Genomic DNA, 126,828 nt, shown 5'->3' on the forward strand with positions numbered 1-126,828 from the left:
TATGTAAATTCTAAGCCGGGTCTTCTAGTTTACAGTCCAGCCATAAACCCACTGTGATGTCTGGCTTGCAATAAACATTATTTATTTCTTTGTTTATTAATGCTTCCACTGCTAGTCCGCCCCCATGTCCTTGTGTTATTTTTAAAAGAAAGAAAACTAAAACAAAACCCCACTGACTGCGAGGCACAACTAAGTTTAATGTTGAAACAGTCCACGGTCCACGTTTTAAAAGCAAAAAGAATAGAAAGGGGGCATGTTAATGTCATTATTTTTTATGAAACAAACATGAGTCCTTGATGTGGCTTTGTTACATGTGGTTTGATATGTTTTGTGTTTGTGAAATGAGAGGCTGAAGTTTCAAAGTAGGTATTAAACAGATTTAAAGGCCTTGGGGACAAAAAAAAGTGAAAAGCTAAACTCAGATGAGGTCAAACTTTGCTAAATTGTGTGTTTACATGTACACAAATGTCTTGCAATACGACGTTGAAAATGTTTTATTTAAAAAATGAGGGGGAAAAAAACACATCCTCAATGCATCAATTCTTTTGCCCAATTATGAGAAACAAGGACACAGCATCTAGTGTTATCTCAGCTTGTCACATGTCACATGTTTAATATATTGTATCTTGACTTACGCTACATCAAAACAAAGCTCTGTTAATCTGTAAATTCATCTTTTTCTCATAATTTCCACACACAAAAATATCGATTTTTCATGGGCAGGCCAGCTTTATATTTTCGTTTGGATGGGGAAAAAAGAGCTTTCGGAAAACAATGACGTAAGCCTGCTGTGTGGTAGTAAAGTTAAGAGACTGCTCTCTGTCGTTGTTTACTCATAAAGTATTTACTGCCATGTTTACTCAACAAATAACAAAATATAAAGACTCCTGATTTAATTATTATTTCAGTAAGTTCAGGTCGAGGTATGAGTGTTTGCCTGCAGGCTGGAATTCTGCACCACCACCATCCACTTTTTAACCTGGTCTAATACTTCATGTCTTATTTTCATAACAACTTGGTTGCCCTGTCACAACATCTGCAAACCTCTGTCGGGTGCCAATAAGCCACCTGCTGAAAAACACCGAGCAGAGGTTAAAGTCCGCAGAGACCCGGCAGCTTGTTTTCAACTGTCAGGGAGGCAGGATTCCTCAATGACATGTTGTATCCCATCCTAACTGTAACATCCTCCCCACAGGGTAAATAAAAGCTCAAAGTTAGTGTGTGTGTGTGTGTGTGTGTGTGTGTGTGTAATCAGAAAGAGATACATGATCTGTCCTCCTTAAAGGAAAGAGCCTCCGGTGCACATTCACAGCTCATGTATTAAGGTGAGAGAAAGACATAAAGAAATGTCCACATGAACCAATGCATGTGTAAGTAGTGTGCATCGATGTATATGTGTGTGTGTGTGTGTGTGTGTGTGTGTGAGAGAGAGTTGGTGCACGTGTGCATGCACAGCAGATAGCCTCTGTGTTTATTTAGTTAGAGGTGACAGCAGGAAGGAAGGCAGGTTAACGAGCTGCCGGCTCCAGGCACCCAGGCACATGGTGATTACGCAATCCCAGCCAACTCCTCTTTCACTCACACACACACACCCACCCACACACACACACACACACACACACACACACACACATACACATACAGATAATGCACTCACCTGGGTAGGGAAACAGACGCACTCTATGCAGTATGCAGGCACATTCAAGGGTTCTTACACCAGCTCAATGGGACTCCGTCTCTGCACGATATTTAAATAACGAAACAACACAGCTCTGCTCTTCCTTGTAGGTATTAGATTTAAGATTTATTTATACAAAACCCACTGTACCAGCAGAGATGACTGTTGTTTTTTTTGTTTTTTTTGTTTTGAAACATAAGCCCGGTTAGCATTGCAGAGCATGTATGCACTTAAACACCGTCACATGTACACACACAGGCCTGCACATGTGCACATGCTCACTAACATGTCTACCAGGTGCAGCGTCTGCAGTTGTATTTTGTGCTGTGTTGAAACATCCAACCTGTGATTTAGAGACTCAAAGGCCGAACACAGACAGAGAGAGAAGGACAGACAGAGACAGAAAGAGGTGATGGTGGAAGGGGACAAATTACTTAAGTATAATCCATAAATATATGTGTATTTTATGTGTGTGCGTGTGTGTGTGTGTGTGTGTGTGTTTGCATGAGTGTGTGTGCACATGGCAGTGATGGTCAGCCAAGCAGAAAAGACCCCCCACGTTACCCATTAACACACTCTCACCTTTGACCCCCCCCACCACCACCACCACCACCACCACCACCCCTACCCCTCATCCTCACCCCCACCCGCCAAAACTCCACTGAATGACTCTCTAATGGAGGCCAGACTTTGAGAGTGTGTGCATGTTTATGTGTGTGTGTGTGTGTGTGTTCCACGTTCGCTCATACTGGGTTGCATGTGTCCGTCTGCAAGAGAGAGACAGACAGAAAGGAAAGAGAGAGTGAGAGAGAGAGAGAGAGAGAGAGAGAGAGAGAGAGAGAGAAAGAGTTTGTAAGTACAAAGAAAAACCAACTCCAGAGAGTGGAGGAAGTTTACACAGCCGACTCTGCAGAGCTCCAGGAGCTGCTCTATTTATAAAGACAGCAAACCCTCACTATATATGTGTCTGTGTACGTGTACACAAGAGTATGTTTTCATGTGCCGTTTGTGTTTGTGTGAGCACATTTCAGCGTGTGCACAACCATGTGTGTCTGTGCCAGCACATGTGTGTGCGTTAAAATTAATAAATACGCACAATTGAAGGCTTCCTGTTATTTGGCGGTGAGGCCAGAGGAAGTTATTTTGTGGTACACTGATAATTTTGGTCAGAACACCGGGCTATAAATACTGTCAGTGCTACGCACTCCATCCCGCCTTCCAATGCTCGCTCCTTCCCTCCATCCCTCCCAGAAATGAAAAACTGGTGTGCTGCAGGAAAACAAGAGCTAAATAAGCAGGGAGATGTTTTTAGATTTCTTACAACTTCCCTCTCTCCACACTGCTCTGAGGTCAAGTTCATTGTGAGGTACTAGCTTTGTGTGGCATCAGATATGCCCAAAAAGTTTCTAATGTGCAAAGACAGTTTCCATGTGAGCACAAACCGACGTTTATATTGTTATAGTAAAGAGCCTAATGCTGACTTACATTGACCCTTGCCTAAAGCTAATGCAAACCTAATGCAAATTCTTTACTCTTACCCAAGCAAAACATAATCCTAAATCTAATTTTAAAACCAAAATCAAAATCTGAGCCTTAACTTAATCAAAATCCAGTCCCTACTGCTACATTAACCAGTCCAGCTCTGTCACCATATACACAAAGTTAGGAGCTATAAGTTTTGCTGTTGCTACAGAGCCGACACTATTATTAACAGCTGTTTACTCAGCAGTCTTCTTGGTGATTTTGAGGACGTAATAGTGGTTCATTTTGTGTGCCAACTTAAAGTGCTTAACACTCACGTGGCAGGTGATGTTCTATATTTTTCTTACCGTCAACAAATTCCATGAAGACATCAATACCAGGAACATCAATACCAGGAATAACTTTAGACCCTTATTTTAAAAAGATGTTCATCATGACAGGAACAAATGGGACTGATGTCACAGACATGGCAGACAAATAAAGTACAGGGGCAGACTAACGCATTGTTGGTTTTGGTCCTTTCAAGACATTTGTTAACAGTAAGTAAAATATAACATTAATACCTCCAGCTTTATCTTCGAAGGGAAAACAACTAAAACGATTGTAAAGAAAAAGTTTAAGCAATTTAAACGAGTCAGAAATGACAAGCTTTAAAGAAGTACTGTAAGTGGTTGTCAAATTGCCTCAGATTTGATGGTTTTACAGTAGTGAGGACTTTGGCTCTGCACAAGTGGTTAAATATGGGAGCACAGGCCGGAACACACAGCATACAACACAGGAACATGTTCACAAATATGTACACTCACACAAAGACAAACGCACGCATACACATACTGGGACGTGGCCTGCTACACATGCACACACTCGCACTAATATGGCACTCAAAGACGCATGTGGTCACTGCATGAGGCATGCCAGGAAATTCTTTCAAGGGCATGTTAATATTCCAGATGCTTTTGGATAAAAACAAGCCTCCAAATCAGAGAGCGGAAATTCGATTTGAATGCAGTTCTGCATGGCGATACAGAGATGTTTATCTCTCCCTGCCTATCTCTGTAGCCGGATGGCTGAGTGGCCACTTAGTGTTTACCTATGATAAGGGCTTTCTGTTTGACTACCAGTTAAGCTGCAGTCAACAGTGAGGCCACAGTGGGGAACATAGTTTTTATAAAAACCTAATTGTTGCTCTTAGTGATTCAGCTTAGTGAGTCCAACGTGGAGCACCAAACTCCAGACCTGGGTCAAACAGGGCGGGATAACAATTTCTGTGATTTCTTGTATCATATTTTGGCACTGGATAGGTTTAGCAAATTACAACTATTATTCGATGTAGATTGACAACACACAGTGCACAAAGACTAAGTACATACTAAGAACATAAATGCACAAAAGATTAACAGTAGTTTCCCCCTATCTATCTATCTATCTATCTATCTATCTATCCATCTATCTTCCAAAATGACAATAAAGTCTAATCAACACCTCTCTAAAGCAAATTGAACAAAATCTGAACATTATAACCTTCATGAAGGAAGATTAATTGCAGGACTGTTACATTAATTTAAGCAAAGTGTACTTAATAAATTGCCAAATGAGTGCTGTTAATTTTTATAAAACATAGCTATCTGTGCACTACTTGCTATGCCAAACATTGTGATAAGCAGGCTTTACTGATTCTCTGGCCCTTAATATCCATCTATATCCTTTTAGAAACCCACTACAGAAACACATACAATATAAATACTTTACTTTTTTATTTTTTAGTCCTAAAATGTCTGTTCCTCTTCCTCCTCAGACATCAACAAACAGTAGTCGTAAATGACAAGTGTTCACTGTGCGATGTCAGTATCATTCTTCTCAATCACTCCGTGGTTTGTCCCGGGACTTTATCCCGGGGCAATATCGGAACTCACTGTTTACCCATCCCATAATAAGGCTCATTCAGCTGAGGACATCTTGATTAGGTCTGCAGAACGTCTGGTTCTCATTTAGCATGGAGGATGGGACTGAAAGAGAGGGAGAGAGAAAGGAAGGAAGGGAGTTAGAAAGGGAGAGAAGGACAGAAAAAGGGAGGTGAGTGAAAAAGGAGAGGTGAATGCCTGGTAAACAAAATTATGAATAAAGAAAAAGACACAGATTTATGGATTGTCTACTGGTGAACTTTTTACAGATTTATACATACAGTATGGTTGTTGAAAAGAAATTCACAGTGTCCTTACTTTTTTCATTTCTGAGGGACAGAGCTGATTTGGGACTAGACTATGACATCAATTTTATTTACTTACCTTGCAGAAAAATAAAGTTCACCCCAGTTCCCCTTTGCCATGATGGCAAACTCATGCTGATAACCTACTGTCCAGGGAAAAGTTGACATTGCACTTGCAACAAACTTCTGATAAATTCTGGTATATCTGGCTTCCCTTTGGAATATCCTTGAAAGACCTGCATGTCACGCTTTCCTGACATATCATGACGCAAACAAGCAAATGAGCAGCTAGTGGGAAGTTTCCAGAAATCTCAATCAGCCATTCTTATCAGGCTACATATGTCACATGTTCGTACATATCAGTTATGTATGAAAAACAGTTTTCCTAAACTGAAAACAGAAAGTTTCTTTTGCTGTTAGGTGGTTTAAAAGAATATTTTGACATTTCAGGAAATGATGAGCAGTGATTGATACCACCCTCACGTCTCACCGCTAAATATGAAGCTAAAGCCAAGGGATGGTTAGCTTGACATAAAAACTTGAAACAGGGGGAAACAGTTAGCATGGTTCTGTCCAAAGTTTAAAAAATTTGCCTGCCAACACCTGTAAGGCTCACAGAGTAAAACGTTGTATCATTATACTATTAGTTGTGGTTTTACAAGTGGTTATGTGGCGGTGGTTATGGGGTGAGGGAGCTTTAGAAATGCTGGTAGGCGAATAATGTTAGCTTGTTAGCTTGGAAGAAGTGGAAGAAACTATGAAAGAATGACTTCCAAAATGTTTCTCCTCTACAGTGAAGCATCACAGGAAATATTCAACTCAAATAACAAAAATTAAATAAATAAAACATGAATAATAATAATAACAATAATAATAAGGTATCATAATTCATTTGGAAATTATACATCACTATGTGAAAATACACAACGTTTTACACAATGTTTTACACTCAGTATTCCTTAGTGATGTGTAAAGCGTGTATATAAAGTTTCAAATTATGATAATGTTTTTTTTTTGTTGTTGTTCTTTTGCATCTCATTGCTTTTTTTCTGAATTAATCAGTCATTAATAAGCATTAAAAAATCTAAAAGTTACTTGTTTTTTTTAACCCAAAGTCCAAAATCCAAAGATATTCAGTTTACAATGCCACAAGAGTGAAAAGCAGATAATCACACATTTGAGTGGCTGGGTCTGGAGAAAGTTTGGCGTTTTGCTAGATTAATAACAATCAATCAGCCATCAGGATTGTTGTCAGTTAGATATGTTTCAGTACACTACACGCATTCAATATGTGATATTCTGCAGGTGAATCTCCATTTCATAGGAAGAAGTAATAGGCATGATGATGTGTAGAATCCAGCAGCGTCATTGCATCAGAAAACGTTGCTATCACACTCACGTGTCCTGCCATGTTCATTCAGCCTCACACAGAGGCACATGCATATATACACTGTCACACACTCCTATGTACTGAAAGACATTCAAACTAACATATACACCACAGTATATTTATATAAATGTGTAGCCAGGTGTGCAATATGAGCAAGCATGCACGTGCACACATGCACACATGCACACACACACATACATACACACGCACAGCATGTTTATGTGACAGTGTAGAGTTCATGTAACAGATAAGGAACGGTAGAGTCAACAGTTCTGTAGATAGCCTGCTGATAGAGTGTTCCCTAGCTTCCGCTGCCCTTTGTTTACCTAATGATCAAGTGAATCTGTATGTGTGTGGCTTTGTGTGTGTGGCTTTGTGTGTGTGTGCGTGCATGAGCACTTGGGGTTATGTGGGTGTTTTCAAGCTTCCATTGTACCACAACCAGAGGCCTGTTTGACAAAGCAAGTTCAGTTTAGTCTGGCTCAGTTGGGGTAATCTGGCTTCAGGAAGCCAAACATCGGCCGTCCTGGATAATCACTATCACCAAGCTTACCTATCTACCTACGAAGAGGCGGAGTTGTTAATGAGAAGCAACACTGTCAGAATGAATAAAGTACTTAATATGACATGAGATGGTGACACCTGCAGGTAATTTGACAGCAGAAAGTGACTATATTTTTGCTTTTTGTTTAATATTTATTTCCAATCATCATCACAAAGTCTCTTCATGTTATTCTGAGCAACAGTGACGGAACAATTGTGTAATAGCATCAACACTGTCAGGAATTCTGTCGACAATGAATAATCCTTGCGCAATTAAAATGCAGCTATAATTGTCATTATGTAACTATTTGGTTTCCTAAACTCTCCCTCTGTTTGTTAGAAGCTCTGTTTTAAAGACACCGTCCAATGAAAATCAAGTTTTTACCTTGTTATATGCCGTATGATGTTTTTTATAAAATAGAACACGTGAGCGAAATAATCAGTCAACACCATGTCTGCGCATTTCCACATAGGACCTGCAGTGAACTAATAACAGTCTCATAAAAACGGACACAGACAGCCAGGGTTTCATTTGTCATATACGTACGGAACCAATCCCGTCAACCTGTGGGGATGGGGGGGCGGGGCAAAATAAACCCAAAACCTTGTCAGTACATTGTTCGAGAGTCCACATTAGCACAACCACTCACACTGTGTCAGCCAGTGCTAGTTGCCAGCTAACAAACAGCATAAACGAATAAAAGATGCTAACTATGCTAACCTTATCCGAGTCTGGGTCTGGCTGAGGCCCACGCATGTGGCTGAGTCTCTCCAATGTTTCACGAACCATCTTGATACGCACCGCTCTTTCACCTGTCAACCTAGTACAAGCAGCGGTGGTAGGCGGGACATAAGGCCTGATCCAGAGTTTCTCAATGAGGAAATAAGAGTAGATGTGCTTCCAGCCCCAGTTTTCCTTTGTTTTTCACTTTTCATGTCTGAAACCATGTTAAACAAAATATTAATCATAGCAGAGAGGACCTTTAACAACTTAAACATATCTTGTCTCATCACTAAAGTCACTTTTGGCTATTCTGATATTTAACTATCATTATTTAACTATAACATCATCTCTGCCACAAAGTCTCTCAAGTACATACAAATAATCTTTAAAAACCTGCTTTAGTTGCTACAAGCAGGTATTGTGTTACAAGAGACTGTCAGAAAAACAATGACATATGCTGTTTTGCAGATATGTTCTTTACGAACATTTTGTGAGTTGACAGATGTGTTAATTAAAAATGTTTCCTCATTATAGACAATTACAGTGGGTGAGATTCATCAGCAAAGGAGGAAGAGCTCCAGCAAAGTAGAGAGAGACAGACAGTCGGACAGACAGGCAGTTGTACTTTTCTCTCTGCAGTCTGCGATTGAACACAGAGCGGAGGAGTCATGCATCAGCAGAGGAAATTGGGAATGTGAAACATGCCAGATTAGAGAAGAAATCTGAGGGCCTGCAGACAAGCTCAATAGTTTCAACCATGGGAAAAAACACGCACTCAGACACACACCCGCACACACAATCGTACTCGTGCACACACGCACGCACAACTGCAAAACCCATTCAGATTTTGAACCACCTGCTGCATTCCACAGCCAATAAGTCAGCTACTTAAGGAGCCAGCTTTTAATCAGCAAGTCAGTCAAAGAGCCAGGCAGTAAAGCAACCATCCATCCCCAACAGTTAATCAGCAAGACAACTAACCAGTCAATGTGTAAGCCATGCACTCAGTCAGTGGGAGTTTCACATTCAGTATGAAAATAATTTGCAAGAAAGCAGCCATTCGCCACGGCTGCTTGTGACACAAACGGACGTCAGTACAGAGCAACAACAAGCAAAGCGGCAGAGGGGGGAAGTTTGGAAACTGCTCGAAATTCTCTGCTCATATTTTCACTACAACAATCGTCACAAAACCTGTTTTAATTTAGACAGTGACATACGGCTATAAATACTAACTCTGACAGACCTTTATGTACAAGAACAGTTTCTGGGAGACAATAGTACAGTTTTGTAGTAACACTGCAGATGCGAGCCAAGCGTTGGTCAGCCTGTCAGGTGGCCAGCCAGCCAGCCGGCCAGCCACCCACACATCCAGCCAGCCAGGACAGGACAAGAGCAGAGGAAGCAGTCATTATGGAGGAAGCCAGGGCGTCTTAAAGCCATTATATGCCCCTCAGAGAGAGGCAGTCAGAGGCAACACGGCTGACTGGAGCGCTTCAAAGCAGGAAGGAGCCCAGCCACCACCACCACCAGCCTGCATGTTCAAGGGGAAGGGAGGAGTTTACGGGGTGAGATGGGGGTTACAGGGCAGGGTGGATGATAAGAGATACAAGGGTATTTGAAAGGAAGGAGATGATTTTATTGGACTTGTTTTTTTGTTTTTTTTGTTGGTTTGTTTTGTTGTTTTTTTGTTTTGTTTTTTAGTTTTTACCAGAAACGGGTTTTGTGCAGGTTTAATTGTGTCTAGCCTTGCAGATAGTTTTGGGTTCTTATCTTTGTGATGTCTGTCTCTGAGATTTCTGCCACCAATTGCTACACAATGGAGGTGAATTTAGTTTGTGGTGCTCACAACATTGAAAAATGAATGGAACTCCTTTCAAATTAAAGCTGCACTAATCAATAGTTTTATATCAACAAAGGGTGAAATGTTTCCATGTTAAGTGAAAAGGGTCACTCCTAGGATATGGGTCGCTCTGATGAACCCAGAGAGATTGATCACACAACTGTAGTTCAGGTCAACAAAGTGTTTTAGCCCCTTTTGGCTCATTGTTTTTGGTTTTATAACCTGCAACTTCACCGTTTTTGTTTGCTCTCACCTGCTCTCAGCACTGACACTACTCTACCTTCCCAACACCAACAACAACAACAGCAGACGGACAAAGTTACCAACTGGCCACTGAAATTAAGGAGCATCTTGGGGACCAAAACAGAGCTAAAACAAGAGTGAGCATTGGACATATATTGATCGGGTGGAAGTTGATTGGGCTCCAAATAAATGCAAATGTTTGCTAGATGTGTAAATAGGTCTTTGTGTGTTTAGCTGTACTTGCTATTGCTGCTTGTGCAACAACACAGATTTTCCCCCAGAGAGACCGGATACTTGGTTTTTAGAAGGTGAATCACTCTCATGTTGTGAATTACAGTCAGGTTTAAATTGATGACTGAAACTATTGTAGTGGTTTTAAGTTATTTTATTTTAGAGCTAAAACCAAAATCTATAAAAGCATAGAAAGCTTTTTTTCCCCTGGTTTTTTTTTTTTTTTTTTTTGAAGAATTAAAGTGGATGAGAAGGAATAGAAATTATCTGAAGGGATGATTGTGGTGGGATGGGATGGAGCAGAAAGGGAGGAAGCGATGGTGGTGAGTTATAGCGGAGCTTAAAGACGGAAAGTAGGAGGTGAAGGATGGAGAAAGAGGTTTTGATGGAAGGGAAAATGGCTTGGCCGTAGGATAGTAAAGCCATAAACAAGAGGAAGCGCTGAACTATTGAAGGCTGTTAGGACAAAACATTGTACTTCCATTTCCTTCCATGTCTTCACCATAATTTGGATTATACAGTCGAGACTGATATAAAGCACCAAAGGGTGCCATTTCCTTCCTTTCCAACAGGATTGCCTTCTTCCGCAATAATCTCAGCATCCTTCTCCCTATTACCTCTGTTTTGTTGGTTTTTCCATGCCTATCTCCCTTTCCTCCCTTATTTCCAAGTCTGTCCTCCCATAAAAAAACAGCCCCATAGGTCGTTTGTGGAAGCAGCTTCTTACAACCCACTGTTACATTTTATTGTAACCATGACTAACAGTGGTGTGAGACAGCATCAACTCAACAAATGCCCTACAAACAAATATGTTTACGTTCAAGTGACAAAGGGAGGGAGGGCGTGTGGGGACAGTGAAGGTTCTTTAACCTTAACAAAGTACTTATTTTTAATCCAAATGTGCCTAAACCTAACCAAAGCTTTCCCATAGCATTGCCACACCATAAAAGAATAGTTATTTATTCATCAAAAGTGATTTTTTATCTTTTTTTTTCTGTGGCATATCACCTGGGTCACATCAGAAGTGATTTACAAATGGCCTCTGCGGTTGTTCAGATTAGAGGATTTGTTATTTCCCCATCCTCCATTTTTCCATCGCTCCCTCTCACCCTCCTCATCCGTCTTCCCTCACTGTCTGTGTTTTTTTTTAATTCCCCTACGTACTTTACCCCTCCCTTCCCTCTATACCAGTCGCCCTCACCTCCTCCTCCTCCTCCTCCTCCTCCTCCTCCTCCTCCTCCTCTCTAGCACCTGTGCCCCTGCGGAGGGGGAGTTCCGGAGAAGAGGAAACCCCCAGGGCAGCAAGGCACCTCACAGATGGTTAGCAAATTACACCTTCATTACCTCTCCTCTCCTCTTCCTCTCTTCCTCTGGCCAGTGCTTCACAATGACTCGCTGTTCCTGTGGCACTTCACATCTGTCAGCGGCTGACCTGTCTGCACATAAAAGTAGCACCTATTTAGCAAAGGTTAGGAAAATTTAAAGCTCAGTGCTTCTTTATCTCATGTTTCCAAGTTACTTTTTTTTTATTTTTATGAAAAAACAATGTTGGCTAGGTAAAACGTTTAATCTATAACTACAGTACTATTATATAATCATAGTAGTGTTGAACACATCTTTGTTAGGACAAAGGACATCTTGCTTTATGGCAGTTAGTCACTAAATTGTTGTACAAATGACACAGGTACAAAGACATGAACACATAATGCCCAGGAGGCATTATGTAAGCTGCAGTTTGAAATCAATCATTAGAAAGGACGTGCTTGTACACTGCAAAAAACGACAAGCCTGGCATGTAATTTTATCTTGCATCCAATTTTGTCTGCTGTGTTTCAGTTTTTTTTCAGTGTATATTATTACTGTACGTGGACATGTGTCTTTCATATCCAAACATGAAATTCAATTTTGAAAATTTCCTCAAGACATTTCTTGTGTTTGATGCAATTTCCCTGAAAAAAGGTAGATTATCTCAAATACATTGCATTTGTTGAAACCGTAAATATCTTGCAATCCATCTAACACAAATGATTAAACTATAAAATATCCTGAAATTTGTTTCATTTCGATTTTTTGCACAGCATTAACCACAGACATGTTCTACTTGTTTTTTTTTTTTGGCCAGGGAACAGTGGAAACAGAAGGGTGCAGCTCAAATTAAAAAGATAAATCATAACGGCAACTCTTACAGGATTTCTATTAATAAATCCACCATCATATTAAGTAATAATTTAAACAATATCACATATATTACATATATTACAAGTAGCAGGATGATCTACGAGAGCAATGACCAGTCTTGAGCTCTTCTCTGGCTCCACTCTGTGAGTTCAGGCTCCATTTCCAACGAGATCTTTACACATCGTCTCCGTTGGACTGGAAAGTGAACATGTCAAAACGAGTGGGGAGGTAAAATAATAAAACAGTCTGATAGAAAGCTGCTCATGGGAACTATAAAGTGGAGCACTAATCGTGATTCATTGGGGTCTGATATATGACACACCATCAGCCGGAGAAGTCTGTTATTTCACAGAGTTATAGGCGACGTGTTCCCAAAGATCTGTAGGATTTTTTGAAGAATTTTAAGGAGAAATGCTGTGAAATAAAGATGGCCTCCAAACACAGAATCTATTAGGAATCTTCTTCGGTTTGAATGATGACCACAGAATAGCAGTATTTAGATTGAATAGACAAAAAATGTCTATGTGTTCTTTTGTTCACACTTGGTCAAATACTGTTATTCACAAATCACATTTTTCTTTCTTCAAACCACATTAGCGCATCAGTATGAGAAGATTCCTGACAGAGATTACTGTACATGTCAGCCATGGTTGGAATATTTGGCATAACAGACCGTATAAGTACATAGGGTACAGCACTGCTCTGGGGCATTGTGGCTTACTGTTGAGCCCTTTTAAGATGCATATTTTATATTTTTATGTGTACACTGTGTTAAGTTAAAGATCAGAATTTTAAATGCTGCTTTTCTGCCAAGAAGTGAAAAATAACTTGACAGAAGAGGTCACCAAAACCAGCCCAATGCTGCGAAAAACATTATGGAGGCAGTTAAGTGAAGGGTTTAACTTGTAAAAAGTGCTCTCTACACTCACACCGTATTGTATACTTGAGTATAATCCCCTCATAGCTGATGATTAACAGTCCTGCACAATGAGAAATGGTGATGATCAGACAAAACATGAGAACACAGTGCTTTCCAAATTCCCCTAATTAAAGATCTGCAGTTTTGGTTGCAGTGTGTAGGTCACCAGCTGTTTGTTAATTTGTAATGACCACTCACTGACTCACACACCCCTGTATCTTATTTCCATGCCTCCTCCAGCCCAGTGTGAAAGCAGTGGGCCCAGTGCACCCATTAGTCAAGCCGAGGAAGGCATGGAATAATAATGAACGCACCTCACACGCATGAGCAAGTAAAGCCCCCCACCGCCGCCGCCGCCGCCCGTGAGTTTCCAGGAGGTATTTCCATCATGTAAAATGTATGTCCCTCGCACTTCAGCAGATCTCTCCACCCTCTATCAAGCGAGGAGACTTTCTGTTTTCAGCACTGTGACGTGGACCAACTGTGACAGCAGAAGAAAAAAAAAAATCAATCACCTCTTCCATATTTCTGTCTCCAAGAGGTTTACTTTACATCATGTTGCCATCATCATTATAATTATTAATCATCATGGTCACAGCACTGTATCTAATTGTAGCCTTGCATTTGGTTTGCTCATCTTCTTGCATTCTTGCTGCTCTTATGTCAAGAGTTTTTACTGGAAGCTTCTCGCTTTTTTAGTGAGTTTTCCACTACTGTATGATTGTGTCATTATATTACGTGCATTACTGTTGTGCAAACAAAAAGATCAGATCAGACCAATATTGTAGCTACAGGGAGAAAACAGTCATGCCTCCAGCCATGCAGTCTTTCCCCATGTCACGCCGTGCTCCATGCTGCGTCTGGCTTTTCCCTCATAGTCAGAGTGCCTTTTTTGATACAATGTAAAAGAACAGTCCTGACTCTAAACTATTATTATTATTATTATTAGTTGTGCAAACAAAAAGATCAGATCAGACCAATATTGTAGCTACAGGGAGAAAACAGTCATGCCTCCAGCCATGCAGTCTTTCCCCATGTCACGCCGTGCTCCATGCTGCGTCTGGCTTTTCCCTCATAGTCAGAGTGCCTTTTTTGATACAATGTAAAAGAACAGTCCTGACTCTAAACTATTATTATTATTATTATTATTATTATTATTATTATTTAAAGCCAAAATAGATTTAGAAGGCAGCTGCTAGACTGAGCAGCACATTGAAGAGAGTGGAAAATCAGAGGGAAATGATTTTCTCACAGCGACACTTGGCAGCTTTGCACACTGCACATTAAGGTTGGCCGGTCTGGCCAGTCCGTGACAGACATCATCAGACTTTTGGGTTTCACTCCCAAGTTTCAGTTTGTCAACTTCTGCGTCTCTGTGGCTATGCATGTAGGCGCGCAGCTGTGCAGCGAGCTACACAAACTTCCTATAGAGAGCAGAAGTGAAACTGGAACTTCCAGGTGCTGTTCCAGAAGTGAGAAAACCTCCTTCAAAATCCCACTGACATTTAGAACTACACAAATAATAACCCAGTCCAATTCACTTCACAGCATGAGTTCATACTGATGGGGGTTGGGGTCAGCAGGTTTAAGATAGGTTGAATAGCTCCCTCATTACCTGCATCATAACAAGAAGAGAGACACGGGGACGGACACACGGATGAGACAAAGTGACAATGCAGTATCGGGGAAGCAGTGGAGCGAATGCAGAGGCAGACAGGGAGATGGAGATAAAGGAGGGAGAGCCCACAGCAGGCCAGAAGTCCTCTGCTACTGCAGTGGAGTGACAATGAGAGAGGAGAGGAGTATGAGTCATACACAGACCCCTCCCTCCCCAACACCCCCACCTCCGACAATGAAGCTGGGTTACGTCGATCCTGACTCATTCATTCACAGCCGAGTCTCAAGCCCACTTTTGTTATACAGATGAAATCGTGCTACTTAAGAGTCCATCGCAGCTCTCATTATAGTGCTCTGACATACTTTACCGCGCTGGCTGCCTGAGCCCCATTCATAAAAATGCTCCAGCCTCTGAGTATGTGCAGTGGAAGACATATCTTCACACATATACACATACACACAGCTCCAATCCCTTATTTGGTCGTCTTGTATAGCTGAATGGGTTGAGGATGAGCGTGTGTGCCACTGCAAGGGTTTGGTGTTTAATGCCCACTTGGGGCCACCCACACAGGGAGTGTGTTCACCCACAGTACTATACCATACTTTGGATAAATTCATCTGAATGTGCTCCATCTGTCCTGTAACATATGCGACTTTCCCTTTATGAAGATTCACCTCTGTCTGGTTATTTCTCCTTCCTTTCATTGGCCCCCCTCCTCCCAACATTTTTCCTCCTCTATCCTCCTCTTCCTCCTCTCTCAGCGGAGCAGCATCTACCTCCATGTGGTTAGCTCATCTCCTTTTCTTCCTCTCCTTCTCTCTCTGGTTAGCTCATCTCATCTCTAGGCAGTCAGCTTTGCAGGCAGCTAATTATAGGCTACACTGTGGAGCGCAGGGCCGGATGTGACAGCATGCTGTGTTTGTGTGTGCGTCTGTGCGCTGTATGTATGTGTGCTTATGTGTGTTAAGTGCAGACATATATGTCACTGTTGCCATTTGTCTCCACATTCTGCATGAGGAGGGTGTGTGTGTGTGTGAACAGTATGTGTTCATAAACTAATGTGTGTTCTTGTACATCTATCTTTGCGAGGACCGGTTTGAGTTTCATAGCCTCACAGTGGATATCTTGCTGGTCCTCATTTCTAAAGGTTTGAGAGCGTATTCCATCACTGAGGGGTCCTCACAAGTATAATAATACAAAAGTGTGTGCGCATGTATGTGTGTGCGTGTATGTGTGTGTGTGTGTGTGTGTGTGTGTGTGTGTGTGTGTGTGTGTGTGTGTGTGTGGACGTGCCACCAGCAGGATATCCAATCCCAGCCCCTCCCACACTGTACTGCAGCTCTGACTCATACAAGGTGGAGGCAGAGACAACCAGGGTCTGATGACTGGCAATGAGCGTGCACACACGCACACACACACACACACACACACACACACACACACACACACAGGTACATATACACATATATACTCATACATATGGTCCACATGAGAAAATGAACAGGTGTGGACATAATGTACATATGTACATGCATGCATACTACATACAGCAACATAAATATGTAGTATGCTAAGATGTATAGTCAGTTACCAGTATTACTTATATCTATTCATACCTATTTACTGTAACTCTTGCCTCCAGGTCAGGTTTGGACTTAATTATTACAAATGAGTAAGGAACATTTATCCTACATTATATCAATGCAAAAGTCCAGTGGTGTCTATTTAGATTAGATAGTTAAGATGGTTTGGTAAAATTCTACTTGTCTTGGTCCATTGAAACCTCCTCTAAAGCTCATTGGATGAACTTAAAATTATTTCTTCCATGGCCACAGAAAATGACACCTCAGACATAGTGTCTGTCAACAGTTTAAAACACTGTTTGAGTCACTGCAAAAGGTATATTAAATTGCAGGTAACCATGGAAACTGCACTTCTGTGTTGCGCAACTCTTACCGGTGAAGCAGACCAAACCATGGATTAAACTGACTTCATCCATATGTACTGTTCAGAACACACATACAGCAAGGTGCAGACCAGTTTGAGCCTTCAGAACTAGTCCTTCAAAACTAAACATCTTGCCGTCATCAGGGAGGCCTGATTGCACCTGATGGGCTAAAAACTTGGGAAATAAAGCATGTTATGCAGTTAACTGGATTTCCTTCTGCATTATTGATTTTTAGTTCACATGGGGGCATTGGAAGCAAGATGTAAACACAGCACTGACCTATTACCACATAAAGGTAATATATAATGTGTTAGAAAACAGCTGACTTTTTACACATATATACCTACCGAACACGGAGAAACATTAGCATGTATTTGACATTGTGTGCCTGTCTATCTGGCAAATTAAAGTCTAATATTCATTCTCTTTTGGTTTTGCTTTGGTCTCCTTTGGCTGCTAAACACTCCACTATGCTCACCAGCTAGCTTTGGATGTCTGCTGTTTGGCAGGGGTGCTTTAATATTAATACTGTTAGTTTACTAAAATGACAGCAATAAAAAAAAAAACTCATAACAATTTAAGTATTTCTGAACTTCCTGTAGTAAGTGGCTGTGATATAAGTGTGATAACTCACTCAGAGGTTTACTGATATACAGTGGTAAATAACTCAGCACAGGAAACATCTGTTTTACCTCACTGTGTTCTCCACCTCTGCCTCGTTGCGTATCAGTGCACCTCATCATGTATTACCGCTTACTTAGATCTTGGGTTTAAAAAATTTCTACTCCCACGTGAAAGCCAACAAAACTCATTGGAGAAAGTTAAAAAAAAATATGTAGCAGTCAAGCCAAAAGCCAGGTCTTATTTTTGCAGGTCTTACAAAGTAAGAACTTTACAGAGGTTTTCAGCTATATCCACTTGGATGTACTGAATACCCTTAAAAGTCCCATTTTAATAGGCACATTACTGTTAAAGTCACTGAGCACTGGTTTAGAAGGAGTATTCATTCCGCCACAAATGCAGACTTGATATATACATATCTACAGTTAAATCATGAGATACATGCTGACAATGGCGGTGTGGATGGTGTGACAGCTCCCTGTATTTATTTATTTTTTACCTATATTCTACTATTGATTCTGTAAAGCAGGTTAAGGTGACATGCGGAGTCCGAGTTAGACAGAAGCACAGAATGTGCACACAGATTTCTCAATGAAAGAAACAAGGTCACATCCATTCATACATTATGCACATAGGCACGTATGCCTGCACACACACATACATAGACAGACAGACAATAGCAACAGCTTCACACGTAAAGGATGAGATCAGCAGTCAGTGTGTATCCGTTCAGATGCCATGGGAACTCTGTCTATCTCTCCACCTCCCTCTCTTTCTTCTTTATCACTCATTCTTTCCTCTTCTCCAGCTCTGCGTCTGCCTCATGGCTTCCTGTGTCATCCCCTCCCCCCACCGCAATAAAAGGAGAGAGGCCTGTTCATTCAAGCATTCAGCCAGTCAGCTGAGCAAGGAGAGAGGAAGCAGGGAGGGAGGGAGGAGAGGGTAGGGGAGACAGATAAAATGAGAGGAGAGGAGAGGAGAGGAGAGGAGAGGAGGAAGGCTCCCTCCCTGCGATGAATAGGTCACCTGTATTACATCACTGATGGGGGATGGAGCGATGGAGAAGAAAAAAAAAGGAAAGGTAGGACAAAAAAAGACCAGACCCCTCCTTTCCTCTCTCTCTCTCTCCTCATCCTCCTCCTCTTCCCTCTGCCCTTCTCTATCTATCTCTCTCTCCCCCCTCTCCATCACCCCCCCATCCCATCCTGACGGTATGAGTCACAGACAAACCAGTTCCCTTGATGCACTGCGGAAACGTAATGTGACGTAGCCTCCATCGCTCCCTCCCTCGCCACACGCGTCCCTCGATCTCTCCCATTCATCCGTCCGTCGCTCCGTCCCATTCATCCACCTTCTCGTCACAGCACAGCAAGTCTCCATTCACAAAAAGCCCTGTAAGCCGAGAGAGAGACAGTGTTATACCAGTAGAATATTATGCATTTGCGTGGAGGAAAATAATACGGTACGAAACAATAAATTAAAATAGAGCAGTTCAGTAGCAAGTAGAGGTAAATTATCAGCACTTATATTATGACTCTTTACCAAAGAAATGACTGTTAAGGAAAACTGTTAATCTTGCCAAACGTGATGAGTATCTCCGACTCAAACATGAGTTAATTTCACCCAATACTTTTGAGTTTAATGTTGTGCAAGATTTATTGTTGCCATGGCTACAATATGTGCAGTCAAATATTAGCTAGACTGCCAAGAGCACTGATTTGTAACAGTAATTAAAGTGTTGACAGGAAGTATGTTTGAGGTGTCCCAATATATGATAAAAATGGACAATGCACAATTTCAAACTGTGAGTAGAATAGAATAGAAAAGAAATATAATTAACTATGATACGATATACAGTATCATATAATACATATAGTCTAGTCCAGCATGACACATTGTAATAGGTGGCAGTAGGTGGGTTCCCATCCAACTGTTTCTATGTGCATTTTCAATTTGCCAACTAGAGAATTAGTGCCTTGAGCTGCTACCAAACTCCTATGCAATGGTAGTGGATGGAAACACACATTTCACATTTTCACATTACATTAAGATACATTGTCATTTACACCAGAATATAGGACAGTGCATTCGGAGCAGCAGGAGGATTATCATCACAGCTTCTAACAAATTGTTTTAAACAACATGCAGAAGTGATAAGTATCGTAGAGACAAGAAAGCCAGGTGACTTGACACTCGTCTCTGACATCACTACAGGATGAAGTCATGGGTAAACTCGTCTCTCCGGGTCTGATACAGCGGCATGTCATTAACAATTGGCATTCACAGACACCCTTCCAGGTGATAACACAGACAACATGACGGATTTGTGTTTTATGACATTCAGTAATGTCTGCAGAATTTAACTCGTCAGCAGTCTGCGGAAGTAAGCAGTAAAGTGAGAAACAAGGGTCACTTTTCATATTATAGACTAAATAATGCCACCCAGCGAGAAACACAGAAGGAGAGATGTGATGACATTACAGTATACCGCCAATGGATGATTACCAGAAATGCACTGGAAAACCATTTATGTGAAAGTTGCAGAATTTGGATACGATACATTTAAGGTGAGCAGTGACAAGGAAATAGAGCCACAGCAGCCATGACAAATGTCTCAGTAGGGTTAAAATTATAACATAATACTAAGTTAAGAAATACAGCAACTAAAATGTAATGCACGTTGGTCTTGCATCTTTGGATATGATGTTTAAACTTTCAGCTGCTCTTCCCTCAGATGCTTCTGATTTTAAAGACCTCAGTTAATCTTATCATTAACTGTACTTTTTACACAGAGATATAAAAATTGTACAGTATGAGCTGGTGTGATTTTGATTGAGTTTGAAAATGCAAAATTCCTCTGAAACTGAACAATCCTGCTGACAAATTGAGGATTATTTAGTGTAATATTAAAAGAAAATGCACAAGAGGGCTGTTTAAATAAGAACAGTGGTTTTTCAATTGTGGTACAGCGGAAATCTGTGTTTGCATGGACGGCTGAAATACATCATCTTTCCCCCGAATGTAATCAGAGGACCTATCCGAGTGCTTCTAACCTCTTTGATTACGTCACTGGATGTATGTTATAACAGATGACATCACTTAAGTAACCTACCTACCTAATGGTCACAGTCATCACGGACAAATGATTCAGCGACTTGAGTCTGATTTTACGAATGAACGGCTGACGGTTTGCCCTGCTGGTTGGCTGAAGACAGGAGCAGAGAAAATCTCAATGTACAGTATGATTCACCACAACAAAGTGTTAGGGAGGGGGGTGGTGATGTCATTGGTGGTGGTGGGGGAGTCATCTGTGAGTCAGAGAGGAAAAAGAAGAGGAGGAGGAAGAGGAGGAAGAGGATAAGGAAGAGAGAGAAAAAAAAAAGGAGTACATGGGGAGGTGGGGTACCTGCTGTGTGTGACCCATGGTAACAGGCAATGCTGGCCTGCGGATGACTCACCACTGCTTTACCAGCCTCACTCTCTCACACTCACACACACACATATAATACACAGGGATGCTCACCACCATACGCCATCACACAAACATGTAAAAACACATTGTGCATGCACACACAGCCTGTTTTATGGCATTAGAAGCATGTAGACTTCAACGCAACATAAACACACATCGCCTACAGGATGCTTGCACACACACAAACACACACCACATGAAGTGCAGGGAGAGGAGGGGAGGGTCAGGATGACTCACACATCAATGATAACACCCCTCCCTCTACCCAATCACACACACACACACACACACACACACACACACATAGAGAGAGAAGAAGGACATATCATTTGGATGCAACCCACATCCTCCCCACATCCTGGGGAACCTCCCATCTGAAACTCAGACTGACAGCGGGAGGCTCCGACTCAATGCAGTTTGTCTAAGGTGATGGGAATTCTCTGGTAGGATGTTGTAACTTTAAATAATTGAAGATAACGTCAAAATGTGAGAAGTTGGCAGTAGGATGTCTTTTGCGGCCTCGAGGTCTCTTGTCCTAAACATGCTCATCTGCAAACATCAGTATATTATGGTCAGAATCAATTTTGGTATCCTATTATAATTTCTGTACAGATAAGACTTCAGTGGAGATGATTGATATCCTCCAAAGCACATTATTTGTATTTTCTATTCTAGTTTATACCAGACTTAAGACCGCATTTCCCAGAAACCCCTTCCTGTTAACAGAAATGGATCTTTTTTTTTTTAAAGGCAAAGGATTCATTTACCTTTGTGTTACAGAGGCGGTTAAACATGTTACAAGTGATTTTTCCATCTGCCTCTCTGAAAGCTTTTCTCCAAACGGCGCTCTCTCTAACTCTTATTAACTCTACAAGCTGATGTTGTGTACTACTGTGCTCTGTTTGTTATTATTATTAAACATATTGTACGATTTTATCAACTATCGTAAAATCACTTTGTCGTTTCATAAAAAGTTTGCCTAACAGAAGCCAAAGTTTGTCTCTTTGGAAAGATGGCTAACTCCCAGGCCTCTCTGTAAATCAAAAAGTCTCCTCTTATCTTTTGATAGCTAAAACATGCAAGCCGTGCAGGCACTTGGCAAGCACACATAATTCCCATCAATTACTCCAAGAAATACTTCCATCTCTGTAAATCGGGGGCAGCTGACAAGACACAGACAGCTCTTGGCACAATGGAGCTGTTTTATGAATGACATCTGGATAATAAGAACACCTGCACTGGGTGACCCTGCTGGAGCAGAGGAGGGATGACGTTACGGAGGGATTCAAGTGGACTGAGGCTGAATTTGTGTAAGATGTGGACGATAAGGAATTTTGTTGTTTGTGTGCTTTGCCAGAATTTACAGCTGAAAGACTGTCATCGGTTAAACCCGTCTGCACCTGGCAAAATCAAGTTTGTTTATCCAAGGTCATCTGGTGACGTGGTGCTTCAGTGGACCGGTGTTGAACGGTCTGGAATATGACCTTTGCCCTACTTGTCTTTCTCTTACTCCCATCTTTATGGGCCATTTGTGCTGTATTAAATATGAGAAACAAACAAAAAAACTAATTTAGAATATTAAAATAATGAGTTTAAAACTCAGACAGTTCAAAGTTCACATTTTCAGCCCAGAGCTACTGAACATCTGTATTTTCTGACCGACAGCTGTTTCTATTTTTCCAAAGGGCACACTGCAGAAGAAGAAATGACTTCAGGAAATCCGATTTTTAAGAAGTTCCAGTCGTGCAGCAGCACAGACTTAAACAAAAGGCAAAATCTACAGTTCATAAGAGAAACATTTACTAAAAATGTCAACCAACACTGAACAGTTGCTTTTCAGTACGCAGTAAATTTATCAGATTCCGTCTCCTTTTCCATTTAATCTCTAATAATCTAAAAACATTTGCGTTTTTTAAAAAGTATGAACTTAAAAGCAGGAGTTTTTCAATGAATATTCCCTGTATAACGCACAGTTGCATGCCAGAAGGCTGAGCATACCTTCAGACTTAAACTGCATAAAAGTCTGGTTTGCTCGACTTCTCTGTTCTGCTCTTGGGAACAGTTCGTAACCATGAGCTGTAAAATAATCATTTTTAGTGAATTGAGAGTGACATTTTACCCTGGTGGCCTGTGAAAGATGAACTGAATGGAGCCAATGTCATGTCATCTGAGCACCACTAGAGGCCAATATCCAGCTAGGATCAGGTGGGGAGGCCTGCGAGACGATGTGACACTGTGACAGTAAAAGTTTCCAGTGAAACCAAAGTATGTTTCAGTTGGTGTGACATGTCTTCCAGGTGTGGTGACCTTAACTTCCTGTTCCAACTGCAAGGAAAAACACAGCTGACATGTATAATTAGCCACTACCAGTAAATCATCTCGATTCTTGCACACACACACGCACACGCGTGTCTCGTGTGTTAAAATTAGCACGGCTAACAGTATGTCTCTGGTCAGTAATTGAACATCACGGTCAGGGAGGCTTCCTCTCTCTCTGGATGACTTAAAACTTTCAAAAGCCTCCCCACAACAGCCATGCTCAAAAATACTAAGCATGGTAGATTATGTTTTTATCCCAGTTCAGTTGGATCATCAGGCTGAATTCAAATTAAACTTGATCAAAGTCCAAAAACTATTTATTATCCACTGACAGAACATTATTTCTCAACCTCAATGATACAACTCTCCTATTCAGGCGTTTTGGAAGTAAAACCACTCTGGAACACCCGGACTGAAATGTTTGTATGTAAATTAATTTGTTCAATACATCTTAAACGATCAGTCTATATAATAGAGGGAGGAAGTGGCATCCTACTACCTGAATAACAAGCATAACTAAAAATGGCCGTCGTGTCAGGTTATATTTTCCATATTATTTTTTTGATAGATAGCTCAGCACCAAAATGTTCTCTTACAATTTAATTCCAAACATTTTCCAAGCCAGATACTTAAAATTCTTGCAATAAAAATAATCATTCCACTTACACTAGAATGAGGGTAAATAAAAACAATGACTCTTAATATTTCATAGTTACGTGAAAGAAAAGTCTCTGCTCTGAATTAATATATTCCTTGTTCTTCACAGGGCAGGGTTTCCAAATCACATCTGGCGACACAATCATTCCATTTCCTCATTGGAAACCAGTGGGGTGCCAGTGACTAAGATAGGGCGTTGGAATCTTTTATTTGACCAAAACTGTCCGTTTACACATGTGAATCCAGTGACAGAGTAGCAGCTTATTCCACCCCCATCACTGTGCCCTTGAGCAAGGCAGTGACCCTCAGCCTGCCCCAGAAGCTCCGCTCCTGGATACCCTGGGCATCACTGGACCTTTTAAGCCTCTGCTGAAATGCGTGTATGGTAAATAAGGAGAGAACATTCCTGATTACAGTGAGTGCATAGACAAATCTTAAACACACAAGGAAAAGATGCTTTGGGGGAAAACCTGGCCCCTGATCTTCTTTACAACTGATCGTCAACCTTTTTAGCCCCTGAACCCAAAAAAAAAGCTAATGATTTTCCCTTTTCAGCCTTGTATTACCTGAATTATATACTATTTCACAAGGAACAAAAAGTATTGGTCAAAAAGGTTAAAAACACATTTAAGTGATTCTTGAAATATATCATTTCACATCGTGTAAGTGTAAATGTAAATCAACCCATGACCCCAAAATTGCCCACTGGCCCCTGCACTGAGAATCAGTTTTCTAGACAAATGACTTCATCAGGTTGAAGATCGGTGGAAAAAAATAATACAAACAAGCCTGCCCCCTGGTGGCTAAACAGGGGGACAGTGCATGCTGCTGCTACCAACAGATAGTAAAATAGTAAATAAGGCATTAATTTATACATCACACACTTCATAATTGCAAATAGCACTTGACAGTTCACCACTAACAACTGAAGGGTTTTACAGATTTCTCAGTGTATACTGTTTTACACCAAAAGGGGACTATAGACATATTGTCCAAATCATGTCAAGCAGAGGAAAAAAATGTTCCTTTCCCCTGTTTTGATTGAATAAAGCCAGACAGTATGCCTCATTGAAAGAGAGAAAAAAAAAGAGATGATGGAGAATGAGGGTTTGCCAGCTCAGTAGATGAAGAGGACTCGGGTGCGGGGCAGGGTGGAGAAGGTGTCAGCCATCTTGCGGATTCTGGCGTAGTTGATGAACCCTCGCAGGAAGAGCAAAATGCCTGAGGAGGAGAGGAAGAGGAAAGAGGAAAAAAGGAGACCATGAGACTGACAGAAGTGACTAGTACTACAGCACATACACAAACACACACAGTGGCAGCAGCAACAAATGCGAGCAATGCTCTGACGGGGTTTTTAGGTTGACCAATATAAAACCTGATAAAAGAAATATAACAAAAACCAAAAAGATAAAACTGCCCAAGATTAAAGTACTTCCTAATACACCCATACTGATTACAGGGTAAACAGAGCAGATCTGGCTGATATGAACTGAGGTAAAACATAACTCAGTGAACTGGTTTGGCAACATGTGAATGAATGAGTAGTAACTAGGACACACTTAAACTAAAAAAAATTGCTTGAGGTTAGCGAAGACAATTTGGGACAAAATAATTATGAAGAGTTGCAAAGTAAGAACAGTCATTTCAGGAGTGACTTGCTTGATTTGTGAGTGGAGCAGTTTAAAGCTTTGGAAGAGGAATGAAGCTCACCCACTTGAATTATCGTTACAAAAAATGAACAACTGCGTTATAAAATATCTGGTGCTTTGAAAATAAATTAAAAAGTATTAAGGTTGTGGACATTGTGGACAAAAAAAAAAGTAGCATAAATACAGAAAATAAAGACTGTGATACCCATGGTGCATTTCGGTTAGCAAAAGCTTCTAAGAAATGAAATTGAAATAATTAAAACAGAGAAAATCCTATAGTGATGTTAAACCTGCACTTGGCCACTTTGGGGAAACTCAACCTGCTGTAAAGACAATACTGACCTGTTCTCCCCCTTTTTTGATTGATTGATTGATTGATTGATTGATTGATTGATTGATTGATTGACAGACTGTAAGTGTAAAAATATTATATATATATATATATATGGTTGGAGAAATTAAATTTTTATATCGCTGTAATAATTATAACTGATTATCTAAAAGGATAATTAAGGTTAACTATCCTGCTGTAACAATTCACACCCCAACACTGTAGCAATGGAGCTCCAGAGAGCAGAAATGTGTCACAAGCAAAACAAAACTTTTCGATTCCCTATTTGATTCATTTAAATGCAGAGGTTGGCTACTTACCAAACACCAGAAACACCCACCACAGCCAGTACTGTCCATCAAAGTAACCAGGGAAGTATGTGGAGAACTAGAAACCCAACAGAATGACAGAAATGACTGGTTAGAATAAATATGGCCTGCACTGGCTTCACTCAAATGAGTCCTGCATTTTAAAAGTGAATGAAGAAAGCAGCCGACTTCTCAAGAAATCTTGAGGAAATAACACAGTGCCAACAAGCCAACCACTACAGACACAGCATTAAAATACCAGAGTGCTGTTTGGGGCTTTTGAGTTGTTTGTGCGTACATATAACCACATTTTATGTGTTTGTGTGTGTGTGTGTGTGTGTGTGTGTTCATACCCGGACTATGAGGATCCATTTGATGAGGGAGAGGCCAAAGCCTGAGATGGCCCCATAGCGGCCAGCTGCGGAGGTGGTCAGACAGAAAGACAGGAAGAAACCGATCCAGTTGAAGAGGAATGCCACTGAAAGGAAGAGTGTTAGACATGCCATCAGAAATTTAAAAAACAGCCGCGAGAACGCAGGAAATATTATTTCACTAATTTTTAGCCAATATAAGAAAAGACATAATTTCTGCAGAAGGTAAGGTAAAGAAGAGCTGAAGATGAAAAAACATGTTGAAGAAGAGAAAGAGAAAAACAGAGACAAGTAGATTGGGTTACTAACTGAAGAAAGTGAGCATAAAGATGCCATCATTTCCTATCCTCAGCTGATCAGCATCTTCAAAGTCATCTCTGGTCACAAAGTCTTCATCCTGTGATGGAAAAAACAACAGTAGAACAAAACAAAAAGAGAGCAAAGTAAGTTATTTAAGCATTGAAACAGTCTTTCGACAGCACAGCCAGGCAGTAACAGAGCTTCCCAGGGCTTTATTTTATTTGAAATGATCTACATACAGATCTATCAGATCGATTTATTTGATAAAGCTTGGCTTATTTTAACCAATTCACAACTGTGTATTTAAAATTGTACTGATACAACGCAGTGACTGAAATCAAAGTGAATGTGATCAAGCACAGAGAAGCAGCTGCTAGTGTAAACCAAGCTGACAACAGACAGTAAATACAACACAATCAACCAACAGACCAACGGAAACATCACAACACAGCAAGCCTATATAATGACTATCACTGTCACTTTACCCGAAGGTCTGGAGTCAATCAAATACAATGCAGGAAATAAAGAGAACCAGTCGATCTTGTTTAACTATCAACTATGCACTAGCTAGCACTCTAAATACACAAACATACAAGGAGGGTGGGGCTTTGAATACACAAAAACTGTAGGTACATCTGTGATTTCACACACAAAAGCAGGACCAAGTACACATCCTCTCCTCATACACCCTCCTCCCACTCTTCCCAGTTACCTCCAGTGAACTGCGAATTACATCGTCAAAAGTCTCCAGGCGTTCCCTGTGCTGAGGCTGCTGCTGAGCGCAAGGCAGTGTGTGGCAGAGAAAGACAACAGCAGCAATCAAACAACGTGCAGTAAGGCACAATGCATCACAGTGACCACTAGAGGTCAGAGATTAGTTTGACATCAGTGGCTAAGACTTTTTGTTTCAGTATCAACTCAACTCAACAGAAACTGTTTTTTTTTTTTTTTTTCAGGACACATGCGCTGCCAAGTTATGCATGAATTTCTTCTGCTGCTGACAAAGATGGAGTGGCACAGAGATGGCTTTTGTGTACGAGCTGGGAGGTTAGAAGTTATTGGCAGGCTGTACAGGACGAGGTGTGCTTTGCCTTTAGTCAATAAAAGAACTACAGTTACTGCAAACAAGAGTTCTCAAAAATAAAGGTCAATAAGAACATGGTTCCCTGAGCAAAGGTGTCATTAACGATTAGGCAACTTCTAATATGTCTAATTTCAAATACAATATATTAATTAACATTAACTGATGTAATTTTAAAAAAAATATATATCAGATAAGAAGGTGCTTTAATATCACCGAGTGGCAGCCATGGGAAACTAAAGCATGAACACCCACAGCTGATATAGAGAATAATGCCATGGCTGCATTTCATAACAGGTTTTAGTGTGCCTATCAAACATTTCAACATTTTACACTGGTAAGTAACCACACCTCCATCTCCATATAGAAACTGAATGGATTTATTCAAGTTTTGGGGGGAAACAAATCCAGGTGCACTGTGCACACACGGTAGGTTCAGGGGGTCTGGGAGACTGAAGCATTCAAAATATAAAAGGCTGGCACTGACACACAGAGAGACAGAAAAATCATACTCTGATTATTTTGGCAGATATTACGATTGCAATATGAGTCACGATTTCAGATGGAATGGTCTTTTTTGCATTTCATTTTCGCTGAAGAAAATACAAAAATGATGATTTTTTTGTTAGGGCTTGTACCAAACAAGCATGTTCCTTTACATCTGGAGAATATGGTTTGTAGGCCGGGGAGTCTCTGTAGCACCACAACGCTTTATTTATGGTATGTTGTGACACATTTTATCTTTATCAAAAAATTGCAGCTCCTGCAATTTGGATTTCGATAATGTTTCAATTTATTGTTCAGTCCTAGTGATAGTAAATGGTTTCTCAATTTTTGAGAATCTGCAGTTGTTCAAACCAGTAGCAGTTCATGCAGGAAAGACAACGATATAATCAGATAAGTAAAGAACACACCTAAGGCAATACAAACAAACTTGCTGTGGTTGGGCTCTGAGCACTTCCTGCCTTGCAGACAATACAAGAAGTATTTGAGCACAAGCTGCAGCGTGTGTGTGTGTGTGTGTGTGTGTGTGTGTGTGTGTGTGTGTGTGTGTGTGTGTGTATACAGCGAACGTTACAACGTGTTAAAAGGCAAAAAAAAAAAAGCGAGATACTCACTCTTCCTGTTACCAGGGGAACAGTGGTCTCAGCTTTGGTTCTTTCTGCTTCATCATAGGAAGGTAGCGTCGTTGCCACGTTGTATGATGGAGGCTTGGGGAAAGCACCGTCTTCCTTGTAGTCAAAATAGGCTGAAGAAGAAACAGTACCGTTACAAACATGAAGACAGAAAGCTTACTAATAAAAAGTCTTGTTTCAAAATGATTGATTGTACCCACAAGTGCCCACTGACTGTATTTTCAAAAACAAACTAAAGCCACTACTTAACATATGTTCTCATGTATTCATATACAGTAAGCCTTTGAAGTGTTTAATAATTGCAAGCAGTGGAAATGGAAACAGGCTTGAGAATTGGAGAAGTATGAATTACAATTTCCTACTTATCACTACTGACAAAAAACCCTTCACAAGATTACAATAAAAGTGGACAAAACTCTATTTTTGCTCACTGACAAAATGTTTGACTGCTTGACAGTGTTGATGAATTATTTTCTCAACTAATCATATTGTCTATATAATGTCAGAAATACGTAAAAAAAAAAATGCCTGTTGCAATTTCCCAGAGTCTAAGGTGATGTCTTCACATGGTTTCTTTTGAAGGTTTTACTTTTATGGCTTCATAATCATCAGCTAATCATTAAATTGACTAATGTATAATCAACAACTATAACTAACTTTCTAAAATGCCTTTTCAAAGCAATTAGTTCTTCTTGAGTGAGTGAATTCTGTGTCTGGTATTTCATCTATTTTATTGTCTTTGATAAGGGATTAGAGTAATCAAAACAACTATGAGGTCCGAGTCATCCACACAGGGTGCACATTAACATAGCCATTATTTCTTGAATACATGTTGCGTTTATTTATCCTTTTGGAGCTGCAAACTGTACACTACAGTTAAAGTAATCATGTTCCCTCAATTTTTCCCCACGCAATCAGACACAAATATGAATTTCCAATGTGCCACCATTGTCTATGACCTCAGAACCAGAGAAACATCTGGATGAGTCATGATCTTACCAGCATTGTCAGCTGTGATGCTGCTGTACGGGGGTGGAGCATCCGCTGCTACCTGTGGATTCTCTTCTGGGTCTTCCTCGTTCGGCAGCTGTGGCAGGTAAGAAAACCAGCATATGTGTCAGCACTTTTCATTGGAAATAGAGTCTTTTAGATAAAGAAGCTTCACACAGTTAAATGATTATTGGAGCACCCTTAAGGAACTTACACACAACGCATCAATCGATCAGAGAAGAGGAAGGTAAACTGGAAACCACATCAAAAAGTTTTTTGCGTGCATATGAACATTAATAAGCAGAAATGAGCACCGACCACGTGTTTCTCTCGCAGGAAACACATTAGCAGCCCAAACTCATAAAAAAAAAAAAAAATCTCATCATAGTTTTGTCGGTCAACTCAGACATTGAAAAAGTCACACTCAGCTATTCCTGACTCCTGATTGAGCTCAACAAGTTTTTAAAAACCAAACACTTTTGATCAATTAACACTACAGTCAGTTCCGAAGACAAGCCACTGAGGTGGTACTCAATACCTGGTAGTAAGTCTGCACCAATGGACTTACAGAGGTGTAAATTACAGGTTAACAACACCTTTAGCTTCCCGTTGGTAACATTTTATTTTGCAGGTCCTATAGTTGCCTACAATTTTCTAGAAAGGAACTGATATCCATTGGTAAACACATAGGATCGCATAACGGAGAAAACAGGGACAATGGTGACAGGCAACTGGTACACTCTCAAGTAATTCATACCAATTAATTAACTCCAATTACTTGCTAGTGTAACCTAATGAGTCCTTTAGTCAGTCAGATCCCCTGAACATGGAAAAATATTAAATTTGGCAACAGGCATGTTTCAACATATTGTATATGGCTAAAATAGAGGAAATTCCTCTGGAAATAACAACTGTGCATAAAGCCAACTTAAGTAACTTGTTCATTTTTGCAATAGTAAATAAAGTAGTACTTCCCAGGAAATAATCAAGAAGATCAAGATTCCCTGGGATAAAACACTAGCTACACATTTGTACATTCCTCTCCCAAAGCCATTTTAGGCTTCAAGGACTCTGTAACTTTTTCGTAAGAAAGTTAGACTGCGTTTTTATGACTGTGGTTTAACAGTTTTTTAGAGAGTACATGGTCAGAGTACAGCTAATACAATAAAGAACTTGGAGTGACGCAACGATAGTATCAGAGGTACCCCTTAATACAAGCCTTAATGCAGCCTTTTGTCCTCGGACACTCGCCACATTTCTAGTCATCCACAGAACTTAACTGGCTTTCTACCAGAGTAGTCTCTAATGCGTCTGCACATGAATTATTACTGCAATCAACCACATGAGCAGACTTATAATAAGGACTGTCTGCCCTAACAACATCTCCATAAGCAGGTTAGCTGGCAGATTTGGCAGTTAAGCTAGATGATGAGCGATCACACCCACTGCTGTAGGTCATGTGCTATCCAAAAATTAACATTTACCAGCAGTGCAAAGTAACTACATTTATTCACGTATGTACATAAGTACAATTTTAAGTTGTTTCTGTTTTACTTGAGAATTTCCATATCATCCTATGCTATACTCTACTCTTCGGAAATTAGGTTTCATTTCTCGTAATCATGCTTGTGCAGCAACATGTTTCACACGTCTTGTTTCAAGACACAGCTGATGTCATTAGAATTAAAAACAGGTTGATGAAATAGTTCTGGTCACATGTTAACCCGTGGTTTTTAGGACACAATTATAGCTAGAGATTTGCACTTTTAAAGATTGAACTGATCAACAGAACATAAAGTAGTTAAAACAACGACCAGCTACAACAAAATAATACCACTTACACATTAATGTACCAATAACATTTATACGGTAATATAAACAAAGTCCTTATACGCTCTTTTATAACGTCTCTGACATACTCCGATATTGAAAGGAATAATTCAACTATACTTTCACTTTTGATACTCATACTGAAATACTTGTGTATTTAAGTAATTTGAATGCAGGAGCTCTTCTTGTAACACAGTATTGTTACACTGAATTATTATGTCTTTTACTTAAATAATGGACACTGACATTAACATAAACAAATATAACTTTAACAAACATAAATTGTCTTAGAAAGCGTTATTCTAAGAAGACTTTGTTGACAAGCTTTCGTGACACATAAAAACTACTCATACTCCTAAAAAAATAAATAAACAAATAAAAAAAACGGAACCGACACGTTCACAAACATTTAGAATTTAATAATTCAATAACTAAATAGCTAGCTAACACGGAAACGTTAGCGTAAGTGCCGCTAGCATGCTAACACCTGCTGATGAAAATAACGATGTTTCTGGCTACAAAATTGACCCAGTTGACAACAATACTGATACTCAGCTTCCATGAATAGGAAACCGTCGTGTTTACGGGAGTGACACCAACCTAACGCCACACACCTGTGTGGCTGTGTAGCTTCTTTAATCCGCTTCACGATACGATTGACGTGTAATGTTAAATCTTTAACGTGCTGGCTTGCTATTTAACCAACGGATGGCATTGTCGTACCTGCTGATATCTGGCGGTCGGTTCGGCCATTCCGGGTTTGAACGGCTAGCAATCAACGACAGGAGAATAACGCCACCAAGATACACCAGCGAAAAACGAAATTATATAACAGTACAAACTGTAAACTCAATCCTTGCCACAATGAACAGCTGCTTCTCCCTCGACCGATCACACTGCTGTCAAGCTACAGTGAGTAAGTATGAAACACACGGCTTCCTGTTAGCTTTTTTTAAATAAAGCCCATATTGAAGACCACTGCTGCAAGACAAAGCTAAAACACAGCAACTGTCTCACCTTAATGCAGAAAATATTATACCATGGAAATGTATATTACCATTAAAAAAGGTTAAAAGATAAATAAATAAATAAACAAACAAAATTTATTATTGACCAGACAAAAAAACATATTAAGATGTCACCCTGCGTAACAGGAAATCATAAAAGGTATTTTCATAGTTTTTCATTGACAGATAATAGAAAAATAATGAAAATAATTGTCAGTTGCGACCCTTTTTTCAAATATGTTTTACAGTAACATAAGTTGCTGTTAGCACTCACTAGCCCAATAGCTAAAAGGAAGAATTATATCTGTCCTCAGATACAACCCTAAAACAAGTTTTATGTTACAGCAGCACAGAGACAGGTTAAGTGGTAAGAAAAAGCTATTTAAAAAAAAAAAGAAGCTATTTTAATTAGATAAGATATATCAAAATGTTAGAGAAAACAGTTAAAATATAAAATAAGATTAAAAAAAAAGCTACAATTAAAATAAAATTATTTTCACAAGTAATTCTCAGGCGCAATTATTATCGTACATTTCTTTCTCAATAAGAATGATACATTTTGTTTTTTAAAAAAGGGTGGGGGCATTTCTGATGCTTTTATTTTGAAACCAATACCTACCACTTCCTGTTTTATTCTCGTTGTTTTGAAGCCGCTCTCGCTCGAAAGACGATTGACGTCATTGCTCACAACAAACCGTCCACCGCCCTCAGTTGAAATAAAATGAACATCATTGGCAATGTTTCACGCAGCATTAGCCAGGAAAATTAAAATAATACTGAATAAATGTTCGCTGCCACCGAAAGATAATGTAAATTTTATACTGGAACAATTCTTCAAAATAAGTTTGTACTTTTCAGGTCCTTGACCTGAATACACATGTGAACCCCAGCATTAGTCAACTCTGTAATCAGGGATCATAGGTAAAATATTTGAAACTGAGTGGATTTATAATCCCATACTAACAACCATGTCACATTATCTAACACAAAGCTGTGTATATAACAATTAAGTACTTTGATCTCTTGTTTTTGGATACATGGAGAAATGAATAAGTAGATGAGCAGATTATTAAAAACCAAATAATCAGAATGACAGCATAACTATGTTATGCAACCGTCACTTGTACTTACTAGTAGGTTACCTACTCTAATGAAGTACATCGTATAGAATTGTACTATACCAATTTGTAGACACATACAAGGAAATAACTGCACAAACCTGAGGGTTAAATGCATTTTATTGCTTGTGCCTAGGATACTCAGTCTGAACTGAAACTGACTGAGATCAATAACCCTCTTCAGACTAATTAAACATTTTTAAGAGTAACTCATGAATATCAGTAATTACTGGATGAAATCCTTCAGATACACACTCAGCATGGGCAATAAAAACAAAGACAAATGCAAGTGGGTCTTGTAAGGTTTTATTGTATCTTTATCTAAAATAAAAAGGCAACAACAATACCTATGACAGTTTGTATCCAAGCTCAACCGTTGGAGAAGTTTTATATCTCAGATTGATTTCTACGGTAAGGTTACTCATGGGTTCTGGTACCTGAGGAGCACAGGGTAAGTGGTGCCTATGTGCTTTTGGTTGTAGTGGTGGCAAACAATCTCCACGTCGTAGAAACTGAACTGGACTTTGACGCGCTCATTGGGTGAGGTGAGGAAACAGAGAGTGTAGAGGGCGAACTCAAACTCTGGACTGACGCCGATGAAGATGCTGCCCTTGGGCTTTATACCATTCTTCCAGCTGAACTGTAGTGCCAGGATGTGTTTGTTCTCGTCGGGCTGCAGTGAGAGAGAAAAAAAAAAGAAACGGCAAGTGATGAAAGAGAGGATGAGAGAATGGTGAGAGATGGAGAGACAAGAAAAAGCAGCTGCGGGCTCAATCTCATTATTGTGAGGGGACAGCGAGAAAGATGTGAGACTGAAACAGGCTTATGCTGTTCACAATCAGCCAGGCGTTATCAGAAAGATATTTTGAAACTTGCATGAACAGGTGGTAAAAGTGAGACAAGAAAGTAGACTTAGAGAAATTAGACACAGACTTCCTGTCCATGTTTGACATACTTGTACTCACTTCCTGAGCAAAGATACTGTATGCAAGCCCATTTATGCCAAGAAACTTACTTTTTATCTCCTAATTTTTACTCCATAAGTAAAAAACTTAAACTTATAATTTTGAGTTAGTATCTCATCAGTTGGACTTTTTATTTTATAATTTTAACTAAAGTCAAAATTTTTACTGACTATTTTTATTTATTTATAATGCATAACTTTTCATCTGTTTTGTCTTCCTCCATCAGCTAGATTCAATGTTAGATTCAATGTTCAATGCCAGATACTTTGGCATGCAGTAGGCTGCATTATACTTGGAAACTACATAGGGGAACAGTAAAAATTAAGAAAAGTAGAATATGAAAATGATGCAACAACATGAGACTGAGACATTTTTCTATGTGGAAGCAAAAAATGGAAATATGTGATAACTCATTTCAAATAGTCACCAATAAACCTGGCTATAATGAGTAAAGACTTCATATTAAAAAATGTATGTACAGTTTGTAGTTAACTTAAGAATTTTTCCTCAATATAAACACTGTGATTACACAGTTGATATTTAACAGGCAACAAAGGAGAGTTGTTGAGCAATAAGTGAGAGAGCAAACAAGGCCGCAGCAGGAAGAGAGATTTCTCATCAGTGTGCAAGAACGATGATTCAAGAGCAAGATTGCAGAGAGTGCAGGTCAACTTGGGGGAGTAGACGAGAAAAGAGAAAATGGAAGACAGATGAGAGGTTCGTCAAATATAGATGGTTGTGTGACTGGGAAATTTAAAATCTGGTTGTTTAAACAGACACAGGGGGATTTTATTCTATATTATACTTATGTATAATATAGAAAGTACAATTAATTCTGTTTAAGAAATCTCATACAGATACAGCAGTGCTGAAAATATATTCTTAGTCCATCTCAAGTCAGTATACCTTGGGTGAATTTGCATTGACGCTGTAGCCTTTGTAATCGATGTGTCCCAGCTTCTCTTGTAGGTAGAGCTGGATCCAGTTGTGAAAGCCGATGACAGTCCGTCCTCCTCTTGTCTCTCCTACAAACACATGTTCAAACCCTGAAGAGTCTGGCCTGGTGGGGAGAGAGAAAGGAGCACATCACACCGCAAACACATCACAAAAAGTGTGACTTCACCAGCTTACAGTCATGCCCCCTTATAAACTCATAACTCAGCAGCTTGGCGTCAATGCATCAGTTTTATCATGCGCCATTCAGACACAATAAAGTGTGTAATCCTGAACGTGCTACTTTGATATTGTTTCACTCACAGCGACGCTGGCTGGATGTATTGCACAGAGCCAGTTTCTCAGAGTAAGACAGTTACCATCAGAGTGCCAGATTCCACTGGCAAGGTTATATTTAGGTGCTGTGCCAGATTCCACCAACCTGCTGGATCCTCTCCTCGCATAAAGTTCAAACCAGATCCTGTACAGCTGCTCCTTGAACTGTGTCTCATTCTCAGGAGAGAGGTGCTTCTCTACCAGGTATTTATGGGCTATCTGCAAACAAACAATGTTGTCTAACATTATTTTGCATATCAAACACCCCAAATTGATCAATACTGACTTGGGTCATTTGTCCCGGCCCCGTTTACTATCATCTACATCTGCCTTCTTGTTTTGTTTATCAGTATATCAGGCTTACACCTGTAGGACAATGTATAGAACATTTTTAACCATTCAGAAAATGGACCAGACCCATTCTAATATAGTTTTGAGTGATAAAAGTAATAATTTAGTCAGGGTGAGAGTCAGTTTAATTGTATTATATGAATAGTTAAACAGCTGAGCAACTCCTAATTAGTTCCCATCAATTATTTAGTGGAAATGGGCCTTTATGAGGCAGGGGAAGATGGAATGGGTTTATTTCCAAAAGTCCCCAAAGGTACCTTCATGGTGGGAGTCTGAATGATGGAGTCCAGGAACTTGTGGTTCTCTGCCACCTCCTCGGGGGTTACAATTTCTGGCTCGCCGGTGTCACTCTCATAGTTATCCAACAGTGAGATAAAGGCTGTAGACACAAACACAGACACTCCTCAAAAAAGGGATTTTTGCGCAGTCAGGGGTAAGAAATGATAAAAAAAAAAAAGGTTTTCAAAACATGCACAATGTTGAATCCTAGAAACATGGATATATATAGAGACAATTATGAAGACAATTAAGCAAAGCTGAATATGGAGACCCCCAGCTCATCAGAGTGTAGGTGGAAAATGTCTCAAAACTGAGATTGTGTGTTACTTGGGTACATTTGGCATGAGAAAATTCTCCACGACTCTTCCTGTTTTGTTGATAGTCTGATACCCTGTTTATGTTTTAGAATTAGATGTTCTATAAGCTGGTGACGCCTCTTTGACTGACATGTTCATTTTTTTTATGTTTATATTTACATTTTTTCACTGTCACTTTTTACACGTGGAATAAATGTACTCTTTTTGTGTCTTTAGAACCTGTTTCATTTTTTTTCCAGTGTGCCAGTAGTTTTTCTGTTAATGTGATTTATTCTGGCCACACCTGACACTTTATTTTGAAAATCCTGGATTCAAGAGCACAAACCCTGTTACAAATCATGAAAAAAATGTGCCTGCTGTGCAACCAGGTGACAGACAGTGACGCAAGTTGCGAGAGACTGTGGACAAACTAAGTACAAAAATAGCACAGAGGGAGGAATCCTCCTTTTTTTTTTCTTTTTTCTTTTTCCAATGGGACATCAGCCTCAGACTGAACTCTTAATACCCTCTATTACATAACTCTCTATAGAGCTCTGTACTAGGGCGCTGCTTTCTCTAACCTGCTGCACAACATAAATCTGAGACAAGGATCATCAGGAGGACATGTTCCTCGGCAGGTATCATGCCAGCGGTTGTAGAGGAGCATCTTTCTGCATCCAGCACAGTGAATTCTGCAGACTCTGTGATTGTTATGCAACATGCCAATGTCGGTCATAAGGAGATTATGAGTCAGTGAAAAAGCTTTAGTCTGCAGGGAGGCGACGGAGAGGAGAGTATCAAACTGGCAAAGGGAGCGGTGGAATGTGCGATGAGATTATGATTCAAACATTTTACGACAGTGCAGTTGTGTAAGAGACACTGACAAACCATAGTGCTACATCCAGAAGAATCCAGTTAGAGGCTGCCTCATCCCACAGAAACAAGGGAAAACCACTGAACATTAAGGCATTACAGAAAGAAATAAAATGATTGTGATTTTGAAGCTTATTAAAAAAAAAAAAAACCTACCTAAAAAGGTTTCCTTTTTGAAAATGTTCTCGTTGACGAATGTGAAAAGAGGATATCCTGCTCCATCATTGTTGTCGTTGACGGCCATGCTGTCTCCAGCTTTGCCCTGCAGCAGGAAGAGAACCACTCAAACTTTAAAATAGGTTATGCAGACTCATTGCTTTCTGCTTCCCCATAAAAACGGTATTCAATAGATGATCTTCTAGTGTGCTTCCAGTGTGACTGAACATGTTGATTCAGTCAGAGCTCATTTCAGAAGACGGATGTATTGCCACTGACAATAACTAAACCACTTAAAATATGAATATGGAACCAAACATCGATACTCCCCCGAAGCCCTAAAATGGTTCTGCCACCCAATCAGGTGTGGCAGTTTAGATTAAGACCCATATAATTTCCCATAAGATCCTTGTTTCTTGTCACATACAGTAGATGTTTTTTTTTACTTTTACAATAGGCCATAGGTTTTCTCTTTTCATACTGGAGGGAAAGTATAAACAAAGTGAATGAAATATAAAAGCTTTGCAGTGGTAAAACAGCACCCACCCTCTGGTTTGTGCTATAAAGCAAACTAACAGGTGTCACGGTAAATTCAGCATACAATACAGTTTAGAGGCCAGAGCACAGATTTTATTCACTTGAATTGTATTGTCTTAAAATGAGGGCTGTGGCTGTTTATTGAAGTTGCATGCATGTTGTTGTGTGTGTGTGCGCGTGTGTGTGAGGTGCACCTGCAGAGAGATCCTGTAGTCTTTTCCAGGTTTGAGTCTGTTGACATCGTTGTCCCATAGCTCCTGCACCATGGCCGACAGCTCTCTGTCACTCTCAATCATGATAAGACTGCTCGCTTGTGTCTTTGTGGTCCCGTGGCGGAAGAGCTGTGGGTTGTTTTGGTCTCAGTATACGTCTCTAAGGGGAGAGAAACAGTTGATGAGGTTGTGTCTTGGACTGGAAGATTTAAAAATTCAAAATAAATTTATTGATCCAAATATTTTCTTTCCAGGCCTCAGAAATGAGAACACCTAATACAACATTTTTTCTATTGACAATTTATGTTACATCTCACTAATCTACTGACCTTTAGTTGCACAGACGAGAACTGGTATTCTCACTCTATATATTCAGGTTTCCAGTTTGCAAGAATATTCAGGAGGAAAACAGAATGTGTGAGCTGTTGCTTTTGTACTTGCACAACATTGTATACATATACATATATATATATATATATATACATATATATATATATATATATACATATATATATACATATATATATACATATATATACATATATATATATATATATATATATATATATATATATGATTTACGGTGTCAATTTTCCATGAAATGTTTCAACAAAACCCCGAAATAATCTGCTGTACAGATTATCACATGGTAGGATGGGCAATTTAATCATTTAAGTTTGCTAACTTTGTTTATAAATCCCCAAAAATAAAAAGTAAAACCCATTGTAAGAATTGTTTTGGAGTTGACTCAGCTCATGCTTTGTTAAGGAGGTTTGCAGTTCACACAGACTCAGGAACAGCAGTCCTCTCAGTTTCATTGAACAGCATGTATATACAGTATGTCAGGAGCCAATCAGCTCTGAGTGTTGACTGGCACATTGGTTCCTTTAGTTAAGTCTGCTAGCTCACTCCAGAGAGTTCAATGGATATGTTTGGGATAAAAATTGTCATTCTGGCTGGATAGTAATGTTTGATGTTGATTAATATGTGAGTATGTTTTATATTGTAAATGTGGGATCAGTGAGTGTTCAGTGTCTCACGTGTTATTTGACTTAGCAGACAGTGCCTGTAGGAGGTTGCCTAACATGCAACTTGAAACATATTTATTCTTTTTTTTCTTTTTTAGTTTTTAGGATTTTAAGTGTAATTAACTGAATTTCTATTGTTGTTATATTCTAACAAATAAAAATACAAGAAATTTGTCCATTCACATGCTTGTTCCCCCACAATATAATATCAATCATTTCACACATGATCACAGAAAACTGATTCACAAGGCTACCATGAAGTTAACGTTGGCCTGTGATAGTTCAAAGCATTGTAAAAACATAACAGCTTCCGCATCTAGGCAGAGTTTATTCACCCGACTCAACACTCAAACAGCGCCACTACCATTGCACTCCACAAAAACATGGCTGACAACAGACCACACATCCATGACAGTGAGATCTGGGAACTTCATCATCACCATCCAAGCCCCCCACCCCACCCCCCCTCCCCATCCAGTCCGCATCCCATCGGGCACCACATCAAAATCCACTGACCTTTTTTTGCTTTGTAAAAGTCTAGCCTCGTCCTGTTTTTGTGGTTGAGTGAGGTGAAAACGGTGATGGTTAAAGGGTCAGTGAAGTTCCTCAGGGCTGGTCAGGTGCTGCTGGTGCTGCTCTCCTGTGTTTGTGAGAGCAGGTGTCTTTAGGGGCATACTAACAGTCCAGCCAGTCAGTGTGTATGGAGAAAGACAGGCAGGGGCTGGGGGGGCGGACAGAGAGCACGAGGCAGGGGATGGGACAGGACAGGAGAGAGGGGCCATTTTAAAGGGTTATCCCCTGTCAGCAACTCTAGCCAAAGGGATTACACCATGTTGTCGTCTCTTTTCAATCTCAGGCTCAAACGTGAGCTCTTTGTTTCTTTAGTATTTCATTGTTTCTCTCTCTGTCACAGCATAACCTCTGGATTAGAGGGTAAATATGGGTCATGTTTCAGGTAACAAGATGTTGTAAAGGAGAGTATACTTGTAGCACTAAAGGGAGCAAATGTTTTTTAATCTAACAGAACATAATCAAATCTTGATTAGGACATATACCTGTTTTGTTTTTTTAACCCATTTTATTCAAAATAATTTGAACTCTTAAGACTAAATGTTTGGTCTAAATTGAGGAAATTTAAGAAAAATCTGTTAAAAAAAAAAAGGTAGCGACAATATCTACACAAAACCAAATTTAGGAGAGGCCGCATATCAGGTTTGACACGTCTTCATTCATTTTAAAACTTTTGAATTAATCTTGACATGTTGATGTGTTAAAAAGAGTTTTGTATATTCCCACATTAACAATGTATAACCATTTTCATTTGTTTCTAATTGTTCTTTTTTTAAATATTTTTGAACTGAATGCCATCTTTACACAACTATTAAAAGAGTGGAAAGTGGCTGGAAAAACTCATTGGCTTCTCCTTTCCTCATGTAAATTATTGATTGTATTACTTATGTGAGAATAAACACTTATATAACATTTAACAATAACAATTTTTACACACACCATTTTGTCAGATCTGTGAGTCAGGCATCTTTCATCTCCTTAAATGCCCTTCATGTAGCATTATCTCTTATTGCTGTCTATAGCTGTTTTTTTTAATTGTTGAGTTAATAGTTAAATTAACTCTTGACTTTTTTTTAACTCTACATGTATGTTTACTATATTAATTACTGTGTTGTACTTTCAATGACAACTTAGAGTTGATCTTTCACTGAGCAAATTGACAATTTGTTTGTTCCTGGCATGAAGTAAAATTCAAGTAATTGAACTTCATACTTTTGTGAACCCCATTTCATTTTTACATTTTTTGTTCAACTCTTCTTTATGGAATCTCATCTTTTTCTGAAAAGAATTTGAATTTGTCATCCAATTTTGTTTTCAACATTCCACAAATACTTCCAGTAAAATCCTCAACAGTTCAAGTGTGTTTAGCTTGCTGTAGCTGCGTAGCTGTGCATCTATACCCACAGTGCGGGAAGAAGAACTATGTTGGCACCAAAGTGCATTTTTTTAAGTTTCAGATCCACTGAATAAAATAGACATGTTAAATGGTAACATTTATTGTGAGGAACAGTATGTTGAATGCATTTTAACAGGATTCTGCGAGTCGTGTATTCAAACGTTTCTTACACGAGACATGAAGTGACGGTGCGTCTACATTGACGGGAAAAGTGAATCCATGTGCAGTTCAAGACTGAACAAGAGATTGTCTTTTTACCAGTGCAGACCAGCGTCAATTCTGAGAATATTCTGCACTTTTCAAGCCTTAAGAAGCAAATCATTCAACATTGAAAAAGAACAGATTTGATGTGGGGTTCAATTTCAAACAGAACTGCTTGCATGAGAAAGTCCTCCTTCTGATCAAATTTGAATAAAATAAATTAACATTATACAAAATAATGTTTATATCTTCAAATGATCAAGATTTCATGGCCTCACTTTCAAGTTAATATTTGGCAACATAATAGTATCAGTTGTACAAAGGAAGGTGTTAATAAGTCTAGTCAAAATCATCCCTAAATATCTTTGCTGTTCACCAAGAGAGGATTTCTTTTCTACCTCACCATAACCACAATCTCAGTAACCCAATTAGAGGATCTGCTGTCACAAATATTTACTGCAGTGTCCTCCATTATTACATTCCCCACAACCAATCTCATACAAATCCTCTTCCGAACCTGCTTGACATTTACCATAAGATGTGCAAAAACACATTTCTGTAAATGTCAAGAAAAAGCTAATCTAAACATAATTTTCAAATAAGAAAAAAAATTACATCCCCAGAAAAGATGACACCAGCCTGAAAATTTTACCTACAGATCACACTCTGTACATAGCACATTGTGTCTGTCTGAGGGAGATATTAGGTTCCCTTTCTGGTAGTCAACCAAAACAGCCTAAAATAGAAACAAAAACCAAACCTCTGTTTTGCGATTATGTCCAGGTGACAAATCTCCAGTTGTACCTCCATTATTTTAAACCTGCATCATTATTGTATTTAAGTGTGTCGGTTAGATCACGAAATTCTCTTCATCATCCACTGATGTTCATTGCAGTTGGTCAAAAGAAAAGTTGGCCATCATACTTTTGATATGTGACAAAATGCTAGCCAGAGGGTAGATACTTAATATAATGAGCAGGGCACTTCATATGACAACGAAGGGCAAAAAAATCAGTCTCTCTTTTCCCTGCAACACCTCGAGGGTATAGTTCAAAAGTAAACACTTCCAATTTACCAAACTTAACTTAGTCAGTGGCTAAAGGGTTGTAAGCCTGCGAGGTGTTAAAACTCATAATGAAACCTATGTCCAATTAAGAAGAGAGAAATTAGATCTGTAGACATAATCTACTGTAAAAAAAAAAAAGACAAATCCAACCAATTTTTACAGTTTTAAAAATTAAAAGCTCAGTCCTATGACACTGTCATATTTTAAGGGTTTCAAAAACGTACTGTATGGCTGGTCACTAACCACATATCCAAGTATGTATCTTTGATGGTCATAACCAAAAGAGTGTATTTTTAAGGTTACCTGAATGACCACAGCTGTTTCTATTTCGACATAAGAGCAACTGTTCTTGCCATTCCTGATCTCATACTTCATATACTGTCTGTCATATTTTAATATCTGTCGTATATTAATAATGATCGATTTACATCCAGGCTTTGAATGTTTTATAACCCAAGATGCCTAATGATGTTAAAACATAAACAATGGTACCGTGGTACATGGTCGAGGGGACACTGTTGTGCTACTTCAGGCGTAGTGTGTGTCACGGGTGAAGTGATGGTTAAGTGAGTTAAAGTGCATTCAAATGGAGCATATCGCGCTGAGGCACTGCACAGGTGTCAGTCCTCTTCATCACTCCAGAAGGCATCTTCTTCGTCAAGATCCACACCTTGGAAGAGTCTGCAACAAGCAACAAAAGAGACATTCAACCATTGCCTTACAGATGGATCGGATGTGTCAGTGACTGAAAAGAGAAGCAGATCACTCACTGGTTGTAACAGGGTGAGTGTGGGTTGTTAAAGTGACTGTATGGGTTGACTCTACTGAGGAGGCCCAGGCACAGCCAACAGAAGTATTGTCTACACGAGGTACAGGTCATCTTGTTACAGCCATCCACTTTCTAGAGAGACAAGGCATTAGCAGGAGAAGACTCAGACATCAGTTAACATCAGTAGTAACTGACATATCCTGGGACATGAGCTACAGTAGAGAAGCTTTTTTAACAGCTAAGGGTCACTTTGAACAGAAATGTGCAAACACCTGACTACCTTTTTTTTTATTTGAAACTGACAGAAGTGAACGGTGCCCCACCTGTGACAATGTTCTACTGTACTGTTACCAGCAGGGGGAGCCCTACCTGTATATTGGTTCCACAGCGAGGGCAGCATTTGCAGTTTTCATTGAGCCAGTCTCTGCTAAAGGACTCTTCCACTGCTTTCTGGATCACCCTCTTCCCAAAGCGTTGCTCCATGAACTTTTTCCCCTCAGATGTGGCTGACAGGTACTCATCTCTGAGGTTACGCAATTCGTCTGTGGCACAAGACAGAAAGCAGGGACAGTCCTGGTTTTAACCCGAGGACTCAAGGTTGGGATTGATAAAATGTGATACAAATTTATTTCTTCTGTATGAACTGAACTCCTAAACCATTCCTTTATTAGTGTCTTTCTGTAATATTTGACCATTACAGCATCTGAAAATTTTGTATTATTCACGATGTCTCAACTCGACAAAAAACTTTGTACAGCATTCAAAACCAAACATCCCGACTTTAATTAGTTTTCAGTTAGTTAATTGTTACTGAAATGTAATATATTGAACTAGTGACAATGACGAAGATATAAAAATAAAAAAAAAACACATATCAATTAGCATTTGAAATTCATTTCATTGAAGTATTAACTACTTTAGCCTTAAAGAGCTGATCTCAAAAATGTCATTTTAGAGTAACTGAAGAGTATTTGGATGGTTGTTATGGGGATTTTAAATTCATTATCATAAAGCTGCCTGAAGAAATACAAAGCTGTCATCCGTCAGGGCCATTAAACTACAACACAATCAAACACCACCAACAAAAAAAACTATTCTTTTCTTGTTACCCTTAGAAACAAAATTACTATATTTCTAGTAACATTACCTGCTGGGATTTTACAGTTGGAGAGGCCGTGATAGCCAAGCTTGCACAGTGTGCAAAAAGCATACTGGCAGGCTGAGCAAATGCCCATGGTTGTGTCTGGCTCCACCATAACAGCGGTGCCGCAGGACTGGCGGGGACAGTAGACCACGTCAGCCATGAGGTCCAGACTGGACTGGAGCAGCAAACGGTCGTAACGGGCAAACAGCTCCTCATCCACCAGCTGCTTCACCTGAGAGACAAAGACAGAGAAAAGGAAGCAGAGGATCAACTGGTTCATTACAAATGACAGGGGTAGGAAACTTCCCACTCTTCAAAGCTCTCTTACCTGCAACGGTGTGGCTAAGGAGGTACATTTGGGCTCAGGGCAATTAAGGCACTGAACGTTGCCGTCTCGTATTTGGATCTGGAAGTATTCAGTCATGCAGGCCTTGCAGTAAACATGCTGGCACTCCTTAAAACAGAGGCAGCTGGAGCCCAGCTTCTCTACAAAGCAGATCCCACAGCAAAACACCTTGCTGTCAAACACCCTCTGGCGCTGCGCCTCGTCAAAGTCCAGGAGCTGAGGTAGGAGGTCGGCACGCGGGTCCATCAACAAGACAGCTCGCGGGTCCAGTTGAGAAGGTGACGACAACCGTGGTTCAGACTTTTCCTTCTTTACGTTTTCACTTTTCTTCTCCTCAGTGTTTTCAGAATGACTCCCACTCGTCAAAGCTGAACATAATTTGTTAACACATCAATCAGTCTTAAAAAACAATCAGAACGTGTTTTCATTGAGTTTCTGCACAACTACGATGACTCTTAAATATCACAATTCATGCAATTCAACCTTCAAAAACGGCTGTGTTCCTAAGCTTTGCGTGCTTTGATCAAATAAAGCACTTGTTTGAGACACCAGCAATCATCTTGTAACAAACAAATGAGGCAGAGTGAATAAATGTTCATTTCTGGTGATGAACTCAGTATCAGCCAATCTACTTCACAGGACAACAGTAGTAAGAGAATAGGGGGAGAGCACATTTGTAATTGTACTGACCAACTCTTCTTTTCAAGCTTAGCTCTAAATGACATAATGAAATATAACAATCTAATTTTTACAGATAACATTCTGGTTGTCTAAACTTATGTAGATGCATCCATACAAGCAGAAAAAAACTATCTTCATTTAACAAAATGTATACTGTACCTGTGGCTGCAGGGTCGGTTTTCCTGCGCTCGCAACCTGCCTTACTTCCTCCCCTGATAACTTCAAGAGGAGACTGAATGCACAGAAAGTCCAGAGCCTCCTCTTTGAGGAACTGGATCCACGTGAAAAGGATCACACAGCCTTGGTTCTCCTCCCATAGTTCATCCAGGCGTCTGCACAGAGAGCTCATCTGAGGAGGTAAAATGGAAAAGGAGATGGAGCAGGTATTGAGAGTGTCTGTCTTTTGAGTGATAGCATTTTACAAAGGACAATATATATCTTTCTGAGAGTGAAGCCTCACCAAAACTTTTGGAAAGGGATGCCATGAAGAACTGCCATATTGGCCTGAGTGTAAGACGGGGGGCCATCTTATTTTCAAGGACTTGACAATGCGTATTTACAAAATCAGATATTCTAGCTGGTCAAGAAGGCTGGGTCTGTGCAGGAGTCTGGACTCACTCGGGATTGTTGTGGAGAGACGCATGCAAGGTAAGATGGAGGCCATCTTAGACAGTACCAACCACCCTCTCCACAACACTCTGGCAGGACAGAGAAGCAGCTACAGCAGCAAACGTCTCATCTCACTGCGCCGCAGAACAGAGAGGTTCAGGAGATCCTTTGTTCCCACTGCCATCAGGCTATACAACTCAGCCAAAGGAAGTGGACTAATTGAATTATTATTATTCATTTATTATTAACTGTTATTATCATTATTACCAATGAGCTACTGGACACATGAAGGGGTAAATAAAGTATCTATCTATCTATTTATTGAATATTGAATGGAGAGAGCACCAGTGTAACATGATCTTCTACAGAAGAAGATCATTTTGTTGTGAGTCTATCAGAGTCACTCAGCCATAAACATGTTTTGTTTGCCTTGACAGGAGAGAGTGTGAGTATATGTGACAGACAGACAAACTACATAAACATGGGTTTTAAATATTACTATATTTCATGTTTAATTTTTACCAAAGAAAAGACTTAAATGATGTGGATTATCCTCTCCTTGGATTAATGGTATATCAAAGAAACCATCCCAACTGTATTTCAAGCAAAACTGTTTCCTATCCTCAAAAAATCTTTTTTGCAAAAATAGATGATGGACAAGGGGGAAGAGGGGTTGTCTCTCACATATATTCTATATTTAGGCCAATTCTTACCTGTGCTCTGGTCACCCATTTAGAGCTTAGAGTGAAGATTGGTGAGGATGTAGATGGATAATCTGCAGGAAGCTCAAAGTTGAGCACCAGAGGAGGTAAGAAGCAGACATTATATTCACTTTGCTTCTCTCCTGCAACAGACGGAAGAGATGTAATTACATTCCTTATTAAAGTGTGTCTAACAAATATGTCTTAACAAGATTAAGACAGAAGAACTTTATGAAAATCATCTACAGTACTGTGTTAAAGTTTTCGGCCCTAAAAGTAAAGTGAGGATTTTTTCAAAAACAGTGCCTCCCTGCTATTACTGTATGATGGATGCCTGAAACTTTTGCACAGTACTGTACTGTGTGGACTTAAAAATGATTGAAAATGAGCTGTGCATGAGTTGTACACCTTGCTCTTATGGCTTTACACAGTTTCACTCACTGCTTTACCTTTGACAACAACTTTGAAATCAGGAGGAAGCTCCAGACAGAGTTGGATCTCTCCCCCCTGTGCCGACTCTGCTTGGCGGAACTCTTCCTCATCATAGATACTTGCTAAAGCAAGCAGCTCATCCTCCTGGGCTTCCTTGTCCTCAGACATTTACATTCCTGCAAGAACAATGACATGCGATATAAATTCATTATTAATAAAGTATAGCAGTAGCAACACATGGATGTAGCAAAGCCAAATACATCATCAGAGAGAGCTTTACCTACACATATCAATACAAAAACAAAAGCATTATTTGACATTAGAACCTTAACACTCTCACAGCATTGATTTGATCAAAGGTTGGTTAATTATTATCTTGGAGTTACTCTTGAGTGTACTTACATCATTGATGAACAATGTACCCTAAATTGGTAGTCTATCAGGTATACTTAGGTAAAACTACTACAGTCGAATACATCAATCCTGCAATAAATCTTACCTTCAGTAGAGGTACCATTAAGTATAACACAAACAATTCAAGAGCACAACACAATACATCCCCGAGTCGAATCAACACTTCTTTAAAATAGTTTCAACACATACTTCACATAATAATCTTCATGAAGACAGGTTTTATTTCAAGACTGCGTTATTATACTGCATTGGTCGTTGTTAGTTGTAGCTAATAAACTCATTACTGAGTGTATCCACACACGACTACTGTAACTTTGTTGTGACTTAACATCATCTTGCTGTAGCTGTCTTTGGGCTACAAGGTAGCCCCAAAGCTAGCATGCTAGCTAACATAAGTTTACTTTACTCACATTAGACGTGGTTGTCGTTTCGTGACAATCGAACAGTCGCCTAAATTACAGTGGCTATTGTTGTGGTCGTCTATCGGCGAGCTGGCACTGCAGGCAGACTTCACGCCAGGAGATAGTTAAGCTAGCCAAGTAGGTAGGCAAAAGCGTTCAAGCTAGTTAGCATTGTTAGCTAATGTAAACAGCGGCTATGGCCACAGTCGGAGCACGGCCCTGCTGTAACTATTCTTCTCGGTAGCACCAAATACTGCCACCTCTCCTGAACTACTAATCAAAAAGGGTGTTATAACCTGTAATAATGTGAAAACACTGCATTTCTTACCTTCTTACCGACCCACGTACTACTGACTTCTGCCCTCTGACCGGGTCATGACTGTAGAAGCTGTTTGCAGTGTTGCCAGGTTTGACTGACAAACAGCAACCCAATCAGAGCCTAGACCAAGTCGTCGTAAAGGAAGCCTTTAAAATGTTGATTTCACTGTCATAGAAAACTAGCAATAATTCACATTTGAAAAGCTGGAACAGGTGAATGTTTGGGATTTTACTTAGAAAATGAGTTTACTGATGAATCGGTTATCAGATTTGTTTTAAATTCATTTTCTTTCAATCGACTACTCTGTTTATCAACTTGTAATTTCAGCTCTAGAGTACTGGTCTGTTTCTGGGAAATAATGACAGTGTCATGTAAACTACAGTTGGAGTCAATAGGGGCCTCTGTGAGGTTAATCTGGCTATGCACAGTCCAACTGTTGATTCCGTTGATTAGCTGCCACCTGTCGCTGTCACCTCACACAGTATCTTCGCCTGTTGTCCCTCCCTCCACACATCCCTTACAATTTGAACCTCTTACATAAAGCCTTATCGATATAAAAACTAGCCCAAATAGCAGCAGTCCACCCAAATGATTTTTTATAAGTCCATTTCAATAAAAGGTAGCTCAACTGGGCGGAAAACAGCCCAATCTGGCAACACCGGTACTACAGCTGTAGTAGCTGTTTCTCTCTTCCTTCATTCAAACTTTGCTAAAAAGGAAACTACGACTACACTACTGAACTTGAGAACTTCCATTTTGCTCTACTATACACTTGAACTCCACTAATGTACTTTTTTACTTCACTTTATTTGGGAGCCGGAGTTACTTTGCAGGTTCAGTTTTTAGGTGCAGAATATATGATCAATAAATATAATGCATTTATATTGAAAGGGGCCATTCTGCATGATTAGTACACTTATGAATCTTCAAGTATCTTTTGCTGATAAAATTTTGAACTTTAACTTAAGTTAATATATGAGTACAGGACTGACATACATATTCTGTTAATGGAGTAGGAGGAATTGGTCATTTAATATGTTTTTCTTCATTAGTGATCAAGTTGTGAGAAATGTATATATCTCATCTTTCCACAGTAGAGGTCATCATAGTTAAACTGTTTTGTCTGAATTACATTTACTATCACAGAGGACTAAGAAAACCAGCAATGAAATTGGAACCAGTGCCTTTCTTTTCTTTTTTCTTTTTGCTTGAAAAATTAATCAAAATTTTTACCATCAACTTTACCAAGGAGGGTAGAGCAAGGACTAGCTACCATATCAATGCTGTCATTAATAGATGTCCTTCATGACAAGTGAAAGGCACTATCCCAAAAGTAAATGTCTACAGTTTCCAGAGCTATATGGTGTTGTTGGGTATTCAATCCCAACCAATAACTGAAACCTCCATTCATCTGCTCAAAAAATCTGAAGGCAGGTGACAGCCACTGTGTTCACTATTAACAATAAATTACTATTCTTTGTCAATAAGCCATTTCTGAGATCATATGCTTTTTTTGGAGAAGATTTATTTTTGCTTTTTTTTGTGACGTGGCAACAACAGCAGCACCCAGAAGGTGATTTGTTAGACCAGCATTCACACTGTTAAGTAGAAAAAAAAACAATACAAGGCTACCAGGGAACAACCGACGGACCATTGCTTTTGAATGAGAAAAGCCAAACAATGAAATACTGCATGACAGTAACTTGTAGTATCTAGTTTCAACATACAGTACAATTAAACTCAATTACTCCATCCTTCCTTTTAAACTAAATACATAATAATTCAGCAGTTACAATTATTTGTAGTGAAAAAAATGCACTATTTGTCATGTACAATTTGGAACAATCCATGTTCGTTTACAAGTGCCACTGTATCTATACCTTATTTAGACATACTGCAATATTTTACATTTTCATGAATCCTGTGTTTATTACTACTTTTCCTCTACAGAACCACTTTGCTTTCAGTTCTTCAAATCGGACATTCTTGGCTTAAATGTGCTCAGGAGCTGCTGAATAAAAACAATCTTTAACATAATGGCCATCAAAGAAACACAGAGAAAGCAGTTTCCATCCCACACTTACAACTTTTATGTCAAAGTAGTCCATTCAATATTAATATTATGCAATATTTTTGTATTCATCAAAGAAAACGAGAAATGACATGCCGAGGAGACCGACTGATGAACAGTACTGATAAGGGATGCTGCTGTCTGTGTCCTCAAGAGAGAGAGGCTACTGTGTCATCAATAACAATCTCAGAAGAACAACAGAATCGGGGCGAGTAGCAGGACAGACGGAGGTGAAGCTCAGGGGCAGCAGCTGCAACAGTTAGTCAATGTCCATTTGAGGGAGCTTGCTCTCTGCTGTTTCCTGTTCCGTCCCTGCAGGTGTGGCTTTGTCTGGGTTGCACGGCTGGCTCTCTGTTCCCTCCTGTCCATTGACTGGTCCGTTCTCTGTCTTCTCCTCCTTAGGAGGCTCAACCTTGGGCTTGGGTTTGGACACCACAGGGTTGCAGGCTGTATAAAGCTCCTGAAGAGGGAAAAAGGAAGAATTCGGTAGAAAAAGGGTTTATTTCAGAGATCATTTTTGCTCACTTGATCACTTTTAAATGAAGCTACATCAATTTCTACAGCCAATTTGTACAATGAAGACTTGTTTTACTATTTCACACTTCTTTGCTGCTACTACAAAATCGCAGCAGGGCTTACAGTACATTGACACATACAGATTCAAAAAGCATCCAGCTACACTATGAAGTTGAGAAAGGCTCAATATTATGCAAATTTCCTCTGACGCAGTGCAAGCAAAAAGTGAGAGCCAATATTGATCATTTTGATTCCAGAGGAAACGGAAGTATTAAGTTTTAAACAACATTGAGGAAAAGCTGACTGTTACAGTCTCAGGTTGCAAAAAGTTAGAAAAAAATCATATGATCGTGCACTACCTTGATTACTTGTTATAGTTGCATTCTCATGTACAAACATGACAAGATAAAGCAACACTCCAATCATGGTCCCACTGAAAAAGTAGGTACTTTTTTTCCATTTCTCCCCTCCTTTTTAATTTCACGTGTCTGTGTTAGATATTAAGGCTGCAGGAAACCAGACTACTCACAAATCTACAGGGACTGGTGTGAATTACATTACCCCTAAACCCAAAAAAAATGTTTACTGAACTCTACAATGATTACAGTGGGGCCTGTAGGCTGGTTTTCCAAGGCTAACTCGAACATGATGTTGAGAAATAAAGCCCCTATTTAACAATTTACCTGAACATTTTTGGCGTTTAGTGTGTATGTGTGCTTTCTCAGTACCTTAGCCTTGGCCTTGATCTCGTCAACTTTTACCACTGGATCCAGGGTGAGGTCCTGACTGTTCTGCTGGTTCATTTTGCTGTTCATCCAGACCATGGCTTCGTTCACCTGCTTGTCCACCCGAGTCACCTCCAGCTCATCCAGGTGATCGTACTGTTCATCCTGTTGAGAGAATCCCAGGTAATTTAAGAAACCCGTTTTGTGACTGCTCGTATCGGTGAGTGAAGAAGATATAAATGGAAGTGATTATAACCGAGCCTATAATCGCTTAAAATAGCTTTAAAATAATCTTAGTGCTTCATATACATACATTTCACCTACAAGACCTCTGAAGTAATGAATTCAGTGAAAGCTGCTGCTCTAATATATCACCAACAAACTCCAACTAAGCAATCACTTTAATAAGTGAACAAACCCGCTCTCTGTGCCAGCTTACCTTTGCCTTGTAAGCTTCAATGATCTTCATGTACATCTGGATTTGTCTGCCAAGATCCTCAAAGGCTTTTGGCCTCTCCTCAGCTTCCATGTATCTCTCGTGGATAGGCTGGCCCATTTTCTGTAGAAAAGAGCATCGTGTTTATTCAACCAGTCGTCCAACAAGTCAAAGTATTCAAGAATTATTTCAGTTCTTTATCTTTTAATAAGTTAATTTCAAAACAAATCAATTACTAAAGATTATTCCTTTTGTTAACAAGGGAATAAACAAGGAAAACAGTAGATAAACATATAGAGCCCCTACAAGTAGTTAACGCCAGGTTTAAACCTTTAGAAAATTAATAAATAACTGCCTGTAACCTTGGTACTGTCACTGCCACCTGTTACTCTGACCACATGTTCCCAAAGCTGAATTATGTCCTCCTAAAATCTCCAAGTACCCTTTAAAATGGTAGTATAAACTCCCCAGTCATACAATGCATGCATTCCTGGTTACCTTCAATTCAGCAAGTTTGTCAATGTAAACTTGTTTCTGTTGGTCCTCTCCATCTTCATACAGCCAGTTCTCCGTGTCCTCCAGTTTTAATGAGAACGCATCACGATCCTACATGTTGTAAAAAAGCTTAGATTAAATTCACATTTTTCAAAACATGAAATACATCCTTCATATTTGCATTTTAGGTTTAAACCCATCGGAAGTTTATCTGTTGCTAACAGCTCATTTCTAGAGAAGATGAGTGTTTGTTAACATGTGTTATATTGCCATCTAGAGGACTCAAGTGATCTATACTCACAGCTTCGTTCACAAACTTCTCCAGGGCTCCGTGCAGTTTGTCTCTCATGTCGTACACGTACTCTTCTACATAGTTCTTTGCATCGTTCCTCTCCTTCTCCAGCTTATCCTGCATGATCATCTTACCCTGGAAGAGTCACAGTGAAATTGTTGCCGGTCAGTGCACACAAACAATAATATGAATATTTGAGTCATATCTAGAAAATCTTTTTTTTTTTTTTTTTTTATATATACCTTTATGTAAAAAAATTACTTTGAATATACAAAATAAGAATAAGAACAACTGAAACCCGTATGAAATGTTAAAGTCATGTTATGGCACCTAAAAGTAAACTTAAGTGTAAAATCAAGATTTTAACCTTAAGCGGTCTTAGAGAATCCTGTCATTATCATATCATTAGAAAAAGCACAGTTATTGTAAGTTTTAAAATGGCCAACAGTCTTTGCTTTTTTGTTCTAAATAAAAACCAGGACCAGTAAGTTTCACTAGAACATTGCTTGGACAAATACTTTGTGTGCATGCTAGACATTCCTGGTGATTTTTAGAGCATTACCTCATTCTCCACAAACATATTTAGTACTTCACTGGACAGCTGCCAGTCCGACTTGTTCTCTATGGGCAGCTCCACTGTCTTCGTTTTCACTTTGGGCTTCTTCGCCTGAGGGGGCTGGTCGTTCTTCTTCTCCTGCTTGGCGTCCTCTGTTGTTGTCTGAAAGAGGAGAGATGAAAATTTGCTTAGTCTGCTGCATTAGTGGTATTTTACATAGTTTCTATGTCCTCAACCTGAAAAAGCTTAAGGGCCTTGAGATTCCCATGGATTTAACTTTTCTAGAATTTATTTTTTGGATGTATTCTGTTCTTTTTACACTGTTGCATAATATTCAAATTTTATTTTATTTCATTTTATTTAATCATTTTTAGGTTTTATTGTGTCTTTCAATGGCAGAATTCTGTTTTAGACTTCATTGTCCTGTTTCTAAAAAACACATCATCAAGACTTGTTCGAACAACATTCTGGGTCTGGCACATTTAGGCGATGTTAACACTTTACGTAATGTCGGGGTGTGTCTTTGGCTTCTTTAGTAATAAGCATTTTAAATAAAACACCAAAAATGCTGACACACTGGAAAATTCTGTCCAGGTTTGTTGAACCTACACATGACACTGGTGACACTGATGTTATCTCTCCATTTTCACTGAAATGGCAGCCACACTAAATTTTCACTATAACATCTTTGTAACACTTTGTAAGAGCGTATTTGTTTACACTGACAACAAGTGGACTTCCTTTCAAAGGTAGAAAGCAGTGTAATCCTGCTATATATAATATCACAAAAACACTGAGTAAATTTCAGTGTATTGGCCTGCACAAGGTTACCTCCATCTCCTCCGTCTCTGATTTCTTGTCTCCATTGTCTCCGCCCTGAAGTTTCTGATCCTCCTGGTCCACCTGCATTTTGTTCTGACACAAGGTAACAAAAGAAAGGAAGTAGATAGATTATATTAAATTTGCCATTTTGTGGCTGTTTTTATCCAACTCTGGGTTCAGACAGCTCGAACATAGATAGGTTTGTGCAAATCATTTTGGTTGGTTTCCTTCCATTCTGAAGAGTCTGCCTTTTGTGTTTGCTGCCTTTCATCACACCACAAACTCCTCTTGGTCTCAATTATGTTTTTTAAACCCCTCACAGGTAGTACTTGTTGCAGAAGTATTGTGTTCGACAGCATTAATTCGCATGAGTTTATACTCATGGCTTTTAGAGTTGCATTCAATCAGATTAAGAGTTATTCCGCATTAAAAAGAGCAATTGAATGCAAATGTGGTTGTTGGCCCTGCTGCACAGATGATGACAAACAACCTAAAAATTACAAGGAGGTATTAGAGATAATCAAATACAACTCCTTGAAGCTGTCTTAAGCTTGTTAAGGCAAGAAATCTAAATTCCATGGCTATGACAAGACTGACTATTAAAAACCAAGGTGTGGTCAGACTGAAATACTGTGTGAAAAGTGATCTCTGATGTGCAAACAAAGCAAACAGCATACAACAAGCCAGGAGTAAGTCCTGTCTCTTTCTCACACAGACACACAGACACACGCACTGTATCATACACCCAGTGCAAAATACACAGTACACACCTCCTCTTCTTTCGCTGTCTGTTCTGTCTCCATCGGCTCCTCCCCCTCAGCTGTTTTTACGACTTCTACCAGCGACGCGCTTGATACACTGAACACACCATGAACATTAACCCGAACTTTAACCTTGACCTTTGCACTCTCCCCAGACGCCTGAGGAACCACATTCTGGATCAGGAACTGGCCTGCAAGGTGAGGGAAAGGGTGAAAGGTTAGAACGAGTGAGAATACTTGCGATTATGTCAACGAGGAAGGGTGCACAAGTACAAATACAAAAATAAAAATAGCAAACATGTGCAAGAAGCTACGCTGAACACGTTGTAGGAATCATTAGCATGTTATCAAACATCTTGTGACTAAGAGATGATTAAAGTTGGTTGATTACTTCACATACTACCAAGGCTGGCATCACTCTTTCTGCAGAACTAACTGCAACCACTCAAAAGTAGGAGCTAACAAATGTAGCATGGAGCAGGGGCATATGTCAAAGTTAAAAATTAACTGTCCATAAGTTACTTATAACTGGCACTCTTTGGATGGTTTGTCTTACAAACTGCAGATTAAATTAAATAATAAATAAATAAAAACAAAACATTTCCAGAAGCTATTCTTAGTTATATCTCTACTGATTTTTCATTTTAAATACCAAATTAAATAAAAAAGGACTTTTTTTTCCATACTTGATGCCCTTATTCATTCTGACCACATTTCTCTTACAAGTAATGAAGTTGAAATTGCAGTACCTATAGCGTCGCTGGGGTAGGGCAGCTCCTTGGGGTTGTTGTAGTAAGCATCAAGGGTGAAGGGCTCTTTCCGGTAGAAGGTCAAAACTTTGGAGAAGGGAGCTGCATGGTTCTTTGGGAAAACTTCACAATCACTGTGAGAACACAACAGGAAGAGGTCAGTGAGACAAGTTAAGTTTCATAAACAGAATCTTGCAATTTAGATCAAGGATTTGTATCAATGTGGAAAATGTCACTGTGGTATACATGGGGTGGGCTGGCTCATAGGTCCATTTGCAGCAATTGATACTAGAGGTTTTTTTAGTAATAGCTTATGAAACATATCTGAAGTCACTTTGAGGCTCACAAACCATTTATTTAACCAGAGTTGGTTAGCAGTCAGGATTTACAAATGATTTGGTAAACTGAGAATGGAACTGGCAGAGGCTTCAGATAGTGGGTTTGTGTGGTACAAATGGACTGTGGGTGTGGGCAGGTGTGGCAGAAAATCCTGCAGGTAAGGATAAACATCTGATCACACAGTGAGAGCAGGTGTGGCCTTAACAAAATAATTTTCTCATGTCTGCAGACTTCAGGGCGGTTTATAAATTACGTTAAATCATATTTCAATATTATAGATTAGATTAGAGAATATTAGAGATTATTTAATATACAGTTGGTCAAAACACATTACAACAAATTATTCTGCTTGAAGAAGCTAATTGACAGTATAACACTTACTATATTAAAGCCCCCAAGTCCACCGATATTCATATATACAGTAAAGCAGCATTTAAGCCTCAGTTTCCCCATTTTCTCTGTGTGATCCAAACATGAATTTAAGCAAAGTCCTAACTGCATTTCCTCATTAGATGTCCTCATGTGACACCGACAGAGATCGTACCTCAGTCCTTCTTCTGCGGCTGAATTCCATTTTAGGGAGATAGAGTAGGGGACAACATCTGTAATGGAGAACTCTCTGACTTTGAATGCTGGTGACAAGATAGCACACTGAGGAGAAGAGAAAGAAAAATACAAAATACAAGTTACCAAAGCTCAAGGTTCTGTCTTGAAGCTGCTATCTTATTCTGACCAACAGTGAAAAATTAAATTAAATTGAATGTGTGTGATCTTTCTTCTACTCTCTTATCTAAGCTACCAGAAGGTGAGTTTCCTGCGTGAGTCGTTAACAGGACCAAAGTGTTGGGTGAGGACAGGTGAGCTGTACCTGCAGGGCACAGCCTCTGGCCACAGCCTCGTCTGCGTTCAGAGTGGTGCTCAGCTCTTTGCCAAAGAATTTGCTAATTCTCTCCTTGATGGCGGGGATTCTGGAGGCACCGCCGACAATCTCCACTGCATAGACATCTTCCTTTTTCAGTTCTGGGTACAGGAAGCAGGTGGTAAGAACGATACAAAAACAGGCTTATTGAGTTTAGACAGTCACAGCTTCACTTTCCAAAACTCTCCCATTAAATACAATGACAAAGTGCTCAGTGTGTGAACAGTACTGTAGTCTGAATGAAAGAAGCTCATGTGACATTGTAGTACCTAGTGAAAACAGCAAACTTTTAGAATGGACAAGCAAGAGCAAGACATAGAGGAAGTAAGGAAGGATTAGAGGGAGGCAGGCATGTCGCCAGTGTCCGGAGGGAAGGGCTGTCTCAGCAAAGCACATGACTGAACCATGTCTATGCGAGTGTGCCATGTGCTTACGGGGATAGTCCAGCTGCTATTTAAGTAATATGTACTCACTGGCTTGTTCCATGACGCTGCGCAGGGGACCCTCTACTTTGGCCAGCAGCCCCGCACACATCTCCTCAAACTGACCTCTGGGGACACATGGTCATAGATTATTAATAGATACAGACTCACACATACTCAGGAGAAACCCACATGTGCAGAGAAAGTAACGATGTGACGGGCAAATGGATTCCGTGTACATCTACAAACAATTTCTATTTTTGTTTCACAATTTTTTATTTATTTTCACTTGTTAATATAAAGCAACAAACAAATCCAAATATAGTGTTTCTCAAGCCCTCATTTAACATGTTGGTTATACCTGCTGTTGCATAGCAGGTTTTGTCCTCTTAATTAAAGTAACTTTGCAGCTCACCTGTTAAGTTTGCCGGAAACGTCAATGTCGTTCATGAAGCATTCGATGTTGAGAGGCAGGTCGGAGGAGTTTGCACTCATCAGCTTCTTGAGCTTCTCACTCTCTTGGTAGAGCCGCACCAGCGCCCGGGGCTTCGACTTGACGTCCAGCTTGTACTTCTTTCCAAACTCCTCGCAGAAGTGGTTGACCAGGATGTTGTCAAAGTCCTTCCCGCCGAGCTCTGAATCAAACGCTGTAGCCAGGAGCTGGAGGTGGAGGGAGAAAAGGGCTAAATTATTAAACCAATGGATAAATACCTCGATAAATACTTATACTGTACTATATCATATATTGATTATATTATAATAGATGCATTTAAACATAACCATGAACAAGTGATTAAAAATCATTGCTACACAGCACTGTTCACCATTCTGTTTATCTGTGCCCACATAAGGAAAAAAGAATGACCAACTTTTTGCCAAACCCGAGAAGAACCTAGAGTATGCTGTGGTGTCATAACCTGCCCTAAAAACCTTTTCCCCTTCAGTGTTGTTTTTCAAAATAGGCACAAATTATTCATTACTCACCTTAAGCTTTCCCTTGTTGAAGGCACAAACTGACACCTGGTAACCGGAGTGGCCCAGATCCACAAACACCACTATCCTGGGCTTCTCTTCTGGAGCTGGCAGGTCCTGCTTGTAGATGCCATATGCCAGAGTCACTGCAACAAACAGGCATAATATGGCGTTAGTTTGTTCTGACCACTGTATGTACCAGTATACCAGTTAGCATGCTGCATTTCAAGTGTACTGCGCTCAACTACGTCTGACCTACACACAAGTGTCACATCAGAATGGGAATAAATACAAATGAATAAAATTTAGGTCTAGCTGCATGACATCCATCTGTGTCACTGTAACTAAAACATGGATTAGATTTTCTGAACCTTTATGAAAATATGCTGTAGCACCAATGTGATATGTACATGAATTTACAGCTTGAGCATGGTTCAAACTTTTACTCAGCAATCATTTACAGACTGCATTTGGCCATACACTTGACAACTCAATACTTTTTCATAGCTTGTTTAATAGAGTGGCTTGTTCCAGGAGATGAAAACATATCTCACACAAAATAGCATCTAGATGTTATCTCACAGCAGTGTCATAATTACCATACGTGGTTAAAAAGACCAGCAATGGATAACTAGACAAAAATGATTCAGATGGTGCCTGTTCTGCATATAGTTTACTGTGTTTCCATGTACCTGCAGTGGTCTCATTCATTAGTCGTAGACAGTTGAGGCCTGCGATCTGAGCTGCATCCATGACAGACCTCCGCTCTGCATCAGTGAAGTAGCTTGGGACCTGGGAGAGGGGAAAAAAAAACAAAACAGCATTAATACAAAGGATTAAAGAGTGTCAGTGAGTGAAGAAACGTTGCCAGTCTCAGAATGAAGGATTTGACTGGAACCACCAATAATAGAAAAATGTATGCACATGGTATTACCGTAATGCACTAATAACATACGAAATGTGTCCGAAAGTTATAACATAGCCTTTATTTCTTCTATGTGAATGATCACTTTTAACACTAACGATCCATGAATCGCCTGCATCACAAGATGTCTGGATAATATTACCGTGTTGGTTACGCCGGGTGCCAAAACAAAACATCTCCTTGTGGAAAAGCTCAAGGACTAAATTTAACTATTGGCCACAGTAATAATAACATGTTATCCATCGCTAGGGCTGATGTAAACTGTAGATTTAGGCCCAGTGAAAGTAACAGCCTCACTCTATGAGATCTGTAACATTACATAACAGATGCTGTTGGTGATTTCATGTACTGAGCACAGCAAGAAACGCACACTTCCCACTCTTCACCAACAAGGTGCAAGAGAGGAAATAAAGCTTTGAGACAAGACATCTGGTTAAGTGCTTAGAGCTCAACATGTCACATGAACAGGTGGTAATACATTTATACACTTTGGAGGCAGCTTTCTCTGCCCATTTTTTTTTTAACCCAAAGTGTTTGAAAATGCAAGAGGATGACATTAATAGCAGGATGTAAATGCAATGCAGTACTCCATTTAAGTACATAGAATGGCATAAAGTGCAGTACGTAAAGTGAGTCATAGGTCTCTTGTTAGTGCAATGTCGTATCTTTAAATAAGCTGTGCATACGGATCCAACAAGTAAATTAACACCTGCTTAGACATTTAAAAGGCAATCAGGTAAGATATGTTGCCCCAAAAATAAGCCTACAAAACATCCTGTTTGACCTGGATAAGCAGACAGATTTTCACAAGAAAATTAATGCGCAGCATCTGACAAATTTATTTCAGAGGTCTTATGGATTTTCAAACACCCTGCTAAAGCCATGAAATGGTCGCAGTTGTCTGCAGGTATGCTTACAGAGATGACACAGTCTGCAACCGGTTTCTTCAGTGCACTTTCCGCAGTCTCCTTCAGTTTGGTCAGCAGCATGCCGGTGACCTGCTCAATGCTGAACACTTTCTCCTCCTCCATGTACATCACCTGGAGTTGACGAGAATTAGGAAGATGATTACTCTCGAAACATATCATTTAATAAGCTGATAGAATATGAAATGTGAAAGAGCAAACATACTTCCACACAGATGTATAAATTGATTTAAATGACAACAAAAAAACAGGTAATGCATTAAAACATGATTAAATACGGCTTCCAGTTTCTTTTAAAGCATCTTAACAGATAGAGCAGTCACAAAACAAGATGGTTCATTCTCTAACAGCTAGGAAAGAAAAATATGTAAATGTAATAAAATATGTAAAAGTATAAGCTGAATATTCTTAATGCTAGGAGTGATTTTGGGGGCAACATCAGGTTGATGTAGTCGCCTTTGATTTGACATTTACTCTACTTTTATTTGTCCTGAGAACTCACATTATGTCCACAGGGACAGAACAACATGCCGTGCTATCTGTTTGCAGTGAGAAAGCCAAGCACTGTCATTTGCATCCTTACAAGAACTTTGGGTATGTTTTGGATGTTACACTAGCTACCTGATGACACCAGAAATTAGTAATTTTTTCATGTTTACGCATTCAGCTAAGTGCAAGGTTCAGATAATGCAATGATCATTTTTTACCACAGAATATTGTCATAAGAGACAAAATGCCAGAAAAACAAATATAACTACTTAAGAAAGAGGTAGGAGAGGCTGCTTTTAGCATAGAGGACTGGCTAGAATGGAAAGATAAAGTAGAACAGTTATGATTCAGAGGAAAGAGCATTATGTGAGGCACTGCTTTCACAGTAGGTAATACTGGATAAAGCAATATGGTCAGGAATGCGCTATTGTGATTTATGCTTTCTCTCTGCTAGATTTCTTATAAATGTCCCTTTTTTTATTTTGGATTGGCCTAGTTCAGTGTACAGTACCGCCAATAAATTCAGAACAACACCCTGGTTATTAAGTCTTACTTTAACAATCTGCTATAAAAGACTGCAACTTTTTCTTGTGCTGTTTATGGTTATCTATATAGTCTCCAATACAGAAGGAGCACCATTATATTCTGAATCTTACTTTAATACCAGTGGATCCAGAGGGCATCTGTGCCAGATCATACACCAAGTTAGACTTGGCTGACTGGATGTAGGGGTCTGAGAACATCCTGCCATGGAATCGCTTGAAGCCCTGCACTGTGTTCTTACAGTTGGTCACCACCTGGACATGTTGAACGAAGCAAAAGTGGAGAAAATGAAAGAAAATTAAGTTACAATAATGAGCATTAACCCTGATGCAGTTTCCAATGTTTGCATTTTAAATGCAGAGAACTCAGGACAATGTCAGAGTGACGGGACTGATTTTACCTGGCTCTTTGCAGCTGCTCCTATAGATCGATTTCGTGGTCCAAATGATACAAATGACCTGGAAGACACCAAAACAAAATTTTAAGCTACACCCTGGCATGTTAATATGAACAAGCACCCTAAGCTCTTTCTTTTAATCATGGATCTATTTGTAAATACACCCCAAATACAGACAGATTTGCTCCCCAGTTTAGTTGTTACATGGTTAATTCTCATGTCTACATATATCATGACATTTCAGAGCCCAACCCACATAAAACTTGACAGACCATGTGAGCAGTAACAACACTAGCAGTTTGTTTTGGTTTGCATAAAAGTAAAATAAAACGTGAACTATGATCAAGGTTTCAACTTTATTAAGATATTTGCTTACAAGTAGCAAATGTAAATGTGAAATCTTTCACAATGTAGAAAAATATCAACTCTCCTTTTCTTTTTTTTTTACCAAATGGATGAAGTACAACATTGTGGCTGCACACAGGCTTGTTAAGATTCATCTATCACAGTTCACTCAATACTATATAAACACAGTCTGAAGTGAAGTGGTCAGTCCACTTGTATCCCAGCGGGCTGTGGTCTAAACATGCCTTTAATAATCGTCATACTCAGAGCTACAGTTGATGTCAACACACAAGTGCAGTTGGTGATGTCAACGACGGGTCAATGCATCAAGTCTCTGAAGCGATTGACTTGCGTTGGGCAACAACTTCACCCAAGAACAGAGTAGTAAGTTGTATGATGTGGTGTTTTCGGCTCCTTAAACCTTAAATTCCTTTACCCTCACTATCATAAATGTTGGTTTCAATTTAAGATCATAATTTCACGTTACAGTCTCTGTTGACATGATTTCTCCCAACTCTGAAATACTGACATTACCAAACACGTCATCACACGGAGTCACCATACTAAAAATCCTCAAGAAGGTATCATCTTATTCGCTAATGTTTCTAATTTATCCTCTCTATTTTATCAAAACTTTACCAGTGTATGTGCATCAGATAATTCTAGACAAGACCTTTAAAGAAGTTTTAATGGCAGTTTTAACTAAATTCAAAATATTATTTACTGTATGTACAGTATTAAAACTATATCAAACTGCATGTTCTGGACGTTTTCTTTTTTCCACCAGTTTGAGGAATCATTCTTTGCTATTCACATTTTTATTTGAAATTAGTTTACAAATACTAATCTGAAACAATGAATGTCACACTTCTTATTATAAGGCCTGAGTTGATCTTCAAAACCTGTAATGAAAACAAAAATCAAGGAAAAAACAAAATATCGCACGATATAAATCAACGTATCTTTATGAGAAATATTCGTGAAGGGGTGGTTTCCTTGATATCCTATCAAAAGACCCCTTGAAATTCATTAAGATAATTTTTCATAAGATATATTGACAGGACCCATAACTACTATGTGTACAAAGCGTGCCGTATCATCGTATAAGGTGAACTTGAGTCAATATTAAAAAACACTTTAATGATAACATTCTTGAAACATACTCTTTTTTTAATACAAGTCAATTCAATATAAATGAATATAAACAGTATGTCTTCAGGACAAGTAACTAAACTCTTAAAGGGACTACAAAAATTGCCAGAATGTTCCAACCGATTGGCTGCTGTTGTCATCGAGCACGTAAGGCAAGACGCACTCTTTGCCACACGAGGCACACCGTTTGGACGGAGCTTTCGTCTTCAAGAGCTGAACAACAGTAACCATAGCGGTGGTGGGAGGGAAACACCGCCCGCTCGTGTTCACCGGGTGACTAATGCTCGTTTTCAAACCGTACTGTAACGTTAGTTGAAACTAAGCTTAGCTAACTAGCTAGCTGATAGGTAAACGAGCTGTGTGTGTTAAAGATGAATTCTACGTGGTTTCTCATTCGCCACTGTAATATTAACAAATGTTTTCTTAATTTACTTACACTAAAATTCACATTAATAAGCCAACACAGTACGCAAGTTGCGCTAACAGTAGCTAGTGAGTAAAACTGCATTCACGTGCATTACCCTAACACCGGCGAGACAACAAACGTTAGAAAATAACACCTCCCTTTCCTACAGTTGTTCCCTCGCAACTCCAATAATAAATATCTGCATTTTATGTACTTACGGTGTGCATCTGTCGCTGTACTCGTTAGCGACTGTCTCGATCCCTCCGGCTCGGGCTACAGCTACATAGCAGCTTTGAAAGCCCAAGTCAAATCCCACCACTGACATCTTCTGCGATACGTCTGTCTTCTAGCGTTAGCAGTATCTACAGTATGACTTATAAAAATAAAACAAATGTAAAGCTACAGCTTTAAGAGGGTGTCAAGTCAGGTGGAGTAGTAAGTTCTTTTTCGCTGTGTTAAGTAGGGCTACTTCTAGTCATAATCCACGCCGCTGACTATTACCGGTGTCTCTGATCTGTGCTGGCAGGCTGCAGCAGCAAGGTGGTCTTACTCAATTCTCGCCGGGAGTCATCGCGAGAATTACGGAGTTCTAGATATATCTGGACCTTTCTATAACCATGTGAGAGACTGTTCGCCATTACTCGAGATTTCAGGTGAAATATCCTGATTTCTAAACATTTCGAAATCATTTTTGGGCTTAAGATTTACGCTGAAAGGACACCGTGTAAAGAATTCCACCGCTGTTTAATATAATTTTGCCTGGGATCAACTGTAATAAAACACAAATAGACTAGGTGTTGAAAGTATGAAGTCATATGTTAAAAGCCTACCACTGACAGAGCGAACCAAAGCCACACATTCGTTTTGACAATATATTCATTGCAATCGTGGTTGATATATTTTTCCAAACTAATAATAATCATAATTTATTATGTAGAGTAATTGCTTTTATTAGATTCCTTATATAAAACATCATACAATACGCTATGTGTATCTAGGAAAAAAGAAAACCTAAAAACACATACTATCCAGCACATGGACCTTCACATGCAAATACAAAATATGAAAATACAATATAATACAATACAATGTATAGGACTGAAGCGAGCATGCCTATGCCTGTCCATCATATTATTATGCTGCTTTACATTTGTAAGATAAACCAAAATGTGACTGACAGTTACACCTTTAAACCCCCATAAGACTTTATTTATAAGCAGTATACAAACATTTAGTGTCTATTAATGTAAAGTATATGTCAGCAAAACAGCAAAAAGAGCAACAGATTGTTTGTTCAGGTAAAAAACATTAAGAAGCAACTATTTACATGAATACAAATATCAACTGTGGGGCATACTTTTGTACTTACAGTATATGCTAAATGAGGTTTTAAAGTATGATGGATAAATCTTTTATATTCTATAATCGTCAAAAAAAAAGCTATATAAAATGTCTTTTTTTGCCCTGCAATGGAAAGTCCTTTTATTTAATACAATTACACTACTGTATGTGTTTTCATAGGGATGCCAGAATCCAACTCAGGTTAGTACCGCACCTTATGGTAAACCTGTATGGTAAAACTGTAAAATAAATCTGTATAAGAAATTAAAGTCTCTGCATGTGAAAAAATTGTGCTTGTGTGTGCAGAGTACAGTTGAACAACTGTCTAAGGGGAGACCTCCCTTTACCTAAAAAAGACAGATAGCGAGTCCAAATAAGGGAAAAGACTTATCTTCAGGACAATGAGACTGGATACATATAGCCGTATAAATTAACAACTAAGCAGCTGCCTCCAGGTGAAACTGTGGAGACTCAGAAATATACACAAGAAGAATTAAAAAACATGCACAAAAACAGAAGCAAGGACACCAAATTATTGAACAGAATATGGTGTCAACTTTTTATTCTCAGAGAAGCAACATAATGGAAACCCCTGTTCTGGTAAGGGTGTGGCCATATTTGTTTGAGATGTTTGATATGATAGCTCACTTTAAATAGCTCATGGGTATGGAAGTTAACAGAGGATCTGTGTCAAGTAAATGCGGAGGAGTTGTTTCATACCTTATGTCTTGTGAGAAGAAGAGCAAATCGGGAAATCACCAAAGCAAAGCATCTAGATGCTGATCTTCCCTGATGTCTTATGCTGCTTTTGAACCATTTCAATGAGGACCAGGACAAACAGTACTTCATATACTTCATATGCATTTTGTGCTTACAAAATAAGGAATGAACTTGTTTTGTCGGTGGCAATAAAATACTGTTTAAATATCCATGAAAAAAAGGATAGAAGATTATATGTACATGCAGCTCTGACAAAAAGTAAATATGGGTGGGTGTAATGACAGTTGAATGGTGGGAGTGTGCACTGCGTTGGTGATACAGATAAAGACAGAAAAATGCTCAACCTCAGCAACTGTTGGAACAGTATGTGAAGATCTTGAAATAAAACCAAGAAAAAGATTTTAAAAACTCAAATATTATTTGTCTTGTCCCACATTATCAATATGTTCACTTTTACTTATAGCCTACTGACATCACTTGAAAACACTAGCTTCTTGTTTCTTTTTAAAGACGATCCACTGTTTGATAATTTATTAATAATTTTGATGTTCATTTACAAACATTACAGCAACAAAATTTACTTCATTTAAAAAAAATCCTCAATTTCTTATTTGATTTTATTTTCATTGTAATGACAAATGAATAAAACCTAATTAGGACTGATATGGCCAAAAGTATGGATTGACTTTAATTTAAATTATATATGTTAAAAAAAACAAAGGTCATTTTAGTTCTATGAAAGAATGACCCTAATGTTGCACTGACATACTGTGTTATTGATGAAATACACACAGATCACATTTACCGACAGGGGGCGCTGGATGTATTAAACTTACCGGAAATACGCACTGATCAGTTAACAACGAAGGAGAAAAAAGTAAACTGCAGCATGGCGACTCCCATGCATAGAATAATAGCCAGGAGGCAAGCGTAAGTATTCTGTAGTTAACTAAATATAACTCCTTCGTTTTCATATTTCGTGAATACAGTAGTCTTTTAAACACTAATGACACTGACATTGAGCTCGTCGAGCTCCGTGTGTGATATATGTGGTGAATAACGAACGCTGCAGGGCTGAATGGGAACACAAATGCGCCGCTGTCTTTCACTACAAAACTGAATTATTGTTTAACTTTAGGACCGATTTCTTTCTGCAAACGCCTGTTTAGCCTTTAAGGACTTGCTTGATGTGTTTAAATGCCAAAATAACCGAACAGACCTCCGTTTATTCGAGATTAGTGTAAGATATATCAAGTTATAGTAACAGTGCGGGTTTTTTCAGTCCAAGTTACTTCATTGACGAAAATATTCTTCTATTTATTAGTGTTTGGCTGTAGGACTGGGTCATACGGAAAAATACATCGTTATTATCTTGTTAACATATCGACATTCAGAGTATCAGTTTAACCCTAACACTAACCATAATATACTTACTATACTATACATTTTGGACGCTTTTCCATTCGCACTGTAAGAAATAGGCTAATCGACAATTTAATTTCATTAACCACAGTAGGAAAGATACATACCTTCCAAAAAATTACTACAGCAATAATAACTCCAAAAATAGTTGTCAGTTGTCAGTGGAAAACTTGGTAAAAACACAAGCAGTTCTGTAGATAATTTTGGGATGGTTCTGCATAATTTTGATGGGTTTTATAAAATTTTATATAAAGTAGGCAAACACATTTTCCATGTTGCTGAAGAAATAAATTAGACAATACTTTCAATTCTATATTCAAATGAAAAATACTGCCGATGGAAAATGGTTTCAACCATTTTCTACACTATAACTTAATCCGTTTGTTTTCTTAGTCATGACACAATGGCTCCAATTATCAAAGTGACACATTTTCTTGTACATTGAGACTCTGGGAGTAAAGGAATTTAGCTCTCTAACTTTGGAAAGTACTCCCATCTCCTGTGGGTATTAGGAGAACTGCAGATCTAGGGTCTCTTACAAGAGAAACCAGCAGAAGCAATAAGCAAGTCACACACTAACATCATTAGAAAAATAACAGACATTGATGTTTTAATTGATCCAAGTGCATGTTAGAACTTCCCTGCAGATGGAAAATTACAAGATGAGTTTGTGGAGGTTGGGGTGTTTAGATTGGAGTTCAAAATATTTGCATCCAATTGTTTATCATCAGGGAAGGCACTCCATTCAGATTTGACTGTTTTATTACACATAGAGAGGCGAACAAACAACATGTGCGTTGCCAGAAGTGTTTGGAGATGGGACACTGGACCTACGAATGCACAGGGAAGCGGAAATATGTGCACAGACCATCACGAACAGTTGAGATGAAAAAGAAGCTCAAGGAGAATGAAAACAAACCCCTCAGCATCACTGGGTAAGGCGTCTCCATCATTTCACCATTATCGAAAGAAGGGCTGAGCTGTGCTGACTCTGTTTTATGCAACTAAAATACATGTTTAAGATAATAACTGTGCACACCTAATGTTCACAACTTTAGAACAGCATAAAATGCCCATCAGATTCCTCTGAACATCCTGTGCAGCATTATTCAAGTGATTTGTAGGCAAAGGGGCTTTTTTTGTTTTCTTTGTGTGCCAACAGTTTTGAATCAGAGACCTCTGAATAGAGAGAAGCTGGTGTTCACACCTGTTTGACTTTACAGTCACCTGCTTTGATATTCAGCCTGGAATGAGGTGGGCGATCAGACTGAAATAGTTTGAAATTGTCGTCTTAGTCAGAGACTTTGCCTCGTCAGAGGATTAGCAAGGGTGTCAAACTAAGCTGAGATGCCATGGTGTAAGAGACTGCACCAGGGAGCAGTAAAAACACTCATAATTTTCGGAACCACGCTGAAGAAAATTTAATCTGTAGGTTAAATGGAGCCACTGTTGTAGTCAGAAACACACCACAGGATGTGTGAGTAAATAAGTCTTTACTGTGAAACTGTCATCGTACAAAAACTGACCGACCAGCAGAGGAAAATGTTATTGCTTTTTGCCGCCACCTAGAGGACATACTGATAAATACAATGTACTTTGTTAACAACTGTCAATATTTCACTTTTAAGGACTGAAATTAGTTTTCATAATTATTGCTGATCCCTGAGCTGGAATGAAAAATGTGCCACTATTGTTGTATGCAAAAGTTTGGGCATCCCTGTGCAAATTACATATTTTGTTGGTCTGTGAAGTCTAAAGAAACAACCACTGCAGAAAAAAACAGAGGCCAAACTTTTGCAGACAACTCTATATTAAATCAGCAGTCTACACAGTGTGCACAACCAGCTCTCATGGGGAAAGTGTGTTTTGTCTGGTTTGATCCAATTAATGAACCAACCTTTAGGCTTATCTTTATGTAAGCTGATTATTTTCAGACACAGATAAACATAAAACATAACGATTAAAACAAATTAAATAATGATACATCAGCCTTTTGTTTTGTTGCAAACTGCGTTATGGAGTATATGAAGTGCAAAGCAAGGTCCACTCAGTCATAGTTACCAGTGAAGTATATTGCACATTGTTAATTGGTTTTAATGATCAGATATAGCACCTTGTCATAATGTCTTTAAGGCAAAGTGAAAGTTGCATGTCAGTATAACACCATACATAGCGAAGGACAAGCTATTAGGATGTTCAGCGTACACTTGAAACAATGTGTTTTTACACTCCAAAAGACTGATCTGTCGTAATTATAACACATATTCCTACTTTATTTCTTTTGAGTATAGGCCCAATTCAAGCTCAGCTTATTTTAAGTAAGTGTCAGTAAAACGGTTGCTTTTTCTTCTCTTTACAGACCTGGAAGTGAAGGCTCCAGTGAGAAGAAAATTAAAAAGAAGTGAGTAAATAACCATGTTTTGACAATGTTTGATGTTTTTGGTGATCACAAGATATGTTTTGATGTGAAACAGTTATTGGAGATTCACACATTTATGTACAATATACTTGAAAACACTTAAATAATAGATCAACAGTTCTAAGCCATATTGTACTCATTTACATTTTTTGATGAAAGTACATTGTAGGTTTTATAGTACAATTTCAGTCATTCCAAAACATTTTAACATTGTACAATGTTTTAATATAGATAAAACATTTATTTACATATTTTTATTAGCAAGTAAGTAGTAGTACTTACACACAGTGATACATGAAGGCTTGTACATTTCTTTTCTTATTACCAGGAGCATTAGACTTTTCTTTGGAAGCACCTACAGCAGATTGTTTTGGTCCTGAAAATGTTATACCACTCATACAAGAGGCTTCTTCAGTTATAGTGTCTAGTTTGAAATTCCCTTGGCATTTCAATTTTTTTGGGTCATGCACGCATAGTCACACGAGAGTCGATAAGGTCTCATGTGAGTTGTTGGAGTCACATGAAAGTCATGTGAGAATTGTTGTCGTAGGATGTCAGGATGGCTCTGTGGTCAAGTTGTGTGGTAGGACCCCTCCTTTGTTTATAGATGGAAGTTGACTTTTCCAGCATTAAGCCCCACTCTCGGTCCAAAGCTCTAAATGTTGTCGTCCATCTGAACATTGTGGACAGAAATGGGACTTAACAGTTCCCTCTAGTGGAGACTCTTGACGACTGTGAGCCACTACAGTTGGTTAAAAACTGCTTAAGCACTTATCTTGTAGTTCTTTCAATGCCTGCTCGGAAAAATCATATTGTGGCTGTCTTGTTTGTACATATTTCAAAAGGTACTTTTAAATGATTTTATAAGACATTTGAAATTTTCTAGGTTGTGCCTAATTCTTCTGAAAGGGGTAGGTTACTGTTGTTAACCGCATCTAAATATTTAAGGTGTTGGCAATAAACCTTTTTCACAACAGATGTTTTGACTTATCGTAGTAGGAAAAGCACAGGTGGAAGTAATAACGTTAACGATGTGTCCCAATAAGCCATGACAGTGAGCCAACATATACAATACAAATATGATATACAATACCCTAAAACTGAGTCATCATTAATTGCATCATTACACCTGTGCTTTTCCTCCTGTGACGTTTCAAAATCTCTTCTAAAAAGAGTCTTATACTTTTAAGCACAACTTAACTTCCACATTCATCTTTTTCTTTATCATTCCTGAATGAATCTGATCCGTAGGTCTTTTTTTTCACAGCAGACACGTTTTGACTTGTGGTAAGAAAAGCACAGGTGGAACTAATAATCTTAACGATGGCTCTGTTCCCGCAGTGACTGCATTGCTATGCAACCATTTATAATGTTATTAGCTACATCTGTGTTTGCCAAGTCTAAATGTCTGCTGTGACAAAAGGTCTATTTAACTCCAGTTTTACTCCACAGCCACATTTTCCCCCTGGTCATGTGTGCAGCTAGCCTCCAGTGTGGAAACCACTGACTTGCATTATCAGAGGTTCATTTTTGAATTGTGGCTGTTGACCGGAAAAATGTCACAATAATGTAACCAAACTGGTATTACAGTTTATACAACACCTATTTGTTCAGTGTGGACTTTACTGCTGTGTGGATTTTTTAGTGTCAGGCCATGCTTGTGTGTTGGTGGGAGGGGCAGATGCCATCGTTCAAGAGATATCAGATGCTGGTGATGTGTGGAAGTGATGTGTGAGACATCACATCAATGAAGGTTTAGCACTAAAAGTGTCACTCCCTGTGGGTGAAACTAATCTGATTGCTTTTCCTGTGATGTGACTACACTGGTCAATACAACATCCAGATTAGAGAAAGAGTACATGTGTATATAATGTTTGCCCCATTTTCTCCGTTCTTCCAATGTAAAACAACAAATCAAACACCTTGCACACTAGCACTTGCAACCTTGCAAACACCATGTTACTTCACTTCCAAAGTAGGTAAACTGAGCATGTTTAAGATCAGAAACGGTTCAAAGTCCCTGCACAGCTTTTCTTCACACCACAGTGACTACAACAGGTACAGCAAGAGGCTTCACAACTATACGCGCCGCTCTGTTTTCTGTATTCATGTTTGTCTGCTGTGCTCTTTATCTCTCAGGGCTAAAGACTCCAGCGACAGCAGCAGTGATTCAGGCGGCTCCTCCAGTGACTCATCGTCAGACAGCAGCGACTCCTCCAGCTCCTCTTCAGATGACAGCGACAGCAGCAGTGACAGCGACGATGACAGCTCTTCCTCATCTCCCTCTTCCTCCTCCTCCTCTTCGTCCTCAGACAGCTCAGACTCAGGAAGCAGCAGCGATTCAGATCAAGGGCCTCCGAAGAAGAAGAAAAAGAAGAAATAAATAACTAAGTGGGTTTTCTTGTTGTTTTTTCCCTAAGTAAATTTTAGCTGTCCACTTTTTTTTTCTCAAACCCATCACAGTTGGTTGGATCTGCATGGATAGGACACTTTTAGGGCTGTAAACCTTACAGCTGCATACTGCTCATACAGTTTTTTTTAAACAGAAATGGACTAAGATGAAAAGAGAACAGGAGATTATTTTGAGTTGGCTATTGTGTCATATGTTCTGTTTTCAAAGTAAATCCCCCCCTCTTACTTCTACTAATGTGATATTTTCTCAAGATTGTAGGTTTACTGAGGAGGATGTACTTTTTAAAGATCTGAGGAAACTAGTGCGCTTATTCATGTTGAATCTTGTGATTTTGTACTAAACTATATTTTTAGTCAAATTTATTATGTACAGCTCACAACCTTAATAAGGCAACACCACATCTAGTAATGAAAAGACATTAGTATGAGAACTTTTAAAGGATACTGAATAAAAGTTTGGCAAAAGTTGGTTTGTTATTAAATTAGTTTGAAGTTAAATGGTCTTGTTGCTATGAAATTGCAGTTGCTTGTTTCACTGTAAAATAAACTTGGCTTGTTTTTTCTTTGGAGGCTCTTGTATATTTGCTTTTGTAAAAGGGTTTATTTTGGCATTATAATGACTTTACAGATATGAAATTGAGAATAAAATTGTAATAAATTGTCTTTTTATGAACTAATTTACATAGGATATTTTCATAAACAGCCTCTCATAGTGCCAGTGTTAGTAGACATGCCATTGTCATAGTATACATTTAAAGTGTTTTGAAATGCTTCACCATTATTTGCAATCATTAAAATGCAAAACAGACTAATAGTCATTAAGCCTAAAATGCAAGTTTTGTCTAGTCAGTTTAGTCCTAGGTTGTAGGATCATGTTTGAAACTCCTGCATTTAATTTGTTGCCTTTTAGCCTACCACACCCTAAACAATAATAATAAAGATGATGATGGAAGTAGTTGGGTGTGGCATATCATAAAACTGTCTGTTATGCCACATTCAAGCTATCAAAGATATATGCAGATTTTTTTTTATACATCAGGGGCTCAAATAACTGAAATCAGTTATCAAACACCACTAATTTTTTTGGGTGATAGTTTATTAGTTTTTATCAGGGCACTTCTTTTTTACTTGTTTTTCTTGAATTTAGGTCTTATGTCAAGAAATTAAGTACCACAAACTTACCTTTAATGGATAGAAGGTAGGATAGAAGGAAAATCATGAGTGTAACTGAATGTACAATAAATTTCAATTAATTTATTGATAAGCTAAAAGACACATGACAACTGCATTTTGTTGTTTATTTGTGTATTTGATGCACGATATAAATAAGAGGGAACAATGAAACGCTGTTTGTGACTTCCGTTCGGAACGTCAAGTCTGAGCAACCTGTGCGTCACACAGAAATGTTGCATTCAATGTATGTGGGAGTTATCAACATCATTAATACATATCATTAATACATGTGCTGGCCTGTTACTGCTTTGCAAAACAACTAAATGATTCCTCAGACTTGACTCAACTCTCTTATCGATGATTTTGGAATATTGAGTAACTAAGAATATATTTGCTGCTATTCGCTGTCAAAACAATTATTTATCTTAGGGTGAATAAACCACCTGAAAGTCAAGATCAAGGGTATTTTTTAATTGTCCATCGTCCATATTTCTCTTAAAAACGTTCAAAAAACACTGACTTTCCGTTAACTTGCTTAGGGGTTTGGTTTGAAGAATTTCCGACAGTAGCTGAATGCAGCACCGCTTGCTGCCATCCATGCATCCAGTCCTGTCTGTGGTACCTGCTGGCTACTTAACTTCGCTAGCAGCCTTACCTATCAGTCACTTCTGTTCAGGAATAATAAAATGAACGACAGACAAAATGATTCCCTTTCGTTTTCCGCTCGATGTGCAGATGCGTTTTAAGGAAAACATGGAGACCATCCATTTGGTTTTAGTATTTTAGCTGTTACAGCGTCTTGCTGAGTCCATTTTGCGTGTAACTGGAAGTGGAAAAGACAAAGAGAAAAGAGCTTTCCAATAGCTAGAATGGTTTGGGCCTAAAAAGAAGACAAGAGGTAAGGATGCTGAATGTCACAAAGGACGCTGTTTGGTGATTAGCTTTACTTGGTGGTTATCTGACATTTGGAGTGACTGTTAATTTAAATTTCCGCAGAAAATTTCAGTGGTTTCAGGGCTAGCTAGCCGCTAGCCTAGCCTCGAAACGCCACTAGCAGATTTGGCTAGCTAACATTATGCTAAAGCGAAGATGCAGGTAGTCCTGTAGGTAGCGAGTTAGCCATTTGCTAAATGGATAAACCTTGTAGCTACTTTTGAGTTCAGATGACAGCAAACTTGATTGATTGATGTACTGATAATATTGCTAAAATGTTAATTTTATCAGTGCGGAGGCTCTCCGTTCTCGAAAAGTAAGGCAAACGTAGTGATAGTGATCATGTTTTTGTTTCTGTAATGTTAGCTAACAGGTCATGACGTCTGATGTTTGTGTTTTCTCTGTTTAACCGTGGTTGACATAACATACACGCCTAAGTTTGCTAACTAGTACTAATTTATGTTATCGACAAGGAGATATTTATTTGGTAATAAGTGCGAATGGTAAACAGACGCTGCACACCGTTTGTTTATCGTGCATATGCAATTCAGCTTGGTGAATTAAACTCTTAAAGCAGGTCAATTTAAGTATGAGCGACAATTATTTTACTTGCTTGCAGTTTCTCTACCGTAAACAGTATTATTTCAATAATCCAGAGCCAAAAACAATCGTCAGTTTGTTCACAGTGACTAGCAGAAACTTTTGGTTTGTTGTCCTGCAACCTCCGCACATCGTATTCTGCATTTTTTATTCAAACGAGATTACTCTCAGTGCCACTCCTAGTTGTCCCAAGTTAAAATCCTAATGATTAACTTTAAAATTACTATTGCGTAGGAAGGCAGCACAATAGCCTGTGTGTCTAGCTTTGGTCTAGCAGAAGGACAGCTGATGTGCTTTTCTAGGAAGCCATTTTACGTGCCACAGTTGGGGGAAGGGCCAGAATATACATAATAAGTCCAGAGTAACTCTAAACAGTTATCATTAATGCAGGGGTACATCTAGCAGGGCACACTTGGCACATGGAGAGGAGGGCAGAGCAGAGCAATCAACTTGTTTATCTTGGTTGACACATCCTGGTGGGGGAGGCCTAAGGTCATGAACTCTTTTATGGCAGGTAGATGTGAACTGGCACAACAACTGTAGTCAGGTGGTAGATGGAGGTCTTAGGCTGTTTGAGTTGAGGGTGCAGTTGTTCATGAAGTTTAGTTTCATGTTTAATTAAGACAGTAAAAACACCTCCCTCCTCTTTGAGACAGTGACACTAACTGCTGTATTTACCAGATTCGGAAATTACTTTGCAAAAGAAATTGCCAAGTAAAAGAATTTCTGAATACACTTCATGGATATAAGTCAGTCTGAATAAGAAATGTATACTGGCTGTATAACATGCTTAGTATTCCAAGTTGCATTGTTGAAGCACATGTAAACAGCTTTACTGAGCTTTCCCAACATTTTGTGATACAGAAGGCAATCCAGCTGTTTGATGATAGATAGCATTTGAATCTACTCCCATGTATAGCAGTAAAATGAGCAGAATAAAACCCAATGCTTTTGGAAAACTTGCTTAAAAGGTGTATCATGATAGCAAAGCATCAGAAACTTCAGTTGAAATACTGAAGGAAAGCTGATGTTTATGTATTTAGAGCCATTTGCCTATGCTCAAGGGCTGGATGATATGACCGAAAATCAATAATTATAATAACTTTAACATTTCTGACTTGATATTGCATGAAAAGTTCCACATATGGTATTTTAAATTATTGTTAAAGTAATAACTCACCGTTTTGCAGTGCTACTTTTTATTTTAAGTGAAGATGTTGAAGCACCATGGGAATCTTAGGTAGACATATGAGACACAAACAAAATTAGGTGACTCCCAAATGTCAGTATACTTGAATATCAGGATCTTAATGAAATAGTTTTTAAGCAATCAAATTAGTAGGTTGTTTGTTGAAATACTGTTTATTATGAACAGTAATAAAAGTCTATTTTCACAACTAATGCAGTCCATGCAAACATGGTCAGTGTGTTATGGCAGATAAAAGGTTTCTACTGTCTGGCTTGTGCTCCCTGTGACGCAGTTCAGTGTGAAATCCTCTTCATTTCCTGTTTAGGTTTTGCTCTGTGGCTTTTAGTATAACTGTTTCCTCTGTAGCCAAGCAAAGGGCACAAGCACATGTTCAGCTGAGATGTTATGGTAACTTGTTTGTCCATTCCAGACAGTGGAGTGGGTGCCTGTTTTCTTTGGCTTTGACACATCTATTGTACATTTCTGTAGTAGTACAGTGTGATTTTTCAGGCTGAATATTTGGGAAATGAGCAATAGCTAGTTTCAGACTATTCAACAACAAATGACTGTACAAGAGAACTGCCCTCCCAAAACTGAGTAGCCCTTGTTTGAATTAACCTAAGTCTTAAGGTTGCTCCTTTATCTTGTCTCATCATCTTTCTCTTCAGCTCCCCTTGATAATGAAAGTGAATTTAATACATGAAGTCAAAAACGAATCATCGCAATCATATAGTTTGTTTATTGTACAGATGCTACTGCTTTTTACCCAAAGCAAGAGCTACTTGTGTCCTCAGCGAAGGCCTGTAAGTTTATAATCAAATCTTTTTTCCTTTCCTTTCCTTTACAAAGAGAAGCTTGCCGAAAGAAAGTTGTTTGAAGGCTCTTCCAGAGCCTGCCAGTTTAATTAGCCCGAATCTAATCAGACATCAGCAGCTCTTTCTTTTTTTTTTCTTTTTTTTTTTTTTTTTATCCCTCTGTACTGTTGCTCACGCAGCAGAAAAATATGCCATTCACTGTGTCCTGACCTCATGCATCTGTTCTTCAGCTTTTGTTCTCTAGGATGTGAGTTAAGCTCTCATGTGGCTATATAGTCCCGTGGAGGTGAAGCTCATTAAAGCCATTTCATTTCACAGATATGGCATAGATCCGTACTGTGTGATACTGATTTGTCATATTGGTTGGGAAATTGTAACATCAGTCATTGTTTGTTGTATCAGTGGTACTTAAGGTAAAACCGCAATGTAATTCATTGGCATAACGTTTGCAGGCAGTAAGAAATGTTGAATCAGTAACAAACAGTAAAAAAAAACTGAGACAATGAGATGCAGTTGATTAAAACAAACAGTTTCTTTGTAATAACTGATTCAAAAGACACTAATGTTGCTAACTTCGGCCACTTATGCAGTGGAAGTTATTTATCAATCATGCAGTTTAATTTTTCATCAGCTGGTGTCTTATTTCACATTCAAGTTTGGCCGCAGCATGTATCAAAGCGTCTGGGGACGCAGAGGTTTATTTTAGGTTCAGCGTAGTAAGCTATAGTTCAGCGTGTTTCTATTTGCAGACAGGCAGATACTCAGATACTAACAGTGTCAAATTTAGTCCAGACTGTTCTCAGAGCAAGATTGATATGGAAAACCATGGCACATTACAGAAATTCCTGTGAGTCCTAAATAAAGTTGGGGTAATGTTTGACCTTTATTGTTGCTATCGTATATGATAAATCTTGGTGCAGTATAAATTGGCATGATGCCTGCATTTTGAATGGCTTAGGTCATGTTTCAGCTGGGTAGTCGTAGTTTCCAGAAGGTAAAATAATCACAACTATGGAACGGGTAATTCATGTCTTGGTGAGTAATAGACTATTAAGTGGTGTGTTTCATGGAGAAAAGCGTTACTGCTTCAGGCTAAAAGACAGCCTGATACAACAAAGTTTAGGGTAGACCTGTGTGAATTAGCTAAGATGAATTTCAACTGTTAAGTGTTCTTTTAAATAATTTCCTTTTCACCCACATTAAAGATCAGTAATCAGTTAACGATTAGGAACATAAAGCCGACTTGTGCACAAAGGCTAGTTAAGTAGGTATCACTTGCACTACACCTTTTTATTAAACAAATGGTCAAACTAAATTCAAACAATAATAATACTTTTGTGCGTAAACTCTTTATGAGAGGGGACATCTTAGACTGCACATATATCAGTTGATATATTCTCATCAGATAATTACTGACATCTTGTCAGTCTGTTTTAGTAACATTTCAGCATCTTTTGTTCATGGTTCCTTGTTCTCTGCTTCACTCATCAAGTGTGGATAATTTCACAGTTTACTGCAAGAATTTTAACATGACATTGGTAAACATCTTCACAATTTTAGAACAATGGAGCTATTCCAAGAGCATGAAAGCCAATGTCATCTAAGTGCACTGAACTTGCTGGAGCATGCTGAGTTTAAACTGTACTTACATCACAGTATGTTGTATCAATATTGACTCAGGGCCAAGGGAGGGGTTGTGAATTGTTTAGAATCTTACAGTAGTCAAACGGATGAAGAGGATCATGCAAAAAAAAAACAGAAAGCCTCTTGACAAGCTTGATGTGCACTAGTGGTCGATCTATTAATTAATCTCCAATCCTAAATGGCAGTAAATCTAATATAAAGCCATTACTGGCTAGTGCTTAATGTATATTATGTTATGTTGTAATGTGCAGATTAAAACAACTACATATCAGCATTACATACTGGCAACCGGATGCCTGGCTCTCTAAATATCGGCATCAACTGTTGAAAATCCCATATTGGTCAACCACTTGTGTGCACATCGAAGGGCTTGAATGACGCTGGTTCTTTGGAAATGTAGCCAAGATAATTGATGGTTATGTGTCATGTTCCATGAACAATGTGGCAAAAAAGTTCACAAAAGTTCACATTGTGTTATTTGTGTCAAAGCTGCCGGGGAGAGCACTTTCTCTCTGAGCTCTGTTGATGATATTTTGAAGATTATTATTTTGATTTTACAGACTTGGCATGAAGACATCACTGCCAGAAAGGATTATATTGTCGTTTTTGAAAGATACAAGTATACATTAGTATCAGAGTTTTGTGTTCAATGAGAACAATACCTCTCACAGCTAAGTAAACAGGTTTGCTGGGTGTTGGATATGAAAATGCTCCGAAATGAACATGATTAATTAGCTTATAAATGCAGAACATCACAGCATTGGGCTCTGATTGGTAAATGCTACCAGCTCCCTCTGATTCAGATAATGCACGCCTGCTGAGTGGAGGCATTCCAGACAGTGACTCAGTTCAAATGCTTCAAACCTGCCTGAATGAAAGGATATAAGCAGTTGTTTAGAGAACATGTCAATCAAGACTTGGAGTCTTGTTTTGATATGTTAATTGAAGCTTATCTGAAGCCTTGTAGAAATATTAAAGGGTTTTAACTGAAAACTGAAGCAAGAACTAAAGAATTCTGAACAGCCAGACTTAATCCTAGTTTTGACAGTGTCTTCCTCAAACATCCTCAGCTAAATACTTCGACATAAAAGAAGATAAAAGAAAATTATGCCTATTCATTATAAATAGACATTTCCTGAGAGAAGTTATTATATTTTGCAGTAGATTCAAAGTCACTGCATTTTCAGATATCATTACTTTCTTGCAGTGTCTGATAAAGTCCTTGTCCCTGCTGCATATAGTCTTGACGGCATCCCCACGTCAAGACCAAACAGCTGCTTGTATGAGGCAGGTTTACAGCATTTGAATGGACACTCCCTCTGGAATTCCTGCAGTCAGCAGGTTTGCTTCAAAAGCACCAGGGTGGCCACTGGCTGCCCATCTGTACCTCTCTGTGTGAGATCTTGTTGTTCAGATACATTATTAAATATTCTTTGTAAACGGCATTTATGAAACACAGGAAACCATTTATGACAGGTGACAGTTTGAGGTTTGTTGTGTAAATGTATTTTACTCAACATGAGGTTGGAATTTTTTTTTTTTTTTTTTAAGCATCCAAAATTCTCACATGAAAAAACTTCCAGTCTAAAGAGTTTTTGAGCTGTTGATGCTAAATTGGAACCATTTACTGTCATCGTAGTTGGTGCAGTGTTGAAAACCTGCCGCTGTTGCTGAGATGTTTAGATTCCACACAAATCCAGTTGTATCACAAAGCTTTTTATGTGCTAAGTTATGAGCCTTGTTATTGATTAAATCAACCATGAGTAGTAGCCTGCTTCTATTTATAAAAGTAAATGGCTTATACAATTGATGTGCTGAAAATAACTGACTACTGAAGTAAACAGAGACAGAGAGATTGGAAAAAGGCTGCCTTCCAGATTAAGTATTAAATACAGCATTTCCAACATCAGCCCTGATCATATTGACTAGCTATGCACTTCAAAATTACATAACAAGGTGACTATAAACAGAGTCAAATGGTTTTATGTTTTAAGGATCGTTTTTCTTTTGTTCATGTTGCAATACACCATGATTAAACAGCAGTCATAAAGATTATAAAATGACGTGGCAAAGTCATTGTGCATGATCCTCAAAGTGGAATCTTTTTAAACAAGTGTAGACGTTGTTTGAAAAATAATACTCTTTATTATTTAATACTGTATGTCGACTTTTGGTCACACAAAACAATTTGAAGATGTTACCTTTGGATCCAAGGATTGTGATAGGAGGGGGGTGGGGTGGGGTGTTCTGTGTCGGACCATTTCTGTAACTTTCTGAAACCGACGATACGACATTCACGCACACTTCACATGGCATGATTGGTCAGCTATGTGAAAGAGAGAGGAGCAAGGAGTTGCGCTTTTATCTCCAGCTGTTTTTATACAAGTTGTTATAAAAGTATTTGTGCTCTTTTAATGAACAACCTGGTGCAACACTATGAATGACTGTCATGGAAAGACTGTCTGAAAATATGTGCCAATATTGACGATTTTAAACAGTTTTGCGTCTGTCCTCTCTCTATCAAAGCCAGCTTTTCACTCTGCCTGTTTTAGTGCACCCTTGCAGAATGACTATAAACACACTGGATTTCCAACATGGTAAGGCAGTACATCTCAGGAACTAGTTCTGAGTGACCATAAACCAGCCCTTACTGCCTTTATCTGGGTAAGGAAAACGTGTATTGGGTGAAGAGCAAAATAGTAGAGAACCCTTCTTCCTGGACTGACAGATATGCAACATATATTCTACATGCACTAGATAAAAGGAGCTGTTGTAACATTACAATTTGTAGAAACAATGATAATTATAGGTACATTTAAAAAAAAAAAAAAAAAAAAAAAAATGGCTAACATTTAATGTTCAGTAAATATCATGGCAAGTTGTCATGTAAGTTGAAGAGTTTCAGGCAATGTGTACAATATGTTTTTGAGGCTGTTTTTGTACCAGATAAAAATCCTTGCAACATGTGATGATAACACATTTGTCAGCATGTGTCATCATCATATGTAGCTGATGAAAATGTCTCCGGTTTGTTACAACCTGCGCGCCGGAAACTGTGCACTGTCTCTTTAACAGACAGCACTGGTGCTTTGCCCTGTGCTCAGGGCATAGTGGGGGAGGGAGGGACAGAGTAGGGAGGGAGGTTGTTGACGGAAAGACAAGCTCTGATTGGCTGGGTTTCACTGAGGGCAGTGACATCACACAGGAGGAGAGGCCCTGTGGTGTAAAATAACATGTCCTTTTATGGGACGAGGAGGACTGTTCCATTCTTAGAGAGAGGGGAGATTTATTCCCTTCTGTCTGCTCCCTCACTCTTCATTTCCTCCCAAATGATCTCCCTAATTGGCCCATAAGGATATTTTGTAAATTAATATTGCTCTAAGGTTGTCTTAGACCAAGGTTGTGTATTTCTTTACAGTTAATCCTCTTTTTGAAACCCCCTCTTATTTTATCAGCTTAATTTTGTGTTTAAGTTGAAGGTAAAATAAGATGCATTAAGACTTGATCCCTCTATTTTCTCCTTATATATCTTAATCTTAATTTAATGGGCCCATGTTTTGATTGTCTTTGCAAATGCCTCATCATCAAAGCTATGCTTTTTTGTTGTCTTGAGCATTTTACTTCCTTCCAATAATCCATATCCTTAATTAACCATGATTTAAAAAAAAAAAAAAAAAAAAAAGTTCCTCTGCTCCTTGCAGAACAGTTTTTCCTCTTAGCTGAAGCCTAAAATTGGCCAATAGTGCTGTTAGTATTTAAGACAAGAGGCACCACCAGGACTGCCTGGCACTCACGTGAATAGGAAACAAGCCAGATATCTCTCTTACATTCACTCTTAACATTTACACACTCACCCTTAAACCTTGTGAACATGCTTTAACCTCACAACACCACACAGACAGAAACAAATGCTATGGCTGCCTCTCGACTTCACCTAGCATGTGACTACCCCTGCTGTTTGCTGACGTGGTATCTACCGAGAAGGAGCAGTCACCTCCCCTCACTAAGTCAGATTTGTCTCTACTCCAAGGAAATACATTGTACCATCGAGTGGAGTAAAGAAACTGTAGTTATACTCTTCCATCTGGACGCCCACAGATACATTTAGAAAAGGGACAGGTTGTTTTCACCGAGGTTGGCGTAGAAATTTTGGCTAACAAGTCATGACGAGAATACTTGTGAATCCCTGGGAGATCCTCTGAACCCTCCTCCCCTCCTCCTTCCAATGTTTCAGTGGTTGGGGCCATGGCCTCTCAGTCAGGGTAAGAAATGCACAACTAGTTGGCTGCTTGACTTATTCTGTTGGTGTGTGGTAGGAATAAAGCACTTTATTCTCTACACTCATATATATGTGTATAAATATATATACACATTCAAGTCTTATTAAAATGTCATATAAACTTGTGTTTGGTTGGCTTAACATAATGGTTGTGTCACAGAAGTCCAGTCCTGTATTCATGGTTCTCAGATAACCATCAGTTCTTCCTTTTTTTTTTTTTTTTTTTTTTTTTTTTTAGAAGTGGGCCGGGGGTTTTATGTTGTGACTGAGAAAGAGGCAGATGAGTTGATTAATTTAGGTACAGAGTGAACTGCCTTTTCAACTCAGCAGACTTTGACCTTTTCAGTTTGGCATACACTATTGAATGATTACAATAAATGTAGCTGGCCATTACACTTTGATGATAATAAATGTCATTTAAACTCATGTGTTAGAAGTGATTTGCTTAGGTAGACTTTTTGCCTTGTTTTGAAACAATCTACTTAGCCTATCTTACTATGTTGGCAACTGATTAGCTCTGTAGCGCTTGGGCCTTGGATGTAGGTTCAGCCAAATATTTAAACTGAGGCTTCTTTATGATCTGTGCCTCTAACGTTTGCTCTTTAAATGAGTAAAATAGAAATTAATGTTTGTCCTGGGTGTTTCCCACACATTCCTGATTTTGGGATTAGGGATGAGTGCATGGTTTTCTTGAAGGCCACAGGTAAACAGTGGCTGACTTGGTGGTTTCTGAGTTGCATCTTATTTATACAGACCACAACTACTGACCTTCACAAAGAAATAAACAATATGCTCAATTGGGCCTCACTTAACTGGGCAAGGGAAACCCCCAGTGCTTAAAAAATGAAAGATTAAATTTGAAAGTAACACTATGTGACATCTGCCATTAGGTGATTCTTGGGTATTATGACTACGACTCCATCCACCATGAGTAGTGGTTGCCTTGTCACGTAATACCATGGCCAAACAACAGGAGTTTTGGGCCAGTATGACCACGATTCATCCCTCTCTCAATTGGAGGAGAGGTCTGATGCCGGACCTTGGTTGGTACCAATGTTCAGGCCAGATTATCTGGTAATGTGATGGGTTCACAGATCCAATCTTAAACCCTCCGAAATGCTCACAGACTCATCAGGCCGCCCGTGGTGCATTGCTCCCTGATTGCTCTCTCTGACATGATAATATTAATAATATCCTGTAGTGTGTGATGTGCAATAATTTAAAAATCTTGTAGTGTGTGCATTTTTGAGTTTGGTAGATAAGAACATCTGTGAAGTTTCTCTTTATGGGCATGATGCAACCTGATTTCAAAATTGGTTAGGATTTTAAAAAGCCTGTAGTGTGAGCCCAGCTTTAGACAAACTTTCTCCATTGTTTTCGTGCAGTGATAACATTCCTGTCTTTTTTGATGCTAAGCCACACTTGCACACACAGTTGCCTGTCCACCATGTTGTAAACAGTACACACATGTGTTGGTGTGCAGTAGTGTTGAACTTGGTTTTGGTTTGTTGTTCCATATAGCTCCGTTTTAGTTTTGTTGCTGGCTTACAAACAGGTCATGCTGACAGACTTTCTCCATATTCACACAGTCACATCATAACACCAATATAGGATTTTCACATTCTTTCCTTCATGTGGGTACTTGGTGTACTTCCTTATTTATTCAAAACCAGGAGCACACTTTGCTTTTTATTCATACAGAGAACTAGAGAAAAAACAACAACATGGGAGAGGGAGCCCACGTTTAGCTTTTCATTTTCACCAAGATAGAAAGAGGCAGTGAAGTTATTTTGATTTTGGAAAGGGGCAAAATGAAAGAGACTGGCGGCTGATAAATACTAGCATTTATCCTCTAGTATTGTTAAAACCACAAATAAACAGTTAAGCCTCTTGTCTTCTCTTTAGTGCTATACTACAGTGTAACATGATGTAACCTCCTGTTCAACTAATAAAAGCCAATAGATCAGTCAGTTAGTTGGGCAGAACTGACATGAGCTGTGTTTACAAATGATTCCGGGCCTGGGGCATTTGATCATTTAGCACTGTGCTAACAGCAGCCAGTTCACACATGCAGCCCCACTGACATCAAAAGGCTCATTTGCATGTACATGTAGTACCAGGTCACACACAATAATGTTCTGATATCAGTTAGTCTTAAGGAAACCAAAAAAAACGACCATACTTGCAAGATGATTTGTACTTTTTGTCAACAATGTCCTCGCAGGTTACACTCTGCTGCTACACATGCTTCTATTGTTGTTGGTGCAACTGAACAACACACCTGTTAAGTGATTGGCTGTCTGTCACTTGTAGCACGGCCTGTTATCAAGGGATATGATTGGCTGTTTATGAACCAGGGAGGGAGCACACTTGGCATTTGTCTGTTTAAATGATTGGCTTTTTGCATGTCACTTGTACCACCCTCCATTGTCAAGGGATATGATAGACTGCTTACGGGGGTTTATGTGTTCATGAGCCAGCGAGGGAGCGAGTTTGGGGTTTGTTAATGCAACCGTTAAACTATCTCACTTTTTGTTATAGATGAAGTGTCTCACGCTGTTATAAATCACTATCGTTTTATTGTCCAGCCCTAGTTGGTACCCAGCTGGGTGATAGAGTAGGCAAAATGAATAATATCAAGCAAAATTTAGTAGAACGCAGTTGGAGTAAATCTTCCACACTGTTAGCTATAGTAGACACTAAAGTTGTAGCAGCTTTATTATTCAATTTTACACTGAAAGTGTCTGTTTATTTTTTGGCAGTGTATAGTCTAAGCTCCGTTCTTAGCTGTGTTGGGAGTCAAATAAAGTCCAGAGATGATAACAGTGAGGTGTTGATGGATGTTTGGGTGATGGATAACCCAAACAATGTTTCCTTCTTTGTCTTTACACCTCTGCTGATAAAACTGTTGCTAATGGTGTCTCATGGCCTTGGCTGCTTTCTAAGCTCTGGTTTAGTGTAGCTCAGTGACAGTGTGTAAATCATGTTGTCTGTTACGTGTAATGACTCATGCTGTGGTTGGGCGGTGTTGATGATGTAAAACGGACTAAGGCTTAGTCAAGAGGTTGGTTGGGAAATTACTGTTTAGACTTGCTGATAAGCTTCCAGATAGAATAAATTGTAAAACACCTGGAACTGTTTTGTTCTAGATTTAGTCTGCAACATTGCTGGTTGATTGATAATCCTGATCAGTTTTAATGTGAGAGTTGTGTGAATTCTTCTAGGAAACTCTCATGGTTTCAAATATTTAGGTTAGTTTGTCTGGACATAGTTTAGTTTGACTTCCCTGTGTGTAGTGTTTTTTCCTCTTCCAGAGTCGGTTTCCCATCTGCTTCTTTTCATCTTTTCAGTCATACTTAGTAAGAATTGAAAACACCCTTGTATGTTGTGTTTATAATCTAGGAGGAGGCCGGGTGGTTGCAGCATAATCGCTCTCTGTCATCAGCCTTAAAATCATTGTTGTCACTGGCAGAGCCTGAAGCTGTCGACTTAGAGGGAGAGGCGACACGCCTGGCTGATAATTTGCTTCTTTCTGGTTTCAAAGCTCTGTAGTTGTTTTCTTTTAAACAAGGTGCACAACAGTCACATTTTGTTCTTTGTCAGAGTGGCTGTTCCTAATGAGCACTCACTTGTTCTGTCCAAAGTCCCATGTTGTGATATTCCAGATGGCATGAACATTTTATGTGAGGTTTTATTTTGCTTTTTTTTCTTTTTTAAGACACTGTGATTAATCCTTTGTTCGTACATTTGGTGTTGTTTGTCCCTCTGGTGTCAATCCATACATCCTCTTAGAACGACGCTGCCCCCAGATAGCTGTCCACTTTTATGTTTCCACTACACATTATGCTCAGGCGGACAATAAGGGCAGAGAGGTGTGTTTAGCTTCCAGTGATGGAGTCAGTGGCTTGAAGCTGCAGTTTGAGAGCAGTAGGTTATTTAATCTTAATTACGTTGTGTTTTTTTTATGCAATTCCCCAAAACTAATATGTTAAAACCGTTTCTATTTGATTCCTATAGTTGGTGAGCTAGCAGCTTTACAAATTGTAGTAAATGAACTTGACATTGTACGACAACATTGAAAAACGGTCATTAGTTGTTTGAGCTGGGGTACAATTTAACATTGACCATCTGTACAAGGAGATTATTTGCAGTAGAAGTAGGCTACTGCACAGTGTCTGGACCAGCTTAAGCTTATTAGAGACTACTTTCTCCACAAGTCATCTCTGTGATCCCATCCCTGTTTATGATGTTTGGGGTTTCACTGATGATGGTCCAGTTTGTGGCTTACCAAAAAAAAAAAAAAAACTGTGACTCAAAGTAGCGAGTATGTAATGGCAATCTGACCGAATGATTTGCTGTGAATGGCTGGAAACTTGAAGTAGTTGCTATAACTTTGCAAACTAAGTTATTGTAGCGCAAAAAAGAAAACTGAAGGGTTTATGCTTTGTAGCTATGTTTCCTCACTTTTGAGCGAGACTAAGTTTTAGGTAAATTCTTACAGACCCGTCAGGTGTTTCCTTTATGAACGTCTCACTTTCATAATACCGCTTCTTTTATAGCCATCCTTGTAAAGCTATGAGATAAGTCTGTTTATTGTCTCTCCTCAGCGTGTTTTTATGTTGACTTTTTGTTGTTGTGTTTGTGTTATTAGCAACATGAACCGTGAGGACCGGAATGTGCTCCGAATGAAAGAAAGAGAAAGGAGAAATCAAGAAATCCAGCAGGGAGGAGGAGAGGCCTTTCCAGCAAATTCCCCTCTCTTCCCTGAACCTTACAAAGTGGTGAGTTAATTTACCTCACGTTCACTTTTGACATGAAAATTGATTAGTCAGTGTAGAGGAATTTGCAACAGTGACAGGAAGTGAGAACTGCACGTACGACCAGGAGCATTTATGTCAACACCGCATCGTCATCACCCGTGCTTATGCTTCTTAGACTACTAAGAGGAATCCTTAGCTTCAGGCCTCCGTGGTAGAGAAGGAAACCCTCTTTCCTTTGGTGTCCTCCTGCAGGTGTGTGTGTGCACGCTTCATGCAGTAGTTGTTAGTCTGAAAAAAACCTTTTAGTTATAAATTGATTAGATGTCCTCAAGAAAATTCTATGTTTCATTTAGGCTTGAGAAAAAGTTTTGTTGCTTTTCTTTTTTTTTTTTTTCCCTCTTCTTTTTCATAATGACCTTCAGGATCCTGCAGTCTTGCTTTTGTTTACTGTTGATGTGATGAAAGCTAAATAGGGCAAGATGTGCTTTAATACCCATGCAGGAGTTGTTTAAGGTGACGTGCGTGATTTGTGTGCAGCACAGTATGTGGTTGTGTTGATATTTGTATGTAGGTATTAGAAACAATATCTGATGCTTTTCCAAACGTTTGACGTTTGAATTAAATAATCGTGAGCTGTCAGATAGTCAGCTGTTGACCAACTATGCACAAAATACACAAGAGTCGGTTGAGTTGACGGCACCTGTTGTTGCTTAGTTGTTTTGTAGTGCAACTGTAGAAAGTAAACATAAAAACACGCCAGCTTCCCCTCCTCCTGCACCTTATGTGTCTTCACTCTGAGCTCATAGAGACACACATAGATGTAGGCCAGCCAGCCGGCTCCCAGCTCCCGCCCATTCAGTGTAATTGTAAAGAGGATTTGAGTTCTCTGTACTGGTCTAATCTTTGCCACTAACCAGATTTGAGCAGAGGTAAGTGGCTCCTCTCCGTAGCAAGAGCTACACATCAAAGCAGCAGTGAGGAATGTGTCCTGACAGGTTGGGAATAGAGAGGGTACCAGAGGTGAGTGATGAGTGCTGGCCTGTGTGTTTTGGACTACAACAAAGTGAAAGGTAAAAAGCTGACATTGAAGAAGGAAAAGTCCTTGACCTTTCCAAAGGAAGGAAGGCATTTGCAGCAAATAATTCTGTTGTGCATGTTGGTTCTTCTGTTTCCAGAAACTGCTTTTAAGAAAGAGGGGGTGGCATGCTGGAAAAAATGTGGAAAAAGCCAACTGTTTAAGTCACTGGCTTTTCTACGCTTTGTATCTCTTGTCTCCTGCTTGTCTGAGTCTTATGTAAGCTTCAGTTTGAATTTTTTTTCCCTCTCTGTCATGCTCCACTAAGTGGAAGTTTACTGTGTTCTGCATTAAAAGGCCATGTGTGCACACAGCTGCAGCTGTGGCCTCCCAGATGTAGACCAGCAGAGCAGTAACATTTTTATGGTGCAGAGTTCACGCACTTGTAACTCAGCTGCACAAAATGAGGAGCAACAAACTTATCTGTTGAAAATTAGAGACACACAATATTTTATTTCGGGGGCTAATTAATTTTTTCAATCAGGGATCCGTCAGATGTGATTATCAAACAGGCCTTTTAAACCAAGTTGTGCCAGGATCTAACTAGCTCCAGAAACTAAGCGGTCCTGATCTCAGGAAATGAAAATCCATGGAGTACATTTATGCTTGCATTTTGACTGCATCTTAAGAAACACAAAGATCAGACAGGTAACAGGTTGAAAACTGATGGCGTAGGTTGTCATTTTTGCAAGTGAAAAGGTAGCAGATCATATTTAGAAGAGATGGCAATCTGTTTTTTTTCTTTGTTAGTTTCTATTGGGGAAATGCAATGTTTGAAGTGATGTTTGTAAGAATGGTTCCTGGCTGGCAGGAACTAGTCTCAGCACTGGAGCCTTTTTGTGGGGACAGGAACCGAAACTTGGAACAGTGTTCCTCTGGTCAGCGTGGAGGTAAAGTTTGTGAGTTCCTAAAAAGGTTAGTGAGAATTTCTGTGGATGAAAAGAGCCATGTGAAAAGGTTTTGTCAAAGAGGAATGGTGAGAAAGTATTTTTATTACAGATGAGAAATACAATATGTAGAGAAGTGTATATACGTTTCCTGTTAGATGTGATAGTTTTTCTGTGCAATACAACTGTCTTGTTTTTACAGCACGTTTTCATTCTGTCAACACACTGCAGAGTGTTGCAATCAATGTCTTTGTAAACACTGAGTTTATTGAACAAACTGTGTAATGGTTCGGCTGTTTCTCATTTACCTAAAGCACTTTCTGTTTAGTCTCCTTTGTTTTAAGCATTACCAGCCAACATACATGTCAGCATCAGTATGTGTGATAAGCCATAATATCAGCCCTTTGAAAAACTTGTAGTTTGGAAAAAAAGCAGTGTTCCACTGGCAGTCTGATACAGTCATAATAAAACTGATTTATGCTCTTATTACAAAATGGAAACAACCTCCCTTAAAAAAAAAAATGAAAAAATAGGTGATGCTACAGTTCACCAGCTTCACACATGTGAGCCAGGCGATGCTAGCAGGAGGTAGTGGAGTGCACATTATGACCAAGCTAGTTACATTTCCTGCCAGCAGATAACGGCTTGCGTTTCCTCACCGTCTGCGTGAGTCTGTCAAACAAAACAGAGGTCTGAGGCTGCATGTGTAACTGGATATTTTGTCACAGGCTGATTGCAAGCAGGTCGGCTGGAACCCATGGCCTTAAAGTGATTGATTAACCTCTGTGTTGGAACTATGGGTAGACGGTTATCTGTGTTCACAGATGGGTGTGGACTGATCTGGCCCCAGTTTGAACAAGCGTAACTGTGTGATTGGCTGATTGTGCCTCTCTCTATGTTTAGTCAATTATTTCAAATGTAATACTGGTGACACACGGGGTTAAGATGTAATTTGTTTCTTGTCTTTTGTGGGATGAAAATGTGCATTTCCCGTTATGCTCATTTTGCTTATTTGACTGGTTTTAAGTCTTTTTGTGTAGAAGCGATTTTTTTTTCCTCCATTGTCAGTGTTTTTGATGGAAAGCAATTAACCCAAGTGTTGAACTTGTGCCCATAATGACTGTTTTCTCTCACCACCCCTCTATCCTCTCTGCTTTCCCTCTGTTCATTTTTCTCTCATTCATTTTCTTCTCAATGAATTTTCTGTCTCTTCTTTCTCTTTTTTCTTTTTTTCTCCATCGTCACACTGTCCTCTGCCCCACCTCCTCTTCTCCCATTCTCTGCTTCTCTCTTCAGTCCAGCAAGGAAGATAAACTGTCCAGCCGTATTCAGAGCATGCTGGGCAATTACGACGAGATGAAAGAGCCCATCGGTGACACACTTCCAAAGCTTGGCGGTAAACCTTCTAACAGCTCGTCTTCCTCTGAGGAGAAATCAGGCCCACCTTTGTTTGGCGGGGACCAGCGTGGTGTCGGTAGTGGTGGCAGCAGCCAGAGCAGTAAGTGGACTCCTGTTGGTCCCGCAGCAGGTGGATCTTCATCCCAATCCCAGAAACGCTCAGGACTCCAGGGTGGGCACGGCAGCCAGAGGGGCAACGGAGGTAGTAGCGGCAGCAGTAGTAGCCAAAGACACGGAGGAGAGGTGCGGGAAAAGAAATCAAGTAAACATAGCGGAGCGTCGGAGCACTCAAAGTCACACACATCGAGTCCGGCCAAGGGCTCTCTGAGTTCCTCCAGCAGCAACAGCCACTCACGGAGCTCCCTGTCTGCCGAGCAGCATCACAGCAAGGAGCGCTACCGCTCCAAGTCCCCACGAGACAGAGAGGCCAACTGGGACTCACCCTCACGGGTTCACACCTCCTTCACCAGTGGACAGCATTCGAGTCAGGCCTTCCCCCCATCTCTCATGTCCAAGCCCGGCTCCATGCTGCAGAAGCCAACGGCCTATGTGCGGCCTATGGACGGCCAGGAAACAGCAGAACCCAAGAGCTCACAAGCAGAAAGCTACAGCGGACAGTCGCACAGCAGCACCATGGGAGAGATGAAGTCCAACGGCAAGGCCTCGCTTTCCAAACTCAAGATCCCCTCACAACCTGTGGAGGTAAGGCTTCAGTTTCATTCTACTTTTAATTAATTCTGAACCCTGCAGCTTATGTTCACTACTCACGAAAGGCCATGCTGTGTTTATGTGGTGCTTAAGGTATAAATCCATAGTAGTGGAGGTTGAAGACTTAAAATGGCAGAGCACTTTTTAAATGAAGAATATATTCATAATGATGTAATAACTGAATTAAATTGCCTCACAGTGCATTACACATGGTCTGACTGAACTCATAGGTCTCATAAAATGCCTATAGAGTGACTCATGTACTCAAAATGGAAACTGCCTCTCACCTGCTGCACTGACTTCATGTTGTTTATGAACACATGTGCTGAGTATGATGTTTCTGTCTTAAGGGCCCTGGTGATGCCAACTGTGTCGATGAAATTCTGAAGGTATGTACATCATTGTATTTTGCTAAAAAAGAAACCGCTTCTCTCAGGCGAGCAGTTCATCATGAGAATTCAGAGAAAGACCTCGAGTTAATGAGAGAGCATTCTGTGTTACTCACACCTTACGACTCATTTGCACATTTTTCCCTCTGTGTGTGTGTGTGTGTGTGTGTGTGTGTGTGTGTGTGTGTGTGTGTGTGTGTGTGTGTGTGTGTGATTTTCTTTTTTTTTTTTTTTGCTTTCTTTCAGGAAATGACTCAGTCGTGGCCCCCTCCGCTGACAGCCATCCACACCCCCTGCAAAACAGAGCCCTCCAAGTTTCCATTCCCTACCAAGGTCAGGATTGCACCACTGGCTGTGTTGACTGTTAGATTCAAATGATTATGTGTCATGATTAATTAATGAGGATTAATTGTTTGTTTATTACTTCTGTATGGTCCAGACAGACCTTGCATAACATAACATGCAGCCAACCCAGAGAAACCTTGTCCGGTGGTTGTCTGAACTATAAAGAGATGAGATTTATTATTGATAGAAGGTTGACATTGATATAAAAGGTTCAAGTACTTTTCAGCCAGTTTTGGTATTTCTTTAATTAACTTCTTGCATGTAAACATGTATGGCCACAAAAAATCCGTTATTGATTAATTTCACCTATTATTATTATTATTATTATTATTATTATTATTATTATTAACATGAACTAATCTCAAATATGACAATCGAGCATGAACAAACAGGTTCATGAAACTAATTAACTAATTAACTAGAGGATTATTTTTTTATTTTTTCCCTCAGGACTCTCACCCTTTTCCAGGTGGACACAGTGAGTATTGCACGCACACATTTCAGATCCACATTTTGACACAAAATATTTCAAAAAGTATATGTTTTATATTTCTAATACACGTTTATGTTTACTTATTGCTCATGAGTCTTTCTTGTGTGTTTCTTTTTTTTTTTTTTTTAAGAGCGAGGCAGTTCCTCCAAGAGCTCCAGCAGCCACCAGTCCAAAGCTTGCGATGACCAGCCCACGTAAGTACTTCATCCTTTTCCTCTTTACCTCCGCTCTCAATCGCTTGTTTGTAGTTTTTCCCAGTATTGATTCAGACAACAGAGAGCAGGATACTAAAACAAATATTTATGATGAATTAAGAAAACAGACATGCAGACATAGCCGCTGTAAGTTATGTAGACACATCCAGCGTTCGCAACCTGCAGCTATTACACTGCTGTAATAAAATACAAAGATTTAATTATGTTTCATTCCTGTATCTCAGTATGCTGGAAGATGACCTGAAGCTGAGCAGCAGCGAAGATAGTGATGTAGAACAGGAGTCTACCAAGAATGCCTCAAGGAACACGTCAGCAAGGTAAAGCACAGTGCATAGTAAATTTACTATTGTGAAACTTGAATGCTGAATTTTTGTTGCGACTGTGTTAGAGAGGTGTTGACTCAAGTTAAAGTTTTGAGGCTGCAGTGGTGTTTAGCCTTGTTTTTTATTGAAAGGTGTTTGTTATATTGTGTTCCTTGAGAGAAATGGGTTGGATTATACACTTTCCTCTGTCAAAAATGAAAGGAAAGCGGTTATTGCAGGGATATTGGATTGTCTTATATATACAGAGGATCTGTTCTTTTAGAGGATCTGTCTATATATGTGTGTGTGTGTGTGTGTGTATATATAAAATCAATCAGCTTATGTTTATGTGAAACTGTACAACATATGCGGCTATTAGTTGTTTGTTTCACGTTTCTCCATAGGGGTAGAAACTCCTGAAACGTGGACAGTTGTGTTAATAATTTGCACATTTTACCAGTTTTAAAAACTGGGTCCTCGTTGCTGCAGTACATGGTTCAGCAGGGTGTCTGTGCAGAGTGGGGTGGCATCTCTACAATGTTTGTAGACAATCTGCTGTTTCATATTGAGTTGATCAAAATGTGACTGAAAGTGCACTGTATACCTTTTGCGCACAACATAATATCATCTGACTCCCTCTTCTGTAACGACAGCAATAACAGTGAAGGAGCGGAGCAATCGAGGGATGACTCCAGCAGCCACAGCGGCTCAGAGAGCAGCTCGGGCTCAGACAGCGAGAGTGAAAGCAGCACGACAGACAGTGAAGCCAACGAGCACCCACGGCCCGCCTCTCCCGAAGTAATGATTTAACCACAACTTTATACAAAGCTCTAGTGCTACTTAATTAGAATTTGGCTCAACCCATTTTATTTCATTGGCACTAACTTATTTTTGTCTTGAGATAGTTATAAGACATTGAATGTTCTTTCTTCTGCCCAAAATACCATTTTTAAGAAGAAATTTTTTTATGTTTGACTAGGTTTCATTCATGATTTTTGCTCACCAAGTCAATTTCTTACCTTTGTGTGTTCTCCCATTCAGCCTGAACAACCCATGGCCAACAAGTGGCAGCTGGACAACTGGTTCAAGAAGGCAAAGCAGTTCTCCCCAGCTTCTCCAGTGGACAATAATGTTCCAACCAAATGCAAGAAAGAGGGCAGAGATAATAGCTCAGGACGTGGCTATGGTAGCCAGGGAGGGGGGTCAAAAGACTCAGTGGCACCCACCCCAAGTAGGGACCTACGGGCAGCGCAAAAGGGTGCAGAGGGTGGCCGCGGCCGGCAAAAATCCCCCGCCCAGAGTGAAGGTGGCACGAATCCGCGAATCCGTGTGGGTAAAAAACAGCCCAAAAAGTCAGAGAAGCCCCCAGTGGTGGAGGAACCCAAGGGAGGTCTGCGAGTAGAGAGTGAGCCAGCTCCAGAGATCCCTCCTCATCGGCCCAAAGCTGCCACTAAGGGTTCCCGCAAACCAAGTATCAAAAAAGAGCCTAAATCCTCTCCGAGGCCGACCGCAGCTGCTGTTACCACCACTGTAGATAAACGCAAAGCCAAGGCACCCACCAAGACTTCCCAGAAGTCTCGTGAGTTTGTCGATACAGACTCTTCATCATCCGACTCTGAGGGGAACGAGAGCATCCCGTCGTCGTCGCAGACGCCCAAGTACACAGAGAGTATCAGGACCCCTGTGTGTGTGTTTTCTCCAATGGAAGAGAAAGAGCTCTTGTCTCCACTGAGTGACCCTGAGGAACGCTACCCTGCAAGGCCGCCTCAGCAGCAGGTTTTACTAGTCAAAATAGGTCAGTTGAACTTGCTCTTAAGGCAAAGTAGTATTATGAAACTAATACAAATTCTCACTTCATTTGTTTTCCATTTGTCTAGATGGAGTGCACACTCCTGAAGCTTCTCTTTACTTTGGACGAAGTTAAACCATATCCTACCCTTCCCCTTTCCTTCCCTTTTCCTATAGATCTCAGTTTGCTGTCAAGGATCCCAGGGCGGCCCTACAAGGAGCCTGTAGAGATAAAAGTGGAGAGAGACGACTCTCTAGACAGGGACAGCAAAGACTTTAGCAAGCAGAGCTCTGAGAAGAGCTCCAGCAAGGCCAAGAGGAAACACAAGGTAGAACACAATTCAGTTCTTTTTCTCTTAAATAAAAAGCTTTTAGAAGAATAAAATGTAAAAACATCTCACTCTTCTTTTTACTTTATAAAAAAATTTCAAATGATCTAAAACCCCTGTCCAAAAAAACATCTTTTTTTTTTTTTTCATTTTTTTTTTTTTACCAAGGTATGTTTTCAGTATGACTTTGCACACTGATTGATGATTTATTTTCATCTTTGTTGAAGGAAGTTGTAATCGCACCACTTTAATGTCTCCATGTCTTACCATAACCTACAAACAGATTTCCATCAAAGCAAGAAACTGCTTTGAGCCAAAGAACAATTGATTACATTTTGGTGATGATCCAGACCTGGACTTTTTGCCATTAGATGATTGTGCATTTTTTTTTTAAAATCATAGCTTTGAAACTACCTGAGAAAGAGATAGGAGTTGTGTGTCATTGAGCACTACCAGAAGGTTGTATTGAACCTCCAAAGAGTTAAAGTGCAAGGCTGCAATTTTCTATACGTCTTCAGATTAGTTCCCACAGAGGCATTTACACACATCAATAAATCTTGAGTATCCTTTTAATGTGTCTTTACTTTTAATTTTCTGTGATCTCCGTACCTTTAGAATGATGAAGAAGGCACCAAGCCAGAGAGCAAGCGATGCAAGCTAGAGGATAAGTCTCTATCTCATCATAAAAACAGCAGTAAAGAGTGAGTATTTTTCCTTTCCCTCCTGTTCATTATTCACAGTAAACCCTCTGCATTCCAGCAACACTTGGCACACTTGATGTGACAGTAGTGCCTCATATTGCAGAGGCAAAATGAAGCTTGCCAGATGCTTTTTGTCTCTATTCTTAAAATTCACGAAATAAACCCAATAAACTCTTAACGAGCATCATAAAATCAAAGCATGATAGCTCAGTGACGTCTCGTTTATTACATCGAAACCTCTTGAAGCTGTACCTGTTAACCTTTATTCTAATGACGTCTCTGCTGTGTTCTAAGGGTTCAATGACATGTTAACATTTAATCTTTGAGTGTTAATATTTTGTGATGTTGGTTAAAGTATTGCTACACAACAGGTCAATGTAGGTAATACAAAAAAATATATGTATTACAATAATGATGATTTTTATCCAATCAGGTCTAAGAGGTCTTTGGAGAAGAAAGAGGAGCCAGTCCCTTCTCCTTCCATGTCAGGTCTGCAGCGGACACCCAAGGCAGAGCATCCGAGTCGGAAGAGGACGGTCAGCCAGTCCTCCACCTCTTTGTCCAGCGGGACAGGAAGTGGAAAGGAGGGTAGCCACAGCACCAAGGGCAACTCCACCTCCAAACACAGAAAAGGAGAAGACAAGGGACGCAGCACACGTGATGGCAAGGTGGGTGCAAGTAACCTTACTGCCAGGCATTTGCTGTCTGTGTGAAAACCTGGCAAACACCATGGATACTGCGAAGTGTGTGAGTGCAGTCTTTGATCATCCTTGCCAACCATGCAGTGTGTGTCCCCTGGGGGAAGTTGAATAATGAAATCGTTGCTGTGGGAGAAGGGGAGAGGTCGAGAACACTGGCATTTAAATATGATTAAAGTCACTAATGAGTCTAATAAGTGTTTACACTGTGTCTAACCAGCAGCTAATCACTGAATTATTGGGGTGTATATATTGTATATGCCCAATTCCCGTAGAGCGCGGTGTATTTCAACCTCATGAATTTTTTCCACACTGGCCCTTTTTTCTACATTTTATCCTCCACTTCAAACACCAGACCCCTTATTCCTGAAACTTTATTCCCTCTCTCTTGCCGTCTCTGCAGGAGAAATCCTCAAAGGGCTGTGATAACCAGCTGGCTGTGCCTCCACTCTCCACGGATGGCTCCAAGTCTCAGAGATCCAAGCTGGTGTTTGAGGACAGGTAAGAGGAGCTCTTTCCACTGTGGATAACCCCACAGTGGGATATGCAGAAAGAACGGCTGTGGGGATCTAGAGTTGCCTTTGATGCATAAAGCTGTAGGAGGTTGGGGAGGTCATGAATAGATGTGCCTGCATACAGGAAAGGTGACGTAAATTTCCATTTTAAAAGGTTTCTCTGCTGGGAATCTCTGTCCTTTTCATGCTAGTAAAGAAACAACATAGTCTTGCTTCTTATTTTTGTGTCTTTTGTTTCAGGGGTTTTATTTATTTATTTTTTGGAAGAACTGATGTTTAAGCGGATGGGAAAATGTTTTTGTGTGTACTTCTCAGGGTCTGTGCTTCGAGCAAATCAATGCAGAAACTGAGCTATAGCTTAAGCATTGCAAAAGTGTTTGTTACTGAAAGAAATGTTTCAGATTTGATCGGATTCGTTTGACCTGTTAACAACTTTGTTTCAGGGTCCATTCGGCTGATCACTACTTACAAGAGGCCAAGAAACTTAAACACAATGCAGATGCACTGGTAAGAACAAGAGCCTAAAGACTATTTACATGTGTAATTGAGATGTTGCGCTGCTTTGCAACATGCAAAGCCATGAAAGGAGAGGTGTGCTATATCAACAAAGTCTAGACCTTATTGTAAGACTACATCGTGGTGAGATTCAGCTTGAGCTTTATGCTACTATTAACACATTTGCTTTATTGGTGAAATGTATGTGATGGTATGGTGTTTATTGTACTGAATTGACCTCAGTTCCGTGGACCATTTTTCCTCTTCCCAGAGTTTTCGAGCAGAAAAAAGAAAGAAAAGGGAAACATGAACACTTTTCTTACCTGGTCACTGTAACATGAGCTGATGGCTATATTTAACTGCATGTCTGGTATCAGTTACTTTACCTGGGGAGAAACCTGATGCTGCTACCTGTTATTTCCAGTCAAAAATATATTTGAAATTATTTTTGTCCCCTACGTAAATGCAAGTGTGAGATCACAATTTAAATGCTACATAAAATTTGACAAGAAAATGCTACAAACAAACAACACATTGCTGATAATTAAGCAATAATATTTCTAATATTTTATATAATATGTATTATGGGAATGCTTTCAAATTTTTCTGTAAATTACCTGGTTTACAATTGAGAACCAATTACAATTCATTAGTCATCTGTTATGTTTTACATTCAGTCCAAAGGCTAGCATGTACATAACTGAATTATCTGTTGCTGCTGTTATTTACTGAAAAGAGGGTTTCACATAATCCACACCAAATCATGTACAGTCAGTTATCAGTAAATCAGTTAGTTATGTAACACACCAGGCCAAAAGCTTGTCAAATTAAAAGTCAGTGAAAAGTATTTAGCTCTCTACAGCGAAAAACAGCTGGGAAACGAAATGCAATATTTGACAGGTACAAGCTCCCTAAAACTCACAACAGTGATTTTATTTTTGCTCTGTCCCTGTTCCCCCTTTTTACAGCTGGACCGTTTTGAGAAGGCAGTTTACTACCTTGACGCTGTGGTGTCTTTCATTGAATGTGGTAACGCTCTGGAGAAGAGTGCCCAAGAGGCCAAGTCTCCCTTCCCCATGTATGCTGAAACTGTGGAGCTTATCAAGTAAGGACAAACATAAATACCTTCATTGCTTTATCACTTTTGCATTTCTGGGTAGTTCTGCTGTACAGCCATTTCAGGGAACTGTGGAGTTAGTGGGCCTTCCAAAGCTCTGTTGCACACTTGTCATCTCGTTTCAAGGCTATATTAGCTGCTATTAGCATAGCACTCCCAAATCTCTGAATTGTCGAGCAGATGGGTTATAAAAAGGAAGAAGAACGTTTTGGAATCAAAAAGACGATATTTCTGCTTCTGCTGCTCTATTTTGATCTGTGTATTGAATGAATCTGTTAATGAAATAAAAATGTTTCTATGGAGACCAAAACGGTTGGTTCTCTTAGAAACTAAATGTTTGTTCTGTCTGTGCATTCAGATACACTATGAAGTTAAAAAGCTATATGGCCCCAGATGCTACTTCAGCAGACAAGAGGCTAGCTGTGCTTTGGTAAGTATGCGGACATTTCCATTTGATGTGGTAGAGCTGTTGTCTTTAAGCTGCGCCTTCAAAGTACTCAAAGTGCTCAAAATTGTTACTATTTGATGAAGAGGAGTTGTCTATTTAAGGGGTCCACATGTCTCTGGTCATTGCTTCCTTTTTGGAACGTTTTAGATCAATGTTATTCCATTTCTTTTTCCAGCCTACGATGCCAGTCCCTCCTCTACCTGCGGTTATTCAAGCTGAGGAAGGACAGTGCACTAAAATACTCCAAAACACTCACCGAACACTTAAAGGTACATTTGTTTCTGAAATCTAGTTTTGCTTGGTAACCCTTCAAAATCCCAGGAAAGCATTATATATTCCATCAATACAGTTCTCCTCTGTGAATGTGTAACCTGCTTCCTCTCTGTGTACATAATGTTCTTCCTCTCATTTTGTTTGACAGAATTCTCTGAGTAACACCCAGGCTCCCTCTCCTGGAATGGGAAAGTAAGTCATGTCCTTCTAAAAGTAACTGTAAAGGAGAAATCTGTGTTTCCCACGCAAGCATTGAATGTTGAGAAAAAGTGTCTCAAATGAGTTTAACATTTTCCTATTCCGAGAATTTCCCCAAAAGTTGAGAATACCATTAGAAATACTGTTTGTTTGTTTTTTTATCAGCACCTATGCAGATACTTGTTGACCTGCAATAAGTTTCTTGTTTAAGGTTATTAAGTCTTACTGGGCAGAAATTGGATAAATGAATAAGATAAATACTACTATGGCTGATTATCAGTTTGTGTTCAGGATACTGAAATCTCTTGCCTTGTTTTTTTTTTTTTTTCTTTCTTTCTGTTTCCTGATGTAGTAAGGCAGCGGGTATGCCCTCCCCAGTGTCTCCCAAACTGTCCCCGGGCACGGCCAGTGGTTACTCGTCAGTCAGCAGCAGCAGCAGCGCCAGTTCGTCTGTGACCATACCTCAACGTATCCACCAGATGGCTGCCAGCTACGTCCAGGTCACCTCCAACTTCCTGTACGCCACCGAGGTCTGGGACCAGGCTGAGCAACTATCCAAAGAGCAGAAAGGTAAAACTCCCTTTTTTTTTTTTTTTGTTTGTTTGTTTGTTTGTTTCAAGTGAGAATAAGTAACTACAGGCCCATGCAGAAAACAAAAAATGAGCCTTCTTCAAATGTTAATTCACAGTTATTTATTTCATGAATTTGAAAAATAAAACACTAATGGAGGTATGTGAAAAACTTTGGCCACCCTACTAAGTCAATACTTAGTAATCCCCCAAACATTTGCAAATGACTGTAATGTAGAAACATTATCAGTTCATTTTTAAAGCGTAAGTATACATTCTTTTTTGTTGAAATCTGCAACTTGCCCTCACTTGTTGCACTGTGCTCCTCCGTTGTGCAGGGTAATGTGAATAGACTGCAGGTTTTTTGTTCCTTGTCTTCAACCCTCTCTCTCCCCTCCTTTTCTGTCATGTCTCATTAAATGCTATGATATCTGGAAAAAAAAGGCAAAATGCACAAGAAAAGTACAATACAGATAGAAATAGAGATTTTAAATCTCAGGAAGTACTGAATAGTCAATTAATTGTTGGAGTCATTTCTCAAGCAGAAATAGCAAATATATGCTGTTTTCAGCTTCTCGGATGTAAGGATTTGCTGTTTTTTTTTTTTTTTTAACTGTCATTTTAAATTGAATATGATGAGTTTTGGACTTTTTAAGACATCATTTTAGCTCTGGGAAATTTTTGGGGGGCTTTTTTTTTTTTTTTTTTTTTTACTATTTTCTGACAATTTATAGACTAAACAATTATGATTATTAGCTGATTATTAAAAAACAGTAAACTGAAGCTGATTATTAAAAATATTAAACAGATTAAATGATGATTCAAAATAATTTAAAACTGTCATCTTTCACTGTGTCTTTGTTTTCCCAGACTTCTTCCTGGAGTTGGACAAGGTGATGGGTCCTCTGATCTTCAACACCAGCAGCATGACAGAACTGGTGCGTTACACACGGCAGGGCCTCCACTGGCTGCGCCTGGACGCAAAGCTTATTCCCTAGCGAGGACTCACTCCCTGCCCACTGCTTATATACACACACACACACACACACACACACACACACACACACACACACACACACACACCACCTCAGCCTCTTGTGCTCAGCAACATGTGCTCAAAGACACAAGCATGCCCGCAATGACAAACAAACACAAATAATCATGTACTGTATGCACACACACACACACACACACACACACACACAGTCCACCTCTGGTCCTCCATGTACACACAGGTGAAGAACTTCTCAGACATATCTCCAACACTGTGTCCATTTCTACACCAGCTTGCCAAAAACACTGAGCAATTTAGAAACATCTCACACCTTCGACGGCACCACACAGGGAGACGCATCAGAAACTGCAACACAGGAATCAAAAGAGCTTATCGCCATACTTCATATATCGGCATTCTTACGAAATCTTTGAAGGCCATGTTTTTATCTCTTTGGCATGGAAGCGCTGGATGAATTATTTATTATGAATACACTAAAAATGGAGTTTGGTTTATAGGCTACTTTGGCTTTTAACTTTTTTCTTTTACTTTGTTTCACCAAAGTACCTCCCATAAACACCAAAGGTGCTTTAAAAATGAAGGTTTCTCTTTATCATTTTTGTGCCTTGTATGTGAGCTACAGGAAAACAAACGGTCAGTCATCATATCTGAATAAATTATTTTTTTTCCTTTTTTTTTTTTTTGGATTTTTAATTTTTTGCTTTAGCCACAGTCGTCATTTTATACATTTTTTATACATTCAGCAATCAATTGAAGCTGGCAGCAATTATGTTTTTATTGCACATTTCTGAGTCCAATCCTCTTAACACATTTAACATTTCCGATAGTGACAAAGATGGTGTCAGCCACTAATTAAGCTTCTAACCATCTTGATTGATCTCTCCTTCAAGTCTCTAGGCACCAGAGATTAATCTTGGAGCATGCCCACAAGGTTAAAGGACTGTAGGAAGGGCTACTGTGCATAGCAGTTTAATACTTCTGACACATTTAAATATAAAAATGCTCTATCAGAAGTTATATTGATCGGTGTATTTGTTTTTTGAACAGTGTAATTTTAATTTTAAGAATCATGAATTTCTTTTTGTCCTGCTAGAAAATGAAATGTTGGTGAGCCCCCGGGGGCCATGCTGCTCCTGGCATGACCTCCAGGGGCTGCTAGCAGGGCTTTTCGATTCGCGGCCTTCATAAAAATTGATCACGTTAACATTCTCTATAAAAGATTTGCTGCTTCTTTGGAAGCTCCAGAATACGAGTCTCTTCCTAAGAAATGATTTTACCCTCGTAGCTACATTGTTCACTGAGCAATTTCCTCAAGGAACAGTCACTTCCACTCAGTGTTATTCTGTCTTTTTTTTTTTTGATCCCCTTGTTTGCTCAGTGCATTTTTCTAAGAAACAGCAGGGAGTGTCTTAAGTATTGAAGATCGTATCCAGTTACGTATACAATACAGTTATTTTCATCGCAGTTTATAAAAACTGGGCCTGTGTGACCACTGATTTGGCACAACTAAAGCAAATTCATCTGAAAGGAAAGATGTTCTTTAGAGAGGCAAACTCATCAGTGATGCAGATTAGCAGTGTTGCATTTATAGATCAAAGAGTTTTAAATCTATGATTATATATTTCAAATAAGAAGTATAAACGGCCATATAGATTTTATTTATATACCAAGCAGTTTTTTTTTGTCTTCTGGCCAAGCAGAAGTATAACGTTTCAAATGCATAAGTTTTAAAACAGGGTTGAACAGGGGTTATAAGATGCAAAGTATTTGTATATGTAATTGTTCCTATTTAAATTTTAAAACCTTAATCATACTTGTATTACGGGACAGTAGATAAAAAATGTTTAAGCTAGTTGTTGTTAACATGGTTCAGCAGGCGGGGGGGAGACAACAGAGTAACTGTGTATGCCAGCTGTCCACATATGAACATTTCTGTTATTTAGAATTACTGGTTGTCATCAAAGCAAATTTTGGACGGCAGTGGTTTTGAATGAGGATGTTTTGGTTGACATTTCTGTGTTTGGTAATGATCATTGACATGAAGGACTGTCTGGTTTCTGGTTATTTTAAGCCCACTTCCTACTAAAACATGCTGGAAATATTAAAGCCTGGACCAAGTAGTATTCATGGAAACTCTTACTGGCTGATTTAGTTTTAGTCCATGTAAGGTAGAGTTTGGATAAGTATGAAGTGCCAGACAGTTAAAGAGCTGCGATACTCTTTAACTTTCTTGCACTTTTTCCTCGATTTTAAAACTTAAATTTAGTGTAAGTTTTTGAGTTGACAAAACCATTTTCATCTCAGCAAAACAAATCTGAAGAATTACTATGTGGCCCAGGTTTTACCTTTTTTGTGTTGTGTCTTGTATTTTCTTTCCTTCACTGGCTCCCTGGCCTTTATTGTAGGAGGGGATACTGTTATTTCCTCTTGCACTTGAAAAAGAGAAAGTCAGAGGAGGTATTATTTTAATCTATGCAGGATTTTTACAAAAAAAAAAAAAACGATCTGTTTCTGTGGAAAAAGTTTAATTTTAGGCTTGGGATTTTTTTCCCCTCCTTTTTTTTTTTTTTTTTTCCGCCTCAGCGAGAAACCTGTTTAACTCAAGTGTCCAATGCCTTTAGCTTTTGCAATTTTGTGTACTGGTTTAGTATATATGTGTATATAGATCTGTTTTTATAACCAAACACCAATGGCTTGAGCCATTTTGTACTTAAAGCTGGAGGCCACTTTTCTCATAGGAATCCTTCTGTGGGTTTTGCCAGCCCAGTCAATGTCTTCATACACTGGTACACTTTGTAAGTACAGGTCCGCGCCTCTTGTAGTCAAATGTACAAATTTAGCATTAGAATAATTTTTAACTGTTTGCTACTCACACTTATTTATTTTTCTGCCCCTTTCCTTAATGTTTTTTTTCTATTTTTGCCTTTTTAAGGAGTACCATTTTATGAAATAGGAAGATGTAAATGTATTGGGGTTGTTCATGATGAGATTTCATTGTAAGTAGTAATTAATATTAATTCTAACTTTAAAGAATCCAGGGTAAGATGAGTTTTTTTTGACATTCAGTAGGAAGATGTTAACACTTGCATGTTTCTATTTAAATACAAATGTATAAATTGTAAATATAACATTTCTTTAAGGGTGAATTTCTACTACAGGTTGACATTTTTATTAAATTTAAAGATCTGTAAATACATTTGTGAGATACTTTATGCACATTTTTTTTCCTCTGTGGGCTTTTCTGTTCTCTCCTTTTTCCAAGCTGTTACAGATGACATCCCAGTCTCTTAACACTGTATATCAAATTGATTTCTCAGTCCTTTTTTCTTACCGTGCTCGTATACGTGTCTTCTGCTTCACTGTCTCTCAGTATCATGTCGCCACATAATCATTAATGTCTCTAGATCCAAGTGCGAATATTTTGTCTTCTCTGTATTTGATATGGAGGCGTGTACTTTTCATGAAATGTATATTGTTGATCTCATGGGATGGATGGATGGCGTGTACAGTCTGTTATGTAAAACCACGTCTATTTCTTCCTCATGAGAGAGATGTATTTACTATGTGTCCCTTTTGAACAATTGGTCCAACATGTCTTTTGAAACAGAGGTATTTCTCTACACATCAAAACAGTTGTAGCAGTTTATACAGTATGTTGTATAACACCTTTTTTCTAAAAGTCGTCTCCAAAGTGAGACCTACAGCATACACTATGTACAATAGTCTAAATTGGATTAGTTTTAAGAGAACTGATGATAGAGATGCTATATGTAATGGATGCAATATGATTAAAGGTACTCATTGAGTTTGATCTTCAAACTTAGGTTATGTAATTTAAAAGCATTCTTGTGAAGTGAGTATTAATTGTGACTAATGAGAGTCTGTCCTGAATATTCTTTGTATTTTGCCGTATTGAGAATAAAATATATATGGATATGTTTAATGGGGTTGTACTTGAGTTCTTACTTGACTCTTTGTCCGTCATCATCATCATCAACATCCATAAAAACTTTGAAAAGCTGATGTTTCTTGAGTAGATTAACCGATAGCAATGCACTGTATTTTATAAACTCTTCATAGGTTTTATTTATAACAACTTCATCTGCAATTTAACTTGTAGCTACATCTGTTAAATATAATTGAGTAAAGAGTACAATATTTGCCTCTGAGATATAGTGGATTAGAGTATAATGTAACATTAAATGAAAATACTAAGTAAGTATAGTACAGGTACCGCAAAATTTAATTTGTAAAGTAAATCTACTAGGTTACACTCTGCTACTGATAAGGAAGTGCTAACCAGAGTGTCACGACCCACCTCTGAAGTAGCACTTGAAAGACACTTGCAGCTGAAGTCCCTATTCACATTGAGCTTACATCATTTTGTCAACCCCATGTAGTGACTTTGTACAACACAGTCAGCTGCTGACAACAGGCCAGGCCTGTGCCTCCGCTCTTAGTGAATAAAATGCCACCAAGTGGTCATGAGTTGCCACTCATTGCTGTCATCCCATCAGTTTCAGCCTTGTTGTCCCAAGGTTGTCATTAAAATCAATCTATGATGGCAGTGGGAGCAATGTAGTAACAGTTAAAATATGATCAGGGAGGAGTGAAAAATAGTTTCACCATCTTAATTAGGATATTGTGAAGGCTTCTTAAACTACAATAGAAACTTAAAACAAGCTATCCCCAAGAATAAGAAGAATATAAGTAAAATACTCAGTGCCTCGACTGCACTTGAGTAAATGTACTTAGTTATTTCTATCGCTGTTTCCCTCAATATGATATGTGTGTTAGCTGGTGTTTCAATAAGAAATAGATGGCACTTAGTTAATCATTCTGTGCATGAAACAAAGGTATTCAAAGTAGTTTACATAGCTTTGCATTGCAGAGCCTCTTAGAAATGATTAGCTGCTTTCAACCCACGTTGTACTTCCCTGAGAACATTAACTCTTATGTGGACTGGTGTTTTTTCATTCTAACTTTGTCTTTTCACTATTTTATTCTGAGTGTTTTCCCTTGTCAGTTTTTATTTATAGTTATCACATTTAGAGGATCAGCATTTCTTTCTTGACAACATGAATATTTAATCAAAGCACTAATTTGCACCACATGTCTGTGTCTGTGAGTTCAATATGGCACACAAAACAGTGGTGGAAAGTAATTAAGTACATTTACTCTAGTACTCTACTCAAGTACAATTTTAGGTACTTGTATTTTACTTATATTTCTTGTATTTCCATTATCTGCAACTTTGCACTTTTACTCCAGTACATTTCAAAGAAAATTTTGTACTCCACAGCTATAGTAAGTAATTTACTTTTTTTCCTTTTACTTATTTTACATAGAAAACATATGATCAACTTATAAAATACAATGCACTGGTTTAAATTAAACTGCATAAAATAATACAAAGTAGTCAAAAATAGCTTAACCTCGACCAGCTACAACATTTAAGTACCTACATCAATATTAATGATCCAACAATATAATGTTACAGCACTGGCAAGCCATTCTGCAGAACAAATACGTTTGTCGACACTGAGTAGTACTTTTTCTTTTAATAATTACTTATTTGTATGTAAAGTAGTTTATTACGTTACTTCTGTACATTGCACCACTTGTTTTCTTGTTTACAACTTTCAGGAAGTTTGACTTGTATAGAGACATTGCATGTTATCCACTGTTCATATCGATGCATCTTTCTTTTTTCACCTATTTGCATGTAAGTTTATGTTTATCTTTTACTCAACTATAGGCTATATATGTATATGTCTATTTTATTTTTCAACTACTTGCTTGCACATAATAGTCATATGTTTATGTTACTTTATCTTTGTTCAGCGTTGTTGTCCTTGTTTTTGCTGTATGTCCACGTGCATCTTCCTGAACATTGTTATTGGTACATTGAGGGCCGCTAGAAAGCAGTCTAATTCCTTGTATGCACACCTACTTTGCTCATAAAGGTGATTTTGATTCTGACAGTATGGCAATAGTAATTTTACTCAAGGAAATGATTTGAATACTTCTCCCACCGCTGACTAAACCTGTCCATGTTCAGTCATAACTTCCGCCACTTTCACTGTAGTTCACTGTTCACTGAAAACAATACAGAGAAATTCCTGTTTTCACTGCTCCTTCATTAACACGGATTGACCAGTAGGGTGTCGTGTATTCCTAAAGTGCCCGCCTCCCGCCGCATCTGATTGGTCTACTCGGGCCTCTATTACCTTTCATCCGCTTGTCTCTCTCCAGGGAGTAAGGTAAGCTAAGTGCAAGCGGAGGAAAAGGAAAGCCCATTAGCAGGAGAGGAGGAGAGAGTTGCGAGACATGGCAGCCCACTAGATAAAAGTGAATTTTGCTTGTCATTGTATGTATTTTTTCTTTTAATGTTTATTCATTCGAGAAGAAGAAACAAGGAATCCGACAGGACTACAAACTGAAAACCGTGAAGTGACCGAGAGTCAGCAGGTACGTGTAGGGGGCTTCGGTAGCAGCAGGTGCATCTAGTATCGCTGTGGTAGCTCGGTTTCGGTTGTCAACTGTCAACCTGTTGCTTACCATATCTAGTGAGGAGGATGGTCACAGGATAGCTTTATAAAAAATATTCTTTTGTATTAAACTTCTTTCCGGAGTTTGTAACTCGTCTCGGGGAGTGAAATAGACGTTGTTCTTGAGTAAGACACAACTGTTCTCAGTTCAGTTGTGCCAGGAGCTAACGTTAGATAGCAAATACACATTGTTAGTGAGCATAGTGAGTCAAAATAACATGACCTGTCTCCTAATGAATTTTCTGTGATAGCCTATCGCTCTCTATCTTAGTAGATATATTGTTGTTGTGAATGTTGGGATTATTTTAAAGCATCACAAGATTTACTTTTGGTGCGCACTGAAAGGATTAGTCGATTAATCGCTGAGTGGCTCAACACAAAATTAATTGGTAGCAGTTTTGATAGATTAATCATTGCAGTCATTTTTAAAGCTAGAATACAAAAAATGCTTATTTGCATGCCTACAACGTTAGGATTTTCTTTTTTCTAACATTTTATAGACCAAGCAAGCTGATTAATCAATAAAGCATTGGCAGCCATAGGTGCATAATTTCACATTTTGTCTCTTGGTCTATATGTTAAATCTTCTTTGGCTGTACTTTGCCATTCTCATCTGTATGTCATTTTGATTTTTTGATCTTAAATTACACTGGTGGAGTACTAAACCATGTAATTGTTTATTTGATTAGCCAATTCACAGAAAATTAATAGATATAAATGTAGATAATAGATTTATCGAATAAAAGTCTGTCTGTTTCCACCTTAAATATTTTGGGTGTTTTGGACTGTTAGTGACACTAAACAAACAATATTTAAACTGATGGTTAGTTGCAGCTCTGTAATGGGCAGTGTGGACAGGAGGGAGACAAACTGCAATCCAAACAACTGTTATCGCCACATTTAATTGCCATTGGCATACGTTTTGTGTTGCACATTACTTATGCAATGTCTGTTGTTTGCGAGTGTTGTGAGAACAACATGGCATTGTCCTTCCTTAACCTTACCTACCTGCCTCAAATTGATACCTGGCCCTGAATTATGCACAGGAGGGCCTTTCTACCTAATGACTGGACTATGTTTTATTTAAAGTGGGAACAAAAGGCGCCACGGCCGTGGCAGGGTTGCTTTGGGGGAAACCAGACACTGGTGTTTTGTGCTTTGGCTGAAACTGAAGCACTCATGCGGTACATTGGTCAGATGGTGGGAGCAGGAGGAGCACACTGGCCTCTCTGTGCGCCACTGCTGGATGCCATGCTCAGGCCGCTGACCCGACCCGACTCGACTCCGACCTGGATCGTGCAGAGAGACCCTTACACAGACGTTAGTGCAGAGGAGGTGTGCACATGGGTGTGATGCATGCATGTATATACACACACATAGACAATTACAAAAGACTCATGTGCACTGAAAGAGGCAGAAACACAAGAGCCCAAAAGCAGCCATTCACCTTCCATACACAGATGCTGATCCAAAACTCATCTAATGTTGCACTGCTTGGATAATCATGCAGTGGATTCAGGATATACTGACTCGGCGACACACTGCACGGTAGCTTGACTCAAAGTGAAAACATACAGACATGTGGTTAAAAACGCATTTGGTAATTGTTGCATACAGTTGGTTTTATGTATGATAGTGTTTGAGTAGGTGGCGTGCGTGTTTGCAGGGAGATTAAAGAGGAAAGGAAACCAGAAACAAAGGATGGAAGCAAATAGACGGGCAAGGCTATAAAATAGAGTAGGGTCACAAAGCCATGGGCCATGCATGTAAACTTACCCCGGGTGTTGAAACATGATCTCTGTCTCTGTGTTTCTCCCTGCTTTTAGGGAAATAAAAAATGTGTACTTGGTATTGATGGTGTTCTGCACAAAAAGCAGTTCAACAAAACACCCAATTTTCAGACACAGACCAGCACTAGTCAGAGGTGTTGTCGTTTGACTTAAGGGGGATGGTCGTCTTTTTAAACAGTGGAAAATTACTCATACTGTGTTTGAGAGTGTGGTTTTGACTCGGATGTTTACATTCTTTCAGTGACCTTTTGCACAGTCCACCTCTGCAGGGAGGAACTAACTGGTTTGTCTGTGTGGATGACCTTAAGTTAAGTTCTGGTAGGTGCACATCATTTCAAGTTACCACTACTTATTTTGCCAAAATTGTGGCCGAAAGAAATCCAAATGAAATTGTAGGATTACACTCAGCTGATAAGTATGAAGTAAGAAATTGTTATTAAATGACCTAATGCTGCTGTGATTTAATCATTATCACTCTGCATAGTTTCACGTTGAACTCTAGTGAAGGTGTCAGAGTGACATGACAGGCAGGGTTGTAGCAGGAAGGTGTCAGAGTTATAAATCAGTTTGCAGCTCGTAGGTTTCTTTTATTTTTACCTGTTTTGTTTACATTTTCCCGTAACGTGTGATGATGTTGTAATTCCACCTCTCCCTTTGTACCTGCATGATGACCTGCATGTAAGGCTTTCAATGGCATTGTTGGTTTCAGGAAAATAAATGTGTCTTATGTTAGTGAAAGAAAAAGCTCATGTAGTGAATGACTCATTGGAAAGGATGGGGAATTCAGTGGAGTTTTTTTTTTTTTTTTCAGACTGGCTGCAGTTGGATTTAAGAAAGGATTGGGAGTGATCATATTAAGTGTAAACTACTGGCATGTGATTTAGTGTTTTATTCAGAATGCAAGAGTAAATCAATGAACAGGAATGAGGAAGTTGGAACAGGGATACATTTGACTAGTGCTTGTAAGGTAGAACTACAAAAAAAAACCCCACTTGGCTGACCTAAGCCCATCCGACTCCTTATTATCCAGGTTTAATAATTAGTAAAGTCAGACTATTCAGCATGCCATAGTGTTGATACTAGAGATAAGAACAGACCATTATGTCATGCTGAAGTAACTGTACATTGTGTTGACACTGTAATTAAAATGTGCTTAGCATTGAGGCTCGTTAGCATAAGGTGTGAGGTTGTGGTTAATGAGAGTCATCTTGACATCATGCCGTTAAGGCTGACAACATGATGGATGCATGTTTCAGAGTGCATGCTTGTGACATACACGTATTCAGGTGCGCTCACGCTGTGTGGCATCATCGCAGGCATCATACCAGGAAGGCAACTTCAGACACCGATAAGGAGATCAGGGTGAGTGATTTGATACGGTGGAAGAGAAGCATGCTTAAGATGCCATATCAAGTTAAAAATTCCCCTCAGTGATTAATAAGTAATAGAAAGAAATCTGAGGTTGCTGTAACTAGCTGGCCTGTTCAAAGGGAAATGCCACCATGTTAAATAGTGTGATTGATAATCAGGATGAAGGCAGCAGTAAGTAAATATTATTTAAATGTTACACACTGATCATCAGCTAATTTTAGCTAGCTACAGTGTGGCTGAAGTGGACAATTAAAAAGGTAATTTTAGAAGTTTTAGATTTTGGATATAGGCCCTTTCTAACACGTAGAGCAATCATATTGTAAAGAGAGTATGATTTGATCTAAAGCTGTTATACTATTTTTATATCAAGTTGCGTTTCAGTGTCTTTCAGCTCACTGTTTTGGTTTAATGGTCTGCAAATTTATTGTTTTGGTTCACTCTCGCCACTCTAATCAGAAACAGCTCTAAGAACCGACTGTATGTTACCTGCCCAGCAAAATACAGCAGACAGATAAAAGTTATATAGCAGCAAATACCAAGAGCCAGATATTTCCTTCAGGAGATTGTGAAGAACAAAATAGAGTCAAGAGGAAAGTAAATATTGGACTTTATTTCCTCAGGTGGCCAGAAACACAACTGTTCATCATTTCAGTTTGTGTGATGGTTCCAAGCCAGAAGAATTTCCAGCGCCAGACTCAGACATTCACAGCTTTTTTCCAGGTCTCCCTCGCCACCTTTCATCTAGTTTCCTCTCCTCAGTCGTTACCTCAGAGCTCTTCTCAGGGGGGTTTTTGTTTTTTACCTGGGTTTGAACACTCACTTGCCTGCAGTTGTGAGTTATTGGCAGATCCTCCTTTTGTCAGAGGAACAGAAAGGCCTCATCAGGTCCTATAGAGCAGATGGATGTGAAGGAGACAAATGGCTCCCGGAGGTTATCGCTGGCTAATACGAGACCCCCAGAGGGCGGGCGGGAAAGTGTGTATGGTTATGTGTGTCTGTCTGCCTATTCTGGTTATCTGACAGGACCACACCTTCACTATTGTATAGCCCTATAGGACCCTCATTGTGACATGGCAGTGTCATATGTCATGTGGGTATGTGGGTATGTGTGTGGTGTCAGTGTGTTAGTAACCCACCTGAAGAATAGTTAGGTAGGAAATTGAACTGTAGTAGCAGCAACATACTGAAGAAACAATAAACTAAATTTAAGTCTTTTATTTAGCAAATATAAACAATGCCTAATAGAGGAGTCAAAGTTGCCCTGAGGAGCTTTCTTCGTAACAAACAAAAGCTCTGTTTACATTTGATGTTATGCAACAAAATGCATTGTGTGTATTCTTGAGGACATATAGATGTGTTGAAAACACGTTTTCAAAGAGGTATTGTTTACATCCACGTTTTCTAGCTGGAAGTTTTCCTCTCCGCTGCCTTCGCCGGCACTTCGGTTTGTATTTTAGTGTGTTACTGCCACCTGTTCATAAGTGGAATAATGTGAAAACACTGCGTGTCGCGTTACATTTGTGCATGTGCGTCTTTGTGTGCAGACAAAATGGGGACCCTTTCATAAAAACTCTGTTCCATCGAGATACTAGGGGTCAAAAACTCCACAGGTTAGCTTGTAAGAGAGCTTTATTACAGCTAGCTGATATCTGACGATATATTGACCTGGCTATTTATCAATCTAGACCCAATAAAAATTAACATAGTAATTAACGGGGTAATTAACGTAGTTTTCTACACTCCCAACATTGGTGAAGCTTCTCCTGTGCTGGTGAGGACTAAATAAATATTTTCTTGCAGCGGCAACAACAGCTTGTTTTGTTAGCGTGGGTACCAACAGTCACGTTGCTGGGTCTCTGTAGTTTGGACTACAGAGCATCCCTTCATCCTTTTGTGTGTGTGTTTGAAGGGGAAATGTAGAGAGGCAGACAGACTTTGGGTGTGTGTGTGTGTACTTTACCACCTTAATACACAGTGCCAACGGTGTAGCTGGAGGGCCGTCTCAGGTTTCATAGCACCTGATGAAAAGGTGTGGGTGAAGGGTTGTCACTGAGACTTGAGCCGGCTACAGACGCAGTAATATGGCTGTGATATTGATTTATAAAAGAGGCATTTACAGCTGTCTGACATGGCTGTGTGTGTGTGTGTCCGTGTCCAGTTGGAGCTGGCTTGGGCTCCTGGGTTGTTACTCACTTATATAGTGATTTTTCACTGAAATGAAATGGCTCAATTACAGAATACTGGTGAAAAGCAGTAGTTAGGTAAATAGATTAAATGACGTAATTTAGGTCTGTCAGCAACTACTCTTACAATTAAGTTATTTAATAGTTTGATTGATTTTTCAAGCAAAAATAGTGAAGAGTTACTGAATATGAGACGGTTTGTTTGGCTTTTCTCAGTTTTTATATCTTTGTCTTTGACTGTTTGTTGGGCAAAATAAAACCTTGGTCTCTGAGCAGTTGCTATGACCATTTTTTCACTATTTGACATTTAATAGACTAACAATTAATAGAAAAAATAATCTGCAGATTAGTTGATAATGAAAATAATTGTTAGTTCCTGCCTTAAGTAATTTCAGATGCATTTAGTTCTGCAAATAATAGTGCTATTTAACATGCAGTCTGATTTATTACAATTGGCTCTTTGAGACCAATAATCTACCAACTGATTAGAATGAGCCATGTCATGTATAATAGCACAGTGAAGTCAACAGCACAGAATTAGCTAAATAATAGTGGAAACAAATACAGAATTGGGGTATTTATTATTATTTATAATGGTTCCCCCTCAGTAATCCCACCACCACCTCGGGCAGCACCACACCTGACTACCACATTACATTTTTCTCTCCCAGGTTACAAAGTCCAGTCCAGTGTGTTGCACTGTTGGTGAAGTTTAATCTCTGTGCGATTTATTTTACAGCCTTAAACCCCGCCTTACCACCTCCACCTCCACCTCCTCTGACCCCCCTCTCCTCTCTTGCTCTGAAGTAGGAAACCTGCACTGCCAGCTGTAAAAGGAGCCCATTGTGATCAGCTCCCCAAAATTAACCACGGTGGCAGGGTCGGTGCCGGGAAACACAATGGAGATTAGAAATCATTTGACTCCTGGGCGTGATGATCAGTGCTATTAGGTTACTCTATATGTTTCAAAAGCAGGACAATTAAAAGTTAACACTGACTGTTTTGTCTCGGCAGAGGCGTCAGTACAATGGGAGATCATCTACAGCTTGTATTCTATAGCCTGAGGTGTAGGTGGGACTCTGTAATTATCAGTACATTAGACACACATTTGTTCTTTCAGTCAAGCTCTCACATGGGTTCAGTCATTGAAATTAGATGGAGGTGGGATGAATGCAAAAAAACAACTCCTGTTGTAATTTAGCGTCAAGCTAACAAAGAACTGCTGTATTCTGGATAAAATAATAATTTTCCATTTCATTCTTACACTATTTTGATTATATAGCTCTCTGCACCGTAAAGCAAACTTCTCAGGGAAAAAACGCTCACCCATGATTACTTAAGGTTGAGAGACTTATGAGCCTTTTCATGGAAAAAACTGCTGGCTTGTGTACCATTGATCATCTGCTTCATAATGGCCCGAGGGATGACAAAACCAGCTAAATTCTAACTCGGTGTCCACCTGGAACAGATTAATGAAATGTCAAAAGTTGTCAGTGCTTTAACGCTAGAAAGGTCAAAGATTTAGCGGTGCTGGCTTGTACAGTGTCTGGTTATGGAAAAGCCATTGAAAAACGTGTTGAAAGCTGAGATCTTTGCACTCTAAACTTTAAACTGCAGTTTTGAGTTTCTAGCGCTGAGCTATACACTAAATCAAATTTATTCTAGGTATATTTTACAGGAAAATTCCCCAGTAGACTTGACATGGAGATTGAGAGAGTCAGAAATAGGAGAGAGAAGGTGAATTAATGGTTAGCCAGATGTTTGGCACCTGTAAAACTTTCCCTTTCCCTTTTTATGGAGCCTAAATCATGACTTTTTATAATTACGATGGGGAATACAAATGCTCTGTTGCAATACATGTTCATTTGGTAATAACATTTGGTCAGGGGATCATTTTGATTCAGTTGTTTTGAGCTAATTATTATTTTCTTGAAGTGGTGATGTTTTTTTCTGATCAATAAAAGTGTCTAAAAATGCATTAAAACATGAACCAAATCGGCCTCAAGCTTGGAACGAAATTCAAGCAATAAATAAAAACCAGATCCAACAAAATCCACTTCAGTACAGATATTAATGCCAGCTTTGGTGAAATCAGATACCTCGAGAGATGTGTCGGCCAGCTGTTATTTTGTGTGATTTGGGCTTTTTCTATATCAAATTTTGCCTCACAAGCTAGGGAGAAAATGTTGCTCTGGACAAATTAGTTTATTTAAAATTTATCAGCATCTTCTTTAATTTCCCTGGTGTTTCAAAATTAACAAAACCACAAACTTGAGGAGGAACAGAGACCCAGAGTCAGACTTAAAGTGATCTCTGACCAGTAACTGTGATACTATGAAAACAGTAAGTGATTTGCCCCAGTTTTTTTTGTGTGTGTGTTTTGCTCTGAAGTTTCACAAGAAACTAAACTGGGTAAATAAATGCAAAGTAAATAATTCTGTCAAATTTTTCATTCAGACTGCCAGTTAGCAAAGTGGAATCCTGGGACTCATTTTCCTCTACAGAAAAGCTGTGAGTTTTAATATTAGTCTGTGTCTGAGGAATGAGTGGGAAACAGAAGTGTTAAAAGAGGACAAAGAGACTGAGTGGGATTTGAACCGAGGCTATCAGGCGCAGTAAATTACTGGATATGGAGGAGTAGTAATAGGAGAGAGAAACATTCTGCATGTTAGACAAATGTTACCCAGAAGATATCCTTGTCTTCGTCTACTTAATTATGGACCATCACTTCCACTTGGGTTCATCTGCTCAGTCTGCCGGGGTAATCGTGCAAAAACAAAAATGCGGAGAATGTCGATCGGTTTAATTTGCTTAATTTCACCTGACATTTGTTAAACCGACTGGGCAGGTCACACCGGCAAAACGCGCCCTCTTCAAGTAGATAAATAATCAGAATCTCAAAAGTATTGCTTGGTTCAGTTCCTGTTGTTGACTTCAGTGGGGTCAGTGGGGGAAGTGAATGTTAACTGTTGGCTCTCACACGGTGTCTCTGTCTGCCTGGCAGGTTAGTTTGCAATTCAGATCTCCGGTGCAACACTGAGCAAATGTTTCCTTGTTGTCCTGCCGCTGCTGCTCTACAGGGCAGCGTATCGTGTATCTGGACTGCCCTTTTCATGCTTCTTAAAGCATCCTGGCAGGTATAAAAGGAGAGATTAGAGGGATGTCTGTTCGCTTTCATCATGCCGTATTAGATAGTGGAGAGTGACCCAGTTTCTCACACCTATTTTTTTTTTCCTTTTCATCCTCATATTTCTCTTTGTTTTCTGCTGTTTCTGCTTCCTTACCAGACGTGATGTCACTGACGTGCCCATGTAACAACAGGATCTCCATGTGTGAATGACTCCTGCAGCCAGTAAGCCAACTCTTCTGATGTCACTAACTATGTATAGTTTGTCTGTATGCTGCACCTTGTGGAGAAGTATTCATTTAAATTAGGCCAAAGCAAGAGATGTGTTATTCTACCGGTCGTGCATTGAAATGACGCATGACTGAAATTCACTCCACTATTAAACTTTATGTTTGGCTTAAAATGGGTTTTTCATTGTGTGCTGGACATATTTTAATTTAATGGCCCTGCACAGCCACACAGGTGCTTTCAGTTATTAGTCTGGTTAATTAGAGCAGTGCTCAGGTTCTGGTTGGCTTGTGGTAGGAATTACACAAGATCAAAACTCAGTGTACCGATCAGACTGATAAAGGTGCAACAGGCTGTCAAGCTCGGTGTGTAAACATCCAGCAGTTTCCTGAGAAGAGGTGTCATCAGGCAGAATAAGCACACACCTGTGGGGGTCCACTGTGGGTGTGAAAGGCTTTAACAGCTCGTTCCTCACTAGAATGAGTGTGTGACCTTAGCATTATTCTGACCTTGCATAATTTCCAGCATAGCATCACCTACCTTCTCGCCTTGAGGAAGCAGCTGGATTCAACAATGAGTGGAAGAGGTCAGGTTAGATGCTGCTATAGCATCAGTTATAACAGAACTGGAGAGCATTTCTTCGTTGACAGAAAGCAAAGAATGGCGCTGAAGGCTTTTCCTAATGGGAATGATGTATTCGCTCTTCTTCAGACTGGCTTCGGCAAGAGTTTGATTTACCAACTGGCTCCACTGGTAGTTAAAAAAGGATGCGGAATCTGATTGGTTGAAATTAGCCCATGATAGACAGGTGATAGACAGATTTTAAAAGCACCTGCCATTTTCCAAACAGTCTCTGACCAAGCCTTCCCAGATGGTTCTGTGTCAGGACATCTGGTGTGTCAGGTTACCTGCCAGAGCTCTGTACTGTACTGTCACTTCACTTGATGTCTGGGTAGCAGTGGGTGAGTGTATTAACTATTGAATGGTGGAGTGTGTTTTTTTTTTTTTCCCCTTCAAAACTAGTGTATAACTCAGATTACTTTCTATGGTCTACAACTGTCAATTCACTGGCTGTAATTGGCTCATATTAAATGGGCCAAGGGGCGCAATAAGACCAGACGAGGAATGCTGTTGTCTTGGCGCTCCGCAGGTCGTTTAGTACTGTAACCTGACTTTACCCACTCCAGGAGGTCGAACGATTACAGGAGAGGAAAACACCCTGTTCTAATTATGTAGTCTGAGTGTCCCAAAGTGAACAGGATAGTGTGTTGATGTGGAGACTTAGGATTTGTGTGTCAGCAGAAGGATAGGGATAAAGTTCTGTGTGTTTTCCCGTGAAAGAAGCTGGTGTGCAATATCTGAATAACCCGAGGCTATAGCCGAAGTACCTCCAGCTGTTAGCTCTTGCAGATACATGGGTGAAATGATTGTCTGAAGAAGGCCAGGTAGAGTCAGAACAACTAGATCTAAGATGTACTCTGTCATTCTGTGCTGTTGCTAAACACGTATTGGCAAATCATATATTCATGATTGGTGCTTAGGCATCTCTGCGAAAATTGCGCTTGGCATGTTATCAACCTGGCACTCCCTGCATATTCCATTTAGGATTAAATATCTAATGTCATTATGTAATGGGTTTGAAACTAAAACTTTGTCCTGACAAAGCTTCGCGATATGAAATAATCAGGATGTCTTATGACGTCCTGTCCTGGTTTTCTTTACATGACGTGAACATTCAAAAGACAAAACAAAATAGAGCATTGTTCAAAACATTTGGATGAAAAAGGGCAATTTACACTGACAGGTACAGATACTGATACTTTTGAGTTTGTTTCTCTCCGAATATTCTTATAGAGCTGCAATGATTGACAGGACATTCATTGCCACCTATTTTAATAAGTAATTAATTAAGGGCCCCTTTTTTTGTCTGGTTTTCTTTGTCCTCTTTGATGTTAAACCAAATATATTTGGGTTTTTGGCCTGTTGATCAGAAAACTTGGACTCTGAAAACTTGTGATGCTCATTTTTTTTTTAGACCAAATGATTAATCGGTTTAATCAAGAAGATAAGCATCTAATGAACACATAATGAAAATCATTGTTATTCTCAGCCCTACATGTAGAAAATAGTAACTTTCCTTTTACACTAACAGCAGTCTGCAACAAGTCACTTTGTTGCTTTATTTCATGGTTGTATTTCCCTGTGATGTTCTGTCTGTATAGTTGTTTGTTCTACCAGGAAGTGTTCTGCAGACTCTCCTCTTATCAGGTGTATTCACCTGATGTCTGCACGGGGTAATAGATGACTTGTGAGATCATTGCACAGATCACTGTCAGTTATGTAAGAGATACTGGAACAGAGCCGTGTACTCAATGACATTTCGAGCACAAATAACAATATTTTCAAGACATGCCGCAGTATTCGAGAAGCTGAGGGTTCTGTGTGAACAAGAGCTGGTTTCGGTTCAGCTGTTAACTAGAGGTCTAATGATGCCATTGCATAATAACTACTTACCCAACTGATAACTGAGTACTCTCTGTGGCCCCAGGTGTGGATGAGTTGGATAAACAGAGGATTAAGTAAGTATCTGAAAATTTTAAATAAGATTTGCATATTTATATTTAAGCCGTCAAACTGAAGGCTGTGTACTGAGTGTTCCAACCTGTTTGCTTCACCTGCTGTTCCTGCGCTAGCTGCTTATCAAACACATTCCTTTCCATGTGCCACCGCCAAGAACCCAAACCAGCCAAACTGTGGGGTCAGAGTGCCATTCTGCCATAAAGTGTCAGGTGTTTGGCCTGCTGATAATTATTGTCTAGTACAGATAGTAGATTGTTTTACTGTACGGGTTTTTATTCTTAGTTGTTGAAATTACCTGCAAACAAGCACTACTCTCTCACTTTCTGTCACTTTCTCTTCTTTCTAGAGGACCAGACAGAAGATAGCAAATACACTTGCAGCCATCTGAGCGCCAGTGGGCATGTTGGTCATAAGATGAGGTGTGGTCAGGCGCCTTGTTGGTGCATTGCTATATTGCGGCAGCGGAAAGCGATTGTGCAATTGACTTTAATTAAGAGACTCGGTACAATCCTTTTGAACCATGCGCCTGGCACAGCGACTGATGTCTTTCCATCCATTAAATTATCAAAAGTGAAGAGACGCCCTATATGCATGTATGCCATGCACCATGGACTAGCACTAAACATAAAGTATAGCTGAGGCTTAAGTGAATGTCAAGTAAGTATTTAGTCATAAATCAAAGTATCTGACAGTTAAAATGTTGATCTGAAATGCGCTAGATAAAGAATGAAGGGATATCCAAAGTTACAACAATTCATTAAACCAAACAAAACAAATTGATAAAGACCGCACAACATTAAGACTCCGCACACACGCACGCACACACTGCCAGACCAGGCAGACGCTGCGTCAACACAATTTCTTGTGATGGAAAGAGCAGGTCTTTCTCACACACACACACACACACACACACACACACACACACACACACACACTGGGCATGAACGCACGCAGGCTTCATGACGAGGAGTGGACCGGTCACCAGCTGCTAATGAGACTGTACGTAAATACACACACAGATACACATATAATCGCCTAAAAACAGGGTATTTTTCTGTCATCAGGTTTACATAAAACAAGTGCATTAAGCTTGTTAAGCGCTGGGTATGTATTTGAAATGTGTATTCTGTGCAAAGCCTATTCTGCTTTCTGGCTTCAGCCTTTTGCCAGTTAATGCGTATTTTACATTGGAGTGATGGCACATGTGGACATGGCACTTTGTTGTACATTGTTTCATCTCAGTTGGTGAATTCTGTGAGACTGACACCACATTGTAGTTTATGAATACAGGATTCCTGCTTTTTGCCTTTTTAGGGGTATTTTTCTTCTTACACAGTTATCATGATGTACCGTAGATGCTTGTCCTGCAATACCATCGTTATCGTGGGCAATGTATCGTGTTAGTATCATGATAGTATTGTGTTGTGAGTTACTCTGTGATTCCCACCCCTAATAAATGGAAACTTTGACCTGCTTTTAGCATGGCTAAACATGTTTCCAAAAAGAATCCTAACGAAACCGTTAATGCTCTTAACATTAATGCTAATTAACTTCTTTTGTACAAAATTAACTACATGGCAAGAAAGAACGGCATATGGTCTTTATGCTACACCACTCTGTATAAGGTGTGATAAGTCCATTAACAGCTTTTGAGTTGGATTTGAGCAGCGTTAATACATTCCATGAGTAGAGCAATAAATACTCAGAAGGGGCAAATGTGTAGCAGCTTGCACAAAGATTTCATTGTTCTCCGGTGTCTGTTTGCTTAGTTTTATGTCTTGTTGGCCTGGCATTTTATGAAACACAAACTGATGCTCATTATGTGTTCTGATTAGCACGTGTCGTTCTTTAATGAAATTCATCCTCATGTGCCTATCATATTAAGATAGAAGTTACAGTGAGATTAAATAATGATTGGTTATTTTACAAGAACAATAAGTGTAGTGTTAAGTCATTGTCTCTGCAGCAAGTCACTGTGATACACCTCATATGCTCATGGTGAAGTCACGCAGTGTGTCATGGCTGTCGCAGTACCAGCTCAGGGGCCACTGTGGGTGAATTCCTGCATCTGTTATGTGTCTGTGGTCAGCTGGTCGGACCACGGCTCATTATATAACACAGCAGAGTTGGTTGCTGCAGCCTGGCAGGGCAGAGACAGCGATAGGTGGTGGGCAGGAGCTGACACAGGGATGATGAGGTGTCACAGTGCTCTTTGGTACAGGGTGGTCAGCAGAAGTCTTAATCCCCGTCTACACAGGTTCTGGTTTGTGAGATGCTACTGTAGGTTTTCTATACACATTTTAATACGCTATTTAAAGGATAAACAAGGCTTGCTATCAAGGGATCAAGGTCAGGTGAAGACCAAACTGAGCTTTATATGATATGTCCTGATTCGACTGCTGACAGTGTGTGTCTTTAGAGGATTGCTGAGAGACGAGTGCTGAGCTATGGGAGACACTGGGGACCAGGAACAATAGATGTTTTTTTTGTTTTTTTTTTAAGGACAGCTTTTTTCCATTATGATGAAGTCACTGAGACTTTTCCCACCTTTGAACAGGAAGTGGGTCATTTGCTATTGTGTGTGTGTGTGTGTGTGTGTGTGTGTGTGTGTGTGTGTGTGTTTTTTTTCTGTGGTATTTGTCCACAGCTTCCTGCCGGGCCGGGTCTCTTCTTTCTCACTTTCTGTGTTTTCCTCCTTTCATGCATTCCTCGCCCTGGCTGTCTTTTGTCACCGTTGCTCCCCTGTTGTTTGTGGTATCACACATTTGCTCTAAATAAGGTAATCTCCTGCTTTGTAGAGATCCTGTAAGATGCTGTCACTGTTTTGGATCCAGTGAAACACATAATCCTCGAACCCTGAGGTCGGGTGCTTCTTGAGTCTCGGTCATGTCTGTACTGACAACAGTAGTTACCACCTTGCATCAAGAGAAGTTTGTTGACCTCTGTACAGTCGGTGGTGGTAGTATTTCTTCTGAAAGGTGCTGGCTGTGCGACAGCATTTAGTTTGCTTCCTGGTTGTCTAATTGCCCTTTTATAGTCATTTCACATCTGACTTTGACCCAGGTTGGTATGTTCTGAGATTTTAGTACACATACCAAAGAGTGAAAACAATATGCTGCAGTAATGATGAATATACAGTGCCCAATTTTAGACTAAACACACACTTGCACAGAAAAAGGCCTGCAGCCCTGTGCTATTCTAGTGCAGAGGAATTCCTACAGTATCCAGTTAAACTTGCCATGACTAGATCATATTGCAGCCCCCTGGGGGGTCCTTAATACAAAAGTAATTGTCTTCTCAGAAGCCACTTGACGGTACTAAGAAGTTTATCATTCGCAGAGGGCTATGTTCATTTTTAAACCTAATGCTGCCACCAGCATGTCCTGGCTAACCAGTTCCTGGTTAATGGTTGACCAGGGAGGATGCAGAATGCTTAACTATTTTATTTGTAGTGGAGAATGTTATTAATATACGCTATTGACCTTGTTAGATTTTGTGTTGGCGGGAGTTTGTCTTTATGTAAGCATTGATTGTTTAACTGAAAGCCACATACTGTGCTGATAGCAGGGCTGTTATCAATTTGCATCCCTGCAAATACAGAAGGAGCAGTGTTGTAGTTACAATTGCACACGCATGCATTTAATATTCAATAGTGAAAACATGTAAGTTTCTTCAAGTGTATGCAGGTTTTGGCCGAAAAACACTGATGTTAAATCAAGTAGACTAAATGTTAAAAGTTAAGTATGTCGGCCAGATCAGTGCAGGAATGCTGAGCTTATTTGAGTGTGACAGCTTGTCTTGGTCAGCAAGAGATTTCAGACACTGATGTGAGCACTGCCCAGCAACACGCAGTGTCTTTCTCCTGCACATGGCCACTGTTAATTCTCCCCGTCTTTTTCTGTGTTTGACGCACACATACAGGAGGAATTACACCGCAGACGTCGGTAACAACACTGCATGGCAACACGGCTTTCCCTTTCCCGCTACTAGATGCTTTTCTCTGTCAGTTCTCAACGCCGGACCACTTCCACCTTTTCAAAAACAGCTTCCTCTTGGTTTCTGTTTGATCGGAGACAATGGGAATGATGTCTTTCAGGTCCTGTGGGAGACTTGAGTCCAGAAGTGAAGTCATAGCCGAGCATTTGTGCTCTTGTGATGCCTCCCTCATCTGTTTTTATGCTCACAGATTTAAAAAAAACGATTTCTGATCTGAAGACACCAGGTAAAAGTTTCTAGTGCCTTGTGTTAAGGGCATCTCAGTGGTGGATAATGGACGCTCAAGCAATATGTGTACTGTACACTGTGAGTGAGTGAAGAAGATAATGGTTATGAAGGCCTTCATGGACCAAAAGGTCAGTGGAACTATTTTATTCCTATGGAGAAACTATTATATCATTAATTTTGTATGCAAGAGTGGTGCCCCAAGAATAAGATGTACTGTATGTATATAGCTTTGCTTTTAGCCAAAGCCGCGAACTATTGTCGTTTTGATTTGTCATAGCAGAAAAAGCAAAGTTGCAAATAATGTTAACGATGGCTCCTCCAAGTTCCTCAGTGAGCCAAACCAGTGAACAAACGTCCAGGAGAAAAAAAAAATCTCTCTCTGCTAACTCATCAGTCAGGCTCAGGATAGTTGCTTTGTCTTTGCTCGCTCCACAACATTGTTAGAAAACCACAAGTTATGACATGTATTTGGCTCTTTTCATTTGGTGCTATTCAGCAGGTGTCATTAGTTGTTACCGTGGAAACGTGGCTATTATTTCCGAGTTAGCCTGCGGGTCAGGTGGCTAACTTAAAATGAGTCACTTTCTATTTCTGTGAAACTGTCTAACTTGCATTACACTAATCTTAAAATAGAAATTAAGGTTGGTCTGACTTCACAAACCAGTATCTTTTTTGAGAAGCCAGCCCTGCTGTTACAGTATCTGGTGTGTAACTTGTATTATTTATCATTTTAATGACACCTGGTTTTGTCCTGTAAACATGTCTGCCGTAAGAATTGTTCTTCTGAGCAGGTTTAAAGTCTTGTTTCTCTTTAGTCAAAGCTTCCGATTGAGAGCAACAGTTCTAAAAGCAGATTTGTGAGGACAACGACCGATCCATTTAGCTCCACAGTCAGAGATTCTGGAGGTCCGTCAAACCATCATCATCTTTATCAGCAGACGTAGCAGGGCCAACTGGGCTAACGAGATTATAGGTTTTGGCTTGCTAGTTGGTTGTCTGGCTACCATGGCATCAGCGACTATAACTCCTTAAAATTCCCTGCTTGTCTCTTTCTTTCTTCCTCTTTCTCTCCTTTTTGTATATGTGGCATCTTTTTGTCATCCTGACATCCCCATCTCTGTCTCTCATTCTCTATATTTCTATATCTGCCGTCTGCTTGTCAGACGCCTGGTGGTCCAGTCTCGTGGCTGCATGGTGAAGGTCATGCGGGAACACATAATCACCATTGAAAGACAAAAAAAAAAAAAAAAAAAAAAACTAAAAAAAAAAAAAAAAAAAAAAAAAAAACTGAAAGAATTTAACACCCCCCCCATCCCTCATTCCGCCCTCTCTCCATCAGACTCACCCTGTGTTCACTCGTTAATAAATACAATCCTCTTTAAGAAAGTGTGTCCTTGCCTGACACTTTCCTTTACCACGTCGTATTAAAAAAAAAAAAAGCGTTTTAAATTCTTCTGCTTCTTACAGCTTACCCTCTCCTCCTACAACCGTGATTGAGATTTCAGCTCAGTTGCCAGGCAGAAGACAAAAGTCATGAGCTTATCCTTGTTTACATGTTTTGTATTTAAAGTCGACCCCTGTTGTGGAGTTCTCGTACAGTCACGTGTGGAAATGATTTCAAAGCTAAAATCTAATGGCTCAGCTCCTAAATTCCAACACAGTATTCAGGCATCAGTCAGACAATAAAACAAATCAAAGTGTCCAATGTGTGCTCAGCTTGATATTGACACAGATGTTAAACTAGGCCTCACACAATTTTTGTGTGAGACTGAACAAAGCAGATAAAACCTAGTCTATAATACAACTCTCTGGCGCTTTCAGCTCAGATTCTCTTTTAGTTTTGCACCTTGAAAAATAATATCAAAGCTACAACTGAAGATATTAATCTCGCACTGTGGTTAAAATGCTTCTCTACGCCTCTCAATTCCACAAGCATCTGTANTATATATATATATATAGTAAACAGATAGTTATATATTATTATTATTATATTATTTTCATAAGATTTAAAAGAGGCGAATGATCAATTACACTAACATAAAGTTTCACAAAGTTTTATTAATCGTTAATGACGACCCTCATACCAGGCCTCCTGCAGGTCATTAACAGAGATCTTAAAGAATAGGGGAGACTAATAGGTGTTAAAAATAAGAGAGAATGAGGGGGATGGTGTGGGATAGTTGGTCTTTGTGGGTGTTTTTTTTTTTTTTTTTTGGGTGGAGGGTGGGGGCTTTGCTATTGGGTTGTCCTGGCTAACCATGGCATCAGCGACTATAACTCCTTAAATTCCTGCTTTGTCTCTTTCTTTCTTCCTCTTTCTCTCCTTTTTGTATATGTGGCATCTTTTTGGTCATCCTGCATCCCCATCTCTGTCTCTCATCTCTAATATTTCTATATCTGCCGTCTGCTTGTCAGACGCCTGGTGGTCCAGTCTCGTGGCTGCATGGTGAAGGTCATGCGGGAACACATAATCACCATTGAAAGACAAAAAAAAAAAAAAAAAAAAACTGAAAGAATTTAACACCCCCCCCATCCCTCATTCGCCCTCTCTCCATCAGACTCACCCTGTGTTCACATCGTTAATAAATACAATCCTCTTTAAGAAAGTGTGTCCTTGCCTGACACTTTCCTTTACCACGTCGTATT

At 39.3% G+C, this 126,828-nt stretch overlaps 6 protein-coding genes across 10 annotated transcripts; 2 read left to right on the plus strand and 4 right to left on the minus strand.

The window, feature by feature from the left end:
- Window positions 1–23,711: 23,711 nt before the first annotated feature.
- ndfip1 (Nedd4 family interacting protein 1) lies at window positions 23,712–32,974 on the minus strand. Of its 3 annotated transcripts, none has more exons than XM_022762492.1 (8): window positions 32,789–32,974; window positions 30,245–30,332; window positions 29,228–29,358; window positions 27,741–27,800; window positions 27,038–27,125; window positions 26,711–26,835; window positions 26,370–26,436; window positions 23,712–25,290 (listed from the first exon to the last, which is right to left on the minus strand). In XM_022762492.1, the coding sequence occupies exons 1-8, from the start codon at window positions 32,816–32,818 to the stop codon at window positions 25,187–25,189; spliced, it is 693 nt and encodes a 230-aa protein (XP_022618213.1). In that variant the 5' UTR covers window positions 32,819–32,974; the 3' UTR covers window positions 23,712–25,186. The 3 variants fall into 3 exon arrangements, with proteins under 3 accessions (XP_022618213.1, XP_022618211.1, XP_022618214.1); XM_022762490.1 differs by having other exon boundaries at window positions 27,741–27,803; XM_022762493.1 differs by lacking the exon at window positions 27,741–27,800.
- A 1,572-nt stretch (window positions 32,975–34,546) lies between these two features.
- On the minus strand, window positions 34,547–39,338 carry LOC111234601 (poly(U)-specific endoribonuclease-B). Its single transcript, XM_022762765.1, has 6 exons — window positions 39,111–39,338; window positions 38,380–38,485; window positions 37,033–37,154; window positions 36,531–36,643; window positions 36,062–36,215; window positions 34,547–34,863 (listed from the first exon to the last, which is right to left on the minus strand). Exons 1-6 carry the CDS (start codon window positions 39,210–39,212, stop codon window positions 34,612–34,614), a joined length of 849 nt encoding a protein of 282 aa, XP_022618486.1. The 5' UTR covers window positions 39,213–39,338; the 3' UTR covers window positions 34,547–34,611.
- Window positions 39,339–42,206: 2,868 nt separating this feature from the next.
- On the minus strand, window positions 42,207–49,289 carry rnf14 (ring finger protein 14). 2 transcript variants are annotated; one of them, XM_022762808.1, is made up of 9 exons: window positions 49,215–49,289; window positions 48,089–48,247; window positions 47,652–47,713; window positions 46,489–46,678; window positions 45,631–46,016; window positions 45,306–45,534; window positions 44,528–44,700; window positions 44,160–44,290; window positions 42,207–44,070 (listed from the first exon to the last, which is right to left on the minus strand). In XM_022762808.1, exons 2-9 carry the CDS (start codon window positions 48,237–48,239, stop codon window positions 44,010–44,012), a joined length of 1,383 nt encoding a protein of 460 aa, XP_022618529.1. In that variant the 5' UTR covers window positions 48,240–48,247; window positions 49,215–49,289; the 3' UTR covers window positions 42,207–44,009. The 2 variants fall into 2 exon arrangements, with proteins under 2 accessions (XP_022618529.1, XP_022618528.1); XM_022762807.1 differs by having other exon boundaries at window positions 47,652–47,782.
- Window positions 49,290–50,719: 1,430 nt separating this feature from the next.
- On the minus strand, window positions 50,720–64,971 carry LOC111234347 (heat shock 70 kDa protein 4-like). The gene is made up of 19 exons (XM_022762379.1): window positions 64,682–64,971; window positions 62,564–62,621; window positions 62,277–62,417; window positions 61,123–61,245; window positions 59,973–60,072; window positions 59,293–59,426; window positions 58,724–58,968; window positions 58,360–58,436; window positions 57,836–57,987; window positions 57,512–57,618; window positions 56,629–56,762; window positions 55,889–56,070; window positions 55,128–55,211; window positions 54,303–54,458; window positions 53,750–53,875; window positions 53,452–53,559; window positions 52,957–53,076; window positions 52,521–52,682; window positions 50,720–51,736 (listed from the first exon to the last, which is right to left on the minus strand). The coding sequence occupies exons 1-19, from the start codon at window positions 64,786–64,788 to the stop codon at window positions 51,536–51,538; spliced, it is 2,517 nt and encodes an 838-aa protein (XP_022618100.1). The 5' UTR covers window positions 64,789–64,971; the 3' UTR covers window positions 50,720–51,535.
- On the plus strand, window positions 64,248–73,344 carry zcchc10 (zinc finger CCHC-type containing 10). 2 transcript variants are annotated; one of them, XM_022762381.1, is made up of 4 exons: window positions 64,248–64,330; window positions 68,720–68,881; window positions 70,306–70,347; window positions 72,505–73,344. In XM_022762381.1, exons 2-4 carry the CDS (start codon window positions 68,763–68,765, stop codon window positions 72,746–72,748), a joined length of 405 nt encoding a protein of 134 aa, XP_022618102.1. In that variant the 5' UTR covers window positions 64,248–64,330; window positions 68,720–68,762; the 3' UTR covers window positions 72,749–73,344. The 2 variants fall into 2 exon arrangements, with proteins under 2 accessions (XP_022618102.1, XP_022618101.1); XM_022762380.1 differs by lacking the exon at window positions 64,248–64,330 and adding an exon at window positions 67,401–67,454.
- Window positions 73,345–74,781: 1,437 nt separating this feature from the next.
- Window positions 74,782–102,111, plus strand: aff4 (AF4/FMR2 family member 4). Its single transcript, XM_022762365.1, has 21 exons — window positions 74,782–74,848; window positions 88,062–88,191; window positions 91,429–92,232; window positions 92,589–92,627; window positions 92,874–92,960; window positions 93,423–93,450; window positions 93,596–93,659; window positions 93,905–93,997; window positions 94,636–94,780; window positions 95,024–95,777; window positions 95,948–96,099; window positions 96,715–96,800; window positions 97,234–97,468; window positions 97,902–97,999; window positions 98,457–98,520; window positions 99,477–99,613; window positions 99,984–100,055; window positions 100,249–100,342; window positions 100,495–100,538; window positions 100,897–101,114; window positions 101,984–102,111. Exons 2-21 carry the CDS (start codon window positions 88,066–88,068, stop codon window positions 102,109–102,111), a joined length of 3,468 nt encoding a protein of 1,155 aa, XP_022618086.1. The 5' UTR covers window positions 74,782–74,848; window positions 88,062–88,065.
- The last annotated feature ends 24,717 nt before the right edge of the window (window positions 102,112–126,828 follow it).

Source organism: Seriola dumerili, unplaced genomic scaffold, assembly GCF_002260705.1.
Source record: "Seriola dumerili isolate Sdu_G_001 unplaced genomic scaffold, Sdu_1.0 BDQW01000449.1, whole genome shotgun sequence".
Taxonomy (NCBI): domain Eukaryota; kingdom Metazoa; phylum Chordata; class Actinopteri; order Carangiformes; family Carangidae; genus Seriola; species Seriola dumerili.

Bases quoted from the DNA above. Each gene is read 5' to 3' on its own strand.
- zcchc10 (XM_022762380.1), top strand. From the start codon at position 67,414: ATGGCGACTCCCATGCATAGAATAATAGCCAGGAGGCAAGC. The intron at 67,455-68,719 runs GTAAGTATTCTG...TATTACACATAG, and splicing joins ATAATAGCCAGGAGGCAAGC to AGAGGCGAACAAACAACATG. The intron at 68,882-70,305 runs GTAAGGCGTCTC...TTCTCTTTACAG, and splicing joins AAACCCCTCAGCATCACTGG to ACCTGGAAGTGAAGGCTCCA.
- LOC111234601 (XM_022762765.1), bottom strand. From the start codon at position 39,212: ATGATTGAGAGTGACAGAGAGCTGTCGGCCATGGTGCAGGAGCTATGG. The intron at 36,644-37,032 runs GTACCTTTGGGG...GTTTGTTTGCAG, and splicing joins TTCAGACTCCCACCATGAAG to ATAGCCCATAAATACCTGGT. The intron at 34,864-36,061 runs GTATACTGACTT...CTCTCACTGCAG, and splicing joins TCAATGCAAATTCACCCAAG to CCCGACGAGAACAAACACAT.
- ndfip1 (XM_022762490.1), bottom strand. From the start codon at position 32,818: ATGGCCGAACCGACCGCCAGATATCAGCAG. The intron at 30,333-32,788 runs GTACGACAATGC...TACCTGCCACAG, and splicing joins CGACCGCCAGATATCAGCAG to CTGCCGAACGAGGAAGACCC. The intron at 26,437-26,710 runs GTATGAACACAC...TTGGGTTTCTAG, and splicing joins AATGGATCCTCATAGTCCGG to TTCTCCACATACTTCCCTGG.
- aff4 (XM_022762365.1), top strand. From the start codon at position 88,066: ATGAACCGTGAGGACCGGAATGTGCTCCGAATGAAAGAAAGAGAAAGG. The intron at 99,614-99,983 runs GTAAGGACAAAC...CTGTGCATTCAG, and splicing joins GAAACTGTGGAGCTTATCAA to ATACACTATGAAGTTAAAAA. The intron at 101,115-101,983 runs GTAAAACTCCCT...TTGTTTTCCCAG, and splicing joins ACTATCCAAAGAGCAGAAAG to ACTTCTTCCTGGAGTTGGAC.
- rnf14 (XM_022762807.1), bottom strand. From the start codon at position 48,239: ATGTCTGAGGACAAGGAAGCCCAGGAGGATGAGCTGCTTGCTTTAGCA. The intron at 46,679-47,651 runs GTAAGAATTGGC...TTACCTCCTCAG, and splicing joins AATGGGTGACCAGAGCACAG to ATGAGCTCTCTGTGCAGACG. The intron at 44,701-45,305 runs GTAATGTTACTA...CTTGTGCCACAG, and splicing joins CAACTGTAAAATCCCAGCAG to ACGAATTGCGTAACCTCAGA.
- LOC111234347 (XM_022762379.1), bottom strand. From the start codon at position 64,788: ATGTCAGTGGTGGGATTTGACTTGGGCTTTCAAAGCTGCTATGTAGCT. The intron at 59,427-59,972 runs GTACATGGAAAC...TGTTTGTTGCAG, and splicing joins AATGAATGAGACCACTGCAG to TGACTCTGGCATATGGCATC. The intron at 56,071-56,628 runs GTACTGCAATTT...CTCACCTTGCAG, and splicing joins CTACCCCAGCGACGCTATAG to GCCAGTTCCTGATCCAGAAT.